The following is a 135,046-nucleotide window of genomic DNA, read 5'->3' on the forward strand; positions in this document are numbered from 1 at the left end:
AAAATGAGGGTTTTTTCAGAGCAAATGCTCTGAAAAATATCCCTCGTTTTATAATCCGTTTAGTGTCTGACTCACAGCAGCATCTCCTACTTACAGTTCCTCCCTGCAGTCACTGCCGATTGGCCCGCCCACTTCCTTTTTCCAGTCCCTCCCTGCAGTCACTGCCGATTGGCTGCAAGGAGGGACAGTGAGAAGGGGGCGGGGTCAATTGGCAGTGACTGGAGGGGCAGGGAGAAAGAAAGGGGTGGGGCCATAGTGGCCCCGCCCATTTCCTATACCGTCGACATGGCTCAAGAACTCACTGGTGAGTATAAAATTTATATTTGGGTTGCTGAGAGTTAGGGGCAGTTATAGTTAATGGTGTGTTTAGGGTTAATTTAGGGGCAGTTATAGTTAATGGTGTGTTTAGGGTTAATTTAGGGGCAGTTATAGTTAATGGTGTGTTTAGGGTTAATTTAGGGGCAGTTATAGTTAGTGGGGTGTTTAGGGTTAATTTAGGGGCAGTTATAGTTAGTGGGGTGTTTAGGGTTCATTTAGGGGCAGTTATAGTTAGTGGGGTGTTTAGGGTTAATTTAGGGGCAGTTATAGTTAGTGAGGGGGGTTAGGGTTAATTTAGGGGCAGTTATAGTTAGTGAGGGGGGTTAGGGTCAATTTAGGGGCAGTTATAGTTAGTGGGGTGTTTAGGGTTAATTTAGGGGCAGTTATAGTTAGTGGGGTGTTTAGGGTTAATTTAGGGGCAGTTATAGTTAGTGAGGGGGGTTAAGGTTAATTTAGGGGCAGTTATAGTTAGTGCGGTGTTTAGGGTTAATTGTGGTTGATGGGGTGTTTAGGGTTAATTTAGGAGCAGTTGTGGTTGATGGGGTATTTAAAGGTTAATTTAAGGGCTGTTATAGTTATTGGGATGTTTAGGGTTAATTTAGGGGCAGTTCTGGTTGATGGGGTGTTTAGGGTTAATTTAGGCAGAGTTGTTATTAAATAAAGTTAACTTAAGGTGCAGTTAGAGCTAAAGGGGGGAAAACTGAGGGGAATCTAAATCCTGGGGGCAGTGAAGATTAACCCAGTGCTTATTTATAAAAGTATTGTCTGTGAACCAGTCTGCAAACCTATGAGCGCACTATGGCATAGGGGGGTATACGGCATACCTTGGGAGGACGGAGTGACATATCAGGGGGTATAAGGCATATAGGCTATACAAGGCATATGTGGGGAGGGCAGTGTGGCATGTCTGGGAGGGCAGTGTGGCAAGCCTGGGCTCAAATGTGCATAACTGGGGGGGGGGGGCAGGTTGGGAAATAAAAACAAGAAATGCATTGTTATCAATTTTTTTATTCTGCTGTTTGTATCTTACATCCTACGTTACATTATTAAATTATTTTAAATAAATGAAAATTTGAATTTTTTTTATCCAATTAATCGATTAATCAAAAAAATAATCAGCCAACTAATTGATTATGAAAATAACCGTTAGTTGCAGCCCTAGTCTCTAACAAGCCACAGTTAATATTAACGGGATAGTCAAATATACTTCCGCACTATACAAAAGGACCCTTATGTTATAGAAGGGAAGTAAGTTTTACAGCTGGAAACACAAACAGGCCATCCAACCATGCCTAATACTATTGCACAGTTCTCACAAGATATATAGTAAGGGGCTTGCATTTCTCCAAGTGACTTGCTTTCTGTAGGTGGCCAGTTCGTGCGCCGCAGCAGCACAGAAGTGGTATATTTGGTAGAATATAAGTATACCAACAGTGGGTTTGTGTCTCAACCATCAATAAGGTTGAAGGGTTTCTGAAGAAAACAAAAAAAAATTGTATTTTGCTAAACTGTTTTTTTCCCCTTAACTGGGTTGCTCTGTATAAAGGAAGTGGTTAAACTCAGAGCTTGCTCATAGTAAGGGGCTTGCATTGTTTAAGTGGCCAGTTTGTGCACCGCAGCAGTTACAGCAGCACAAGAGGTATAAGAGAACACAAGGTAAGCCCACCTCTGAGTCTGCCTCCCCAACTTGCTCACTTAAATGGGCAAATTTGTTGGGATGGAGAAACTCTGGACTTCACTGGCTTCCCTCTTCCCTCCCACACTGCAACTACGTCTTACTGTCACCCAGCTATGTGCCTGACTCCCTTCTGACTAACCTCCTCCCTCATTGCTAGGGGCCCCATCTAAACTCTGCTCAGGAAGAGACTCCTCTCAAGCTGACTTTTCTAAAATGAGAATATGTGTAGAGGAGTCACTATCAGACTGGGGCAATTTAAATGGAGTTCAGGAGAAATTGGATTATTTAAGTTATATTAGGCTGCGCAGTAAGAGCAAAAAATTAAAGAAACTGCTGTGGTACTCTGCAGAAGTGGCCAAAATCATAAAAGAAAAGAAGTTAGCCTTTAGTAGATTAGAAGACGTCAGCGGGGCCGCCCACCGACATCAGTGTGCAGTCCTGGCCACTTCCCGCAAGGGAAGGCTCCGGGTAGCCAGAGCCAGAAGTTCCATACCATCACTTCCAGGACTCCTTGTTCTTCTTAACGCTGATGTTTTTAAGTTCTTAATGACTTTGGCTGTATGTTTGGGGTTGTTGTTATGCTGTTGAGTAAATTTGGGGCAAATCAGATCACTCCCTGATGGTATTACATGCTGAATAAATATATGCAGCCTAAACTTGCAAGGAACCTCCACCACGGTTCAATGTTGCCTGCAAATATTAATTCTTGTACCGCTGTCCAGCCCTTTAGCGAACTGTTTTTTGTCAATAGTTACATTTATTGGCCTTGTTTCCACGGCAGATGTATGGCTTTTTGGCTACAAGTCTCATGCGAAGACAACTTCCGATCAGACTTCTATGGACAGTAGGTGTACCAGGGTCCCACAGCTTTCTGCCAATGCTAAGCTGATGGCACTGTTGGACATCTTCCTATTGTGATTGATAGTAAGCATGATGTGTCTTTCATGTTCTGCACTAAGTTTTCTTGGCCGACCACTACATCTACGGTCCTCAACATTGCCAGTTTCTTTATGCTTCTTCAAAAGAGCTTACGCATAACCCTGTCTGCCCTGAGATTTCTGCCTGTGAGAGACATTGCTGATGCAAGACACTACTGTGTCTTGTTGCTGTGCTAAGTCTTGGCATGTAGGACTTTTGACATCAAATTATCTTCAGAAACCTCACCTGGTTAGTTAATATTAAACTATATATCACAGTTTTATTATTTAATGGTGATAGTATAATTTGGTTCTAATATTAAAATCCATAAAAGATCGATTTATACTTGAAATACACTTTGCTTATATATTACAGAAGTATTTGGGAGGCCATTTCAAGGGAAAGAAGTCTCACAATAGGGGAAATTTCTCCTAACAGCTCATCAGCTTGGTTTAACAGGTACAAGATTGCAAAGGCAAGTGCTTCTGATTGTGTGTGCACCCAGTCAACAAGGAGCTGCTGTGCTTCTGACACATGGTTCGAGTTGATACTGTGTGAGTGTGTGTGAGCAAGCGTGTGAAACGAGAGAGGTGGGCGGTGCAGTGTATCCCAGCCTTCTCACAATGTTAGAGGCAAATGAGTACAGCATCTGGAACAGAAGCAAGGAACATTTTTAGAGAGAGGTAAGAACCTTATACTACAGGCAATAGAAGCTGAGCAGCCTCCCCATGTAGCAGCCATATGTTGTAAAGAGGCTCAATCAAAGAATATAAGCTGAATCTAGAATGATACAAGGAATGCTTAATAACTTTCCATACATATCTGGAGCCCCTTGTGCTTTACATCGATGTCGGGGGCATGGGTTGCACAGCACCCAGGCAGCAGGGAGTGGAGGAGAAAAAGGGGCATCAAGCGGTTGCTTATGAAAAAGCGCATGGAGCCCCTGGGAGTGTGAGGCCTCTGTCTCGGTCGCAGCCCCAGTATTTGATGCTAAACATCCGAATATGACGTCATATCCCAGCGCTCAGCAGTGAAGCCTCGCGCAACACGGAGGAGCAGCAAGACAGAGGCCTTGCGCTCCCACTATAGGACTTCAGCAAGGTAAGTGAATAAGAAAGGGGGGTAGTGAGAGGTATCTATTGTGATCATATTCTTAATTGTGCATCTGATGGGCCAACCTTTTATAGTTTGTTCTGCATTCATTGTTTAGCTGGTACTTTTATATACCAAATAAAATGCTCTGAAAAATACCCCTCGTCTTATAATCAGGGTAGTCTTATAATCAGACCTCAACTAGGTCTGACTATGAGACTAAGATCCAGATCCCCCGCAGCGATGCAGGGGACCTGGATCCTCCTGTCTGTGCGATGAAGGATGTTGGACGCAGACAACCCCCGCCGCTAAACGCACCTCCTCCCGGCTGCAGCGGAAGTTGTCTACGCGAATCGCGTAGAGCTCTACACGCTGCCCAGACTACGCACCGGGGACTCAGAAGCTCTGGTAAGTTTGGAGGAGGGAGGGGGAGTGTTAAATGGGGGCATAAGGCATTTCTGGAGGCAGAGTGCTCTGTGAAATGCCTTTTAACCCCCTTAATGCCGCTCTGCCTCCAGAAATGCCTTTTAACCCTCTATGCGCCACTCTGCCTCCTGAAATGCCTTATACCTTCCTATATGCCCCTCTGCCCCGTAATATGCCTTTTAACCCCCTAAATGCCATAGATAAGGCAATTCTGGAGGCAGAGTGGCACATAGGGTAGAGCCCTGCTGCTTACTTGTGGGAGGGTCTATTGTACTGCACAGAGGAAGCGGACTTCAGCCCCCTGCTGAAGTCTGTGAGCGGCATCAAGAGGTGTAGTGCAGGTAAGGGGGTAGGGGAAGGGTGTTTGAATGAGTATGCGTGATTGAGGGAATGAATCTGTGAATGAATGTGTGTGTGTGATAGCATGGATGTGTAAGTGCTGGAACCTAGGCATGATGGGACTGTGATTGCTGTTAGCAATCACACTCCTATCATGCCAAGTCAGCCAGTACATGCTGAAACCTGGCTAGCTGCCCCCCTTGTGTATTGATGCTGCCAGCAGTATGGGGTCTGCACTTACAGCCACCATGTACCAGCATGTACTGGCTAACTTGGGATGATAGGAGTGTGATTGCTAACGGCTAACAGCAATCTCCTGGGTTCCAGCATTTACTGGTTGCCAGGGTATAAAAAGAGTGTGTTTGCTGTTAGCAATCACACTCCCATCATGCTAGTCATATTGTTGATTCCCCCCCCCCCAATTGTGGTGTTAACGCACTAAAATTGGACAAAAAATACAATAACTATTCATTTATATATGATTGTTGACAGCAATCACACTCCTATCATGCCCAGCCAACCAGTACATGCTGGAATCTGGGTATGCCTGAGATTGCTGTTAACAATCATAATATATAATTTTTTTGTACAATTTTGGTGTGTAACTTACTTTTATTAAAAGTGTGGGATTTTTTTAATTATTTTTAAAGGTGAGGGGGGGGTCATTTTCGGTTTCGGCTAAGTGAACCCTGAATTTTCGGTTTTGGTCCAGAATTTTCATTTTAGTGCATCCCTGATATAAATAGAACTATTTCATTTTTACTTATCCAGAATCCTGAATTTGTAGTCACAAAACTTTTTAGGCCCAGAAATCAGTGAGAGGAAAAGTAAAGGTTTTGTGTCATTTACTTTATTTTAATCTGTATATCTTATTAAAGGCCATATTTTCTCACAGTGAAAAATGAGTGCGGCCCTCGCACGTATATAATTCTGATGAAGTGGCCCACTGCAAAAAAAAAAAAACTTGGACACCCCTGACATAGGGGGTCAAAAGGCATATCATGGGGCACAGTGGCATTTAGAGGGTTAAAAGGCATATCATGGTGCACAGTGGCATATAGGGGGTATAAGGCATTTCTGGGGCAGAGTGGCAAGCCAGGGGGCAGATGTGCATAACTGGGGGGACAGGTTGAAAAAAAAAAAGAAATAAAAAAAAATATATATTTTTCTCAATCATAACTTTTATTAAAAAAAAAAAATGTTCACATAGTTTACATGAATTAACATTTACTGGTAAAACTTTTTTTCTTATGGGGTCGTCTTATATTCAGGCTTTTTCTTTTTTTCATAAATTAATATTCAGATTTTGGGGGGTCGTCTTATAATTGAGCAAATACGTTATTTTAAATTGGCCCCTCATAATGTATAATTATTGCACACATGTTTTATCTACAACTACTTGGTGTAAAAACTAAAAATTCATTTGTCAATGGCCCATTACATAAAATTAAAAAGTGATGAAAATATACTGTTGTGATATTGGGAGTTATACTGTACTACCTTCAGTGTCTGGCTCAGTATATAGAGATGGGAGATATGCCATACAACTGTCTGCATCTTTCTTGCTATAATAAGAGAGAGACCATATAATGATAGGAGTTATGCTGTATCACACTTGGTGTCAAAACCTGAATAAATCCCTGGATTTGGGCATATTTGTTTTACTTTTATGTTTTTAACTCTCTACAGTTCTAATATCATGATTTTTTTGTCACTTATCTACTTTGCACAAGAAAGGCTCTGTAAAGATGTAGTGGGAGGGCACAATATTCTGTTCTTGCCTTGGGGGCAACGCTACGGCTTTTCCCCTCTTATTCAAGAGCTCCAGATGTCGCTGACACATTTAGTGTAATGCTGTTTGGGGGGAAAGACGAAACTGACAAACTGTTTCTGGCACTGTGGGAAGTGAGTGACATGTTACATGGTGAAGTCAGGGGAACCAAAGCGGTGTAGCGGTTGCCATAGAATATGGGTGTAGTTAGAGGGGTTATGTTTAAGGGGAGGAGATAGCAATACTGCGACACCCACCTGGGGGGCCAAAAATTATTTTGCACTCAGGCGTCAGTGACCCTAGGCTCTGCCCTGGAATGAGACAGTTATAAAGCAGGAGATAGGCAGGGAATAATCATGAAACCTTTACTAACAACCTCAATGCTTTATGAACAGGAAACAAGTGCAGACTCTGCAACTGGGGAAAGGAGATCTACCACCTGCCTTCAAGTCCTTACCCCTGCCTCCCAGCAAGCTACCTTCTACCTTCAGGATTCAAAAAAAGGAACCTATCCTCTCTGTAGGTGGAAGAGAGATCAAGTGATAGACAAGATTACAAGTGCTTGGTTTGGGTCCCCAATAAGGAGCAACATTTTAGGGCACAGACGGCATCTGAAGTACCCTGTCTGACATGCGTGACCAAATTGCTCTACTGGCCTTTGTCACTGTGTTGGCTGTTTTGGAACAAGGTAAGTGTTAGCAAACGCTTAACCTTATGCCGCTAACAGAATAACCTCTTATTTGTGAGTAGCTGCTAGACAGGAAGCCAATGGGTTAAATGCTAGCTTCTATGTAAGCTAAAATAACAGCGTTTGTTAGATTATGGCGCAAGGTTAGCTCTGCGGAGCAGTAGTGCCCATTGTGTCTACAGTTGACAAGATAGTCAGGAACAGTTTAAGCTCGGCATATATTTAAGCTTGAGCTCTTCGGCCCTATAGGTTTTGGGCCGAGTAAAGGCTATTTTGTTTAGAGAGGAGCAGTGCAAAGTGAAGCTGAGCCAACTAAAGTGCACCGTTTATTTACTTGCCTGTGTTTGGTAACCCTACTTAGTTTCTATGCCAAATAAATTGCTTGTCACGTCCCCTGCGCTGGCTGGCTAATCCGTACTTGGCTCTAGCCATCTTAGGTACTTCAATGCATATGATAGCCGAGAGGTCCCGGTACTTGTGTATTATCCAGGCGCCCCCTAGTGTATTATCCGGGATGCCACCAATTTATTTTTTTTATAACATTTTATTTTCACTAAACTTAATTAACATTACAAGCAGGTAATTCTTTATACACTTTCTTAACACATATAACATTTAATGTAATCACACAATGCATCAAAGAGATTTTCCCCACAAATTCAGCAAACTAAATTTGGATGAATCATCGAAGTTCCACAATGTTTCTTATTACGCCATTTAACTGAACCATCTAATCTCTCAAATGTTTGTGCATGAGTACCTGTTTTTGGATCAACAAAATTATATTTGGGATTTACTGTCAAATGTTGAAAAACTTCAGAATATATTGTATTTGAATATATTATTGCTCCTTCTTTAGCACATTCTTTTATGAGATGTAATAATGTAATCGCAGAACTCCTATCAGGAATTTGAACAAGAAAACCCCTGTCTGTGTCCAACATATACTCTGTCACACACATTTAAACACAATTACACAAATTTACACATGTTAACACACACACACACACTCTCACACCACTTATGCAAACACACACACACAGTCCATCTCACACCGCTTACACATCCATGCTCACACATAAACACATACATATCCATATCCATGCTCAAATAAAACATGTATAGACATCCATGCTGACACACTTATACTCACATACATGCAAACATATATACCCCTTCCTGGGGAAGTGATATAATAAACAGGAAAAATGATTCTATTCTATAGGTGAATTGATTTAATCCTTACAGGGGATTTCATATCTCACATCTGTGAGTTGTTCCATTATTCATTAGTACATAAATTAACCTGTACTTATGATTTAACATTTTTGATGATGTTATATATGTATTTTTTTCTTACAAGCAGTGTAGATGTGTAATTCCTTATTGGTCAGTTTTAAAAGTCGCTCGTCCATCCTCAACACAGCGCTATTTAGGAAGAATAGGTCAGGTGCATGATGGAAAATATGTAACAAGAGAATTAGACTTGTATTATTAAAATATCTTGAGTTGCTAAATCGAAACATATATTAGTAGATCTTGATTTTTTTTATATGACTGACAGGAGGATCAAGATGAAGCGGGGCCCTGAGGCACACATATGTTATAGCAACGTATGAGGCACAGCCACATGTAGTTTATTGTATAATTAAATAATGTATTGAGGAATATTATAAATCTATAGCCATGTTTACATATGCTGCTTGTTTCTGGCCCAGTCCTCCTACCACCACATTTATAATGCATGAAACCTCTCCTTCAGAGAAGGAAGAACTCCATATAACCTGTACTGCAAAGCTCCTAGGTATGTCTGGATGTGTATACACACTACCGTCCAAGTGTTGTCCCTATGTTAATAAGGATGTTTCTTTTACACCCACCTCTAATAAGCATACCTTTAACATTAGGCAGTTTATTAATTTCACCACACGTAATGTTTATTTAATCTTGTGTAAAAATGTGGTATGTACTACACGAAGACATAAGGACAGGATTAGGGAACATATTTTAAGTGTTGAGTCATTTGTTTCTTGTCATTTGTGTTGATGTTTTTACCCTTCTTAACCAACGAGGGGTATACTGGATTTTCATTCTGGCCACTAGAAAGCCTATGGGGTTAAATTCTTGGGATGACGTGTCCTGTTTCTTTGATAAAGATTTATTCTCATCTGTGATTTAGCTCTTTATTTGCGTATATTATATATTTTTATTTGTGATTTATTTCTTTATTTGGGTATATCATGTTTTTTAATTGTTTCATATTGTTGGGTGATTCATTTATTTTTGCTATTATCGGGTGTTTATTTTCATTAAGTGTTTGATTAACATGGCTATATTAGGGTTGCTTTTGATAAAGCACGTGAGGTCCGAAACGCGTCAAGCAGTCTTTTTCTGCGGATGCTATGATATTCATTGTATATTTTTTGTTCCTTTTCTTGCATAATTTTGGACACGCTATTTTTTTTATACATATGGGATCAAGCATCCAAATAAAAGACATTTTTTTATACTTCTATTTTCATGGATTAACGAATACAACGTGCTATTGGAACACAGGAGTGATGGTTGCTGACAAAGGGCTTCTGTACACCTATGAAGATATTCCACTAATAATCAGCCATTTCCAGCTACAATAGGCATTTACAACATTAACAACGTCTACACTGTATTTTTTGGTTCATTTCATTGTATTCTATTGGACGAAAATAGCTTTTTCTTTCAAAAACAAGGAAATGTCTAAGTGACCCCCAAACTTTTGAATGGTAGTCTATATAGGTATCTTGATCTGAAGGGTAACTTGCTGTCCACCCATTTCAAATAAAAAAGCCAGAAATGTATTTATAGAACAACAGGAGTTCTGAAAACTATTATCTTGGGCCAACTATAGGTAACTCCTTTGGCAGTCAACTGTAGATGTATCATTTTTTTTCACCCTCTAGTGACGCCAATAACGCAAAAAAAATATGAACTGTGTGTCACGGTCAGGACTACTTGCCAAGCTGTGACGGTGTGGAGGGCGTGGGCATGAAGGGGTTAATAGCACCAGGCCTCTGGATTTACTAACTTGACCCCTTAACAAGGCATCAGTTAACCCAAATTAACCCCCAAATCCTGCCTGTATCCCCCCAGGTAGTCTGCCACCACTCACGATTTTGATACCGGATTCGTGAGAAATCCGAATTAGAACCTTTATCTCTATATATATATCAACCCACCCCGGGCAAACAACATATATATATATATATATCCTGTAGAACTCAATAACAATACGGTAACGTGTTATCCTCTCTTAGGGTTTGTGGATATCGATACTAGAGACCAAAGACAGACTTGGATTATGAATATTTTAATAACAAAAAGACAAAGATTACACAGTGCCAGAATTACAAAAAACAAGACATACAAAATAAAAGTAAAACAGCAAACAGTTCTTAAAAACAAAGGGACTTAAACACAGGACCCTCACTCACGAGTTTCTCCAATAAGTAGGCCTGTGGGAACTCCAGATGGTTTCTTACGATGTTGTTCTGATCAGAGTATATCATGGAGTTCTGCTTTTTGGTCGCTGCATTGTCCCTAAATCAGACTTTTGCAAGCAAACGCCCCTCTGACCACATGACTGATTATATGACACCATCCCCAAGAATCGGGTCCCATCTTTGATGTGCCAATAAGTTATGGTGGGGTAAAGGTGATGGAAACCCCCCCCACTTAAGATAGGAATGGAATTCCTATAACTAAGGATCCTTATCTGTTAGGCCATGAATCACCACAGGGGTCCTTTGGGAAGATGACACCTCTAGCCAGAACAGATACAGAGGGCATGCACAAAGAAACACATTAAATCAACCTCAGATTAACTCATTGAATGCTTAAACAAAGAAACTAACCACATCTGCTGGGTTACCCTTCCATGCATCCACTACATTATATGAGTTAATCATGACACTGTGTATGTGTCTTCCAGTGCATTTCCTCTTGGACTGGTGGGTGGACGTTTGTCTTTTCCCGCTCAAACATTGCTTTCCTTCTCCGCAGCATATTTTTCCATGCAGGTCATCTGGGCACGCCGAAAGTACAACGTTTCTCCTCCGAGCACGTCAGGTCATCCGAACTTTGAAAGGACCTTCAGAGCACAGTAAGTGGCTAGCTCTCATACACCAAGACTGGAGAAAAGTATGGAATTGGGATATAGACACCAATGCCTTCCACAAGTTTCTCACAGACACCAGCATCTGGATTCAAACACTTTATTCCTGAACAAAAGTGACATTTTAGAACTTATGGTTTCCTGGCTCCAAGAGTTCTCGTAGCCCCTTGATATACCATTAAGAATTGGGAATTAGTGTATATTAATGGAATATTATGCTTTACAAAATGTTCTGTAATGATAAATTTGTTCTTTGGAGTTATCATTACATCCAAGTTTACTGTACCCTTTTCCGTTTTCCACCAGACTGAACTGCGCAGAATATTTTCCTATTTTTCTCTCTATTCTTTGGATTGCTGGATATTTTTTCCATGAAGGTAAGAAAACCCCAAACAGCTTGTACACAGAACTGGTCGACACCAACACAATGAACCTGTGACCTACACTCACAAGGGATGACCTAAGTAGTCTTTAATAATAATTGAATAATCAGATTTGATCACCACACTCCTGAATAAGAAAAATCAGTTGCACTACCAAGGTAACCTTATAAAACACTGTAAACATTAAAAATACACCCAGAAGAAGAGACAGACTTATACAGCTACATAATTCTGAAAAACTCTCAGGAGTGCAAGTGCTGTCATCTAGTAGAGGCAACCTACTAGGGAAGACCACCTATTAGATGGAAGGATTTGTGGCAGCGAGGTATTGTGCTTTATGTATGGAACGGTCTCTCTCTCTCTCTCTCTCTCTCTCTATATATATATCTCTATATATATCTATATATATATAGATATATATAGAGATATATGTATAGATATATGTATAGATATATATATGTATATATATATATATATATATATATATAGCACAGGAGTTCCTTGTTTTGCCGCTGAGACTTTATTACGCTCTTTTTCTTCCTTATTGGTGAATGTGCGATGCGCAAGTGAATAATAACATAAATAATGCATTTTTAATATCATTGTGTATATGGTAGACTTCATACATTACTTTTTATATTCTCTTTTTTAAGGGACAGCTGCAGCTTGTGGTCTCTCTTACCTCTATGCACGTTACAAGTACTTTCATGGATACACAGCATCTGCAGTGGGAAGGTAAGATATTAGAACAAGGGAAGAAAACATTTCTCATACATATGGTTTTGCATTCGTGATGTGGAGCGAATGCATTTAAAACTTTATTTCCCACTTGAGTAGAAGTGGCTAAAAGTAGTGGGAATGCTAATGTTTTTCTCAAAAATAAAAACTCTTTTTTATAAAAAACCCATTAACGGTCTTTAACTTGGGACAAAATAGGCTCTTCAACGATCGATATACATTATATATACAGTAATTATATATATATATATATATATATGTAGTGTACTCTGGAACTTTGGGGCGACTTTTTGTGATAATACAGTGCTCATTACAAGATTAACATTTACACTGTATTTCTGATCCATTTGATGTTATTTTAACAGATGAAATGTGCTTTTCTTTTAAAAACAAGGAAGTGACCCCAAACGTATATAAATATAATACAATTTACATTAGAATAGCTCATTAACCACCCAGAGGGACACTGCCTACTTACAATCTGAGGAATAGATTTTATTAGCATTGCCATAAAGAGTCAGCTAATTGTGGTGTTTGAGCAGGGAAAGTCACACAAAATATTATAAGGAATTATGACTGAACAAATATGGCAAAAAAAAGCTCTGGTGTGTAGGGGCATCAAATACTGTAGGGGTATCAAATACTGTAGGGGTTAAAACTGTAGGAAATAAGGGGGCTAGAAGACCTGATATAATGACGAGATATTTATGGGTGCTTGGAAATTGGAAATGAAAAGGATTGGAACTTAAAGGCGCTACGGTAAAAGGGAGGTTGGGGTGCGGGTTTGCCCCAGATTCCATTAACAAGAAAAAAAGCCTGTGAGACAAATTTAAAATAAATACAAGCAAAATGTAACTATTATCTGCCAAGCCCATGCCGTATTGCGGTCAGACTCCATAGCGATATTACGTTTATTGTACAGGCCAGCCATTGGCTAATGACGCATCTCCTCCTTGTCATCCACAGATTGAGGCCTATGTACGTCAGTGCGTCACTAATCTGGATTCTCATTGGGCTGTCGCTCGTTGGACTGGTGGAATATTTTATATCTGCTTATTTTGGTGTCCGTATTAAAGAATTCCTGGGCTGGAGACTTTTTTGAAAGCTTTAAATTTATTGGTATTTACCTTTGTGGTATAATTCATAGGAGATGTGGTTTCTATGCTCAATTTGACACTGTTCATAATAATCGTAAGTCACACAGAAAGAAATATCTTATTCCTCGACTGTAAAACACAGTGCTGTATACAGTAATGTAGGTTGGTATCGGCAAAATCTTGGTTTTATCTCGCTTTATTCCGTTAAACGTCTTATCTGCAGACTTGGCGGCTGCCATTGTTGTCACCCATAATATGTTGGGTGACCTTTCCTGCTCAAATACCACACTGAGCTGATACTTTATGGTAGTGCTAATGAAGTCTGTTCCTCAAGACTGGGCTAAAATAACAGCTAGAAAACCTACAAATAAATTATATAATCCTGCAGGAACAGGGCCCTTCATTCCTCTTGTATCTGTATGTCAATTGCTGTATTGTACTTCTTGTTATCTAACATTTTCTTCTGTGTCAGCGCTTTATAAATAAAGTATAATAATAATAATAATAACAGTAAGAAAATAAAGATGTTTTAATGAGTTGTCATAAGCCTAAGAAATGTATTCACTGTAGCTGGACGTCACAATGAATTTTATGGGCCATCCCTGCTGATTTAAGTCTGCATAGATTGCTTCCTCAATATAATGTCATGCTCTGGGGCAGGGCATTAACGGGTGGAAAATATCCCCATTAAGGTCAGGGAGATGGAGGCACTGCTGACCACATGTGGTTTTACTGAAGAAGGATTAATACAGAGCACAACGATTCTCATTCCCCACATTTTGTCTTCCTTTTTAGGGAAAAATAAATACAGGCTACAGTGTTGGATCCAGATAATTACAGTGCACATTTTTATTTTCTTCATATAGGTCTATTAGAGAAATCAATAAAAAATACAAATGACAAAACACATTATGATTTGTAACATAGCCCAGTGTATAACCGAAGTGGAAATGTATGGCATCAGCTTTCCTTAAATAGCAATCATCTCAATTTTTCCCCAACAACATTTTCTTTATCATTATGAATCAACATATACAGAAAATAGATTCAAAGCGTACAAACTGATTTTGTCATATCTGAAAGAGAGAAAAACTTTTTTATTATTTTAAGAAATGGGACAACCTGCGAGGCACTGGTTGTTGGTCAATGGCTACAACGCCCACAATTCTCTGCAAGCTATGACTGACAAGAGGATTATGGGAAATGTAGTAGATAAAGAGCTGGTGTGCTCCAACACATCTGTATACAGTGAAGGAACCTCCAGGTGAATGGGCTTTTTTTTTTTTTAACCCTATCCCTGCCAAAGAAGCCTGTTTTTGATTGCCTCTATAAAGATTTTTACCTTAGAGGTCTCTACACAGACTGACAACGCCGTCTGTCCTTCCTTTAAAAGACAGATAGTTGGTGGGTGGTTTCCTCGTGCTCTTACAGGGCAGTAGTACATTGATTTATTTTGTAACCCCTGCAAGGTTAAAGAGGACTAGTGAAAGAAAAACAAATCCAGCCATTACACATAACATCTGCATTGCTATAGCATGTAAGAATCTTAAAAGTAGTACAGGAAAGTATCACTCGTAAAAGAAACATAAAAGGAAAGTTACTTTGCTCACATAAAAAAAGGCATTTAACTGCTTCAGTACTTAGCAGTACTGCAGAAGTTAAGGTGACAGAAAATCAGTGGTAATAGTGTCCTGCTGCCCCGGTCCTCTAGCGACTCATGAGAATAGTCCTGCCCTGTGTATCCAATGCAGAAAGCAACGCTTTGGCGTCCACTTTTATTGTGCTTTCCATGGCAATAAATGCCTCAGACTTTCATGTGGTGGGTTAAGGAGGGCCATGGCAGAGAAGGAGGAGAGGCCAATCAGGGCACCAAGAAATGTCACCCCATCTAAAACCGGTTGGAGGGTGGATGTCCCGTTGTAGGCCGAACCGCCTGCATCTGTAACAATGCATTTGGAGACCCCTGTGTGGTTGGAGCAGCTTCTTGTCCGTCCCCAGCTGCTTCACATGGGAATTGGCGCCAAGTGTCTCTGCTTCTGTCCCACCCCTGCTCTTGAAGGACTTTCCTGTCATAGCAGTGCTGGCAGGAGAGCCGTGTTACGGGGCAGCACGGGAAGTTGCAAAGTCCACTTTTCTGGCATTTTGTTGGTCCAAAAGAACTCAGTCTGCTTTTTTAATAAATATCTGTTTGGAGACAGAGATAATAAATTAAGTGGAAAGTGCTCGGGAAATCTGTCGGCCTTGCATGTTATACAGATACTTCAAACTTTAAAATGTGGTCTTACCACAGCAGCAACCGATGGAATGGTCCAATTAGCAGGACGAATCTATTGGTTGCTATGGTGATAAGACTACCTTTTAAACCTGGCACCAGAATCACCTTACATAACATCTGTGTTTTCCATTTTGTTTCATGCGATGCAAATCACTTGAGTAATAAAATGAAAAGGCATGTGAAATTCAAATCGAATATAACTCCAGGAGAACCACTTCGAACAGGAATACTTTCTGTATCCAAAAGAATATTAAACCAAAGTATGCTTTTAACTATTGTACATAATAATGTATCCTGTATAATCAACAAAAATATAAAATAATATAACAAACAGTCATATAAAGGGTTTTTTCAGTTCAACGAGCTCATTACTTTCCATTATGAAGGCCAATCCTAAGTAAAGGCTCCAGAGTAAAACATGGCATTGACTCTGCATAACACAGATTTGAGTGTTTCACACGAGCTTGTCTCAACCTTCAGTGAACAAACCCCACACAGTCATCTAGCAGTGATCAGAAACAACCACAAGTGCAAAATGTGGGCACAAATACATACAATGACGGCCAGCCTTTAACACACACCAACAGAGATGTTTAGATCCCTTTAGGCAGACGATGCTGGTAATCAATATCCAGGAAAGGACACTAAAGCTTTATACCAGCACAAAAATCTCTTATTAAGGTGAATACCCATTTTTTTTTTTTTAAATACGTTCCCCTCCAGAACAGAACTGATGCAGTTCTTTGTACATCTTGCAAAACTGTTCTACTGTAACCGTCCATACCTCACTCAAGATGACCCAAACGGGAGAATCTGTCTGGATAGACAGCCGCAGTGCCTCAAGTGGCCCAAACGAAGGATCTACTTCACCTTCTGCAATACCTTTAGTAAAGGATCCTGTGAAACAAATACAATGGCAAGAGTCAACCATCTCGACTAATAGAGTATATGAAATAAAGCATTCATTTCTGGATTCTTGAATTGTATAATGAACACTGCATACTGGATACTTTGGGCAGTGGGTGTTCAGGGAACACTGCTCATGGTGCCTACTAAAAATGTGTTGAAAAGAGAAAAATGTCTACTGCGGTATCGTACACCAAGTGTTTACAACAAGCTAAAACCGAACATAACTTATGACAGCCAAGTGCTATGGGAAGCAGGATGGAATTCCCTCACAATACACCTAAAACACATACTACCATTCAAAAGGTGGGGGTCACTTAGAAATATCCTTGGTTTTTCTTTTTTTGGGGGGGAGGGGCATAATCTTTGTCCAATAAAACAACATGATATGGATCAGAAATATGGCGTGAACGTTATTACTGTTGTAAACGGCCTTTATTGTGTTCGCTTATCCAGGTTTAAGTTTAAAAGGCTAATTTATCATTAAAAAACCCTTTTGCAATAATGTAAGTACAGCATGGAAAACAAAGACATTTCTGTGAGCCCTAACTGGCAGTGTAATATATACAAATTAGTGCATCTTATAGGAGCAACCCCTTTGCCAGTCCTGTGAAAAGCTGGTGAATCAAAATGTACAATATGGGATTAATCTTAGTAGTGCTGGTCATACTCCTTTAAGATTGCTAATTACTGCAGACACAGAAAACGTTGGTGATTAAATGCACGTTAATGTGTTTTAAAATATTTAATGGCGAAAACCAACCTTGAAATTTGATTAATGCTGATTCACATGCTATCCGGCTTTTTTTAAATTATTTATAATTATTGAAGTATGTTTTAATCTTAATTAATTAGCTTGAAAATTAAAACCAATGTGACATGTTTGAATCATCTCTTCTCCAGGGATTAGAAATCTTGTAACATCCATAGTCCTTTTCCGGGTAAGCATTTTAATGGGTAAAACATCCCACAAGCACTTTAAAGCTACCATTAGTGTAAAGCTGATAGATACACCAGTTTAGCATATAAGTCCCCTTTTCCACATTCAGATATGTTGTTCCCTTGTTCCCAAACATAGTAAAGTCTGTTTGACCAGCAACCAACAGCAACCATCAAGACCAAGTCAAAAATATCTCCAAGCATCTTGCTTTATGTTTAGCCATTAATAATCATTTAAATGGCACAAACAAAAAATTATGCAGCGAACTACAAAAGCAGACAAGGGGCGTTCATACATCTCCGTTTCTTACACTTTCTGTTAAAAAACAAACAAAAAACAAAACAAAAACAAAGCTCTTCAATGTTACCTATCTGAAGGTATCCGTCTGGCGTGCGGTGATATTTGGAAGGCTTTCCTCTCCCTTCTTGTAGAGCTTCTTTATCAGACTGCAGGCTCTGTATAGGGAACAATCATCAGATTTTGTATTATTCCTTTATTATTATTAGAACATAAACGTCTGATCCCAAAATAATCTCACATTTTTGAGGGTTATGCGAGTGAGCAATGAGTGAGCACCCAAATAGTCAATGAATCCAATGAATTTAAAACAAACCAGTAACATGTCAGGTATAAATAAGTCAACTTAGAAGCCTGAATCCTGCTGAGTGTTAAAGGGATCGTCAACCTCAATAACCCCTTAAGGACAATAGGGGTTATTACTCGTAGTATATTGCGGGACAATGGCTATTTTAACATTTTTCGGTGTTCCTGTTTAGCTGTGATTTTCTTCTTTCTCATTTCGTGCTCCCACACATATTATATATTGTTTTTTTCAGGACAAACAGGGCTTTCTTTAGATACCATTAATTTTATCATATCATCTAATTTACTATAAAAAAATGATAAAATATGGGGATTTTTTGTTAAAAAATTACCTTTTCTCACTTTTTAAACAAAAAACTTTTACTCATCTGCAAAAACGAATGAAAAAACCTGCTAAATAGATTCTACTATTTGTCCTGAGTTTAGAAATACCCAATGTTTTTATGTTTTTTTGCTTTTTTCTGCACGTTATGGGGCAATAAGTACAGGTAGCGTTTTGCTATTTCAAAACCTTTTTTTCCAAATCTGGTAATTCTTCCCCCCATGTGCCATTTCGGGTATCTTTGAAGCCGGCCAATGCAATTTACCCCATCAAGTCATATATTTTTAAAAACTAGACACCCCAAGGTATTTCACATGCTGGTAATTTAACCCTTTCCATGCACTAATTTTACCACCAGCCTTTGTGAAACTTTATGGTAGTAAATTTTTTTGTATTTTTTTCATACACGTTGTACTTCAGGTATAAATTTATCGCTCCTGGTATATGTCCCTGTCAAACAACACCCCAATATGTGTTCAGTAACATCTCCTGAGCGCAGTGATACCCCACATGCATGGGTTTGTTGGGTTATTTGGGAGGCAAAAGGCCGCCTTTGTGAGGTGTGTATTTTTTGGCCATTTAGACATCTGATCCTACTGCCCCCATGTCCCATATTTGGGACACCTTTGAACCCTGCCAATTCAATTTATCCCATCCACTCATGCATTTTTTAATACGAGACACCCTATGGGCATTTGTAATGCCAATATTTTAACTCTTTCCATGCTGGAATTTTTGTAAAGATAAAGAATTTTAGGACTTGCTTATTAATTTTTTTTTTTTGGTGACAGTGGGGATTTTTATATGTTACCATATTATTTTTTTAAACATTTTTTTAAATATTTTTTTTAATTTTTTTTTTTTTTTTTTTTTTTTTTTACTAATCACTCATTAGTGAGCTGGGCTCCATTGACCTTGCATGGTTGGATGCAGTACCTGCATTCAACCTGCAGGAGGAGCTCGAGAGTTCACAAGAGGGTCTGGATAGACCCTCTATGAACTCATATCTATTGTTGATGCCATCCTGTGAATGACGGCAACGTCATTTACAGGATGGCACTTGTGGTTGCTCTTCGGAGCAATCACAAGGTGATCGGGGTAGGGGGGTAGTGTTGCTGACATGCCTCGATATCGAGGCATGTCAGTAACACCATTTATGCTTAGGAAGCGATTCATTTTTCTTCCGGGGAGGGATGCCAAGGGCTGCCCTCCCCGGATCCACGGTCAGCCTCACTTGGGAGGCTTCCGTGGATGCTGCAAAGCCGCCGATCGCGGCGAAAACGCCGCGATCGCGGCGATGCAGCTATTTAACGGCAGCCCGTACATGTACGGGCATTGTCGTTAACCCGTTGCACGGCAACCCCGTACATGTACGTGGATTGTCGTTAAGGGGTTAAAAAAGTAAACGGACGGCATAGAAGGGAAACATAAGCTATGGTCTCAGAAGGACCACCAGTGTTCACATTTCCTTCATACAATCAGTTTCATGCTTTCTCCCTTCTTTGTTGCCTCTCCTTATTGTTAACATAGCCTTAAATCCGTCACTTTTTCCATAGCATGCATTTTACCAGTCAGTCCACTAAATAAACCAGTGTAATAGATTAAAATAAACCATACACATACATGTAGTGAATGCTTATAATCTTTATATAACATATACTTCCTTCCAGGATGTCTACATGTCTGTCCTGCCCCTGTTAAGCTGCTGATTGCTGTTAACTGGTTCAGGTGGCCTTTCTATGGGTAGAGCGAGGAGAAGGGAGAAGAGTCAAGGCAGAGGATTGATAATGCTGGCTCTGCCAAATTCTGCCTAAAGATCTGTAGAGCAAATACACTGTATTACGCTGTAGTATTATTATCCCCTTAGAGATCCAAGAGAGCCTAGATAGCGAAGCCAAAAAAGCCCTGGATGCAAAGTGATCACTCCAAAGAGCGATCACAAGCACCATGAGTGATATTGGCTTTGGCAAGATGGCCGCCCCCATTAAAAAATAAACAGTTCACAGGAGGCCCTCTAGAGACTCTGAACACTGAGCTCTAGCACTGTACCTTTCAAAAAAAATCCTATCCCGGAAAGAGTACTGGTATTTGAAATACCGATGGGTTGTCTAATTTTCAAAAATGTATGGTTTGATGGGGCAAATTGAATTGGCTGGTTCAAAGATGTTCGAAATATGACATGGACAAAGACTGACCAGATGTCAACATACATTTTTTTTTAAAATGCGCACCTTCCAAAGTTGGCCCTTGCCCTCCCAAACAACCCAGCGAAACTATGAGTGAGGGGTATCACTGTACTCAGGAGATGTTGCTGAACACAAACTGGGGTGTTTGTTCAGCAGTGACATATACAAGAAGCTGTAAATTCATACCTAAATTACATTGTTGGTGGAAAAAAACCCCACAAAAAATACTACCACAAACTTTGACAAAGGCTGTTGGTAGAATTAGTGCATGGAAAAAAAAATATCTTGTGCGGGTACACTTAATGAGAGAGAAGAAAACCACAGCTAAACACGAGCACCGCAAAAATGTTAAAACAGCTTGGTCCGTAATGGGTTAAAGCTTTTTATTCTGTGAAACCAAGTGGACGTGTTCTCAGTCAGGCCACTAGGGGGCAGCCGTGTCTTATCCTGTCGACGTACCAAACAAGGAAAGCAGTTTCAAGGTTGAGTGTGTAGCCCAATTTCGCCAGAATCGTAGCACACAAAAGCCAATTTATATGCGTATTACAGATAAGATGAGAATGCTTGAGAGCAAGATAAATATTTGTGCATTTTTATTACTATTCTTTGTATGTACGAGGCACAGCGAACTGAGCTGGTAAACTAAAATTACTGCTGTGTAATCCAGTAGGACAAGCGATTCATTCCTTTGCCTGTTAGAGATTTACAATCAAAATTACAGCAAAGCAAAATATGTTCTCAGAAGGAGGTGCCTGGCCATCTTCCTGAAAGTTATAGTGCTGCCTCTGTAAACCTGGTTCTCTCTCTGTTGGGCGTACAGCCTGGATTCCTAATATTAAACTGTATTTATTACATGTCTTGGTGAATCGTACACAATTTCAATCATCAAATAAAAATATAGGAAAAAGAACCGACTGGAAAAAGAAAAAAACATCACTCTTTACGTAACCAATGCCCTCAACCTCTGGAGCTTTTTTTCCATGCTGGAAACACGAATTTATTAGTAGCTAAGGTTTATCCTATTATTCATCAAGTACAGAAACCTATTGCCTTATATAACAGCCTCAGGGGATACACTAATACCTAAAAAAAAGGAAAAATGCAGTAATATCATTATCTTTCAGACTAACCAGACACACACCTTGAATGGACCATGTAATAGGAAGGATAACATTTTAGCAACTACCTCCGATATCAACCAAGAGGTGTCCTTAATAAGAATAATGTGGTTTAAACATGTGAAAGAAGTAAACCTAATGAAAAAATGTTAGAAAAATGCTTGCGTTATCGTAAATATTATTCCTGACAAAGACATAAGAAAGCAGGGAATGTCTAGTCTATGATATATGCACGAGTTCCCGCCAACACGTCTACTCTATGTTGTTCTATATATATATGTGCAAAGGGTCAAGTCTAGGCCATTCTTAATTATGCAGCTTAAAGAGGTGTAACCTGCTTGAAAAGTAACCAATCATAATGATGCATGCTATTAGAAGTAGATAAGATGCTATATAAACCATGTAATCTTAATATGTAATTAGACAACGCTTCGACTTTTGTGTGTTGTGTGCCTTGTCTCGATTATGCGCATGATCTAATTAAAGGAAACTCTTTCTGAGGAGAATTCGACCATTAATTCAACCAACAAAAAAAACAGAACAAGATGTTTTCTCCCTCATCGGAGAGCTTCTCCCATCACCGCCTCCGGACTCGGTGGAGGTGGCTCTCCTTGATATGTTTCCCAGATATCTCTGTTTCACATCGCACACTTTTGTCCCATGTATTGACTGCTGCAAAACTCTGCATAGCCAAACGTTGGAAGAATCGCGTATCTCCAACTATCCAAGAGGTCCTCTATTCGTTGACAGCTACCCGCATCATTAAGAAAATGCCCCACTCAGCTTCCAATACCTCACATATTTTCGCTAAGACATGGAGCCAGTGGGATGAGTTCTAGATCTTTGACACTTACACCATGGTGTACTAAAGCTCTCAGTACCTGCTGAATCCCCCCCATCGCCTTCTTTCCTCTCTCTTGTGCCTCCTCTTTTCCTTCTTTCTGACTTTTCTTTCTTCAATGCACTTTTGAGCAATCTTTCTTCTATTATATAAATAAGGGGTTTGACGGCCTATTCCCTGTAGTTACCCTTAGAGAATCTACCTTAACAAAATATAAGTGACAACGTGATTCATTAGAAACAAGATCCCAGCTTAATGACAATTACTAAAACATTTATTTCAGTGCATTGTACTAATGAACAATTTGGGATGCCCTTAAATTCCTTAAAATCAGCATGTTGAAAAACCTCAACTATATATGAGCGCAATAGGACCACACTTAGCCGGAACACACTTAGCAGAGTTTCCCACTCGGATTTCCTAGAACATGGCTCTCAGATATTAAATGGCGTGTGGGCCGGGAAGGCAGGTATTTTATTCTGCTTTATAGTGATGTATTTGTATTCAAGCCCCTTGAGCTTAAAGAGTCTGTGCTAAACTGCATATGGATTCCCAGTTCAATCTGGATGATGTACTCCTTTGGGAAAGGATTTCTTTAGCAGGTGCCTTCACCAAGCTCCTTTGCTGCAGATACCTAATCCATAATTTAATAAGAGACGCATGCTCGCTTTGTGAAATACACAGACCGAGCTCTAAATCCAACTAAAAATACCTACTGAATTGTTTCATTTCTAAATTCAATCTGTAGAACACTTACAGGGGAAGTTACAATTCCAGAAAGATTTCCGACGATATCGCTCAGCCCATTGTCAACTCTTACCTCTGTATCCTAAGGCCAATGTTCTAAACAGTCTTCCTAAAGTCATTAACTAATTACTTTGATTACAATGGCAGGCCCATTAAGTACATAAATGTAACACATGTTACTCAGCACATTGCTGTGCTGAAGACCTGAATCATATAATGAGTTTACCAGAGTGATTCCTCTTACCCTTTTACTAAAGCCACTTACTGCATGTGCTTATAATTTGTTGACGATCGTTACTGACCACCACACTGAAAGTTCACCTATACCAATCAACAGCAATCAGCAATAACTAAGTAGAGATGAATAATCCTGAAGAACCAACTCTCAGTTATTTCAGGATAACACCACAGCAGGTTGGTCTCACTTTGCCTCATCTATCATTGATCAGGGATAAAATAAAAGAATGTTCAAAGCCAAAGTGACTTCTTAACTTCATATTCATTGGTGAACAACGTTCAAGGGGAGCACAGCTCTTCAGGTCTCCACATTATACACTGCAACAAAGTCTCGATGAGATGTGCAGGAGTTTTACGAAGGATGATTTACTTTTACTGAAATTGGGCTATGGGGGATCTTTTAAATACTCTTCTATTCATCATAGTTCAGTTGAGTGTCAGCTGTGTCAGTCTTTCATGAACTAGCCTCATGTTAGGTAGAAGAAGCAGGCCGTGGGTTTATAAAAGCAGAGCTACAGAGCAGACATGCACTTAAAGAAATGTAGGTGTACTGGCAATGGGAACTAAAAATAACAGCACATGTGACTAAGAAAAACGATGTGCAGTTTCTGTAACAATTATCAAGACCACTCTTTGTCTTTTACATGTCTGAAAAGCATGAATAACTTATGCAGAACATTAAAAGGATGTCCTTCACAGTGCTGTATGCTAAATAAATGTTATGACACTTATTTTCTTTTCTTAATATAACCTTCCTCTTGCCGACCCAAGACTTACGTCGAAAGGCAGGATCTCTACCGTGGTGTTGTACAGCTTATCCTCGGGGTGCTCGATGTTACCGCTTCGGAAAAAGTACCTGCCGGAGGAGGAAGGAAGCGAGGATTAGACTAGATGGATCCTAAGCAGCGCGTCGATATTAAGATGAGGCGTGATTATTTCTCAAATTCTAATTAACTGAGATCCCAGGGAGAAGATGAAGCTGCAGCCCGAACAGACAGCGTCTACTTCACATCTGCTTCTAGCTCTTATTTTGACACCTTTTAAAATTACTTACAGCTGTGAAAATTGCTTGGTGCAATCGAGCATTGCTTAATTGCCTCGTGTTACAGAAGGACAAGCTTTACCTCCACTGACAATTTGAAAAGTTCATTAATAAAGACTTTTTTTCTTAATGCTTGTGTATAATGCTCCTATATCATTTTAAAGTTTAAGTTGCTTTCAAAGTTGTAATGCAATGGCTCGGGCCTCTACCCTAATTAAAGGGGTGTGGAGGGTTGTCCAAACCCAAAGAAGAGCACTGAGATCCTTAGTCCCACATACATAGATCTCTTGCTATGACTTCCTTTGAGCAGGTAGAGAGAGAGAGACTGAAATCAATGGGAGTGCACATGGAGGACATTGTTTGACCCTCTGGAATCCTTGTGTGGGCCGAGCTGGACCTCACTGGTGGAGAACATGGTGCACATGCTTAGTGGCAAACAAGAAATGTGTTTACCCAAACACATCCCCTGAATCCATCCACGCAAGAGGGAGAAAAGAACTTAACGAGGACACTCAGCTATTTGTATGCATTTAAGTCTATAAGCTGTAGTGTCCCTTAAAAGGTTAAATTTTTTTATATTTAGCAATAACACGACTGATTAATTTGTTTAAAACAATGTTAAAAGCCCAATATATCATTATTGCATTCATCATACACTCAAATATCTGCACACATACATGATATTAACTTGCTAGTCCTAGATTTGTGCCCAGACACCTGGTGCGATGTAAAGGCCTGGAAAAGTGTGAGTATATGCTTGGAACAGGTGTTGGACTACAACTGAAACAACATGTCCACTGAGCCATAGATTTGCCATTTCCCACTAGAGTAGCTCCACATACAGAAGTTTTATGCCCATTTATATATTTTTATATCCAATTATGGATATCTTATACATGTTCTTCTGTGAAAATACATATAAAATGCGAGAACAAACAGTAGTAGCAGCCTACTAAAAAATGTTACACTTAAAATAGCACATTTGCAAACAGACCTTTCTACCCTTAAAGGCTTAAAGAACCTGAAGCGAACAAAGTCCCCAGCGGTTGGTGTAAAGGCCCAGAAGAAGTCCTCTCGCAGATAAGCCTTCTCCAAGGTGAAGTGCTGGTAGGTTTTCAGGCTGGTACTGACCTCTGCAGCAGGGTTGACATGCTCTTTGCGCAGTGCTTGCTTCCCAAAATCTTTGTCCTGTTTATCATATGAAAGGAAATACATTTGTCCGGATGAGACGTGTTATGCCGTGACGTACTGAAGTGTTGATGTATGTTATAACATGGGCAGGAAACGGCATCCCAAGGGACATCAACTGGGCTGGGAATAATGCAAAGTTTCACACCGACAATGATAAAAGGCAACACTTCTCAAGATGGTAAATGCGGTAAAAACACAAATTATTAGAAGGTCACATAATGAGTCCACTGAACATAAAACTCTCACAGCAGCTTTGCATGGGAATCCTGGAATAAGACACACACATGGAATATCTACACTGGTCTCCTATCTGTATTGTTTAGTTGGGGGCAGACAGCATTCACTTATCTCACCTGAGGTCTGCTCATACCTTTTTTTTAATAGAAGTAACTAAATGAGGTTGCTTACTTTTAATTTCTGTATTTTTCCTGCCAAAGAGGAGTGGGTCCCCACATGCTGAAAGAGTGACGGTTTGAAGCGGATCCTCAGATTAGCTTTTTGACGATCGCAGTGTTTCTAAAAAGCAAAAATAACACAGCAAATGTTTTACCATATGTGTATTGGCTAGCAAATGTTCACTGTTGCTTAACAGTCATATACTTCATTTAAAGGTATATTCAACCGTTATTATTTCAAGCTCCAGACGGCAGCAGCTTCACCGGCTTTCATGCCATGTGGCAACCGCCTTTATACAGAATTCTTATATTCCTATTCGATGGCTTTGGAACACACACACACACACACATATATATATATATATATATATATATATATATACACACACAAAAAAGTTGCATTTAAAATGAAACCAGCTCATGTATATTCTGGCATATGCAGTACCAGTTACCATGTTCTGGAATTATTTTTGTAATAAGGCACTTGTGAATCATTCTCCACATCCTGTGCGTTTGCCTCATCTCTGCTCATATGAAATTTATTAAGCACTTCAAGAAACTGTGAAGTTATGCACAGCTACACCGGGGTGTAGATGTTAGGATTTCGCTCTAGGAAAAAATCTATCCATTACAGACCAATTATTTAATGATTAGAAATTGGCATGCTGCACCAAAGCCCAAATCACTAAACTGGCAGTAAATGTTCTTTTCATGGTGGATTATGGCCCATTTAGTATTTATTCTGGAAGGATTATACTTACTATGACACAGAATGGAGCTTGTTTTGTTACTTTTTCAGACTTTTGCTAGAGGGGTGTATTATGCCAAATGCTCTTGCCAGTAGACATTGGGATGTGAGATGCCATCTAGAGAAAGGAATGTTCTCTAGAGGCCAGTAAGAATGTGACCGCAAAAAAACCCTAAAAACTAGAATAATCAACTGGAAAGAGAAATGCTATAATATATTTCATTGTTCAATTGGTATATTGTTCCCTTTTAATGTTATTCTGAATTTTGTTCTCTTCGTCATAGCATTATAGTATCTAATGGTGCTTCATAATTAAAATGTATACAGGTGTAAATGATATAATAAAATAGAACTTGTAATTCAGAAATCTAAACATAACTTAATGAAACGAAACAATAATGAATAAACCACCCCCTAATATGTATAAAATAAATAGACACTGACATAACAAATGTGCTAAATGCACAGTGTATAATCAGGGCTACATTGCCATAAGACACTTAAAGGGTTAAAAAGCAAATACTAAAAAGCACACTATGAATCCCCATAACCAACCCATAGAAGAAATATATGTAACATATATATGTAACAAAACCAAGTATCAATATGAATAAGTAAATAAATAGATAAATGACCGGTAATGCAGAAGTAAAGTATCTAGTACCGGACATCAGACCGCACATCAGCGTCGGGCTGCGAGAGGATTTATCAAACTGTCTTGCCAAGGGCACTGCCGTAAAATCAATTCTCAATTAGAAGAAACCGACGGGTCAGGTAGGCAAGAGGGGAGAAAGCCATGTTACGGTTTCATTCCATTCATTTTTTTTTAGCTTTATGAATTAAAAGTTATATTTTATTATATCTGGCTTTTGCTCTTTGAACCCTTTATTTCCTCTTTAGTTTTGGTATCTTGTTGAACGGGATATCCCCGTACTCATTATTCTGTTTATCATCCAGCCCCTCTTTCTATTTTTTGTATTAAAACATATACATAATCCAAGATATATTGTCCACCTCACAAAACTTGGCAGACTACAAAAAATACTACAAGAATCATATTTTCAGCTGATTTTGGTACTGTTTAGTTTTCTGCGGGCATCTGGCACAAGGCGGTAGTGTTCGAACATGTGTACACCATTACACACATCTCATTTGAATCCACCTTTCACAATCACTGCTTGCGAACAGGATGACCATACTGGTTATTCTTTGCAGGACACTCATTATTGTTCACGTGGAGGTAATGCACTGTGCCCTGCATGGGGCAAGGGGCATGAATATCTAAGTAACGTATTACATTCTTTGAGTTTCTGCATCCCACATACTGCACGGGGCAGCAATTTTCCTGTATTGGTCAGCAACAAGTGAAAATGGTGTAAAACATGGCTGAATTGTCTTTTTGCTTGCCCCAACCAGAGTTTTGGGGCTCTCTGTAGACTTGATAGCACCATGGGCACAGGCACCTGCAGTATTTCATATCCAAGTCTAATCCTTCTTACCTAGCACCTAAGGAAGGCATATTGGGTACCAAATCTACCTTAATTAGTCAACGTGCCACATTCTATTGCTGAATTGAGGTGAGTTGCAGCATGCTTCGCCTTAGTGTTTTACTGCATGAAGGAAGCGACTGCAGAGCTGTAAATAACATGCAATTCTCATGGATGGAGTCTGCCGGGTCCCTCTGCTACAGTCTCTCTGTACCTGCTTTGGGTAAATACTCTTAGTCCAATCCTAAAATCACAATTAATGATCTAATTTCTAAACAACACAATTACAATAATTAAACAAAAAACCTATAGGGTTAGATAGCTGCATTTAGCTATTAAAAATGATAGGGAAGCCAACAAAAAAATACCTCAATCTCCACTGATCAATATGCTACCAAGGAGCCATTCACATCACCATAACAGAGATAGCTGTGATTAATAGGAGTTATAGTCACTCACCGGAAGAGCAGCTCTGGGAATTTACAAGTAAGCTAATAATAAAAGTCACATAAAAGTCTGTTTATCATGAACTGAAATTAATGCAATATTCCATAATGAGCTCCAGCACATAATCTTTCATGCAGTGTTAATTATCTGAAAACGCACGTGATAGAATTCTCGTTATCAGCGCGCAAGTTGCAAATTTAACCAGGGAGGTGTGAATAGGGATTTAACCCCGTGGCCGCCAATAACATGGGGCTACATGCTACCAACAAGTAAAGGCGAAACACAGTAACACACACAACCAGATGATACCTCAAGCAAGAGCGATGCTGCATGTATGCCTAGGGCTGGGCAAACAGTGAAGACTCACGCCTAGCTGCTCATTCAATGTAAATGACATGCTGGACCCAGCTTAATGTGTAAAGGTAACAACACGTCATCACATCCACTTCACTATGATTGGGGATGGAAAAATTAAAGAACACTGGTAGTGGGTGGTAAAAAAACCCCCCAAAAGTTATGGAAGTGAGTAAAATTATTTTTGAAATAAAAGTTTTTACAGATGTTACTCTAGCCCTTGGAAGAGACCAAAACCTCTCTGGCTCGGCTTATAAATCTGTTATGCGGCAGCACATGCAGACAATAGTTAAACGGCACCGTAAACAAAGACCACTGTTTTTAATCAATACCATAGGGATCCTTCCTTTAAGGCAAATTGCCCTTTGCTTTGGGTCTCGCAATACCTCCCAATATACCAATCGTGAGACCTGTCTCTGGTCCAATCAGCATGGCCTGTGATCTTGCATGATGTGGGCCTTTTGACCACTGGAAAGCCTGTGGCTATTAATAGCAGCTCAATGTTTAAGTAAAGCTCAGTATAGAAACATCCCCATGTATGCCTTAATTGGATAAAAACGTACTGTAATCGATTTAGGAGATTTTCGCACAGCTGCCTGCTTAAATACCTTGAGTGCTGATCATCTAAGATACAGGTTGGCCACCAGCATATCCCATATTTGTTTTAAGGTTTAAAACAACAGACTTTCGTTTTATGCTCTATATAAGGAAACTAGATTACATGTGCTATTTTTTGCAGTATTATATTAGCTGTTTAGAATCATGGAACACAGTGCAGTATTTGACTTTTGCAAAACTGCTTTTCTATTTAACCAGTGAATTTGTTCAGCTGGACTAAGAGACAACAAATGCTGGAATTAGGGATCAGGGCAGATCATGAATGGGGACCACCATCTTGTGGAAACGTCAAACCCAACTCTCTCTCTCTCCCATGCTACCCTGTGACTAATTTGGCCCTTAATCTGATTTTCCAGGGCTTTTTTTTTTTTTTATAGAAGACTAAAATTAGGCCTGGGGACCATTATTAATTTTTGGGGCCTAAAGGGTTAAGTCTTGTGCTTACACATTATCTACCCTGAGACTCTGGAAGCAAGAGTTTAAATTAGTGGCTTTACGGTAAACTCTCCGGGGAAGGAGATGGAGCGTGAGATTCACAAAAGCAATGAACGACGTGACCCACCCTGACCCCCAAGCTGCACCAGAGATGCCGAAGGAAAGTAATATGGAAAGGAAGATTTTCATCACAAATCCTCTTCTGCAGAACCTTGTGGGTTATTGACTGTAAACTGCATTCACATAAAACCACCAGGAATTATTACTGAGCAGTAAAACACGATTTTACAGCACGTTTAAGTACATTCCATGAGCTGAGGCTGAAAAAGTTGAAGTGATAGGGAAAAACACATCCATGGTACCCAGTAGCATCACAGGAGACTGGGAAGAATATGTTCCTCGCTGGGAAGTTCTCATGAATATAAAAGGTACACAAGACAAGATCGATCTAAGAGGAATCACAGAAAGGCTGCTTATAGTAACTCCTGAAAAATAGATTTATCATCACATCACCGGCTTACTTGGGCAGAAATTGCACATTGATCTTAATCCATAAAATAACTATGTATGTAAGGACTGCTTTCATAAGTGTGCAGAAATGTCTAGCCATTGAGATCCACAAATACATATTGGTATTTGAGTGGATCACTTTTAGAAGATGCAGGATGGTCATCTTTGGCACCGAGAAGCGAAAGATCACATATATTTATGTCTTTAGCAGTTGACCACTAGGCTAAAGGATGCCAATTCTGGCCAATAATTAACTACTAATTATTCTAGCACTGTGACATGCAGTGGTGGTACCATAGATCATGACTATATAATAATGTATATTCTAACGTCACTTAATAGTGGTTGAAAACACTTACGCATTTCAGCAAGCGTCTCTGTCGATGCTAAAACAAAGGAAATTCAGCTGCTGTGGATAAGAATGATGTCAGAGCAGCCCTGCAGTAACTGCCATCAGCAGCAAGGATATTACATGTACTAAATTATAGGTACATCACCATCATCATTACATTATTATTTTATTACAGTCTAGCTCTGACAAGGCTGCTATTATTTAATAAGGCAATTATACAAAGCTCCCTAAAAGCGTATTCTAAATTAATCTAGAATTATAATTCTACTTGCGCTGATCCTGTTACCAGCGGAGCTGATGCTATGCTAATTTTAGAAGGTTGAAACAAGCATCAGAAAAGAGAGAGAACAAACACAGACATTCCCTCTTCTATAATACCAGTCTATGTTTCCGATAACCTTCCTGTGCTTAAGATAACTGTTTAAGAAACACTAATTTGAGAAATACAATAAAACCTAAGGTTCCAATAAACTGAGAAATATAATGATTAACACCTCTTCATGACATAGCCCCCAACACTGGGGGCTAAAGAGGGCCACATTGGTTTTAAGAGGAATTAACTGTAGAAACACTTATGTAACTCAAACCGCACATTTCCTTGATGAAGTAGGTCATCATCGCTGTGTATGACCAAGACTCACTCGGCTACACTTTTGCTCTTTTACATTCTATGTAAATGCGTACACTTGGCTGTATATAGTTAAACTAATTACAAACTTTTGACAAGGTGGTTATGTTTTGCACCTCTAATTTTTAATCACCTTAAACATACCTTAAAAAAGTATAAATATCCCACATACTGCAGGGCAGCATTTTATCTGGGTTGATCAGCAATATGTAAAAATTAAGTGTGTCCTAGAAAACATGGCCACCCTAAAGTATACCCTCTTTGAATTATATACTATTGTTTCCTGATATGTAAAACCAATCATCTGTTCCTTAGCAGGTCTAAAAATGAGGTAAATATAACCTCAGATGAACGACAACACATGACATATTACACTAGGTCATGATTTAATCAACAAAAATAAAGCCAAAATAGAGAAGCCATGTGTGAAAAACAAAGGAATTAAGATGATAAGTAGCAGACAGGTGCTGCTAAGCAAATACCCTCGATTAATTGATCATCAGCAAGTGTGACCACCTCTAGAAAAGCTGACTTTTTAGAAGTCTGCTGGTGTGTGTTAACACAATGCCAAGGGGAAAGTACATCAGCAATGATCTTAGAGAAGCAAATCTTCCCAGGAAGAGACATCTTAGCAAATTCACCCTAAGGTGCAATGCTCTGCTGCATCTGAACAAACCACAAGACTTCTGGAACAATGTCCTTTGGACAGAAGAGACCAAAGTGGAGATGCCTGGACTTAATGCACAGCGCCACAATTGTCGAAAACCAAACACAGAATATCAACTGTCAAGCACAGTGGTGGTGTGGAGGGTGGATGATTCGGTCTTGTTATGTAGCAGGTGATTGGGATTATGTCCAGATATGTTAAACCATAAAATTCAAAGAGGGTGTACTATTTTACATGACTGTAGATACTTTCCATGAGCAGGGAATCTCTATCCTCCACCACAATTTTTTGGGTTCCAACGCCAGTGAAGGACCGAATAGTACAAACCACGTAGATACTATTAACATGCTTCTGTAAGAGCATTTGGTATAGCGAACATGACCCCAGAATAGCTTTAAATTAACCAGGCATAAAATGGTCTATGTGATGCATTAACACATCTAAAAGTCACTTGTAATGTTAATGCCAGCAGCGTATAAGACTTTATCACTGTAACATTTCCAGTAACCTGCTTTGGCACAGATAGCACCTATTTAATTAATCAATCTATTTTTCTTTGTTGAATTAGATGAGATCTTTGAGAGTCCTAAATTCAATTGTATACCGAACAACTTTCCCAGAAACATATAAAAATGGTTGCTTTTAACTGATAAGTAAGTTCATCTACCGTTTGAAGACAAGAAGAAGGTTAGAAAAATCAGCTTCTAGTGAAACATCTTGGGATTCATGGGGGGGGATATACCTCCATGATATTGGATGCACAGGTTGATTTATGCTTCACATGCTTTTGTAAGACTGAATGGTAATCTCAACTAAACAAATAATGTATATTTTGAACAAAATATGGACAGGTGACTGCCTCTTCCTGACTGGCAGCATTCAGAGATAAGAGGTATTGTAAGCTTGTGAGCAGGGCTCTCTCCAACAAATGTATCAGTTTGTCTTAGTCTGTCAATTATCGTCTTGTCATACCCCTTGAATTTATGTATTGTGTTAAGCGCTGCGTAAACTGTTGGCGCTATATAAATAAAAGATGATAATAATAATAATATGATTTTAGCCAATTTCATTTAGTGTCACCAGGGTCTTAGGATACCCCGACCATTCCATGTATCTAAATTGAGACACCTGTGTTGGGGTGGGCGGCCACAGACGTGGAAGCTTGTGTGGCCAATGTACAGGAGGGGCACGGTCAGGGCAGGACCACCTGGTCACCATTACCAAAGAGCTAACTCTTGCAGCTCTCCGCTTCAGAGCTTTGGGAGGTGGCCGTGATGGAGCTGCAATGGAAGTCTGTATTGCACGGAATTTATTGCTTCTTAAGCCAGTTAGGGGTGATCAGACGCTCTCCCCAACTAGCCCTGGAGCCTAAGTGCCCACTAGTGGGACAGTGGGGCAGTTACACTGAACATCGTGATGGAGCTTCAAAATTGGGCTTGTCCTGAGAAAAGAAAATTGAAGGTATGCTTTAGGTATATTGTTTGTTATATTGTTTGGACTGTTTGTTAATTGTGTGCTGAACAGTACTGGATACTGAGCACAGAGTATACTGTCTGCTTTACCACTAGGCTGAACCTATCTCCTTTGACTGAACATGATGAACACTGTTGAATCTTCACATCAAGTAGCTCATGTATAGCTAGTGTGGTGTAGAGTGTCCAAAGTGCTTGTACTGTAATGACCTTTATGAAAGTAGGTCTAAAAGGCTGTGGTATATTCTTTAAATTATGGCATTTTTTCCTCATATTTGATTGAAAAGGTAGGCACGTCAGAAAACCAAACCAATTAAAGGAGGATTCTTAAACATGAGGTTTCTCTCAAATCTTTATTAATTTCTGAGTGGCTATCCTTCTAAAAGTATAATGTAACAAAAGGCAGCAAATGGAAAGAATAGCCAGGGCAGGGCTCGACAAGCCTCAGGTTTTTGGAGGACAAGGGGTGAAAAAAAAAAAAAACTGGCCATGACTGCCATCATAAATCCAGTACCCCGTGCTTCCCTGCAGGGGTGCAGTGAATCGGGTACTGCGAGGCGCCCAGCAGAGTCACATAATGCCTGCTTCAATGCACCCCGCAGGAAAGCACAGGGTGCCGGATTCATGACGGGAGCATGGTAGGTCTCTACGAGGTGAGAGGGGTAGGGAGGGGGTATAGTGTGAGTGAGTATACTGTAGCTTCAGAGTCAGTGTGTATATGTATAGTGTCATATTCAGTATGTCTACTGTATTGTAGTTCCAGATTCAGTGTGTTTGTGCGTCATAGTCTGTATTTTTATATGTGTATAGTGTTAGACAGTGCAAGTGTGAGTGTATGTTAGACGACTTTAACGTCATCTCTACTGACTTCTTTTGGAAAGGCACTGGCCCATTCAAAATAACAGTTGCCTGATCTGCAGGCTTACACCATAATACATTCAGCAAACCAACCGATTTGTTTTCTTCCCGTGAAGCATTATTGGTAGGTTTAGTTGGGACACGCACTATACTGTTTGCTGTGATTTGTGAGCTGACCACACGGTATAAACAATAGTAAGTTAATGCTTTTTTTTTTTTTTTTTTAATTTCCAATAATTTACCAAATATACCCAACGAGTTGCAAAATAAGAAAGGTGGTAGGGTCAAAATAATGGATAAACGTGCCGACATTCCCACTAAAGAAGAATGCATTTTAAAGGCTCTGTCACTACCTGAATATGGATTCTTTAAAATGAATAACTTGGGGGTGGGGAAGGGGCAAATACATATGCAGAAGCCCCATTGCATTTGTAAAAAGGAACACCACGGAGATGTAAACGGCCAGCACATTTATCAAACACAAAGTGCATTATGACGGCTAAAGTGTCCCTTAAGGTGCCTTCCTTTTTTCATGATTTCTCGTTTCCCACTAGAATCTGTATCGCTACAGACGGAGTGGAATGAAATCATTATTTTGTTTTTGATACATTTGTGGTAAATAAATCTGTCACTCTTTTCTCACAATAAATGATACTTTTCACGCAGAAGTATCTATAGCAAATTACAAAAATCTAGATGGACCAAGAAATGAAAACATCAAAATAAAAACGTACATCAAACATTATCTGTTTATGTGAATGGATAAGATGTGTTGGCACATTTAATCATAAGTTTAAAATGACTAATGCTTAAAGTGACAGATACTTCTGATAGATCGGTTTTATCACACAACAAAGGTTCTAAGAATGTTTCTTAGTCAGTTCGGTGTCTAATTATTAAATCAACGTGTGTATCCTCAGACTTCTCTTCTCCAGACTTATGATGAATATACCATATTGACACATTTACAGCTCCTAGCTGTTCATTTCCATATTTAAGGATGTTGTTGGCCAAATGCCACTTACCAAAGTCTCCATGATGGATTTGTTCCTTAAAGGTCACTTGGGATTCAGAATTATTCTAGTGAGCTCAGAAGAGTGCAATATATATATATATATATATAAATTGCAAATTACAAATTAGCCCAGAAACTGGAAGCTTGAAATTCCTCTTGGAGTGAAATCAATTTTATTACCCTATATTTTAAGTAACGTACAGTGATAAGTCTCTTGGTTTTAAGGCAGTGTGTGTATGTTCTCGCCATTAGTTAACTTGCGCTGGCAGGTGTGCACTCTTACTTTGTCGAGATTCCAAAAGGTCAGTATCACTTTACTGCTGCTATAATAATGATATTACTTACAGCGTCTTTCTCCGGGTTGCAGACTTTTACCCACAGGACATGATCCAGCAGCCAGTCGATGGGTTTGTCCTTGTAGAACATAAGGATGAACTCGACAATCAGACTGAGGTCCAGAGACTTGAAGAGCTTTCCTGGTAGCAAACAAAAAGCGCATTTTGTTTGAATGCTTCATAGATATAATTCAATAATACAACATCTCAAATATATCTGACAAAATTGATAGCACTTAAAAGTCAATGACAGCAATCAAGACTGAAGGACAAATGTAATGGGGTAACTAAGACTAAATAAGACCCCAAAATCTTGAAAAACACAATTTAAAAAACGCTATGAAGAGCTTTGAATAATAGTCAAGATTTTGAAATTAACTCTTGGAGCCCACAGCCAGCCAGTGAAAAGACTGAGGGAAGAAGTGTTAGTAAAGCGATGAAGGAGGATAAGTCTGGCAGCAGCATTCATGGTAGATTGTAGAGGGCGAGATAGGTATGAGGTAGACCAGCTGTGAGAGTTATAATAATTGAAGTGGGAGATTATAAGGGCATGGACAATGTGTCGCCTTGTGTTAGGAAGTGATGGATGCATGCAATTTGGTGAGAAAAATGTTCAACTCACCCACAAAATCAACCTTTAAAGAATAAATGCAGTTAGATTAAAAGCAAAACCGAGAGGTATGCAGAGATGGCCCCTGTGTCTTCAACCTGCTCTATGACCACCTTTAGATCCAGTCCTCAAGGGCTAAAACGCCAACAAGTTTTGCAGAATGACAGATACACAACACAACGATTGGTGTTTGGGGGGAAAGTGGTAGTGAATTCTATCAAAATACAAGAAAACCAATAATGCGTTGCTTCAGGATAAAGAGACGTTTGAGGACCATATTTGGGCCTGTACATCTGCAATTTGGTCCTCCAATTACAAGTGAAACTAATTTCCATAAGATTAGAAACGTCTAACAATGTCACAGAAGAGGCTCCTTCATTATGGTATGGATCAATGGAGCGTTAGCGTAACATCCGAGATAAAGGAAGATTATCTGCAAAGTTTACATGGGGATTCTACAGAAAGTCTTTAAATGAAAAGCACAATGTGATTAATGATGAAAAGGAGCAGGTCAGTTAAAAAGCCAGAACTTTGAAGTGAATTTTTCAATCGGCGGGAACATGAAATGACAAAATACCCACTCATTATCTCTGCAAAATAATTTTGTTAATGAGCACCATCGAACGGCAAATGCTTTATGCCTAAAATGTATTGTGTATGTGTTCACAAGAAAACAAGCCAGACGCACCAGAAATGGTTTTGCTCACACTTGATCACTGTTAACTGTATGTTTTGGACTGAACACTCTCAGAAACAAAGAAAGAAAAAAGCCTGCAGGTCCAGAAGCATCCGAGAGATCTATACAACTACTCTGCGAACTCAGAGCTGGGACATATTAACCATATCCAAGACTACCCGGGGGAACAGATCACAGGCACTTCATCTCCCTCTAGGCCTCACTACTGTGCTAAAGAACAAGACAGGACATCTGCTAAAGCAATACTCTTATCATCCTCTTATCTCAAAGCCCCTGTGGCTACAGTATCAATTAAATATACCGCAAGCGGTTACTTGGCCACCTGTCTCGGCCTTCTGGCTGGCAGTATGTCTAATTCAACCACTGGCATTTTAGAAAGCAGAGGAATGTGATGTGTGGCTTTAGACTAAGCATTCGAGTAGAAGCTGTGATATTGGATACTGAAGAGCTCAGCTTTATCCAACGTAGTCTGAACAGAAGAACATTTTTCTATTTTAATAAATGACTTTATGCTGTAAAGATGAAGATTCCCCTCTAAATGTGATGGTCAAAGGAAGAAGTTGTCATAAGCGATCACTGGTTGCAATAAGGCGTATCTCATACCCAGCAAAGGTAGCCTATTTGTTTTGGGAAGTTAGACAATATAGATTTCATATGGTATCTGTCATAACTAGTATGAAAGCAGCCCTAGAAAATATGGTGCTTACTAGCAACAAAAAATGATTTACGGTTTTACGGTACACAGAGGAAATGCATGATATTTATCATCAATGACATAAGAAAGATATCTCCACTCGGCAGTCAAATAATGTCTTTGCTTCGTATATTTTTACGTTACTGGCTCCCATACATAGTAAGCAGTATTTTATGTAATATAGCGATTGAAGCCATGACGGCTTCTTCCTGTTTCAATGACTTGGTGGGTTAAATTACTGTTTGGGAAATTCAAGAGCTGCACAGATTTCTTTTCTGTGTATAAGCATGTTCTGAGCGCTGGCATTCACAGCTTCACTACGTGATTTCTTTTTACAAAACCACCCAACACATGAGACAGTAAAGCTTGGGTAAGACCAATGGAGATTAAATGAATCCATAAATCCATCAGGGCTTAGATGGCCCGTGACGGTGTTGTCGGAAGGAACATCGTAAATCAGAGATGTGCTAGTTATCGATGAGATTTTTTTTTAGCAACGTCAGTTATATGGCTAATGACGCTAATAATATGAATCCAAAAGATATTCCATCCATGCTCTGGTTCTAGGTTGGGGATAGGTGACTGGGTGTTGGTTGAGGCTCTCTCTATACATCACAGAGCCCCACAGTAGTAAACGTCACAATAATATGTAGTATGAGTATCACAGAGCCACACAAAACTCACAATAATGTGCTGTGTGTGTATCACAAAGACCCCAGTAGTTAAATTCACAATAATATGTAGTATGAGTGTATCACAGAACCCCATAAAACTGAATAATTTGCATATTACAGAGCTGCATAGCAATAAAACGCTCAGTAATGGGCTGAAGTCAGGCAGACTGGAGTACACTTGGGGTACACTGAGGTTGAGTGGGCTGTAAACCTAACCAATCACCCTGTTTTTATACAGAGGGCTGTAGACTGCAGATTGGGGTATAGCCTGTGCTTCTGATGTTAGCGCTCTTCTCTTCTTCCCTCTCTGATTCTTACGCATGACCTCACGTGAGGTGAATGCGCAAAGTGGAGGGGGGATAACATCAGAGTTTTTTCACAGAGGATATTCAAGTTGTCTGTAGCACAAACTGCAAGAACCCCTGCTCACTTTCTCCCTGCACTCCAAATTCATGGATGCTGTTGATATCAACAATGGAAATGATAGGAGGGTTGAGAACCTTTCCCTGATCTTTGGGTCGGCATTGGTTGGGTTCTCCAATCCAAAACACAGTCCCCTGATGATCATGCAGGCAAAGGCGATGGAGCTGCTGCCCTCCTTGCTCTGTAGTTACTGGATCCGCACTCTCTTAAACTAACAGATGGAGGTAAGGGCAGATCCTGGGGCATGGGACACTCGCACACACACATCCCGAAAGACACATCCAGACACTAACACACACATCCAGACACACATGCACCCAGACACTTAGCGCTAACACACACATTAAACAAAACTAGATACTTATAACAATAACACACATGCGCGCACACACACCCAAAGACCCATGTTCACACACTAACATACGCAGACACACACACAGGCTTACATACCCAGACCAACACGCTTGAAGATTGTCAACCACCGTGTATTACAATAAATTATATTCCTTCTCCCCGTCTCACGGGAAGTGTCTTTAAAGAAAAACAATTGAAAATTTAATGACCAAGTATAATTTATAAGTTTTTTGGTCATTTAATCACGGGAAAAGAATTACATAAATGTTACCTTGTTTTGAATTCTGCACAAAAATAAGCATTTACCTGTTAGTCTATCCAGTAAAACCGCTGATACATTCATGCCTCTATTTCTACAAAGAAAAACTAGTCAATATGGAGATGCTTGTTCTGCGTCTTAGAATATTATTATACACAAAGTTGTCCTTCTTAGCAGTTTTACTGAACATTATGCAAAACTGCAGTGCATGAATGATTTAACGAAAAATGTATATAAATTCTCAGTAAATGCCTCCAAGGTTTTATTTGCAAATTTTTTTGTAAAAAAAAAAAAAAGTAGTACACAGGTTGATTGTGTGCCAGATTTGCTATTTTATTAATATTGATATTACCGTATATGCATTTTATAGCTGACAGACAAGGAGCTATAAGACGCTCAGCCAGAAGCTTGGGTGTCAGCAAGCAAAAGGTTAACTAATGTTTCCATCTGAAAGACGTGCAGCGCGCTGAGAATTCAGCATGTGAATGCTTTTATGTGTGCTCACGTACACCGACTCATTAGCGGGAAACATGTTTTGGAAAGGCCACAGAACCCACAATAGCCAAATTAGTGTCACTCATGAGAGGTAACAAGATACATTTATGCCAGTGTGGTTTAGATAAACCTCAAAAGCTGATGCTACAACAATTTAAGCCCCATTTTTTTTTCTTCAAATCATCTCATTCTAAAGCATTTGGATGTTGGCTGCCATAGCAACAGAGGTAGCAAGACTTGACGCCTATTATAAAATGAGGAATGAACCAGCAGCAGGGGTTGGGGAGCTTTGCTTAGTATATTGTAAGAAGAAAAAAACATAGTATATATATCCAGTTGTATGGTTTATTTTTAGGATCCAGTTTTCAGATAGATTTTATTTTACCAGCAATAAATATACACAGGTATTTGTGAATAGCATTCATGCGGGGCCTTGCAGTGGATACAAGAAGCGGTTTCCTAGAAATAAAATTTCTTTCAGACTACACAACATTCCACTAATGATTCATTTTGGAATTCATATCCCTATACACGAAAGGAAAACAAGAAAAAAAGAACCTTATTCATCATTTAAAGGGACAGTCTACTTCTAAAGGAATTACAGATGCACCAAACTCTCCCTCTGATATTCAAGTAGCACTTAGGTATGAAATGCTGCTCTGATACTTACTGCCCGTCAAACACAGGATGAGTGAAGGGACCTCATCAGCCATGTAGGCCCGGCTATGTTCTTTTTACAATGCTTAGTGTATTGCACATGGTTGCATGAGTACTGGCCTCTTATTAAAAGGTACCCTACTCACACCTTCACAGAATGAAGACTGGTAATCTACAAACAGATGGCATCTAACTCTTTATGCAATACAGAGGTAAAGGGGTCAATGTGTCTAACTCCCCGATGAATAAAACTTAACTTTTAATTTGACACTTAAAAAAATGGGCACCAGAAAAAAAGGAATGTAAATTCTGTATGACACCAGCCATGGTAGGAGAGGTAAGATACAAGCTCTCAGATATAAAACTTGGTGGAGAAGGTGAAACTCACTGGATCCCCCATGCACTCAATCCTTCCTCCACCTGTCTTAAAATAGATAGCAGTCATTCAAAATTATTCCAATGTCTGCAACAAAATAGTCTAGTAGTAGTATCGCTATCTAAAATTCAATTGAGGCATCTAACCCCTAAACACAGTATTAAGCCTCTTAAACAATTAAACAACCCGATGCATGTTTCACCGGCTTCATGCCGGCTTGGTGTACAATTAAAAGTAAAGTTTTATTCATCAGCAGCGTTCTCCTTTGATTGATCAGAGCAATTTAAAGGGTTTTTCGTTACAAAACAGAAGTCTCCGTGCAATGTGAAAGATATGGTTGCCCAATGACTCACCAGCCAACAGGCCAGCTTTCCACGGGGGGGGAACTAGAGCGCCATCACCTATAAGTGGTCAGTCTCCTGGCTCCACCAGGCCAACCACATATCTCATACCAGGTTGGCACTGTTAAATATCCTAATGTGTTGCACTAACATAACTGAACAGCCATAAGGAATGCTTTGTTAATAATCATTTAACACACAGTTTAGGTTGTATCCAATAAAATAAGTATATTTTGTATGGCTATAATATGCAATACAAAATGACATGAAACTGGGGGGGGGGGGACTGTGAAGAAAAGATTATCATGTGAAAAATATTAAATGAGTGGCTGATATTTGCATACAAAGAGACCAAAGGATGAAATGTTTACGTAATAAAAATCCGTAGGGTTACAGTAAAAACCAATTTAGAACAACTTCTTAAACGACTCATTTTATTTTATTTGCCTGCAATGTTTTCTGAAATAGTGTATAATTAGTTGAATATTTTAAGCAATGATTATAAATCTCTCTATATTTGTTCTTTAGTGCTCATTTTCTAGGGATAATTGGAAACGAGTAATTTCCTCCGTCTGTGGTATTTCATCCCACTTGCACTTCTTGACAGAATAATTTACTCTACAGTGAAAAAAATCAGGGGCGAAAAACAGCAGAATAGGAAAAATGGACATGTATGCTAGAGCAATGTATTTATGCACTGTGACATATTGTAAGTATTGTAAATGTCAGACATGTCCCAAGGGCCCAAGCTGCAGGGAGCCCATTCTAGCATTTTACCCGTCCACCCAGATAGTCACAAAATAAGAAAAACTGGTAATTTATATAACAGAAATAAAGCCAAAATGGAGAAGCCATGTGTGAAAAACTAAGTAGACCTTATGATTCAATAGAATATCAATTACTAATTATATCAATGACTTGCTGTACGACTCTCACATCTTCGTGGAGGAATTTTGGTTCACTCTTATTTACAGCTTTGCTTTAGTTCATTGAGGTTTGCAGGGCATTTGTTTATGAACAGCTCTCTTAAGCTGCATTTCAATTGGGTTGAGGTCTGGACTTTGACTGGGCTATTGCAACACCTTGATTCTTTTCTTTTTCAGCCATTTTGTTGTAGATTTGCCGGTGTTCTTGGGATCATTGTCCTGTTGGTATGAGGAGTTTGTGCTGATGTTTGATTTTCCCCAAATGTAGTGCTGTGCATTATGGCTAAACATCTGCATTTTGGTCTTGTCTGTCATTGTTCCAGAAGCCTTGTGGTGTGTTCAGGTGTAACTTTGCAAACCTAATCCATGCCTGGAAACCCTTCCAAACAAACCATACTTTTTCTAATTGTACTGTCATGAACATTAACATTTAACAATCTAACTGAGGCCTGTAGAGTCTGATGTAACTAATATGCAATTTCTCTGAGCATTGCATGATCTGACCTTGAGGTGAATTTGCTTGGACATCCACCCCTGGGAATATTTTTCCACTTTCGAATAATCTTTCTCACTGTAGAATGATGGACTTTAAATTGTTTGGAAATTGCTTTATAACCAGACTGATTGGCAGCAACAATTGCTTCTCTAAGATTATTGCCGATTTCTTTCTTCCTCGGCAATGTGTTAACACACACCCGAAGGCCACCAGACAAGCAAACTGCTAAAACTTTGGCTTAATTATTCAATGGCATTTGATTAACAATTGGTAACACACAACGTCGTGAAGAACTGAAATCCTGCAGCGCCCACAGGGTCTCCTGCTCAAAAAGGCCTGTCTGAAGTTTGCCAATGAACATCTGAATGATTCAGAGGAGAACTGGATGAAAGTGTTGTGGTCAGATGAGACCAAAATTGAGCTATTTGGCATCAACTCCACTCGCCTTGTTTGAAGGAGGAGGAATGCTGCCTATGACCCCAAGAACACCATCCCCACCATCAAACATGGAGGTTGAAACATTATGCTTTGGGGTGTTTTTCTGGACAACTCCACAGCATCAAAGGGATGATGGATGGGGCCATGTACCGTCAGATCTTGGGTGAGAACCTCCTTCCCTCAGCCAGGGCATTGAAAATGGTCCGGGGATGGATATTCCAGCATGACAATGACCCAAAACACACGGCCAAGGCAACAAAGGAGTGGCTCAAGAAGAAGCACATTAAGGTCCTGGAGTGGCCTAGCCAGCTTCCAGACCTTAATCCCATAGAAAGAAAGTCTGTGGAGGGAGCTGAAGATTCAAGTTGCCAAACGTCAGCCTCAAAACCTTTATGACTTGAAGAGGATCTGCAAAGAGGAGTGGGACAAAATCCCCCCTGAGATGTGTGCAAACCTGGTGGCCAACTACAAGAAACATCTGACCTCTGTGATTGCCAACAAGGGTTTTGCCACCAAGAACTAAGTCATGTTGTGCAAAGGGGTCAAATACAAAATACGTACAAAATCAGCAGGGGGATCAAATATTTTTTTCCTTCACTGTATGTAAAACCACAGAATTCAAAGATGGTGTACTTTCTTTTTCACACAACTGCATTGCTTGGAAGAGAGGAACAAGAGAGGGGATTCAACCACGTTCAGGAGGGAGGTATATTTTAATGTAGTAGTAATATTAAGACAAGAACTCATCGTCTTAAACTAGAAGCTCAGATGTAATGTAATAAAGTTTTAGCTCACGGAGAAGTGGAACAGCATGTGTTAAAGGCTATTCTGAATATAAACCCAAGGACCAGGTAAGGATTTTACACCAGAAACATGAGCATGACTAGAAGGGGTGAATTATTTTTATTCTTGTTATATGTTTCTTTATTCATAAGTGTAATGTATTCAGATATATCTACTGTAGACGTAGCCCAAATTAATTTTACAGCAGGTTAAGAAAGTCAGACAAGATGGGTTGAAATTGCCAACAAATTAGATGATCGAATACCTCATTTGTGCTAGGATTTCAGAAGCCCGGCCCATTATGGAAAGCTTTCCAAAGAACACATCAGAGCTGTAACGTGGAAGATCGGTTGCATAACAAAGGAAGCCTTTGAATTTACACTTATATATTTTATCATGGTGTAACCTTATCCACGGCTCCATTCATTATGCAGTGTGCATGTGCCGGATCAAGTCCCTCGACTTGTTAAATGCAGGAGGAGCCTTCAAGGCTTCCATTCCCAGTTATATGCAGCTTTGTAGCGTAATGTGATTGAGATGCTCTTCTCTAGGGCTGATTGTGCTCCACAATAGAAGGTGCTACCGCAATATTTCTACTTTAGGCAAGCACGAGGAAAATACAGAGAAAATCAAAGCAATTTGCATTTTCATGAAGCAATATGTTTGTAAAACTACATTTCCTGTTAAGATCAGCCAGGAACATTACTATTGTATACAATGTCACAAAACATTAGGAAAACCCTGCAGTTTAAGATTTTAAATCACATTAATAGCTTAATGTGTGCTATGGAATTGGCTGGTACTATATACTATATGTAATGTAGTTTAAAAAAAGGAAACAACCGATTTTTTTTTTAAACTCATTTTTAACTCAGGGCATACTCCAACCATGATATGAACCCCATGACCCCAACCCCTGCTCCCTGGCTTGCTAAAGTGTACGAAATAATGCATCTTGTACTTTACAGCTTACAGCTAGAGTAACTTCAAGTCTCAATAAGGCTTCATGACCCTTAAGACTCTAGTTTTATTACTATACCTTATTTAATAAAGCGGCGACAGATTCCGCAGCGCTGTACAAAGATGAAAATCTTACAGACAACGACAAGTACAATACAGCAATTGACATACAGATACAAGAGGAATGGCGGGCCCTGTTCCCGCAGGAACTTACAATCTAGGTGGATAAGGGGTGAGAAAGAGGTGGTGAGGACTGCGTGGTAGTGAATGATGTTAATGTAGAGCGGGATAAGGGTTGTAAGTGAGTGAGAGGGAAGTGTTGATGTTTATGTCAGTGGTAGGCTTCCCTGAAGAGAAAAGTTTTTAGGGAGCGTTTGAAGGACGGTAGAGTTGGTGAGAGTGGGACAGCACGGGGAAGAGAGTTCCAGAGGGTTGGTGCTGCGCGAGAGAAGTCCTGTAGGCGGGCGTGGGAGGAGGTGATGAGTAAAGATGCAAGGAGCAGGTCATTGTTGGATCTTAGAGGGTAGCTGGAGTATATTTGCTGATGAGGGAGGATAGGTAGAGGGGAGCGGTGTTAGTGAGAGCTCTGTAGGATAGAGTTAGTATTTAGAATTTAATTCTGCTATGGATGGGGAGCCAGTGGAGGGACTCGCAGAGAGGTGCGGCAGATGCAGAGCGTCAGGTGAGAATGATTAGTCTGGCAGATGCATTGAGGACAGACTGGAGGGGGGATAGTCGGGAGAGAGGGAGGCCGGTAAGTTGGTTGTTGCAGTAGTCTAGACGGGAGATTACGAGGGAGTGGATTAGTTGTTTTGCGGTACTCAAGGTGGTGGCTCCACTTTAAGTCCATTTTTATTATTTTTTTTTTTTTTTTATATACTGAGCCCGATTAATTTAATTATTACTTTATTTGCGGATCCTGTTTACTTTTAAGTTAAATATTATTGAGGCCATAATTAAAAAGGGAATTTTTCAGGAAAAGTTTAAAAAGAGAATAAGTCACAATGAAAACCATAAGATTGCCCCTGGTTTGGGCTTGAATATGTCCTTACTGGTATTAAAATGGAAACACATACACGTGATACTCTGTACAAATGGTTTGAGAGATCCCCGCCTTTACAGTGTAGACAGAATTACAAACCAAGTCATATCATCACGCAAACTGGCACATGTATAACATTGAAAATGTCGCCACTTTAGAATGTATTCAAATGTAAATGAGATTCTACAGAATTTTGATGACATATTCTTTTTTTAAACAGCACTGGCGTGATTCACTTACAATGAAATGTAAACACATTCCGGTTTAACAAACACTCCAATTGCCGGGGAAAAAAGCAAAATGCAACTGAAGCAAGTTTTTTTCTTAGAAAATGAGCATGTTAATCCAATGATTACATAATTTACAGACGGGGGAAAAAAACACCCAGCGGTTAATATATATTTTGCAAAGTTAACTGTAGCCTTTGTGACTTTGATTCAATCTGTACATATTATCTGCGATATTTCGTTTTAAATGTCATCTCATCGAAGCCAAGATCAGTGGCTGGATGTCGCAGAGCCAGTATTATCTAATAAATCATCTGTCCTGAAGTTCCCAACCTTCTCCACCTCACCCATTTCTTACATGGGCTACTGAACCGAAATAAGCAACTTAACAATCAGGGAGAAATAATCGAAAGGAATAATCATGCAGACCCTGAGCAGGAAATAAATATCAGTAATAATAATGATTTGGCTTTCTAATATTATTTTATATTTTTATATGTAAATAGCTTTGCATATTTAGTATATGTAACTGAAAAATGATTCACATCAATTATGGGAAAATGGACAGAAGATAATTTTTAAGTTCAGAATTACCTAAGCAAATAAAAGTGGTCATGTTACATTGACCTTGATGATATGTACAGAGGTCTCACACTAGTGAATATTGTTCCTGGGCTTGATTTCTGGACTAAGAATGGCCCCTTTCTAAGAGTCTGTATATAATGTACTTGTTCTTGCTAATAAATGACTCCTTAGTTATGTAAATGGTGTAACTAACAATTGTTTTCTTAGAATCAATGGATTAGCAAGGATCCAGTTTAGGGATAGACCAGGAGCTCTTGGACTCTTCAGCAAAACATTGTCCTGGAGGTTCTGGAATCAGAACTGCACACCGGGCATTAGGTACGGCATTTGTGTTTGGCACTGCCTATCCCTCACCCAGGTGGTGCCCACTACTATCCCCTTTCCCCGAAACTGTGAGTTAGCTGCAACCCGCCATGACTGGTCACGCTTTCCCAGCTCAGTGCTGTCCTGCCTCCTCCCAGGGTAAAGGAGACATCTGGAGGATCACCGCTGGAAAACTACCAGGTGTATAAATATGGCCAATCGTATGACTGATTATGTTATTATAATGGCTAATGCTAAGGACGTCTTATTGATTTGTAAGTATAACCAAATGCTAAAATCTACTGTGGAGATATAATATGTTCTATAGAGAAGAGAAAACAAACATCGGCAACATTCCACGTCACAATTCAGAGTCTTTCAAAACTTACCGATAAAGCCGAGCTGGGAAAATTCCAGAATCATCCACTCCTCAGAGGGCTGCTGGAGGGCAAAGTTCTTCATGGTGCTGAGATAGTTAGGTTTGGCGACAATATCGTCTTCCAGCTGCAAGAGACAATTCAAAGGAAAAACAGCCACGATCAGTAAGAATGACCCAGGCCTGGTACACAGCCCACTCACCGCACAGCTGTGGAAACAAATCTTTCATAAAAGCACATTACCTCCCAGGCCAGGGCAAAAACAGCTGCCGACATAACTATTAGGAGGGGTGGGAAATACTAAGCATGTACGCAAAGTATCTGTATCTGAAAAGCATAGGGCTTAGTAGATATACTATAGTGAATAAAGTTTTCTATGCAGGTTGGGTAACTATACTCAACCCTACGGAATTGACAAGGGGCCATAAATGCAACAGACAACGTAGCTCTCTCCATTGGGAATCGCACACTACCATGCACCACTTACCTTCAGTCTTCACAAGGGTGAACATGCAAGCTTCCCCATCACAACCTGCGTCACTCCAAACCACATCCATGCATCACCCCAGCTCTACATGTGAAATGAATTTTTACCGGAGGTACACTTACCTGAACATAGTATGTGCCCTTAGACTGCGCGTACATCATTAAGAAGCAATAATCTAGATTCTGTTTTGTCCTCCATCTGCAAAACAAATAGCCAGTTAGATTAATTTCCGGTGGAAATTTGGGTAAGGTGGAGCGTTAATTACTTTGGTGGTTATTGTTATGCAGCTGAATATTAGAGCTCCGGCACTTCGTTTGAGTGGCTTTTTATATTTAAATTTCACCCGCACCATTTTCATTTTTTTGGAAGCCTACATGCAAGCAGAAGATTCTCTCTGGACCAGCAGTAAGTGCTACTGAGCTACACAGAACTAAATGGTAATCATGGGGTTATGTCCTCCCTCTCCTTCTTATGGGTCTTAGATATGCCAACTGGCTGCCCCAGAAATCACTATGCCAATATTTGCAATGATTATACATGCTTTTACACATTTGCTGCTCAACCCATTTGGTCAATCTGCTTTCTAAGATTGCAATTAGACAGCCTTTATGTTCCAAAAAGGATGAAGGTTATTTCAGTCCCAAAGTTGTCAGCAGTTATCTAACCGTCCAGTTCTACAACTACTAAGGAGCATTTCCCTACCTTCCAAAGTAGAGCTCATATTAAGTTACAATATACAAGAAACAGTTCAGAAATTAGGACTGGGAAATCTACCAACTGTAAATAGATGGAGAAAGTCTGGATGTGTTCTTTTTTGACAGCCTAATAATGTCTATAGAACCCTCCAGCAGAGCCAGGTCAAGGTTGGAAGAGACTAGGCTGCATGCCATGCCTAGACCCCAACCCACTCACTTGGAAGAGGTCTCCTGTGTGCAGTGATGGTCAGTAATCTGGCATCAAGCACAATGAGAATGTAAGGGAGGAATGATAGAAACCTATACCAGGAATGGAATGGTCCTTAGTAAGAAACTCTAGATAGAGCGTTTTACATGGGACATTTTTCTCTTTAGAATGAGTCTTCATGTGTTAATTTTACATTGTGGTAACCAAGAACTTCCTAGAATTTGTGCTTTGGCCAAGGGCTTTCAAAATCGCAAGACCTTGTAATATTTATTCTATTTTAGAACAAAATGTAGATTAAACAATGTAACTATATGATAATGATTGCAGAGACCTAAAAAGCAAAGACGTAGCAAACAGAACAACAAACAAACCTCGCCCTCGGTCACATTTCAAACCGGTAAAGTCCAGGAAAAAGTTGGTTGATAAAAACAGTCACGTTTTCCAAATAAATTCTGCATATCTGAGATGCTGAGTAGCCTAACAGTTCTTCGTAAACTGCACTGCCCTTCACTACCTACTGAAACCTCCTCCCCAAATCCTTTAGATTTTCACTTAATAGGCTTAAACATGAACTCCTTAGCATAGGCTGCTACAAAGTGAGCCCTTACAGGTTGGCTTTTGCTATATAAAGCTCTAAAGCATAAGTGGGCACAACAAACACAGATCATTTTGGGGGTTTCTTGCCGTACTACAACATATATCAATTGCAAACGTACTGCTTTATGGGTAATGTTCAGGTCCACAATAACATGCCCCATACATAAAATGTTCCTGTGACTTTAGTCCTATAATAACTGTTTGTATCATACACTAGTGTTTATTTTTTATTTTTTTAGAAAAAAAAACTAATTAAATGAGACCAGGAGCAGGTCTGAATTTGGCCACCATACAGGAGCTCAGTGTTGTCACACAACTTTACATGACCCTATAGTAGTAGTAGTAGTAGTAGTAGTAGTAGTAGTATGTGTGTGTGTGTGTTTGAGGTTGAGGTGTTGCCCCAAAGAAGCGCCAACATTTCCCCGAATGTAGCTGATTTGGCCAACAATCTGTTTAAAATAGTATTAATTGTCTTTACTCTGCTGTTTCTGTTGGAAGGCTGAGAAACAGAAAAACATTCCAACAACGCTTATAACAAAGGAATCAGGATGGTGCAAGTTGTTGTGCTTCAGAAGTATGTTATAAACAAGAAGAAATGAGAAACAAAACACCTTCGACTATACCTGAAACTAACCGAAACACTGCTAGCAAAAAGACACACAACATTTATCTCAAATAAAAAAAAAAGGAAAACAAAGCTGTGTTTGTGTGGGCTCCTCTATTATCTTTTTGTAACCGTAGTCACTTGTAGTGTGCTGAGGGTGGAAAATTCCTCAATGAAGCGGTTAACATTGAAACTGGGAAAAACAAGGAATCCAATTGTAGTCAATTTAAGTGGGTCTTGCTTTAAACAACGTACGTTCTGGATAATAACTGCCAAGCTAACTCAAGAATCAGCAAATTCTTCAGTATGCAAAATGGTAGAAGACACACATATACTATATATATATATATATATATATATATATATATATATATATATATATATATATATATACACACACACACACACATACATATATTACATACATACATTTAAAAAAATAATAATAAAAAAAATTACCTGACACGCTCTCTAGGATCACCAAAAGATTCCCTAAGTCGTGAAAAATCAGGATAAAAATTGGGTGATGGAGAGATAACTTCCAGAAGGCCAGACTGTATTTCAACCGGGAACCTAGATAAATTAAAACAAATATACTTAATAATAAAAAAAAAATTAAATACAAGATCCGTTTGTTTTAATTATTGTTATGTGGTTTTCCCTGTTGTATCACCAGTGTATCACATGCCCTTTTTGCCTGACCAGGTCCTGGCCATAATCCTCTGGAACTGTTTCTCGGCTAGGACCCAAGCAATTGCCCGCTGACTTTTAAGGTTATGCCATTTGGGATGAAGAATGCCCCGGCGACCTTTCAGCGGATGACAGATCGGCTCCTCGACGGCCTGCAGGATTATGCTTGTGCATTCCGATCTATAGCAACACCTGGGATGAACACCTCACTTGGGGGTTGTGTTCGACCGCATCAGGACTGCGGGTCTAACCCTGAAGCCCGACAAGTGCACGATAGGGGTTTCTGAGGTCCCACCCCCAAAACGAAGACACAGGTCTTAGCCTTTCTGGGTATGGCCGGTTACTACCGGCGGTTCGTCCCCGACTACAGCTCCATCGCCGGACCCCTGACTGACCACAACCCACTAATCTGGTTTAAAGAAGTCTCCGGGGACAATGGACGCCTATTACGGTGGACTCTAGCCCTGCAACCCTACAATTTCAGTGTTTTTTTTTTTTTTTAAGTTTCATTTTAAATACGAACACCACATAATCCAAATAAACCACAAACAATGCTAATGTATCAATAACAAAGTGATTTGAGTTAAATCCGTGGATTTGCTAGTATTACATAAGGTAACTCACTAAATCAGATGTATAATCACTCCTACACAAAACATACCAGGCATAAATAGTACATTTTGTGCGTTTCTTCGCTACACCTTTTTATTGTGTATGTATAAATAGGTCTGGCAAATCCGATGCCCTACTGCTGTTCAGGTTGGCTGAACATTAGACAATTATTTTACCTCACATTTACCACACGTTTCTTAAAATAGAGTTTGCAAGTAAAGACGTCTGAAGCACATTGTGTGCAAATGAGAAAGCCGCATAAGAACACAACAAGCATAAACATTACTGCATGAGAGTCACTAGACACAATAGTGCAGCGTGTTCTATTGTTCCCAACAGCTTACGGTTTCCAGAAAACCACCTAGAAGAGTTAATGGAATATGTTGTGTAAGTACGGACTCTCCAGCTGTAAGGAAGCATACGGTACACATGACGTTGGGTGTACCATCAGTCCAACGTGAGAACGATCTTCTCTAGCTGTTCTTGAGAAAACAATTAAGCAAACCTTACTTGCATACAAAGTTAGGCATGTACAATAATTCTATTAAGATATACCCTCCTTTACTTAACCCCAATGATCACTTCCGCCTTTTCTGGCTCTGCACTAAAAATCAGTAGGCAATGGAAGACAATAAAAAGAGGGTTCTCTTAAAGTATATAATTATGCAAACATTACATATAATAAGGTTTGCTTCATTGTTTGAGGAAACAAAAAACTTAACTGGCACTTTCAGGAACTGGCAAGCTCGCCTATCTGAATAATGTATTTCCAAATAATGCTCAACTATCCGATCCAGGCTATCCCTGAAATAAGTAAATCCCACATTATTCTTCATTCACCGCAGAGGTTTCCTAAACATAGTATGAAATACATACATATATATTATATGCATGTATACATATAGACATGACAATACTTTTTCAACCCTCGAGGTGATTGTGAAATAAAAAGGTTTAGTGGGATCAGCGGGCTATACCTAAGAGGCAGACATTAAGTACACGTTGACTGATGGCCTGTCCATCAAGAGAAGCAACGCAGCCGGCATAAAACACATTTTGAAGTTATCTCGTGGTAATGTCGGCAGCCCCCCGCTACACAATGAGCCCATTAGAAGCAGCCCGTTATCCTCTGATAGCCGTCCATTATTCTGCGTGTTGGCAGGAACTGCCCGTCGCATCAGAAGATGCATTTGCTACTCTTTGAGTGGGGCCCCGGGCCGAAGGACGATTCCTTTTGTGCTTACGCTTCAGTCTCAAGAGGTTTTTCTGAGCCTTTTCATCCTACAGTGAATAGCTGTATCTAGATGGAGAGTCCTAATCTCACATACTACACAGATTGACGGATCATTTGAAATGCTGTCTGCATGGTCCCCAGGCAAACACAGTGTTAACCATCACTATGAAAGCCATGCTTACCCCTGTGGCAATCACAAAAGGTTAATAATAACCTGAACAGCACAAAACTAAAGCAATTGGGGGATAACTCTAATTTTGGAGTTATTAACAGACATCCCATTGGTTTCTATGAAATGTTTATGCCGTTTGTTCCAGGTGTAGCACTTTTCATGAGAGCTGCTCCGACTCTGCATGGATAAGAATGGCACCTTTCTTTTGATGAGGGAAAGATGGAAATTATGACCCATGTCCATACAAGCTTTTATAAATAGTATAAATACAGAAGTAAAGCTAAGTGGCACGCGCTCACATCAGTAGCATGTACAATTCTCCGATGCCTGCAAACGGAAAGGGAGACGTCGGTGCATCCATGCCCCCCCCCATTCAGGGCAGTTTTAAGGATGTATCGATTGTGTCACAAATCAACTAAGAAGAAAACCAACAAACAAAAAAGCAAAAACATTTATTCAAGTAAAAAAGTTTTTTTTTTTTTTTTTTTTTAACTAACAAAATGTTTTTTTTTAATGTACCCATATTTTTTGCCAATATCAGTGGAGACGCATTAAAAACTTGAAAAGGACAAATATTGAAATAAAATTAAAGTTTTTTGAGCGTTGTTTCCAATCCTGGCCTAGCTACCGCTTTTCCGTTGTATTGTGATTTTATAGGTTTCTACAGCCTGGGAAATATAAATGGATTTGGTTACATCCAAAGAAAACAGACTTACGTGGTTTTGATGTTTTCTGCCACCGACGTTGCATACTGAGCATCGGTCTGCAAGGAAAAAAAAAACTGTTAAAAAGAGAGAATGATAGGAAAAATAACCCGATGCTTTTTAATATAACATTATGTAAATAATACATTCCTAATGCTTTATCTGAAACCTCCATAATAATTTAATTTTATTTAATGTTTCACAAGAGTAATCACCTACCCATGCTACTCTCCAAGCTTGACCTTGCACACTATAGCAATTATGCGACACACAGCATGTAGCATAATCACATTATATATATATATATATATATATATATATATATATAAATATATATATATATATATATATAAATATAATCATAAATGGCATCTAACATCCCATACGTCAGTGGAAGATAGTACTGCCCATTACTAGGTAGCCTGCTGACCTCGGAACTACATCATCAACTAAAAAAACAGTGACTTGCTCTTTAAACAGAAATATTTTTTCCCCAACTACAACTAAAAAAGATAAAAAGAAAAAAAAATATATTTTCATGTCGTAGAAATGCACTTGAGTCCGTGCAAAATGAACTCCAATGTGCATTAAAAGTATACATGCATAATTACCATCATTTTCCTTTATTAGTAACATTTATATTCCAGCAACATTCTCTGTATTTTTGTTTAAATTCAAACTCTTGATATATCGCGGCTTTAGATTTTGAGCGATGTTGCGGCTTTAGATTTTGAGCGATGTTGCGTATCACTCATGTCCGCTGCTGCAAGCGACAGCCACAAATAGTGTTACAAGAGCAAAAAAGCTCCGGAATTATGTTTGACACATATTGCTGAAGACAGGAGGAATGTTTAAAAGCAAAGTCCCCGGAGTTAGATGACAATTTAAGGCAATACTGACGGGGATGCCCAAAATACTTCAGTTCTGTGATATGTTTGCACAGCTATATTTACCGAGGAAAAACGGCAACCATTAATCCTTGGCCGATAAATTCTCAGAGAGGTTTAAAGACCGGACTCTTGGCAGCGTCTAATTCATGTTTGACGCTGGTTTTCTTTGTTTAGAGGCCAAGGAGAGGTGGGAGGTGGGAAAAACGCTTCTCCCGGGTTAAATAACCCTTAGCTCGGGGACACACATCAGACTTTCACACCGTTCTGTATTTCGCGATGTTAAAGCAAGACTGGCTTACCTGCGGTCAAACATGTCTCCAAACATCTAAAATAGCCAAAGAGGGACACACTTGTTCCATGCATGACCCGCGGCAGAGCTCCACCAGTGAGACTTGGTACTCTGGGAACGGTACTGTTCTTCCTAAATACGGACACTTGGGACGTATGGTTATATCAGGCACCACAAATCAAACTAAGTGATTCGTGGCACGTATCCGGTAGAATGGGTTTGCCCAAAAGGAAGTCAATGGATCTAGAGTACCCTATCTATTACTTTTTCCAGGTTCCCAGTCTGGAACTTTATATACCATACTTGTTCTGCATACATACATACATACATACATAAATACATACATGACCCGTGACATAAATATGATGGCCAGTAACGGCCTAACACATGCTCCATGTTTGACCTTTAAAATAAATGCAGTCTGGCAGCCTTGAATTATAACTGCACTCTTGTCTAGATTTAACACTTTCTGAGATGAAGTTATCTTAATCATTTTAGTTCTAGGAGGGGTGAACTCGAAGCATTAAATGGTTAAATGAAATCTACAGCCCAAATACCGACGTCAACTAAAAAGATTATGTAGCAGTGACAAACACCGAGACACGTTGACATTGTGTGCCTCCAACACCCAGCGAGGAGCTAGATTTAAGTTCTTGCTCTCCTCTTCCTGCTGTGTTCTTCGGTTGAGCTCTGCCCTGAAAGTTTCCACCGCGAGAAAATCTCTTCCCCGGTTTGGTGGAAAGTACAATGTAACATTTTAAATGCATCAACCATACACAGTAGTGTTAGAAAAGGGTATTTTAAAACTTAAATTGCAAGGTTATATTCTCACAAGACAATAGCTAAAGTTTAAAGAGCGCTGTTATTTGAGCAGAGTTTATAGTAATAATACAGAAAACACATGAAATGTAACTACTACCCTATATATATATATATATATATATATATATATATATATATATATATATATACACACACCGTATATATATATATATATATATATATATATATATATATATATATATATATATATATATATATGACAAATTAAACATATTTTTCTTTTAATGGTGGATGAGCTCCTACTATTGTGTTGTTCTCCACGTCAAGCTAGAAAAACTCACAAAAAATTGGATCTCAATTGATGCAATTATATGACTTTTCCAAGGAATCGATTCTATCTATTTTTAGGTACATAAAAACATTTTTTTTTTTGTTTGGCAGATTCGCAGTAATACAACCATGATACCTGGGATTTGATATGATTGCATGCTTTAAGAGAATAGCAGGGGAAATCCAAATAAAAATGCTCTTTAAGTTCCATATAAAACTCAAATCTTTTAAGGGGCGCAGGTCACCGGCCACAGGGGTTCGCAAATCATGACACTTAGATACAGCCTTTACACCTGTGCTCATCCCAGTTGGAGCAAAATGGGTTAAATTACACTAAATACACGAATCCACATGTCAGAGAAGAATTGCCCTAATTTTCGATATATCAGATATCAGTTTCTATTAGAATGACATCACAGGAAAACCGTTCTATCGGCACAGATGGACGCACCATATTTAAATTAAAAGCTCGTTAAAACAGGTCACTTGAGGCCACCGCCATTTAAAATAAATATTTGCACTGGGTGATGAACAGCAAACAAAGGCAGCGGTCCTGAACTTCGACCGGTCTGGGTGGGCTCCAATTATCTGTTCTGCCGCCAAAGCAAGTTTTGCAATGGAGCGACTGCAGCGTTAATGCAAACGCTACCTGCCAATGCCTGGCCAGACTAAACGGGAGATATGTCGGACTCCACCTCGGCGTCTCGTAACAGGAGAGCGGTAGATTAATTCTCAGGAGCGCTCTCAATTTCTCGGGAACTAGGCTAGCTCATCATTATCTGCCCTAGATTGCTATTGGTTTTCTCCTTCTCCAGCCAAGGACAGAGGAAAAAAAATCAGGACAAAGCTACTAAGAATACATAATGATTGAAAGTATAAAGTCTTTAACCTCTGTTAGGCTTGCGATTAATAGTTTTAGCTTGGACGTAGTCCTGTAAAGGCACGAGAAATGCAAGGTGTCACATTCGACAAATTCCCAAGCCAGAAGGAACTCATCAGCTGTAGACGACTACAGCTCTCTGCGGACAAAATGTATTAAATAAATGACAATACTGATCTCATAACGCTAGAGATCGCTTATTAGTTGACTGTTAATTGCCAGATTTTTATTCTACAATTCCCAACCGTGAGACCATAAAATTCGGAGATTAGATTTAATCAAAGGCCCTAAATTTCAACATTCTGCAAAATTCATAGTTAAAACCTACTTTGAACAATGCATTACAAGGGGCCAGCTCGGCCCATCAACAAGATCACTGCTAAGGCTTGCCAACCATAATGCAATCTGTGAATGAAACTGCAGCTCTCCTGTGAACTCCCTCTTTAGTGAATACAATGGTGATGTTGAGCAGCCCCCATAAATGTGAGTTATTATTTTTTTTGTCTAGAAAAAACTGTTTTTGAATTTTCCCTTCCCTTTCCTGAGCTGCTGGATCCGTTGATCATGACTCTCTCCTTCTTTTCTATCTCTTTTTACTTAATAGCAATGGCTTGGGATGGCGTTCTGCATTGGTAGACTGTCTAGTTCCCGAATCTGCATTGTACAGGAACAGTCTCATCCGAGCTCAAACTACAACTAAATCTAAATACCATCGCTAGTGTTACTTTGTTTTATGGTTTTCTTTTTAAGCTACTCATATTTTTTCCTGCTATCTCTTATTCCTGCTTTTTTACCCAAACAACAAAATCAAACCCATGGACACCTACGCATCAGCTGGACTATAAAATAACAAAAGAGGACCTTGTCAGCAGAAGACAGAGACAAATAAACCTTTATACACGTAAGAGAGATAGCAGGAAGAAAGCGACGTGTTGCATAACCAGCTCTCATGTTACCGTAATTCCAGTGTCAGGCCTTTTTGTGCCCGTGGCCCTCAAAAATAAACAAGCACACAAAAGGTTAGAGCTTATCAGTATTTGCCAGAACAAAGCTTGGCTGCCTCAACTCAAACAGATATCTTGGCACCTAGCAACTATAATCTGTAGTCAGGTTGAGTGATGAGTCAATGTCCGCTGTAAAGCTGTGATACCAAACGAAGGATGGAGAATAAATTAAGCATTATGGATTAGGTTAGCAAAACACCGCGGTACCTCAGCTATTAGCACTACGATCACGCAGTCATCCTTCTCCTGCTGATTGAGCTCGGAAATCAGCGAGCTTAGGGTGTCCGTCAAATAGGAGTGAACTTCCCGCTTCACGCTGGGGATCCCCATCACTATAGACACTGAGGGTCAAGCAAGGCAAAATATTAAATTACAGAGTACACATCTTGCACTAAATCAAGTTTTAAAACCCTAAAAAAAAATAACAGCTGCCTCCAACCATATCCTATTTTTAAGCTCTCTAATGTCAGGCCTGTTACTGTATTAAACGTCTATGTTGCTAGCGGCATTGATTAGTTCATATATATTAGTCATATATATAATGCTAAGCTTCACCTATGTTTCAAACAGAACCGATGAAAATGCTTACCTCCAGTCCGACCCTGGCCCACGTGCACAGCCGGCTGCAGGCTATTCTCCTTGGCCAGCAGGTGTGGCAAGTGATGGAAGATAGTAGGCAAATGCAACACATTCTTATTTGTGATATTCCACAGCTTTAGCTTTGTTTCATCTTGAACAAGAAGTTTGAGATGAGAAAAAAAAACATGAGTTAGACATAGCTGACGATCAGTGGGTAGCAGTTGGACTTGCTGTGATGTAATACGTAGGGGAGGAATGACGGAACTCTGTTTCTAGGCAACTCTAGTATTTCAGATAAACTTTTAAAAATAATTGTGTAAGTGACAGGGAACATTAAGGAGAGAAATATTGACAGACAGGTTTCTTTAACTTCTCTCTACACGACACAGCAGTTATCTGGGGATATATTTAGAGGCCCACTAGGTGGAAAATCATCTTTAATTAAAGATAAATCACGTAATACAGCACTGTAAAAGAATGCATGCCGTTCTTTGTCACCATATGATTCCATGGAAGGATTTTGCTGATTGGACCTTTCCTTAGGTGAGCAGAATACACTTAACATTTTGCACCAAATTTCCTTTTCATACATACAGTCCGGTAAAAAAAGAAAGAACACCCTCTTTGAATTCTATTGTTTTACATATTAGGACATAATCATATGTAACTTCAGATGAACAACAACAAATGACATATCACACCGTGTCATGATTATTTCAACAAAAATGAAGCCAAAATGGAGAAGCCATGTGTGAAAGTATGCCCTTACCGCTTCCATATGACTTAAGATGCTAAGTAGCAGACAGATGCTGTTAATCAAATGAACACTACACATGTTACAAAGACAATAAACATCCCTTATTTCTCATTTCTCTGAATAACTGCTCTTTGTGAGGAACACTCACTTTTTTTATATGCCTTTTAACACATTTCTATGCCACTTTACTGCTCTTTTAACAGCGCTGACAGAATTAGAATTACTATTTCATATAACACGGAAGACAGAATTAGTGCACTGAATAACGAGGGCACCTTGAGATGCCTCGGTCTTCCATTTCATGTGCGTTATTTTAACGTTTTGATCATTAAAATCAAATCATTATTTTTTTGCCTAGATTAGGACTGTCCAACGTTGGTAACGTGATAGGCGGCATACATCAGGAAAAAACACTAAAAGGAAGAGCGTGAAATTTTAAATAAAGGGACAGCACTTACCCGACACAGAATTGGCAGCTATTCTACCAAGTCTTATTTCTTGCAGCTGATTGGCTGTTTAAGCTGTCAATCAGTGGCAGGAAAGTACTTCCAATGAAATCAATGGGAAGACTTTACATATGCGTGCATATGGCAGAGCTAACGCTGGATCTGACTGGTGGAGGGGGAGTGCAGGGGAGATGTGTTTGGACGAAAACACCTCCTGCAGGGCATTTAACTAGGGGTGAGCCAAGGGGCACATATATTTGGGGGGATTCTGCACAGTACCCCCATACATTTGCAAAATGGACCACATAAAAATGCAAAGGGGTCATGCAGCCACTATATATATTAAAGTGCATACGATGGCTTGAGTGTCCTTTAAAGTGTTGCAAAAGCATTTATCCTTCTGGTTCCTGTAACCAGCCTTGGCGTTTCAGAGATTACTTTTTAGTTCCTAGAATCCCTTACCAGACAGGCTGCTCCACGTTCGGTTGATATCTCGTAAGGCTTGTTTTTCGGATATGGCCCTTTTTATTTCATCCAATACAAGGTTCAGTTCTTTGGAGCGTTTCAGGTTCTCCTGCTCTGCCGCATGCAGCCGATCCTTGAGGCCCAGGAACTCCCGCTGGTACACATCCACCACATCCCCTGTAGACAGAAGATAGAAACCTTATGAGATGAGCTGCTAATTAAAATGAAAGCAATAAAGGACCAATCTTTCTGATCTTCGGTGAATCCGAGAAACCCGACTCAACAATGGTGCAATATTCACTAAGCTTTGAGCTGTAGAAAGATGATGACATGTTTCATGTTACAGATTTAATGATACGCCATCAAGGATCCACAGAGTTTGTCCTTTTAGAAGAACTGCATCGTTAGAACAGAAAAGATGTATTTTGATCAATGCATTTCAAAAGAATGGGTAAGCCCATAATGCGTAGTTAATGTGATGAAGGTTTTATCCCACCACAAACGTCTGCTTACCAAATAAACCCCGTAGTCTTTTTTAAGCACCATTCTCGCACGTAAACACAAGACCTGGCGTATTCCAGCCACAGTTCACGTGGGTCCGTTACCTATAACTTCCGGGTAATGTGATCTGCTTCAAGTAGGAAATTAAATTCCATTTTTTTGTACCACGTGGAAGCACTGGTAGAAAGAGAATCTTTCGTGAGGCTGGGGACACTAGAAATCTCTGCTTTCCTAAAAACCCTGTTTTATGTTTATCAAGCAAATAACAATAATAAAAAATAAGACTACTAAAAGCTAATTTGTGATTTGTAGAATAGGGCACAAGACCATGCCTGGGAACTTTCTTAATGAGCCGACCCTGAGACTTTTAAGAAAAAATATTAACCCTTTAATGGCCCATCATGCACATTCTATGTAGTGACTCATTAAATGTGTTAACCAAGTGGCTCTACTCTCTAGGGGAAATGGGTGGGGAGTGGGGCATGTCACCCCCACTCCCGCAACCCGGAGAAGCAGCACTTCTCCCATAGTCTATGGGCAAAACCCGGAGAGTTCCTGGGTATGTTCATGTCACATGCAGCTTAATCACATACGTACAGTGGCTGTAAATGGCATTCTTTGTCCCATTTGGAGGCCATGTATTGCTAAAAAGGCCACAAAACACGGCCTTGCTTTGGCAATTTGCAGCTTCACGTCGGGTGTCTGGCATCAGTAGAGAATAGCACCGCTCCATCTGGTCACCCCTCTGGCTGAAAGAGGCAACCATGTTAAACGTTGGGCACATTTCCCAACCAATCCCACATGGCTGCTACTGGCTACACGACTATGCTACCAGTGAAAAACTAATGGAAGATCCATTAAACACCAGCCCTCGTTTCCGGGACCCCATTAAATGTGTCCCCTTGTGTTCTCGAGTCAAATCGTGTGGTAGAAACAAAAGTGAGGAGGCTGGGTGAAGAAGAAGAAGAAAAAAATCTTAAAACACAAACAGGTCTCCGCTGGGATCTTTATCTAGGGCAGGTAGATTGACATTCTACATTATAAAACAGAACAAAGAGAAAGTAAATAAATCACTTGAGTTTCGACCAGCAGCCCCCACACGCCGGCTCTGCATCCATTACATTGATTATTTCATCTCCGCCTAACAATTGCTTGAATGCAGAAGACAATGTGGATTGGATTCCCTAGAGATGAATTCAGCATTACACACGTTCACAAATCCGTTATGAGGAAATATGTACTATGCTAGAATACTCCCATAATTCTTTGGGCATGTTTTTGGAGACAAAACAGATTTTAAAACCAAATCACATTTTATGACATTTTATAGGGCAGAATAACCCGAGATTGTACATATATATAAACCGGAAACCCACTTTATGTATAAATCTCAGGAACAGCCATTTTAACTTTCTCCACTTTTTATAAGTTATTGTCCGTCTTCGGCGGGAACTGCTTTGTTCAGGGAACATAACACCAGGATAGGACGTTACACAGTTCTGCCGCCTTTTGTCACAGAACCCAAGATCTGTGAGGGTCGCAGTTACTCTTTAAAACATACCCTACCACTAGAAAGTGTGACATATCTATATATATATATATATATATAACAATTTCTTTTACTAAAAAAATCAAGTATTTTTAATATTTTTTTAACCCCTTAATGACAAAGATTTTTTTTATTTAATTTAAATAATCTGTGTTAGTTGCCTGTTAAACAGAACAAAAATGATACAGACTGAAGGTGACCAAAAATACAGAATTCAAACTTTGCAAAATTAAAAATTAGCTTTAGGAGACAGCTATGCCCAGGCTTTTAAACATGTAGTGAAGACCAACTGAAGATGAGGAGTACTTTAATTTTCTCTTTCACGGCACATCGAGCACGGCTTGGAGAGAAATGTCATTGCCTACCTAATCCTGCGGTACACCTGGCTTCTGAAGCATAAACGTCACACTTTTCATTAGGCTCAAAAGGAGATGCTCGTGTGGCTGCTGTAGCAAAAACTAAAAATAATGAAATACTTCTGGTTTTAATGACTTCCTCCACAGCCACCCGCAGTGGGCTTTTCACCGAGCTCTTAGAAGTAACACCAGTTAGTGTTCCCAACAGGTTTATTAAGGCGTCTCGTGCAGGGAGATGCAAGGGCAGGGCGACTCCGAGGTTGTTAAGAGCTCAAAATGTCCTTAGGTTTAGTAAGAGAACTTTCCTAACAAATGATAAGATCCATTGAGAATGCTATGCTAGGAAGATGAGATTTTAGGAGCAGACAAGAGAAAAGGTAAATGAGAGGTTTTACTTTTTAACAAGTAATTATGTAACTCTACTAAAAGAAGTCGTTTTACTATAGAGGAGTCACCATAGTCTCTGAAAGTGTCAAGAAGAAGAAGAAAAAGTAGTCTGAAGGGAAGTAAACAGTAATGGGCGAGGAGCTGCCCCTGAAGAATACCGTAAGTAGTGGTCTTGTTAAAAGGACTTCAACTCCCTTAATACCAGGTATTGTTTGAATGGGGAGATCTTGGACGGCAACGGTTAAAAGCGATTAGTTGTATGATTTCAATTTGTAAATTAAGTTCCAGCTGGAACGGCTTGAGAAGTGACAGCATGGCTTCAAGTGCAAGTGTTTACTTAGAAGATCCCTGGAAGAAAACCAACTCTGAATGTAAGAGATAAAACACTTTTGTCTTATGCAAGAACTAAAAATCTACTTCAAAATTGTAACTAGTCTATCTTAAGGGACTACTGAGGTTTTAAGATATTACACGACCCTCCTTCTTACTCACGGCATCGTAGCGTCCTTTGACGTTTCTCCTCTGTGGCCAGTACCGCAATATCTATATTAGTTTTTATAATACCAAAAGCCTTCACTCGTATCTTCCATTAACACATACATTCCTATGTATGTGTGATTGTTACCCGCTATTTGGGCGCTCCTCACCTGTTGTAGTCAAATTGTTAGGTTATATACTAGTTGTTATGTGGAATATGATGTCGCTATATAAAACAATAAATAATATTTCTAGCAGCTCGAAAAGATGATCCCTCTCCCTTTAGCTATAGTGCAAGGGTTAATGGAAAACCAGTGTAACCTTTGTAAGATTAGAACGCTCTTTCTTTGTCACTAAGACTATTTGCTATGAGGAGGGTAGAAAATAAGATTTTGATCAAAATGTAAAAGGGGGGGGAATACCCTTCATGTCAAATCAGTTGAGATAAACATTGCTTAATTCTTCCACAGAACTAGTAGTGTACACAGAGCAAAAGGCCAACAAAATCAGGCAGGAATGTCTAGATCGAGTCAGATTATGTTAAAGCGCAACTTCATGTAATTTAAGATCTATTGCAAGTGCCCTATTTCGAACTGACAGGGTCTTCTTCAGTACCGTCAGTCACATCAAAGGCCTTCCTTTGACATCCTGGAATACCTCCAGCTAGAGGCAAAAGATTAAAAAGGGTCCTTGTTTCATGTTCTGTTCTTTTCGAGATGGCAATATACCGGATGAACGCTATAAAGAAGCGAAATGAATCATTACCAAGAACTTTAAATGTAAATCCAATTAAAAAGAGGATTATTTAATAATAAAAATGATAAAATAGACACAGTTGGTGGCACTGGGGACAGAAGGGGACAACTGTCCTTTGGTTGCTGTAACTTAGATACTTTGGGCCCTACTGATGGTTTTCTGCTTTTATTTTTAGTGGTTTTCGTCAAGTTTTGCAAAACCCACTATTTAGCATGGACCGTACCATGGCTGGTTTTTCTGTGTTCTGTCCGCTCCGGAGCTGGAGCTAATTGGAAGCGAGTGTATTGGGTTGAGGGAGATGAGATAGATACAGGACATCTCTTGTATGGCATATCTGCAAAATCCCCTACACATTCGCAAAAGGGACAACACCAAAAGTGATCACACAGCTACCAGATGCATGAAAGTGCCTATGATGGCTGGAGTGTGCTTTAATGGAGGAGGCAAACACCAGACCCTAGAAACATAAGTGACCATGATTCCCTTTTAAGAATTTTGTAATATAAGGACCTTTAATTTTACTGAGAGGATGGCAGATAAGCTGAACAGCCTCTCAAGCAAATGTGGTAGAAGTTAATACAGTAATGGGAATCAATAACGCATGGAATATGCATACGGCTATCCCGAACCTACGATTAGGACAATAACTGATTAGGGTCTGAGTCTTTACATCAGGAAAAAATGGGCAGACAAGATAAGTGAATGGCTCTCATATTATACATTTATAAGAAAACTAACTAGACTCATTTAATTCCTTCACTTTAAATCCACAGTTCTGCTCCTGCCACGTGACGTGAAGCCGATAAACAGACACTAAATAATTAAATCCCACATGAAATGACTTGTCAATTCAAGATCTTTTTTTTTTTGTTCTGAGCAGTCAAAACTTCCGGCGGTCTAAATACCAAGATGCTCGGTAACATTCTGAATGGAGCAGCCCTCCTCCCTTCCAGACTGCTTTATTCTCTTCCAGTCATCTTTTGTCACTTTGTTATGCGCTAATTTACTTTCATTATTGAAATGTAGATCATGGCATTTCTCTCCGGGAGAAAAACAAAAAAATGAACACGAAAAGACGGGATCGAGTGTCCCTAAACAGCACCGCCGTAATAGACGAGGATGTACCCTGTGCTATGCAACGCATTTCCAATTACCTCTGCTGGAAGGCTGTTACGGGGTGATACACCGGCACCACCAAACGCGGGGGGGCGGTAAATGATGAATCAGTCAGGAGCACCGGGGTCAAAGGCCATTAATTAAGTCGGTCCTACTTTTATTTACTCGTTAGTGGTCTATAAACAGAAAAGAAGCTTTGAGGATTCACTAAAGCAGGACTTGGCAGCAGAGTTGTGGTTTCAACACCATAAATTCACTACGCAACATAAAGGGCCATCATTGGCTGAGCCGGCCCTGAATAATTCATAGTTCAAATCAATGAGGTCAATTTCAAACAATCTTACTGTATGCTTTATCCAGAGCCCACCAAGCTATTTTACTACACAGTCAATTAAGTCAATGAGATTGCACCGTTCCAGCATACTCTCCATGCAAGTCCCTGTTTAGTGAATAAACACCTTTTGGGGATTATTCATTAACAGGGTGTGTGGGCAAGGTCTGTCTCACCTCATTGACTATGCATCACGACTGACCACCTCACACCTTTCGTGCAGAAAAAGGTCCCCAGGGTTGACACGAAGCATAATAGCTGTAAATTTCAACGTATAGAAAATATCCCCCGCTATACTTTTGCTAAGACATCTATGCAGCGCGTATCCAATAGTCACAGATAACTCAAGAAATAGATATATTGATCGCCCCCCCAGGGCTGGGTGCACTTTTATTTCTCGTGTGTCGCCCTCGCCTCGGAACAGCAGGTTTTAATACACAGTCAGTAGCGCTGACGGTCGGGCCAAAGTACATTTAAATATTACATCTAGCGATCACTGCGTTAAGGCACAGCTTACCATGCAGAAATAAAGGACGGCCGCTAAACATTTATTTTAATCAATTAAGCAAACTTTACTTACAGGAAAAACATGGCCCCCAAGAAATTCTAGTGGAGCAGACACAACTAAGGCTTTCTACCTTAAATACAATTATAGTATATCGTTCTTTTTGAGTTTTGGGTCTGTATAAACAAATAATTCTAGCATTCTTCTGTTCCACGAGGGCTACTTCTAGAAATTCCTTGAATGTCTATGCGCACCGAGCGTCTGGGTAATCTAAGGGACAGCGCTTAGAATATCCATTACCGATTCATGTTGTTGGAGGGGATTTTTGTCTTTGCAGAATCAGTGAGGATACACGGGGGTTCCGGGACATTGTAAGCATGCTTAGATCATATTTCAGCCTAAACTACCAGTTTAGTTCCTATACAACATCTACACGTATAGGGGGTCTCTGGATGAGTGCACCACCCATGGAGAGAAAACCAGCAGCTTCAGGGGTTAAAGCATACAAAATGAAAAGTCTTGTGAAAAATCTATGGCATTATCGCCAGCTGAACTCATGGAGCAATTCCACCCCATTCCTCTGGGTGTTGTTGATGACGCCATATTTCAAACATCGCACTTGCTTTCAAACTCTGCTCTACAAGCGTGTCCTTCAACGTACCGCATGTTATATTGAAAGCATTAACTTCACTGGAACATTAGCTTATACAAACATTGGTTTTTTAGGTGCTGGGTAAAAGGCTATATATATTCAGTTGCCGGGGATATGCACTCCTAGGAACTCTCCAGGTTTGGCCCTGGGGCTCCAGCAATCATAGCTGGTTAACGGGTCCCTGGGGCAGCATTTAATCTGTGGGTGGGGGAAAAGGATCCTTTTGCTTCACTCGCTCACTCACTCCTGCCCAATTTAGCATTTTGGTCCATGGGGTAGCATATTAAGGAGATAGCACACTCTATTCACCAATAATACATATTTTTGTGAGTAATAAAAAAAAAATCCATTACCTACCTAAAGGAGAAGCTGAAGCTCTGCCCTGCTCAATACCCCCCTCCCCCCGCAATTAGAGCTGTATCTGGGCTGGGCGCTGTCCTAGGCCTGACATCACATCTCAGTGACTAAGAATAAGGTAACCATGTATGTTGTGCCGGTATAGTGCTCCATGGCGTGTATGGGCTGGTTACAAAGGATCTCCGCACCCAGTTATGTGGCAGAGCGGCTGCCGCCCCTGGAATTGCTGCCCCAGGGGAGAATGTACCACTGCCAGCGACGACTAGCGAGGAGTCATATGTGTCAGGAGATGCCTTCAGCCAAACACATCTCCCGCATGTACAATAGCTGTGGGTGGGAAACTGGCAAAGGCACATAAGGAGGTCCTGAAGAATCACCCCGGGCGTTTGCAAGTGGAACACCACCCAAAGAGATCACACAGCTATCACCGGCATTAACGTTTATATAATGGATGGAGTGTCCATTTAAAGTCAGCCTATCGTACGAATGTTTGTTTAACAAAGTACTAAAAAAATAAAAAAGCTTGTTCTTGACATAGAATTTAAAAGCACTGCGCATGCAGCGTTTCTGGGCAACCAGACATGACCGCTCCAGCAGACACTTGATGTGATTACAGATGCACAATTGCCCTTCAATGCAGCTGAAGGCGTACCCCGCAGTTTGCGTACAATACAAGCGATTTAAAGTGACAGTCGCCTACATAGCAGTTACGTTGGCACATGCATACAAAATGATCTATATATCGTGTCAGGAGAATGGGACGCAAATGTGTAAATCAGGGTTTCTCTTTTATTTGGACTACCTGGCGTTAGCAATATTATCACTACAATGAAGAACAATTCATTTGCTCATAGCGTGACGTGGCGATGTCATATAATGTGACAGAGCCCACAAATGATCCCATTTTCTTACTCTTGATTTATGCATTTGCTTGGGATTCTCCTAGCGGACTGCAGAGATTGCATACTCTGCTTCTCACGCTGTGAACTCTCCTTGGCTGACAGAGTAGCTTAATTATTTTCCTAGCCATGTAGCTGGATGTAATGTTCAGTAACATTAATTCTCACTTCCCAGTCGGTATGTAAGTTGTGACATTGTGGCTTCCTAATGGTTTGGAGCTTGCCATACAGACAGCGTGAGAGATTAATATTGCCGCAAGTGCCTGCCAGATGTTAAAAAGAAAGCTGCTTATAGCAAGATCCATACAAGTCTTCCAATCGGGATCTCAGGAACACCCTATGGAAACACTATACAGGGAACTGCGGTCACTTGCTGTATAATACGGGAGCTGGTAAGTTTCTGCACCCGCCACAGATTTACATATGAAACGCCAAACTCTTCTGTAATTATCTTTGATGAAGACAGGCCAAGCTGCATAGCAAGCCCCAGCTGTCATTATTCCATACCTGCCAAGTGTCCCTGACCCAAAGCCTCCTGAACCTCTTTTCTGGAATGCGTGCCGTGTATACCATCGTTCACCAGTCAGGGTGAATAGAAGAAGTAGATAATATGTTTAATAATGTATTTTGCTTAAATGCCTTAATGTCTAGTGTTCTTAAAAGAAAATTGCCATTATTAGGTCACAAATTCACTAAAGCTCTAAAACAAAAGTGCTTCTCTTTGTCTACCGGGATTTCAAATGTTGTAAAGCATGTCATCTATGGCTAATCTTCACAAAGCACCCAGTATAATAAATAAGGTTACACTTTTAATAAAACCTTTAAATTGAATCAACGTATAATTGTGTGTACAGATTCAAATAAGGTGGGTTTCTGATACATATATACTGCTTGTGAGTATACCTCTGCAACGTCTTTATTGGGGAGTATTAAGGGTTAACGGCTACACGCTAATGATATTCTGCCTGTTTGGCCACTGCTCACAGCTGACGTGCCCTACAACGATGTGAAATTATTTAGGGCACGAGAAATATTTACAAAGGGTAGAATTCATACTTTCCCATCAGATGTCTTTTGGTGCTTTTTTTTCCTTTTCTTCGAATGATATAATAATGAAACACTTTCAAGGTCTGAAACTGGCCGCTCTACACTCGTTATTACATTCCGCACATGCGATGATAATGACCGCACTCCACGTCTCAGTCCGTCGCTTGCATCGGTGGAATGTTTGTTCGACTGCTGGCACTAAAAGGGCAGCCACAGTTTGGATATCTATCCGCGGCCAGATTCATTTGGGAAGTAAAGCCATCTTTTCATATTAAAGTGCGCGATAAGTAATGAAACCGGCTTGTAACGCTGATTTGCCAAAGCCATCTCATTACAGTCAATGAAAATGACACTCTGGTGTCCCAGGAAGCCCCCTGAACAACAAATGCATTTAAAGAGTTAATTTCATCTACAAACAACTAATATTTATCTTAGACAAGGTCCTAGGTTTCTTATATCGCGCTACTCTCGGCTTCCGGTGTTTTGGGCAGACTGACGGCTTGCATTCATCACACGCCGGCTCTGCCGATTCCTCCCCTCATTTCTTTTAAAGATTTTAATATTGATGCTTCCTTTAAGTAGCCCACTGGGGCACGGGGGCTAAATTTCATATTAAAACACTACACTATGGCAGTCTTGTGCTGTGCTTCCGTGTTTTAGTTTAGAGTAACACGGTTCCAGGATTTGGGGGATATTCCTTACACGAGCTGCAAACTTTATGGACCTTTTTTGCCTTCTGGATTATTATTTGTTCAAATCTATACATCGATTGTAACTTTTTATTGCATGGTGTTGATATCCTCGTTATTGAGGAATATATCTGTTTAATAGAGACTAGGTTTTGTTTATGTTCCTTTTCATTATTTGATACATACAGTACTGTGGAAAACTCTTAGGTGTGAAAAACCGCTATGAAGTAAGTTATTTAACAAAAGAAAGAAAGTAAACAAAATAAAGATCTAAATCAAATGAATGTGTGTGTGTGACCACCCTTTGCTTTCAAAACAGCATCAATTCTTCTAGGTACACTTGCACACGGTTTTTTTTAATGAACAAGTAGGTTTTTTACGAACATCTTGGAGAACTATCCATAGTTCTTCTGTGGATTTGGCCAACCATGGTCCTCAACATCTGGAAGCCCCTTTCTGCCCTGAAATGTCTGCCTGGGAGAGACCTTGCTGATGCAGTATAGCTACCCTGTGTCTTGTTGCTGTTCTCAGTCTTGCCATAGCGTAACGCTTCACATTAAATTACCTTCAGCAACCTGACCTTGTTAGTTTGGATGTTTTTCACAGAGTATTATTCCTCCTACGTGGCTGTTTTTTCTTCTCAGTTACTGATTGTATTTCACCCTATATATTGAATTAACGATCATCAGCATCTGTATGGTAAAAAAAACATTATTGTACACCTTGCTATATGCCTACAGAATTGCTGACTGTCAGTGCACCTAGACAAATTGATGCTGTGTTGAAGGCAAAGGCAATAATGATTTGATTTAGATGTTTCTTCTGTTCACCCAGGTGCATTTTGTTAAGTGATACAAATAAAGTATTAATATGTCTATTTTTGAAAAGCATTCTTACATTACAGAATTTCTTTACACCTGCCTAAACATTTGCATATTACTATATATATATATAGTATATCTCCTGTTGACTCCCTCACAAATGCTCACGAGATCTAAAAATGCTACTCACCTGCAATGTCTCACTTTAGTGAATAAACCCCTTAATTAACACCATAATTTTCTTCTTTTAACCTCTTTTAAAACGTATCTGATATAGTAGCACTCAGCCTTGCTTTCATGTGAAAGGCAGTGACGTAACCTGGCATATACATTGCTGGTTAGATTCATATTGGGGTCAGTTTTATATGGACTCCGGCACATTTCACTGGTTAATGGAGTTCTTCTATGTCATTTAACTCCCCCCATATGGTATTCTGTCTCATTTAACTCCCCCCATAGGCGAGTATACTCCAAGCAGGGAGCATTCTACAGTATGCCATATCACTTCCATTCTAGCCAATGGGAGCCGAGTTCCTTTTGAAATCAATGAAAGCAGCAGCAGCCAATAACATGAATGTTGTTATCTAAATGTGATTGGCTGCGGCTTCGGTGACTTTATTGTGAGTGCAACTGATTTTAGTAGAGGCAACCATGTGAGGAATTAAATAAGATTAAAAAGTCTAATTCACTAACTCCAATAATAAACTAATTTTGGGGACCACTGTAGGTGGTGATGAATTGTGCCGTGCAAAGATTTTTCTCATCAGTGACGTGATTAGTGTGCTGAAAGTATCACACTGGGAATTTTCTACTGAAGCGGCTGAACATGAAACAGTTAATTGCTTCTTTTGAGTAAGGAAATGAGCAGCTGAAATGTTTGCTGACTTTGAGGTTGCGGTGTATTTTTCAATGGACCATGCAACCTAAAAGTCGAGTAGCAGATGGCCCGGCCCTTTCCTTCCTTTCATTCTTGGATGCTGATAAATTGCTTTAGAAACTGCAAAGACATCACTCCTCCCAACTTCCCTACGAGGACGTCAGAATCTGGGGTATGCAAATTAAATAAAGCCTAAGTGGCTTGGTATATAAAAACACACAAACATATATACACACACACACATATATATATATATATATATATATATATATATATAAATACATACACATATATAAATACATACACACACACACACATATATATATATATATATTATATATATACACACTCACACAGAAAAAAGAAAAACCATATATATATTATTATAGCTAAATACAACATAAGGAACATCATACGCAGTATTGTTAAATGTTCAAATTCTTCCCAGAATTACTTAATTGTCATGTGACAGGCAGGAGTTAATATGTTGTAATATAAAGGTACGTTAGAAGTTTGTGCTGTTTTTATGCGATTAAACCTTTACAAACACATTTGCACGACATTTCAGAAAAACAATATTATATCTCTAAAGCAACATTGGCTTGTAAATGAGCCCGTGCAGTGAGGCTTGAAGAAGGATATACTGCATAGTCGTGTGCTTTGATGTCACATTTAATTCAACCAGCGTTCATACCCTTTCTAAATAATACCATGTTATTAAAAACCCAAGAGAAATGGAACCACGCTATATAGACAAAATTATTGGGACACCTGACCGTTAAACCAACAGGAACCTTTAGGACATCAGGTTCTAAATCGATATGTAGGTGTTCCCCCTTTGCAGCTATAACAGCTTCCACTCCTGTGGGAAGGGTTTCCACGCGATTTTGGATGTTTCTGTGGAAATGTTTGCGCATTCATCCACTAGAGCATTTGTGAGGTCAGGCACGGATGTTGGACGAGAGAAGGCCGGGCTCGCAATCTCCGTTCCACTTCCAAAGGTGTTTGATGGGGTTGAGGTCAGGGCTCTGTGGAAGTCAGTCAAGTTCTTTCACACCAAACTCATCCAAACCGTTTCTTTATAGACCTTGTTTTGTGAATTGGGGCTCAGTCATGCTGGAAGAGAAAGGGGCCTTCTCCAAACTGTCCCAACAAACTTGGAAGCATAACATTGCCCATACCTTTATTCCTCCTCCACCAGGCAGGTAACGTTCTCCTGGCATCTGCCAAACCCAGACTCACCCATCAGACTCCCAAATAATGAAGTGTTATTTATCACTCCACAGAACAGGTTTCCACGGGTCCAGAGTCGGCATGCTTTGCACCACTCGATCCGACGCTTGGCATTTTACTTGGTGATGCGAGGCTTGCATGCAGCTGCCAAGCCATGGAAACTTATTCCATGAAGCTCCCGCTGCACAGATTTTGTGCCGATATTAATGCCAGTGGAAGTTTTGGAACTCTTCACATATCAGCAGAGCGTTGGTGACTTTAATGCACCACGCGCCTCGGCACTCGGTGACTGCGCTGTGCGGCTTTGCATGGTCTTCTGCTTCGTGGCTGAGGTGCTGCTGTTCCTAAATGCTTCCACTTTCCAATAATACCGCTTACAGGTGGCCATGGGATATCTAGCAGGGATGAAATTTCACAAACTGACTTGTTGCATCCTATACTAGTACTACGCCAGAATTCAATGAGCCATTTTTATTTTGATTTTATACACCTGTGTCGATGGGTCTGATTGAAATACCGGAATGCAATAATTAAGAGGTGTGTCCCAATACTTTTGTCTATATAGTGTATATTTTGCTTGCAGCATGTAGAACATACCCAGGAGTGGAATATATTACTGGGCCTCTTCATTTTAAGGTACAATAAACGGGACAACAATATAACAACATGAGGCTTGTGGAGCAACAAATACTTGGCCTTAGATCTCCTTAGGGTGGTACAACGTTAAAAACGCTATCCCACCCACTCTATTTAACTTCTTGCACACATTCTTAAACACTGTTTTAAGTGATTAAAGCGTCTGGAGAAAAGATAAATTGACAGATCTGCTAAGAGATCTGCAAAATGTCCCTAACATACTAGAAAGAGCATTCAATGGCTTGTTTAATGGTCACATCTTTAAGGCTGAATACTGCAGGTGGTGGCACATCCCAACCAACAATCGAATGTTCGTTTCAATAAAAGCAATAGTTTATGTTAGAAGTAGTATTAAACAGCTTCCGATTCCAGAAAATGATGATGGCAAACTGAACTAGGCTGAAATCATAAATCAGGGATTTTACTGTACAGTATCAGGGACCAACAAGCATGCTACCATTTATCATATAGTGCCTCCTATAATAAGAATAGGCGGGTGGGATCTCAGGAACCATGGCCCCCAAAGAACATTCTGCGTGTACCTATTCCCTGGCTCTTAGGTAAAGAGTAAGAAGACCACAGGTCAGCTAGTCTACAGCCAAACCAAAACATGAATGCTTATTAAATTACTTAGTAAGAAATTGAATTTGGATTTTTTTAATTTTTTTTCACAAGAAAAAATGTCATTCGATCCCCTGGAAATCTCATAGGAGTGATCGTTAAGGCTGGTTAGAGGTGAGTGCCGCGCATTAAAGCAGTCCTTGGCAGAAGATATGTTTGGCCAACTCCTGCAAAGGACGGTAAGCTGGGGGATGGGGGAGACATGCTCAGTTTTGGCCAGCTAATAACTGGCAGGAAAGCATTCTTACTGCCAAGCCAAGAGTTTCTCCGTCCCAAAAAAGACAGAATATAGAGGACAGGATGACAAGTGGAATAAAAAGGACATGAGATAGAGACACAGAATTTTACTACAGATAAGAGCCATTTGGCCCATCTAATCTGCTTTCCTGCTGTAAAAACCTCAATCTTTATTCACTCCTTGGTCTCATCTCAGATATGGTTAGCTTTATGCCTATTCCAAGCACGTTTACATATGATCACTGAACTTCCACCACGTCTCCTGGAAGGATGTTCTACCAGGCTCTCAGTGACGTTACAGGCCCTTATATTACATTTTACAACTAAGCCTCTGGTCCTCTAGATATAGACGATGACTGCTGGTCCCCACATTTAAAATATTTATATTTTAAAAACTAACAGGGAGACTCCTATACGATTTTACAAGATAAGATGTGCTCTCCTTCAAGCAATGCTAAATAAGGATTTCTAGTTAATATTTACCAAAAATAATATAAATCTCACCCAATGAGCAGAACATAACGCACCTAATAATATCAACCACCAATTACAGCCCAAATAGCGGAAATGATAATCCCGTGCAATAACTGGTATCCGGTTCTAGCAAAGGGGATTTACTTTGCATTTATCGTCAAACAGAGTTTTTTAAGGAGATGCACGCTGGGCGTCAATATTGAAGATGTTTCTAGTGGTTCATTTCCCTAAATTACCAAAGGCCTTTTCTCGTATGCCTCCTCTTGAGATGACAGCTCAGGGCTGGATTCATAGCGACAGCGAGCACAGTAAGCGCTCCGGCAATCCGCAGAGCAAACACGCCAGACCCGGGGAAAGTTTATTAAAACGCAGCATGCCTGGTAAATGATTAGCCAGAGCTCCAAGGGCGACCACAGAGTCATTACAGGGGTTTATTTTTCTCTGGGCTTACAATGTTGTTGAAGGGAAATGAGAACAAATTCACCTACAGGAATTCATAAGCTTGACCTAGAAACTACGGTAACGGATAGCAAGCTGTCCAAAACCCTCAATTTATGAAAGCAACATATAGTGAAAAGCAATGAATGTTTTTTAAAGCCACTACTGTGTTTCTTATTAATACAAATCTATAACCAGGCTTTTAAAATTAGGCACTAATCACTATATATCACACAACAGCAAATTCCAAGTGAGCAGATAAGCATAACATTAGCAAATCTACCTTTCTTCAATGCTCAAATCAAATAACAGTTCCTCATTCAATAACCCAATTTTCTTTCAGATTTGGAAAGCAACCAAAAATTAGGGTATTTAAAGCCTTTTGTTACAGCTTTAAAGTTGATGTAACAATTATTAAAACTGTATAAAAACATATAGTAGTAATGCTCCCAGCCTGGTCGCAGAGTTTAATGGATTCCATCTGGCTGTTTCTCGGGATCTCTTAGTTCCAGTGAAGGGTGATGTTAATGCTAACGTATACAGATACATTTTAGACAATTGTATGCTTCCAACTTTGCGGCACTAGTTTAGGGACGCCTTTTCCTTTTTTAGAATGACTGTACATAAAACAAGGCCCACAAAGTGATGGTTGGATGAGTTTGGTGTAGAGGAACCCGACCTTAACCCCATTTAACACCATTGGCACAAATTAGACCGTTAACTGCGAGCCAGGATGTCTCGTTCAACATCAGTGCCTGACAAATGCTATTTTGGCTGAATGGACAGAAATTCCCTAAGACACACTCCAAAATCTTGTGGAAAGTCTTCACAGACAGGTAGAGGCTGTTATAGCCACTTGGGACGGGCCAACTCATATTAATGCTCATCAGTAGCGTACCTAGCGGGGGGCGGTCCGCACCGGGTGCCGCTCATCAGGGGGTGCCAACTTGCCGGCACCCGGCACCCCTCCAGAGACGGACAGTAATGTCCGCCGCTGGAGGAAAATGCTCGCAAGGGAGCGGTATCGGAGGTCTTTAACAGACCTCCGGCTCCCTTGAGTGATTTTAAGCCGGTTCCCTTGAACCGGCTTAAAATCACTCAAGGGAGCCGGAGGTCTGTTAAAGACCTCCGATACCGCTCCTTCGCGATCCGCGCGGCAACTGCTGCTGAAGCAACACTGAAGCCGCGCCCACCGCCGTCCGTGCCCTCTGAACCGGAAGAAGACAGAAGAAGAGGAGCGAAGAGGAAGAAAAGGAGCTGACTGCTGCAAGAAGAAAAGAGGAAAGGTAGGAAATCATTCAGTGAGAGTGGATTGGTATGTGTGGAATCTGTGGATTGGTATGTGTGGAATCTGTGGATTGGTATGTGTGGAATCTGTGGATTGGTATGTGTGGATTGGTAAATGTGGATTGGTATGTGTGGAATCTGTGGACTGGTATGTGTGGAATCTGTGGATTGGTATGTGTGGAACCTGTGGATTGGTATGTGTGGATTGGTAAATGTGGATTGGTATGTGTGGAATCTGTGGACTGGTATGTGTGGATTGGTATGTGTGGAATCTGTGGATTGGTATGTGTGGATTGGTAAGTGTGGATTGGTATGTGTGGAATCTGTGGATTGGTATGTGTGGATTGGTAAGTGTGAATTGGTATGTGTGGAATCTGTGGATTGGTATGTGTGGAATCTGTGGATTGGTATGCGTGGATTGGTATGTGTGGAATCTGTGGATTGGTATGTGTGGAATCTGTGGATTGAAATGTGTGGAATCTGTGGATTGGTATGTGTGGATTGGTAAATGTTGATTGGTATGTGTGGAATCTGTGGACTGGTATGTGTGGAATCTGTGGACTGGTATGTGTGGATTGGTAAATGTGGATTGGTATGTGTGGAATCTGTGGATTGGTAAGTGTGGATTGGTAAGTGTGTGAGAGTGATGGGTCTTATGCTGTACCATTTCCAATGTCTTTTTCATTATATAATTATGCTCTAAAGTACATCATAACTCCCATCACTCTATACTGTTCCATACAGTGGCAGAGCTGGGAGACAGGGGCCTTGCACCCCCACCGCAGGACTCCTGAAAGGTAAGTGAACTTCAAAGGGGGGAGAGGGTAGATAGTTAGGAGGGGGTAGATAGGGAGAAGGGAGTGAGACGGGGGGATAGGGGATAGATAGGGAGAAGGGAGTGAGAAGGGGTAGATAGGGATAAAGGAGGGTAGCAAGAATATTGAAATAAAGAGTCAGAATGAGAGAGCGAAAATGAATGGATTAATGTGTGGATGAATTGTGTGAATGAGTGAGAGAATTAATGAATTTGTGAGAATGCAACAATGAATATGTGTAAATAATTTGTGTGAATGAAAGTGAATTAGTGAGTGACTGTAAAAGTGTTTGTGTTAATCATAGGTGTATAGTTGATTTGTCAAAAAGGCAAAGATGGTATAAGCAGGGTGTTTATGGGACAAAAATGGCACAGGCAGGGTGTTTATGGGACAAAGATGGCACAGGTAGCGTGTTTATGGGACAAAGATGGCGTACACTCGGCTGTTTGGGAACAATGCTGACTCATGCTGGGCTGTTTGGGGGCAAAGATGGCACGTCCTATGTGTGTGTAATTTGGGTGCTGGTCAGGTTCTATGTGGGCAATGTGGACGCTGTTTTTTTTGGAGGGTTATTAAAGAAAGCTCTATTATATGTTCAGTAAATGTTATTTAAACATGTTTATTTTACTTATAAGTTATTAATTTATTTTTTCAGATTTTACAAATTGGTTACAAATTGGTGCAATAAATATTCTTGCCAACATAATTTTGTAGATGTCTTTACATTTGGGGGGGGTGCCACTTACAGGATCCGCCCCGGGTGCCAAATACTCTAGGTACGCCCCTGATGCGCATGCTTTTGGATACTCAACAAGCTCATAGAGGTGTGACAGTCAGGTGTCAACAATAGTGTACGGTATAGTACAGTGTATGTCTTTGTTTTACCCAAATATATATATACACACACACATTCATATACACAACATATGGATCAGTAGCACTTTAAGCCTGTCCTGGGGTGGTACTCACTGGACAGCATGACCTAGGACAAGGCCCACTGAACCTTATACTGTGACAGATGCCTTCAAAACCCCGGAGCAAAACAGAGCTACTTTCCGAAGAGGACAACAATCACACCACATCTGCAGCTGCAGACCTGCTGTATGGATGAGGTCTGGATAATACCATTCACTGGTTCAGAAATAACTTCTCTCTGTAATCTTTGGAGGGGCAGAGACAAATGCAGCTCTGATTACTGCTTAACTCTTTCACTCACAAGTCCCAATGCAGTGGGACATAAATGCAGCGTTTCGGTATTGAATAGTAGCCTATATGGGGCTTTTATGGTTCCTGCATCGGACATCAACGGTCTCATGAAACACCAGAAACAGGGTGACCTGGTACCTTTTATTTTAGAAAATTAGCCCTTATCCTATAAAAGAGCTGGTTGGACGTGTGTCCCCGACGGACTTAGATTGTGGCCACCATAATGCAGAGAACCAAAACTTTGTTTTCAGAAATAACTGAGCTACCATGTAAAGAAGGATCCTAGAGCACAGGGTATATTTTAAAAGGGAGAAGAGTGAAGCTGTAAGAACATTTCTGTCTCTAGAAAGACCCAAAGAGGGGCATTCCGAAACCAAGAGATGCCTACAGATGTAGAATTGTGTGATCGCCCTATGCTTACGAAATGCCAGTCTGGCAGGGAAGCAACGCCAAGGAAATGAATGAAAGCACTTTTCATGAATGCACACAGGGGGTCTGAACAGACCTCTGTCCGCATCGTTTGCTGAGCCGGAGCTGACTGAAGGCGAGCATTTCACCTGTATGGAGATGTGTTCAGGCAAACATTTCTCCTGGACAGTAAATAGTTGGGGATGGGGAATTGGGGCAAGTGCATATAGAGGGATTCTGCAGAAATCCCCATGCATGTGCAAGAGGGAACGCTACAAAAATGTAAAGAGACCACGTGACTGTCATATATACTGAGTGCATCTGATGGCTGGAGTGTCCCTTTAAAACTGTGAGATGACAGTCAAGAAATTATACCGACTTGCTTGTCGATTATACAAAACCAACACTTTATGTAAGAGAAACTTGCCAGGGTTGCCACTTCATAATTCTAATTGAAGCTGATGATTTCACCTACAAGCCCACGTGTTAGGCAATAAACCCCAGACACATACCGTGCAAACACACAGGTCGACACAGAGACACAAACAGCGCAAAGCAGCTGCATATACTGCATTATGACAAATACAGTATACTAAAAAACTATAATGTATAACTCATATTTTTGGAGAGTGTTGCTTTTATTAACTAAACTGAATTCGATTGTAAGCTTTCAAAACTATGTATAATACGCCTGAAGGAGAGGCCCTAGTAGTCTCAAAAGCTTTCAATCCGATGCACTTCTGTTAGCTAATAAAAGTAGCATTAAATTTGCTCATTTTCTTTCAGCAGCTAACAGGGTAGAATTTTATACTTCTATAAACATGTCATTTTTGGTGGAATTTTCCTCTAACTGTGGCTTTCCAGTGCAAAAAAATATAAACTGGTGCCGTGTTTTTATTATCTTATTGATCTACATCAGTAGATCAGGAGCCCGGTCATAACATCATAAACTTACAAAGGGAAGAACATTACATTTTGTGGATGATTTTCAGGCATCTTAAAGTATTGGCGAAGTTAAAATATTTCTTATTGCATTTCTGGCGCACTCACTCTTGTGGACAAAAAGGTCCTCGGACCACAGGTGGGGGGCATCTGCGATATCCTGCTACTACTTTCCTCTATCGTCGGTAGAGGACATGGATATGCCTCCTAGTTTCACTTTGCCAATCACATACCCCATACACGGATGGCAATAATAAGAGCTATACAGCTCAATTCCAGTAGGTGACGGGTCACTGATCTCCAATAACCTTCAACCAGACCAGAAATGCCTCACTAGTAATATATCCTTAAGGGCAAGGGTACATATAAAACACAGTGAAACCCATTTCTTGCACGACCGCAAATCCCTAATGGGATAACACGCACCGACCCCGTCCACTACATGGGAAACATTTTAATTACCAAATCTTTTCCCAGCTTTCATTACTTTTGCCAGACATCTGTTTGTTTATGGGTCAAATAAAGCAATGAAGCATTTATCCTTTGTTCCAATCCATAACTTCGCAATGGTAATATCTCCTTCCATCGTGCCATTCTTCTTTAATAACAAAAGGAAGGAGTAAGCATAGCAGCGATAGCGCCAGTCTGTATTTAGCATGATCGTAGCTGTTGGTGAGGAGTTGTCATAATTCTAGTGACAAGTGGTCCTTTCCATCTTCTGCGCCAGCGGAAGCCCAACTGCATCAAGAAGATGAGACTTCCTTATACTAAGTGGACGCCTTTTCCCCTCGTTTTTCTGCTTCGTGATCAGTGATCGCAGATATTCCTTCCATAGCTAACCCGCTACTATGGGAAACAATTCATTTTTCTATCAGTGGGACATACAAGAGAATGAAAAGGAACATCTCGTAACACTGAAAATATGGCGATTGCAGCAAATTATGGTTGTTTGGTGGAACATATGCTTACACTGTTGTTACTGGCCCCGCTTAAATGCCAGATGACGAGATCGGCACATTAGGGGAAACAAAGAACAGATAAAGGCAGTATTCTTTACAGCTACAGATGCACAACATCGGGAAATATCTTTATTGCGCTCTGTAGGGTTGGGACACTCAGATCAGTTTCTTAATTTTATTCAGATTTTTGTGTCATACCACTGCATTCAAAGGTTTTAAATATAATATTATTTGCCTTGTGTCGCAAAAAAAGATAGAAAAGCGGCCTTATTGTCATGGCAACAAATGGAAAGTCCTTACAAATTGAAGAATTCCATTCAGAGCTTGTATCTGAATCTCTCTTTATACATCCCCCAGAGACTCCTACCTTATCTCATATTATCAGTCATGTGTAATGAGTATAGTTGGCTCTAAAACAAGCACAGGTGGATATTTCTCCCAGTAACTTTATCACTTATTGATCCACCAGCACTCGCTGCGAGATACGCTCCAGGGCAGATATCGAGAAGGTATGTCTCAGAGAGAATTCATCTAAGCGCGTGGAAAAATAAAAAGGCAGAGCTCTACTTTGGTAAGCAGATAAGATTTTTGGAATGGCATCCAAGGATACCTCTTCTTGTGAAACCTAGTTGGTCTTGGTTAACTTTGGTAACAGAAGATAATGCAACTGCTTGGTCAAGGCGCCTTCAAAGTTAAGTCCAGCTGCCTAAACGTCTTTAGTGAATAAATCCCAAAGTCTTCGGAAACGTTTACGCTGTTTTTAGTAATTCGTCAAAGGATTTCCCGTGTAGCCATGTACATGTGTGTATATTCACCGCCAGCGGCCTCCAGCACTGGCTCAAGTGATATTTCCAAAGGGTCGAAAGAAACCCTAGCATTTAGCGCTCCCATTGATCTGGTGGGAGTTAGTCAGGAGCGGAGGGGGCTTTACACTGCAGCGTTTTCACAAAATAAAGTCCTTCCAGATAAAAAAAATATGCATTTTATAGTTCTTACTAAGCCTCAATGTTGTTGAGGCTGTTTTGAGGTAGCAGAGGTGAGTTAATCGCTAAACAGGTAATTAATCCTATGGGATCAGCCAGGAATTCTTTGAGCCAACAAGAACACGAATGCAACAAACACTGCCCTGGATCCTTGAAAGAAAAAACGAATGGAAAAAATATATATTTTTAGCGCTTTTAGCACCATGAAACAATTAAAGGGCTACCACATGCATTAATTGTGGTCAACGAACTTTAACTACCTCCGATGTATTTATAAATCCAGCCCCTACTTATGTTGATTTCTTTAGGGCCTTTACTGTGCGTTACTATAAATATAGGATCAATTTTCTAGTTCCCACGTGTCTAAACTTTCACCACGTCCCCGAAGATTAAGTTTTAGAAAGCCAAATATTACCGCGCATGCACCTTCTCTGCACGGTGATGGATTGCAGCATAAAAGGGGTCTTGCTAACGTTTTAATTAGCTCTGCTGGGAGATCGGAACGGCTCACAGCTGATATTTTATACAGCTGCAACTTTTTCATAAAACAGAAAATTACCTTCCGTGCGCTTCGTCTTCGTAAAGAAAGTGCGTGGCATTTCCAATTTAGCTGTGCCAATTATGTCCCTGATACCAAATATTTTGCGTAATTTACATCAATTACGCAAACGAGGGCTTAACGATTTTCAGAACAGGGAGATGCGTTGGCGCCTGCAGTTTATGAGCTGCCATATGTTCTGACTGTTAAATAATCTGACATAAAAGGGCTTCCTTAATCTCGAAGAAAGAAGTCTTGCTGTAGCCAATAATGAAGAAATTACGAGGCTCGTTAACATTCAAGTGTCTGGCAACTTTTAGAATAGAGTGGTCATCCGCAAGTGTGTAGATGACAAAGTCCGCTGCTGTTAAGCATGACACTTCTTACATATAGATAGGTTTTTTTCAGGCTACCGGTTTATTATTAAAATAAACCACAGGTAAGCTTGCTGCACGTTTGAAAATGAGCAAATTAGATTTCATGATTGCAGCCAAGGAGGCGATTAAGAAAGTAATTACAGGTAACGCACAGATCATATGGGTCTGAGAAACCTGTACAGAGAACATCCACACAGCAAACGAATACGTAATTAACAAAGCCCAGAGGAATACAGAATGTGTACGTTAAACAAACTACATTATTGGACTGCTCCACCATTTTGACAGGTTGTGGGCTTAATAGGACAAATGATAATACTTTCCACCAGTTTAAGGTACCCCACTGTCATTAGAAAAAATGTAAAATTAAGAAAGGAAACTATCATCCAATTGTTATGGGGGGGAATGTAGAAATCTATAGCAGTATGACCAAATCCCTTAAAAAATGTAAATGTATGATTGATATTCTTGTGCTGGAGCTTAAAAAAACTAAACAAACAAATTAAAGACTAGGTGCTTGCCTGAATAGTTGTGCTTTCAGGGTTTTACAGACATCAGTTTAGACCAAATCCTTCTAGTCTATCTTTCCACTTACCAACTAATAAGTCACCAGTGATGTAAATGCGTAGCCAAGTCTGAGATGCCTCAATGTACGTCAACCATCAGTATATACGGTCAACACATTTCCATATTCATTCCGAGGTAGAACTCTTGTGGTCACTGGAGGATGGCAGCCCTCAAAAAAAAAAAAAGTACTACCACATAGATAGTACTATAGGGCCAGAAATGCATTTGGAGAATATTTTTTGAATCTGAATGGTCTACTGTTGTTACTTTCATGCAAATTCCAGGCATCTGGGTGCCATTTTGACTACGAATTGCCCACCGAGTCTAAGGTTTTACCTATTGAGGACAGGAAACGGCTGTATGCAGTGACTTGCAAAAGTATTCACCCCCCTTGCTGTTTTGTTGCATTACAATCTGGAATTAAAATGGATTTTTATTTGGATTTCACGTAATGGACATCCACAAAATAGTCCAAATTGGCTAAGTGAAATGAAGAAAATTGTAGAATTGTTTAAAAAATTCGACAAACAAAAAAAACCCATAAAAGTGGTGTGAGCATATGTATTCACCACCTTTACTATGAAGCCCCTATATAGGATCTGGTGTAACCAATAGCCTTCAGAAGTCGCACAATTAGTTAAATAAAGTCCACCTGTGTGCAAAGCAATCTAAGTGTCACATGATCTGTAACATGATCTCAGTATATACACACACCTGTAAAAGGCCTGGAAAGGCCCTAGAGTCTGCGATACCACCCAGCAAGGGGCACCACGAAGACCAAGGACCTCTCCAAACAGGCCAGGGACAAAGTTGTGGAAAAGTAGAGTACAGAGTTGAGTTATAAAAATATCTGAAATAGCTCACAGAGCACCATTAAATCCATTGTTAAGAAATGGGAAGAATACGGCACCACAACAAACCTGCCAAGAAAGGGCTGCCCACCAAAACTCACGGCAGGGAGGGCATTCATCAGAGACACAGCAAAGAAACCAAAGATAACTCTGAAGGAGCTGCAAAGCACCACAGTATCTGTCCATAGGACCACTTTAAGTACACTCCAGAGAGCTGGTTTTATGGAAGTATGGCCAGAAAAAAAGCCATTGCTTAAAGAAAGAAAAAAATAATCAAACACGTTTGCAGTTCGCCAGAGACTCCGCAGACATATAGAAGGTACTCTGTCAGATGAGACTGAAATTGAGCTTTTTGGCCATCAAGGAATACTCTGTGTTTTCTGCAAACTCCTCTCATCACCCCTGAGAACACCATCCTTGTGCCGTGGGGATGTTTTGCAGTTTTGCCTTGATGAACGGGCAAAAATCCCAGTGACTAGATTAGCCAAGCTTATAGAGACGTACCCCAGGAGACTTGTAATTGCTGCAAAAGGTGTCTCTACAAAGTATTGCCTTTGAGGAGCACATAGTTTTGCACACTCAAGGTTTCTGGTTTTTGTCTTCTTGTTTGTTTCACAATAAAAAAATATTTTGCATCCTCAAAGCGGTAGGCATGTTGCGTTAATAAAATGATACAAACCCCCAACAAATCAATTTTAATTCCAGATTGTAAAGCAACAAAACTGGAAACATGACAAGAGGGGTGAATACTTTGGCAAGATACTGTGCATAGCAGATTCATATAACCAGAAGGTGGGCGCACAAGGAGGTCATCTGACCCAAAAGTAGTAGTTTGGCAGTTCCTGGCTCCCGCGTTTTGAGGCCGGTTCCTGCACTGCATTGCAGTGATTATCTTGGCCCAGTTTGCTAATCAATAAGACTGGATGAAGAGAGGCGGGAAAAAAAGAAACGGTTCCATGCTTCATCTCACATTCAATAAACTAGCCCAGGGTGAGATTTTGTGATAAGCAGAAAGTGAAAAAGCATGACACATGAGAGACTTCAAAATGAATATAAAAGAATATCAGTATTGTTCCCATGAGTTCAGGCAGTTTGGAAAACAAACGTGAACCATCACAGAAAAAAATGACATTTTCTTGTTTTCTCGGCCTTGTCCTCATTTGCCTACATCCTCAAACTTTGCGTGAGCTATACATAGCTTTCCTGCGGATTGACAGCTGCATCAAAAGGGGGGGTAGGAAGAAGTTTTACCCATGGAACAAAAGGAAGCATTTAACATGACATCCAGAACACAACTTCAGAATATCCAGCGTACGTCAAAAGAGAATGACTCGGGTTAATGCAGATTTATCGCTTCTAGATCGACAACTGGAAAAGAAATGCAGAAAAAGCAGGGCAGCTCGCATAGTTTAAAATGATGTAGAAGCGGAACACAAGAAATGAATCATTAACTAAAACCGGATACATTATAGGCTTAAAAGTAACTGGTTTTAAGCGGTTTCAGTAGAAATACTCCTGGTTTGGGACCAAGGTTCTACCGGCTGCTAACAGGTTAATATTGCAAAAAGACAGTCTTTATGAAGATGGGTACTCGGTTTATAATTGCTGAAAGTTCCCCTCTGCGTAAACAATCTGCTCCAGAATAGACGGCCAGGAGAGGGATTAGAAGAGGACTCCTATGGAGAACAACCGCCTCAATAACATCCAAGTAAAGGGATACAAGGCACTGACATTTCTTACATTCACATTACATTCACTGGTGTCCATTCCCCACAAGGACAACGTCCCTGTGCTTATAAAATATTATTCACTTCGAACAAATGGTAAAAAAAAAAAAAAAAAAAAAAAAAAAAAAAGTTTAAGGTAATCATCTTGGAAAAAGAATCTTCGCACACTGCTTACCTGAGCAGGAAGCATACTCAAGTACATATCCTGTATTCTGCAGAGGCAGCCAGGGGATGAGGAAAATTAGACAGAATGTCAGCGTATTTGCCCCTGAACATCCTAATACACTGTATGCTGCCAAGGACAGCGCCCTCATCTCCCCCTGTGGCAGTATGTCTTACCATGCGGTACTGTAATTGTAGACTGTGTATATTGTCAATGTTATTGTTCAGTCTCCTCTATTGCAATAATAAAATCTGGCATTCTATGCATAAAATGCAATGTTACTCCAATAACTAAAGAACACATTCACCGATATGCATGAAGTAAAAGGAGTCAATGTAAATATGCAATATCCGTTTTAGAATTCATTAGTTACGACTATTTCTAGTAGAAGGTAAAGCGAGTCTAGTTACAGCCGCGGCACAGATCGGGTCCTGAAGAGACAAAGCTATATGATTCCAGATTCTGTTTCTCAATCGTTGGGATTGTTTTGCTGGATTTTCACTATAATAGGTCCGTAGAGAATGATGATGTTATTTCTGCTCCCTCCCAAGCAACTGAGAAGAAACAGCCTTGTGTTTCGATAAAACGAGGTGCACTCCAAATCTTCAGAGAACGTGTTAAGAAAAACCGTCACACAGAGAAACATCAAAGCTTCAACTGATACTTTCTAGAACTGTATCTATCATAAAAATAGTTCGGCTTTTGTGCCTCTTTGATGTGACTTTGGATAATCAAGCCGGAAACTGGCTCAGTAAGCGAACAGAAGAATAACAAATATTTTTTTTATATTTTTGCTTAAATTCGCTGACTAAAATGCCATTTTGCAATTTTGAGTTTCACTTAAAACCCCGCGTGCATTTAATCGTATTTTTTTATTTACGGCGTTCACAAAATCCATGAAACCTACATTAAGCATTTAAAGTGAATTAATTTATTCTGGAAAAGGAAAGAACATTTTTTTTTTAGTTTAACAGATATGAAAACATGCTTCTAGTAGGATAGATAAAAAAAAGTAGGAATGGAATGGTGAAAGAAGAAAAAAGAGAAGGGTTCCCCTACTTTTTGCACCGTATGTACGTCATGGATGATATATTTCATTTCTGTGACACTATTACAATAGGTGAGCGTGTAAATGAGCAATAACACAAAAAACATGAAAATATAAACATTACAATAAACACATGTATTGGTACAGAAGGAGAACAGGACACTGCTCCGCACGTCTACAATCTATTGGGCATACGATCAATAAGATATGGTACTTCTCCCAAATCTCTCATTCCATGTACTAGTACATGAACTTTAGTGAAACTTTAGTGAAAATCAGGTAACCAGGTGCTTTACAAGATCTATTAACATTTACAACCTGCAGCAACGCCTTGTTATTTTTTTCACGGTAATTTCTCCAGTTCAATGGCAACTCAATGTTTAAACAGCTGATCTGTTTATTCAACGTAATAGCCCTGCTTCAAATTGAGATTTCTTACGTTTTTCAGTGCCCCTGGCGATGATATACACTTCCATGGATCCCCTCCCCCTCATATTTCCATATTTTTATTCCATTGAATTTTCATTACGGAAGTTAAATTAACAAAAATAATAATGCATAACTAGTACGTTATATTATAATCTGTCCTCAAAAGCTTAATTACTTTCACAATCTAGCACCCACAAAATAAAAAAAAAGTACATTTAAAAAAATGCTATAAATAACAATATTAATACATAATAATTTGATATTTTCATTTGCTTTCGGGAATTTTACGACAAATTATCAAGCTGTGTTAAACTCCCGCGAAGTAAAAAATAAAATAATCCACAGCGTACCATGTAAAAGAGGACGAATATTAGAGTGAGTATTATTTTTTTTTGAAAACATGGTAATAACCTGGGAGTCAGTTGACAGCTTTAATTACAATTTTCTCTTGCTCCTACCAGAGCACTCTGTTTGTTTCATCAGGGCTTGATGGCTCTCCCTCCGGTATGAAACAAGAGTGAAATTAAGACTCCATTTAGTTTTCTAAATTTGTTCAGTGCCAGAAAGCCTTTAATTACCAACAGACAAAGCTGTACGGCACCAATGTATTGCAAGAGAACATTATTTGTGAAGAACAGTACTATATACTTACAATAATTAAAATATTATTATTATTAATATTTTTGCATCCGTAAATGCTACAGAGAAAGCTCATGAGGCTGTACAGAACATATAATTAATTCTTTAATCTGAGGGAAAGGTTAAAAAACACTATCCTCAAGAATACTGGCATTCAAATCACTGTTAAGAAATTGGCCGTAATGAATAATATGCTGGATCACTTTTTGTTTATATTCGGTTAGCAAACTTTCCAGCTATTTCAGTAACAAAGCGATTAGTATATATATATATATATATATATATATATATATATATATAAAAAACTACGGATCTGCGTCTTTGAAACACCCTTGGGGTTCCCATATGACCCCGGGGTCTCTTGTACTCTGGACCCCTGATACGCATTTAACGTGCCTGCCTTATACCAGAAGATAAAATAACTGATGTAACAACAAACACTCTGTTTGTTTAAAAGTCCTTTTTTTTCAAAAATTTTTATTTTTTATTATTTTTATTATTATTGTTTTATTTTTTTTTGTTTACACACACCAGGAGATAAAATGCCCTAACAAATAATATCTCCTTCATAAAATGTCACAATCGGCACAGAAAGAGTTGCCGACACGTAGGCTATATGAGATGGCTGGTGCGCTGCCTTTACAAAGGAACGGTTATTTTAGAAGTCCCCAAATGAGACATCTCAGAGAGATTCACAAAGAAGCATTCCAGAGATCTCGGTACCTTCCAAACACCATCTTTAAAAACCTGTACATCTGCCAAAGTCCCTTCAAGAAGGTAAGTGGCTAATAATTAAAGAAAGGTCATTTGATCCATACTTGAGTGGAAGTGTACAAGGCAGTAGAAACGACTGCAATCAGACTAGTAAAACATGGGGACATGTGCTAAAATAATGCAACAGAGAAATACCTTCAACATATCGCAGTTATACGAATAAATTATAACAAAAATATAATGACATTAAATCGTGGGCTAATAATGTATGCGCAAATAGTTGTAGTAAACGACTAGAAACCATAGGTTACACGTGCCCCTTTTGTTCCCTAAATCTTGCTGTTGTCCAATGTTCTTGTGGATGAACATATACATAAATCTGATTTCCCGACTAATAAACAAGGGGTCGGATCAACACATAATGATCGCGTCCCCTGGGCCGAGGAGACTCTACAAAGAAGCAGATCAGAGAGAAAAGAGGTCAACTTAAGGTTCAACTCTCAAAACTCCTTGCATCACAACGAAATGATTATCTCCGAGGAGACTCCTCCACGGGTATAGATAAAAGGGTTAGCAACAGATGCTGAACAGTTAGAAGTTAATCAGATTTTTTTGTTGAGAAAAAAAAGAACAATGTAAAGTTGATTAAAAAAAAATTAGCACCGTGAATACACACTGAAGGTTAGCTCGAATATAAAGTAAATAGTTTGCTCTTAATTGTTACCAAGGAAATAGCTCAATCTTCTTCAAATTCACAAGAGACATGGATAAAAAATAAAATAAAAAAATACAGCAATGAAAAAAAAAGACGAATAAGTTGTACAGTGATTCGGGGATATGAATCAGATGAAAATAAGGGTTATTTATATGTTGATGAGCATTCCCTACGAAGCGAGAGCTTCTGATTTGCTCCATTATCTGACAAGTCCGGGTCCCTGCAACTACATGACCGAAATAAAGAAACAAAATAGATGTGAAACGGTCTGCTGTATTTGCCGGTAATAATGTTCAACCAGCATAAAATTATTATTTCTTTTTTGTCTTGGTTTTATCTTCTTGTTCTTTTAATTTGCGCTGGGCCTGGGAAAATGAAGAGTAGTCACATCTTCCTTTTCTGCCGTTAACAGCCTCCATTAAAACGCTAGACTTCTCAGGAGAGGCATGCATCTTAATTAGGCTACCGTTCCCCTTCCCTGACGCCGGCATTTTAAAAGTGGCCGTGTCGTGCTCAACAAGTAGCCGCTGTGCTGGGATGCAACTGACCGTGCATGTAGCTTACAACGTGCTACTACCTGAAAAGTCCTGATAATGTGGTTAAGTATGGAAGTAGCGTGTTCAACTGCAATACAATGGATCGCTGGGCTTTTATTTCAGTCAACCCACAATCTTGAAATGAGGCACTGCCTCACATTCAAGGGCAAAATAAGGTCCATTACTTGCAAGCTCAGGGCCACAACTGAGAACGTCCCAGGACAGGCTACCTGGAGCTCTTCTTCTTCTGGAGAGTGGCTTAGTGAGGGGTGGGACTAGCCAGCTATGTGGGTGGGGCTATCTGCACACCTGGGTGTGGCTAGCCCCAGACAGACCTCAATGGGAGGGAAAATAGCCTGGGTGTGGGCGTGGCTAAATGCTGCTCCCCATGCCCAGAGACACGGCACGTCACCCAGAAAGCTCCCAGCTGTGCTTATAGGATTGTGAGCCATGAATGACTGTGAAGATTCAGGCATATCTACACGTCCATAAGAGAGCCAAATGTCTAGTTCTCATCATCACTACCCAACAGAAAACAAAAATTGTATATTATATATATATATATATATATATATATATATATATATATATATATATGCCCTATTAAAAGGACACATTGGTGATATTTTATTTTCTATTTATGAATGAAGCACACACTGCTTGCTCCAGCAATGTCGCCTTTAAATACTTCCCCAACCACTTGATAAGCAGCACTGATGGATCTGCTACACTGAGATCAAATCCAGCTGTGTCCCATCCATGCGCAACCCATCCCGATGAAAAGGCTGGCATGACACGATGGAAATAAGCAGGACCAAGCAGTTTTACATGTGCATAGAAACGCTTGCCAGTTTACAGGCAGCGTGTATGTGCAAAAATCCTAATAGACTGTAAACTCACGCAAGCATGGCCATCATCTCATCCTGCTGTATCAGCATTTCTATTGTTTACATTAGTGTTAATTGTGAATTACCCCCCTAGTCCCATAAAAAAATGTCACTACCAGACGGGCCAAATAGTTCTTATCTGCTGTCAAATTCTAAGTTTCTATGAATCTTCAACTTACTACTGCAGAAGTTGAAATTTCAATAAAATTATACATATTAAAAAAAAATTGATGAGGAAAAAAAAAAAGAAAAAGAATGTTCTACTTGACCATTCTTCTAAACATTAAATGGAACGCACTGATGATTTTAAGCTTTGTGCAATACTGAAACGTTTTGGAAATTGTGGCAATTTATTTCCCTCTGCGTTCACAGCTCATCAACCTGACTGAATATATATATATAAAAAATAATTTATGTTATTATGGCCAAAATATCAGAAATCCAGGGAGAATTTTCGCTTTTTTGTTAGATTTCATTTTTAAAAAAATGACCCGAGGTGAGTCACTTTAATAGTTGCATTTACTTGGCTAGTGCCAACTTGTTTCTACTACATCAAAGCTGAATAAATGCCAATCCCTACATGTATTGCAGCACACATATGTGCTGCGCATAAATCAGATTAACAAATACATACATCAAAGGGGCTAGTATAACGGTAAAATTGTTTCTACTCAAGGAGTAAATTGTCTGTACTCAGCAACTCTTCAGAACTCTAGATTGTCAAGAAACGGGAGAGAAATCTATCACTCGCCATGCGGATCCTCCCCACGTGCTGTGTGTTTAGTCCTCACGCCGACTGAAATCACAAGAACATGTCACAGTAAACTCACAGTTGATGAGTTGCTGCAAGTTGAGCAACTCGTGGAAATGAGGTGAGACACTTTAACGAGACTGATCTAAGATAGCGAAATGTCCTGGAGAGTTTACCACAGAAGAAGAGCAGAGTCTCGAGCCTTTTGTGAGCTAGATTACACATCCTAATCTAGCTCCTGCGTGAAACACAGCTCTGGGTACCAGTAATACAAATGTATTCCCCATCAAAGCCGGCTTATACCTCTGAAGGGTTCCCGTTTGTGGGCATCCAAATCCCCCTTTCTTGCCCTGATGTCCCTTTTGATAATTATGGTATCAGAAGATATACTGAATTGGTGGCAGCGATGGGATTTCAGAAAACCCAGCAACTCTAAAACAGGCATTGGAAGGTTTTAAACTGTGATTATGTTAATAGTGTCGATCCACATCCAATTAAAGCTGTTCGTCCTATCAGGCAACAGGACAGGGTACACGAAACTTATAAACTGAATATACCAGAAGCGCAGCACAAAATCATGCTACTAGTTGTAAGGTTGTTTGCAGTATGGTTGCCACCAAGACAGTATTTTTACCAGCAGACTGCTTATAAATAAAAAACCACGGGGCAAAGTTAAAAATACAAAAGTGATTTAAAGTAAAGTATTTGAGTAAAGTTGACAACTTGTAAGTTGGAAGACTGCTTCAGAACCACAGGGTTAGGTCATGACCCGCACATCAGTACTGTCTCCTGACCAACGATGCTTCATATATATTACATCAGCATTTCAGTCTTGAGACTCCCTGGTTACAAGTTTCAGGCAAACGCTTTTGTATATTCAGGTTATCCTAATGAATAAGTAATCACTGTTTGTGTCATTGGATCTGGAAGTGGGGCAAAAACATAAGGAGTTGGCTTCACATTCCGACCAGAGCAAAAACATTACGACGTCACTGAATTATGTTAGTGGAAACAATCACATTTTTGGTTTTGAGTCACACACATTTAAATTTAGAGTGATGTCCTTAATTAACTGGTTACTTTTATCTTACTGAAGGTTTTACTAGTCTAGTATCCACGTAAGGGATACTTTTTTGGTATTTAATTAATAGAGCCAATTCAAATACTGTCGTAGTCTAATATTATATAACTATAACATAATGATTATCAAATTTTGTCACATACATACATGCATACATACATACATGCACCCGTCAGCCATAACATTATGGCCAGCGACAGGTGTCCCCAATTTTCCTTCACAATAAATGTATAAGATATTAAAATTAAACAACATGAATGATATTGTGTAAGAATTTCTTTATAAATGTTCTTCTCACAAACGAGTAGCTCCTTATTCTTCCTAGTTAATATCAGATCGGAATTTTCTTCAACATCCTTCTTTTGTAAAAAAGGCTGCACATGAAACGCATGAAACGCAATCTAACATCTAATTCATGAGCGCTTCACTTTCCTGTATTATTCACAAAATTTACAAAATACAGAAAATAACTAGTAATTAAGGTTATTTTGTGGTCATATACATTTGTTTGAAAAGTGGGTTCCCTAAAACTCACTTTCCAATGATTGATTTCTAGAGCCCCAATTCGTATTTTGTGCATACTTTGATTGAGATGAAGTAGAAACTGTAGATTTCTTCAGACGTGGGACTGTGTAGGAAGAAGACACAGAGGAGCGGTAAAACATAGTATAGGATCTATACCGCGTGACTTAATAAACGTAACTAGATCCCACTGAGCTGATTATTGCATTAAGGAATATCAAGTATTCAATATAACACGTCTGAGAATATTGCAGGTCATTTTTCTTAGGAAATCTTATATTTGGACTATGATCCGCAGTGGGTCTCTACAAGTAATTGGCATTTTGGAGTAAGGGAATAAATAACACATTTTCTGCGCGCGACAAATGACGTGGTACAACCGCAATCTCCCAAGAGCAGTCCATCATCTATTTCTCAAGGGACGCCGTTACTTACTTTAGAAAGGACTCAGAAAGCCATTCAGTAACCTGCGTTGTTTGTGTGCATGAATTAACACCTGGCACGATCTTTAACTTTAAGGATGGAAAATCTATTTCTGCAAGAATATATCCGGCCTTTGCTGAGCTATTTTAGCACATGAACAGCCGATCAAAAATTAACAAACACCTGCATAAAAAAAGTACCCGGCTGGAATTAATGCTTTATTTCCTTCTCTGGCCATAATGAGACAAACAAAGAAAGTCTCTCGCAGCAGGAGAAACAAGAAACAAATGTAAATGAGATGAAGGAATTTCAAGGCAGATGTGAGGAGGCAGAACACGGATCTGAAAGGTGAAGCTTTGCGTGTACATTAGAGAAAGCCTTTATATCTCGTCGAAAGAAATCCTTGGAACCATTACCTTATTATTTTGTCCTCCATGCAAACTGTGTTCATGAGGCACAAGTAACCTACAGAGATCACGCAGCTGAGATAATTATCTGGATCCCTCTTTATCCCATTATAGGGTTTCATCCGTGTCCTGGCATTCAATAAGCGGATTGCCTCTCCGGCATTATTCGCTTTCTGTTGTTTCAATCGCTACTGGAATTATCTCTGTACTGTAGAATGAGGTGGGGCATCAGCGGAGGAGATTACATGGATTTCTGCTCAGGCTACAATGTCCTCTTTCTTGTGTGCATGATGTATGGTGAGAAAAAAAAGGTATGAATGTACAACTGCCTACCTATTAAACCAATAATTCAGTGGTTTATTTAAAAAGTCTATCAAGTTCAGCCTGTGGACAGGTCTGTTACAGACATGTGGATATAGACATGGGTGGGCAAGTGCTTTAGTCCAACAGCCAGGTGGGTTAATATTCCATTATGCAGCTGTGACCTAAAGGACTGATCACTTTCAGGCCGTCCACGGAGAATAGTCTTTTCTAAGCTGGAACAGAGCCAGCCCTAAGTGTACGAGAAGACTTTGTGTAAGTATAATACAACTGGAAAAAAAACATGAAAATTGGTCTATATTCTAGGCTAATATATATATTTTAGAAGAAGATATTCACACAGAACTGTAATGACACTTGAAAACGAAACATAGAAAGTAACGGCAGATAAGAACCATTCGGCCCATCTAGTCTGCCCAACCTCTGAATATATCTTTCTTAGTCCATGGCTTACCTTATACCAGTTGCCACAGCTCTGACCATTTAGTTTACCTAAATCATTTGCCATTTGGCTTCTTCCTCCAGGAACATCAACCCTGTCGCAAATTTTTGTGTCGTCAGCAAAAAGACATATCTTTCCATCAAGACCTTCTGCGATATCACTAATAAAAATATTAAAGAGAATGGGACCAAGTATAGATCCCTGAGGTATCCCACTGGTAACAAGACCTTGTTCTGAATATACGCCATTGACTACAACCCTCTGTTTTCTTTCACTCAGCCGCTGCCTGATCCATTCAACAACATTGGGATCTAAACCCAGAGATTGCAGTTTATTTATAAGTCTTCTACGTGGCACAGTGTCAAAGGCCTTACTTAAATCCACATACGCAATGTCTACTGCACCACCTTGATCAATTACTTTAGTAACCCAATCAAAAAAATCATTAAGATTCGTTTGGCAAGATCTTCCTGAGGAAAACCCATGTTGTTTTTGATCTTGAAACCCATGTGACTTCAGAAGTTCAACAATCCTGTTCCATTAATTTCATCACTACAGATGTAAGACTCACCGGCCTGTAGTTGCCGGACCCCTCCCTACCCTCCCTACTGCCTTTTTTGTGAATGGGCAAAACATTCGCTAATTTCCAATCCCCTGGGACGATTCCCGTTACTAATGATTCGTTAAATATATCAGTTAACGGTTTTGCTAGAACACCCCAAGCTCTTTTAATAACTTGGGGTGTATCCCATCAGGCCCCATCCACTTATTTGTCTTTACCTTACACAACTGAAGTAGAACCTCCGCCTCGATAAACTCGCATATTTCAAATGACTTTTTCCTAAATGAGGTCCTTTTCCTTCATTTTCATTTGTAAAAACCGAGGGGCAAATAGCGGTAACTACCCTATAGACCTACTTACCTCAAGTCAATGTAAAAAAATATGCCTATGCTTTTGATTAAAAGCTATCCAGCCATAATTGCCGAAGACCGTCTGTTCGGCGCGGTGCTCTCTGCCATCTGGATATATATTTTTTCGGTCGTAAATTTTATACTTTTATGCATTACACAGCTGACTAGCACTTAATTTCCCAGAGTTGGACTGTTGCCACTTTAGTACATTTTAAGTTGATTTATAACGATTTGTCTTACTTCTGCCAAATAATTGGTCAAACAAACTGCGTTAATCCTTAACATTTACTTTCGGACGGAAACACGCCAGCAGGAAAACCAATGAATTGTGTTTTATATGACTTAACCTATATCCAACGAGGCAAATCCAGAATAGAAAATAAATATTAAGACCTGAAACGTGTCCTTGACCTGCTGATCATGGATATGCCAAAAGAAAGCATTAACGATATTTATTTCTGCGGCGTCTAGTTGTAGCTGTATTTAAATTATGGATTCTGTATCGATCGACGCGTAAATCCGCCTTCTAAGCTGTGTGCCCGTAAAAGAGGTCTTTTAAGAATGTAGATCAAGGACCCGCAGACAGGGGCCATGAAACTAAACAAGGCAGCCGTCAACAACAAAAACAAATGTCTATCGTGTCACAGTTATTCTTCAATGCAAAAACAAATCATTTTACTAAAGTGATTAAGGCTATTCGTGGCATTTAATGCCTCCCAGTTTTATCTTGCAGAATGTCCGGAATATCATACAACTGGATTACTGCCGGCAAGATTCTGCTCTAAATAAGTATTCAGGACACCAGCAATTCAACATTTCTACATCATAAACTGCAACTAACCAGCTACGGGACGTTATCAGACTAAAGATTTAAAAAAGAGAGACACACTCGGTACTAAAGCTGCCATTATGAGTACTTGCTTTGGCAGAGTTATTACTAGTTCTTGCCTAACAAAATGATCATCATTGGTAACTGTAGTGACAACTACAAAAAAATATAGGACTAGTAACCTGATAACACGGATGGGAACATTCTGCAGGAGCTATGATTAGGGACACCCTATTCCCATTCCTTGACCTATTCTCATTCCTTGACCTATTCTCATTCCTTGACCTATTCCTATTCCCATACAAATAAGCTGTTTGGGACTAGCCCCACCCATATATGTGAATAGCAAAGTCACTCTACCCTTAAGAGGAACAGTTCCGGGTAGTTGGTGCCTGGAAGTTTCCAGGTATGTATAATACATGAATCATCTAGAAATAACAAAAGAAAACACAACAATCAATTCGCGTGATATTGGCAAGTTTTAAAATATTCTACAAATTCTGTGTTACAGAAGCAATGGCACAAACAAGTATCACAGGAGCCACTGTTCAAATCAGCTGAAAGGCATTTATTTGAAATGATCTAAGCTAGGTATTCTCCTCTTCTTCACATATGTACGCAAAACAAGGGGTTTAATAACTAAACAGCGTTTTGAAGCATTTTGTCTCGCTGAGGGGAGCTCTCCTGCAAGAACATTGTTGGCCCTGCATGCTAAAAATTAAGATTTTAAAAAAAAGCTTTATACAGTGTATTAGTAAACGGTTCAACTCACAGTTTAGTGAATTGATCCCTAAGCGACACATATCGCACCCGTCCTTACATCGACAAGGTCAGCTCCTAGCCATTTAGCCGCATTTGAGCTTAATGATGTTGCGTTCTGCTGGAAGAGAATTCTGATGACAAAAACCACACATATTCACCTCTGTGAATTTATTTCCATAATGTCTGAAGTAGTAACGGAGCAGGAGGAGGGATTTCAAGCATTAAATGCTTCTTTCACCTTGAGAACGGGAACAGAGAAAAACAAAACAGATCTCTTCTTTCTTTTTTTCCTTTTAGTTTTTGTTAGTCGGACTCGTTTTTGAATTATGAAAACCCTTATCTAGTACTGCAGCCTTAAAAATGAAAGATGCATATTAAGTTGGGAAGAGGCGCCTTTGTGACAGATTAAGCATCTCGTTCTAATGTGGTGCTGAAATCCTGGAAATGTCATATCTCCACCAGGTATTTATTACCCCTATAAATCTAATATGTGGAAAATTCACCGCACCGGCAGAGTTGCGATAAAAGATCTTGTCATAATAATCCTGCCTTTTAAATCCTCCACGTTTTCCTTATCTCCAAAAGCAAGACGTTACGGCACAGTAAAGATGTAATAGAGCATTTCTCCAAAGCCTATTACTCTTTTGTGGGTCTAATTTACTCCCACGTCCTCTTCCCTCTAACGGGAGCGACTCCATCGGAACAAAAAAAAAGGACAAAAGGGTAAATAACCAAATCTTTTTGCTGGGATCAGCAAGCGGAGCTCCCCAAATAACAGCCACAGATACACAGCAGGGCCGAGGGCTCCGTGTAGCCGTTGGGCATTATTATTGATGCGCATTAAACGTAACCATTATATACAGGCGTGATTGTGTTATTTTACAAGAGCATGATTGTGATAGACTTACTGTACAGATTTGGGACAGACAAAACACTTAGGGGGGGTGCTAGATCTCTATAGTAACGCCAGATACACGTTCAAAAGTTTGGGGTCACTTAGCTGTTTTTGTGGAAACCAATGAAATGAAGCTGCGTGACATAATTATATATATATATATAAAAAAAAAAGGTTTTCCAGCGATCAATTAGCCTTTTAAACTTTATGTTGGATTAGCGAACACAACATGCCATTGGAACACGGGAGTGATGAGAGGGTGATGAAAGGGCCTCTATACATCTATGAAGATACATCCATTTCACGTTACTTTAAATGTGCTTTTCTTTCAAAAAGAAAAAAAAAAAAAAGGAAGTTTCTAAGCGACTCTTAACTTTTTAACGGTTATGCGTATATATATTACGCGTATACTAAAGAGCCTCCTAAACATGTCGTGCAGAACGCTCATTATTCGCACATAATTACTCTCGGGTAGGGACGGCACACGCTGGGAATCGCGCTCCCGCTTCTACGAGCGTCTGGCTGCTCTCTCTTAATGCGAAGCGACACCGTCCCCGCAGATAGGGAATGCACACCAGAGAAAGACGCCCAATGGACGGAAGCCCAGGCGAGAAGTCAAGAAGTCAAGGAATCAAACACTCCGATGAGAAACCGTGCATCGCCAACTCAGTCATGGCAAAGCTAACACAAACCCAGCAGACAGTTGCACGCTAATGGGGCATGCAAGACAGAAAATGAGACGGAGAAGTGCTGACGTTGGAATCGAATGAAAATAATGGCTGGGCAGTCAAAAAACCCTGCTTTTAATAAGTATTAGAAACAAATACTATTAAAGCCAATAAGCAAGAGGGAAGTGACCTTATCGAAGTCAAAGCGCATGTACTCGGTCTCATTCAAGACCCCTAAACTCTCACCGAAGCCGGCGCTGCAGCTTGCCCACAGTAAGCATAGCGTGCATGCAATTTAGCAGGCAGGAGATGCGTTCAGCCAAACACAGCTTAGGAGCCGGGACCAGGAAAGCAGCTCCTGCATATGAGAGGATTCGTTACAATCCCTCCGTGTATTTGCAAGTAGGGCCGACCTATAAATTTAAAGGGACAACTTAGCCATCATATGTGTTAAAGTACATACTATGGCTGAAGTTTCCTTTAAATATAACATGTCCGTGGTGACAACCCTGCACCCTCAAATGCGTGGATTTGGTAATGATGGCAGCTTTAGTAGCCTCCTGATTTGAGCTAGATTGCAAGCTTTCAAGCCTACTGAGGTTTCTTCTTCTTTTGGTCCTGCTTTACAGGTCATCATTTTTTTTCATGAAAATATATGAGCAGTGTCTGTGCTATATTAGTATTCCTCTATTATTAATGTTCCAATATGGTGGGTCCTAGCCGAGAAGCCCTGAATTAAAGAAAAAAGTCTGAGTCCTAGCTATCTAGCGCAGGAATGGGTTCTTTGTCCACCGGCTGCCAAGTGGTGGAAATTCAGCTCCATCAAACGCCCAGTCATACATTTTTGATGATCTTTTATCTATGCAACAAGATGGGGTTAATATTAAGCTATGAGAGCAGAGGAGGAAAAGTGACAGAAAACCTAAGAATGGCAATTCTGTCAGCCAAACATCCTTCAGTATAACAGATAGTTAAACATTTACCCCATGAAGGTAAAAACCGGCAGAAGCCTCTGACAGGATCTTCATTATGTAAACAATATGGTGCCCTGGATTTATCTCCTTCTTCTCCACCAAATGTACAAAGGCTGTCTGATCAATAATCAGTAACTTACCTGGGAACTTCAGAGGGCTGGCTATTCTGAGGGAATGGGGATAGTCACACATGAGGGTGGTCTAGTGGCTCACAAGATAAGCCATGGGAGTTAAGGGGCTAGCTCCAAGTGCCATGAAATGGTTTGAGAGGGACAAGAGAATTGAGCAGGGAGTGTCAAGCCACCTTACAGGTTTCATAAAATATACCTTTTGATAACGTAACCAAGAATATAGAATTCCATTCACTGCACACCATTCTACAGCTAGAGATATTTGTAGGGTGCAGACAACTCTTGCAATACATACACGGCCTTGTCAATGACACCGAAGAGCCTGGGGTTTTCCAGCTTCTTCATGTCTAAATGTTTATAGGACAGTGGGTGAGTGTTACAGCGTGAATCATGGAGGAAATCACAAAAAAATGTAATGTATAAACCTTTAAGCTCATCCCCAAGCCAAAGGAATACATTGCTAAGCAGCCCAGCAGGTTAATAATCAAGATACATATAGGCGTCTATAGGAGTCTTTACTCTACGGCAACATGTCAAATTAAACAAACATTTGGCGTTTTATACCCTCTGAAGAAGAGATCCCTGAGGTCCGGGAAGCTTATGTGACAACTCTTTCTACATTGATCCAATAAAGAGTGTTAACATCAACTAAAAAGACAGCTAAAACAGCTAAACAAAAGTTCAAATGTTACAGCCGATACGCCAAATTCATTGGAACTCTTGCGTTAACGTCCAAGATGTAAATACGTTGCAGAACAATGCGGATTTGGCAGAGAGGGCTGCGCTCGGAGCATTACCGCATCTTGGACGTGTTACGATTCACTGTGATTAGGAACAGTCTTGGTCAGATAAGGACATCCAGGGGCCCCACCGGCACGGTCACATCTGGACTTACAACAGATGTTTGTGTTACATTACACACTGCGTTTCCATGTCATAAAGATGAAAAACAAGCTCTTGTGGCTATATACAGCTGTCAATGCATTACATATAGAGTATCTTTCCAACTTTAGACGTTGTTCATATGTTCTCGGACGCAACTTCTGGGTTCTGGATTGTTGGCTTTTGTTTTTGTTTTTTTACATGGAATTTGCCACACGCAGACATTTTGGGGTAAATAATCCCTGTTTTGCAGTTCTTATAGGAGGAAATAAATAACGATGATATCAGGATCATAAGATGATGCACATCATCATCCTACAAAACAAAATTTCTTAAAGGTCGTGAGAAAATATTACCATACAGAAGTATGATCGCATACAGAAGATCTTCCAACGCGAAATATATACAACTTTCTGGTCCCAAAACAACAACGTGGTTCTCTAATCACTTGAAGGGTTTCTGTCCATCTTTAACTTGCAGAGCCTGTCCCTTTGTGATAAAACCAAGAGCATTCACAATCAAGGAACTGTGACATTTTCCATTTGTAATATTGTATCGTAGACAACAGTAGCAGGAGTATCTAATTCTAATGTATCCACATTGCATTTAGCGCGTCTTTAAGTTACATCTAAATTAGGTCCGACACAACCCGAAGCTCAGCCAATCGTTACAAACATAAAGAACCATCTGAAAATTTGCCCCAAAGCTTGACCGACACCTGACAACCAGTTCAAGATATAATCACGATGAACAGATTGAATAGTCTGATCCCATGATAGATAAAAAATAAAATCTCATTGTGACCCATTTATTTATTTGAACAATTTACATGTTGGCTGCTTTCCCCAGAACACCAGCTGTAAGCATTATAATATTGTACAGCGTGCCCGGCGCTGGACGCTCCATAATCAGTTTTCTGATGATTTTTTTTTATTATTATTTGTGAAAAAGCAGCAGTGGTGGCTACTATGGTACGAGTTGCACGGAGTATGACAAATTCAAATAAATAAAGGCAGACAAGACACATACATAATAAGACGTAATATACAGATTATACAAAAAAAAACACACACACATATATATATACAATTATTGTCAGTCATTCTATAAGAGATGGTCCTCCTAACCATATCTTACAGCTGTATCTCCGAGCCGGACCAAATAACAACCTCATACAATATGGATCCAACGGCTCTAAGGACAGGTACTTCTGATCATTCGCTCTAAACATTGTGTAGAGCAAAGCAATAAACCATTTTTGTGCCATTGTGCTACTGGTGCAACACGTCAGCAAGTAAGGTGAGACCCCACGTACAGTGCTGTATATAACTTTGGGGCTCCCCTAGGCCTGACACAGGTCAGTGTCCACACGTCCTTCACCTCTGTGGTCGGGATCTCCAGTACAAGCGAAGGACTTGCGCGTTTCTTCCAAACGGCTTAAGCTGCCCCAGCGATGTTTGTACTCTTTTTGTAGGGTGTGCTTTCCACGTTCTAAATACGCACAAAAGAAGCATGATTATTAATGCGTGGGTTATTATTAATGTATGAGGGGATACAGGCATATGGTGGATTAGTCAGCCAGTTTATAATGAAGCTGGACTTAGAGGCAACTCATCTGTAACAATTGACAAATTGCAGAGGGCACGGACTGGCGTCCCAGCTTCAAAAGAGAAATCCATGTTGGGAAACCTTATGGCACCACATGCCTATACAATCAAATTAACCCCTCTCGTGCTGAACCGGGTCTCTACCGGTAGCACAAATCGGTGTGAAACGCGTCTTTAAGAAACGGAGCGCTGTATCTTAAAGCGCTTTAATGAAGTCAGTAGAGCCTCCATGGCATAAATAAGCCAGTCTCCATTGTCACCAAACCGAGCCGCAGCAGGACATCAGGGGGCTGCCACGTAGTGCCCCGTGAGCATATATGCAACGCACAAAGAAAACAGAAAGCTACATTTTGCTAGCACAAACATCTTCTCTACAGCAGACGTGCCATCTGTTCTACTCCTCAGCTAAGCTCCATCCGTTTCTAAGTGTAATATATGGGGTGAGGAAATCAAAATATTTGTCAAATAGATTTGAGACAAAAATCCACAACACACATTTTCTACGTCCCCCTCTCTACTTTATACTAGAAATGAAAAGTAGGATGTAAGCTTCTGACCTTGACCACTCCATATTATATTCCAATCCACACTTTAAATATACTCTACACCTCATATATAACAGTTTAGTGTCCCTGACAGCGCCACTAAAGAAGAGTGCATATTAAAGAGTCCTGACGGGCAGTCAATCGCTGGCAGGAAAGCGCTCCTATTGAAACTGATGGGAGCGCTTTCCACGCATGGGGGTCTCAATAAACCCCTGCGCCAGGCGTTTGCTGAGCCAGTTCTGGAGCTGACTGGCGGTAAACATGGAGTTGTGTTTAGCTGAACGTTTCTCCTGCATGGAAAATAGCTGGGGGTAGGAAGATGCGTTAAGGTCTATGTGAAGACTGGAGCGCCCCTTCAATATAATTCTTGGCGTAACATGCTGTTTTTCTTTTTAAAACTGTCTCTAAAAAAAAATCCTTCTTAAAAACGTAAGCATAGTTTCTAATGCAATTCAGTTATCTGATAAAAAAAGGCATAATCCTAAATTTGCGTATTTACGAATACTATAATCCAATACAAGCATCAATAAAACCCACATAATGATCCTTTTACTTACTTTATGTGCCCCAGCACCACACAACAATGCTTTTCAATTGCAGGAAAATACGAAAGCATATTTTGAAAGCCAAAAGGAAAAGGTTATTGCAAGGTCACAAAAGATATGAGGTTAAATAAGAAAACAATCTTCCAAACAAGATTCTGAAACGCGTACATAGAGGTTATCTTTAAAGAAAGACAAAAACAGGAAAACACACAAAACTGGAAAGCTAACTTTACAGTTCCCTTTTAAAAAGGAAAAAACGAAGCTAATCACATTAGCTGTATTTACACGAGTTTAGCTGAAGATTCTATAGGCCTATTATTCAATTAGAGAACGCTCTGCTTTCCCTATCCCATTGTACATTCTTTTTATCCCTTTTTCTGACGGCCTTTTATTCATAAATCCAAGATGTGTTTTAAGAAGCCTTTTCATTCTCAATAGACTCCATTCATACATCAATTGGTGGCAATTAGATCATAATATCCGCGATACAAGAGCAGAGCTGCTGTCTCTGACTTTTAAGACTGGAAAAGTGCAAACAAAGGACACCAAGCTCACTGCTTGCAATCACCGCTTAAAAAGTAATCCCGCGTATCTTGCTTGTACATGGAAATACAACATGGAACGCGAGAGATTCCAGAAGACGTTGCTCCTGAACCTTTACTGGTGGCCCCACTGTATATTTATCCCAAAATATATATCCATCACTTGCATCTAAACAGGCCAAGCTAAATGTTAAACCCCATGTTTGCACCCATCCATGACTAAATAAACCCCGGGAACCAGGTGCTATGGCTCTAAAAACTCATTTGTTCCATCTCATATTGATCAAAACAGATAGATCCCTTGTCGCCTTGTAGAAAAGTCAGGTTGACTTATCCTGCAGTACATATGTTTGCTATCTGTAGTTTTGGACATCCCAATCTCAAGTGAGCCATGGATATTGCCAATGCAGAAGGGGCCTTGAATCTATTATGTTATACAAAGACATGGAGCCCTCAAGCAACCGCGATAACAGAAAGCCCATGGGCATCTAGACGTGCAGCCAAGGCAGCTAATGCGTTCTCCTAAAGAGACAGCGGACGCCCCAGGAGCTCCCTGCTCAGCTGGTATCTCAGCAATTCTGGCTTTGGGTTTAGATTGTCTACCTTCTGCCAGAACGTAAATGGTAATCAGCGTCACATTCACAAATGATATTTTGATCACGGATCCGTTTAAAAGGAGATATGAAAGTGCTGGCACTGGTTGCCCCTACCACCCTTTAAAGCCAGTGAATACGAGGAAATAAAACAGAGGCAATGTTAAATAAATTAAACTGGAAAGCAGATTCTGGTCATCAATACATCACACGTATCTTTATCTCTACATCGCTGCTTTCCCTGCATTCCCAGGCTTACCATAACATAATAGGTTAACAAAGTTTGTAAAATGTTTCACATTTGTTTTTAAATACATGCATAAATTACTATATCATTTTTGAGGACTAAAAATCTATTTCAAATGTAATTTTAATTTGACAAAAAAGGGAACACTCATTATATCTTATATTACAAGAGAAAGTGATCCGTCGAAACCTTCTAGAACAGTGATGGCGAACCTATGACACGCGTGTCAGTGCTGACACGCGTAGCCATTTGGGGTGACACGCGCAGGATTTCCTGCGATTCATCCTCGGCTCCTGCACGGCCGCCGAGGATGAAAGAATCTGCGCTGGAGGACCCGTTCCTCCAGCGCAGATTCTTTCATCCTCGGCGGCCGTGCAGGAGCCGAGGATGAATCGCAGGAAATCCTGCGCGTGTCACCCCCCCAAAAAAGGGGGGGGGCGGTTACGTGCAGTAGCGTACCCAGCGGGGGGCGGTGCGGTGGAGGAGCAGGCTCGCAAGGGAGCGGTATCGGAGGTCTTTCACAGACCACCGGCTCCCTTGAGTGATTTTAAGCCGGTTCAAGGATCTCCCTTGAACCCGGCTTAAAATCACTCAAGGGAGCCGGAGGTCTGTTAAAGACCTCCGATACCGCTCCCTTGCGATCCGCGCGGCAACAGCTGTTGTGCGCCGGGGTTTGTTGGCAGATCCCGGCGCACAACACTGAAGCCGCGCCCACCGCTGTCCGTGCCCTCTGAACCCCGTGCCCTCGGAAGAAGAACTGAAGAAGAAGAGGAGCGAAGAGCAGGAAAAGGAGCTCTAAGGAGAAAAGAGGAAAGGTAGGAAAGCATACAGTGAGAGTGGATTGGTGTATGTGTGTGGATTGGTGTATGTGTGTGGATTGGTATGTGTGTGTGGATTGGTGTATGTGTGTGGATTGGTGTATGTGTGTGGATTGGTGTGTGTGTGGATTGGTGTATGTGTCTGGATTGGTGTATGTGTGTGGATTGGTGTATGTGTGTGGATTGGTGTATGTGTGTGGATTGGTATGTGTGTGTGGATTGGTATGTGTGTGTGGATTGGTATGTGTGTGTGGATTGGTATGTGTGTGTGGATTGGTGTATGTGTGTGGATTGGTGTATGTGTGTGGATTGGTATATGTGTGTGGATTGGTATATGTGTGTGGATTGGTATGTGTGTGTGGATTGGTATGTGTGTGTGGATTGGTATGTGTGTGTGGATTGGTGTATGTGTGTGGATTGGTGTATGTGTGTGGATTGGTGTATGTGTGTGGATTGGTGTATGTGTGTGGATTGGTGTATGTGTGTGGATTGGTATGTGTGTGGATTGGTGTATGTGTGTGGATTGGTGTGTGTGTGTGGATTGGTGTGTGTGTGTGGATGTGTGTGGATGTGTATGTGTGTGGATTGGTGTATGTGTGTGGATTGGTATGTGTGTGGATTGGTGTATGTGTGGATTGGTATGTGTGTGGATTGGTGTATGTGTGGATTGGTATGTGTGTGGATTGGTAAGTGTGTGAGAGTGATGGGTGTTATGCTGTACCATTTCCAATGTATTTTTCATTATGCTCTAAAGTACATCATAACTCCCATCACTTTATACTGTTCCATACAGTGGCAGAGCTGGGAGACAGAGGCCTTGCACCCCCACCGCGGGACTCCTGAAAGGTAAGTAGTTACTAAGCAGGTATGTTAAATAATTTGTTTTTGGTTTATTAAAAACAATTATATATTGCAATTATAGATTTTTGTAGTTTAAACTATAAATTGCGCAAAATTATGTTTTTTTGTCGAAGTGACACACCACGCGAGTTATGCTCGATATTTTGCCGATTTTTGACACACCACGCCAAAAAGGTTGCCCATCACTGTTCTAGAATAAAAGAATGCAGCAAAAAGAAATGGGGTGTGTTAATGGGTGATTAAAATCATAGACTGGGAATAGAATAATACTTTATACATAATAGTAGACAGTGTATTCATGCTCCCTGTCCGTAGCACCAAGAAATCCTCATTGAGACCAATAAATACAGCTGTGTCGACTTTTATTAAAGAAAAATATCCTGAAGCCTTTCCAATGCAAAAGCAAAGTACGGTCCTAGGAGGAATTCCAGGGAGGACGTCGTCTCAAACGAGATCAATATTAGGGACAAAGTGAGCGGAGAACTTGTTTGGTGAAATTGCATTAACATTCATACAGTTATATTGTTTGCTACAAAAGGAGGATGCTGCTTCCCAAACACCTGCTTCCGATCCCATCCAACCATTTAAAAGGTGCTGGAGCGGAGTTTACGCATCGCGCGTGCGGCAGCAAGGAGCCAAGTGGTTCCGCGTATTTTTGACCTGCAATAAAAACCTCGCGTTGCCGCAGCAGAAGGGGCCTCGCGGCTATTACTCTTTGGATATTTCACAAGGGAAAAAAGTGTTGAAATCTCAAAACAAACAAGTTTTACTGAGCCAGCACAGCACCGACACAGCAAAAATGAGTCCTTGCACAAAGCGCACAACAAACAATGCTTAGAAGTGGTGGACAAAATCATCCCATTTACAAGGGGACGGCCCTGTATGAGATGAAGCCATTACTAGATCCAGCACTGGAAACCATTTATCGGTTTACTGTCAGCACACATAGGAAGTTGGAACACGCTTGCTGGACTTTGACAAGTTTCGGTTGCCAGCTGATGGAGGCACAAGCTGAGCCAGGGGCACGCTAGACATCAGCTTGGTTTTTAGTGGGCATTCCAACTTTACCATCAGCCTTTGCCAAAGTTCGTGGTAGTAACTTTTTGTGTTTTTTCCACACACAAATTTTACTTCTGGTATTAGTTTGCAGCTATTTGGGACATCTTTGAACCCGGCCAATTTAATTTACTCTATCAAAATCATATATTTTTTTTTAAACTAGACACCCCATGGGTCTATGGGCAAGGATTATTGTCAAGATATAGCACTAATTCTAGGACTTGCTCATAAAAATAAACTTGTTGCCGCATTTTAACTATTAGTTTTCTTTTTGTTTATTTTACTATTGTGATTAGTAAGCTGGGCTCCAATGACTTGTACGATTGAATAAAGTACCTGTATTCAACCTGAAGCAGGAGCTCAGAGTTCTCAGGAGGGTATGGTGAGACCCTCTTGAGAACTTGTTTATTTTTTAATGGGCGCCATCTTGTGAGAGGCAAACTCTCTCACTATGGCGCTTCTGCCCGCTCTCCAGGGCGGTCACTGTCCATCTTAGGGTGGGTTTTCTGTGTCGCTGAATGCCTCGTTATCAAACCATTCCACTGACACCGTTAAGCCTTGTTGATTCCTCCTAAACGACTCTTAAACAGACCTCTGGTTCTTCAGATTTCTTGTTGCTAAATGCCTTGAAACCAATTTCACTACATATATTTTTTTTATTTTATTATTTAAATAAAGGGCCAACCTCAGTGAACATCTGCAAAAAGGGCTCAGCTGACCCCATAACAAATTTGTGAGATAACTCAAGAGTAGGGCTGCAACAACTAATCGATAAAATCGATAATAATCGATAATGAAATTCGTTGGCAACGAATTTCATTATCGATTAGTTGAATCGATTATTATCGATTATAAAATGAGGGTTTTTTCAGAGCAAACGCTCTGAAAAATCCCCCTCATTATATAATCCGTTTAGTCTGACTCACCGTCTCACAGCAGCAGCTCCTACTTACTCCCCCTCCCTGTAATCACCGTGACAACTGGCCCCGCCCCTTCCTTCTCCAGGCCAGAACCACATGGCTGTGACACTCATCTAACTGTAAGTATATGTATGTATATGTATGTATATATATATATATATATATATATAAATAATGTGTATATGTATGTGTGTGTGTATATATATATATATATATATATGTATGTGTGTATATATATATATATGTATGTGTATATATGTATGTTATATATATATATTTGGGGTACTGAAAGTTAGGGGAGGTGGGGGTTAATTTAGGGGCAGTTATGGTTAGTGGGGTGTTTAGGGTTAATTTAGGGGCAGTTATGGTTAATTGGGTGTTTAGGGTTAATTTTGGGGCAGTTATGTTAATAGGGTGTTTAGGGTTAATTTAGGAGCAGCTATGGTTAATGGGGTGTTTGGGGTTAATTTGAGGCAGTTGTGGTTAATGGTGTGTTTAGGGTTAATTTAGGGGATGCTGTGGTTGATGGGGTCTTTAGGGTTAATTTAGGAGATGCTGTGGTTAAGGGGGTGTTAAGGGTTAATTTAGGGGCAGTTATGGTTAATGGGGAGTTTAGGGTTAATTTAGGGGAATCTAAATCCTGGGGGCAGTGAAGTGACATATCTGGGGGTATAAGGCATATACAGTATATAAGGCATATGTGGGGAGGGCAGTGTGGCATGTCTGGGGAGGACGGAGTGGTGTATCAGGGTGTATAAGGCATATCTGGGGGTAGAGTGGCATATCTGGGGGTAGAGAAGTGGCATGTCTGGGAGGCAGGGTGGCATGTCTGGGGAGGATGGAGTGGGGTATCAGGGGATATAAGGCGTATCAGGCACAGTGGCAGATGTGGGAGGCAGCGTGGAGTGGGAGGCAGCGTGGAGTGGCAGATGTGGGAGGCAGCGTGGCATATGTGGGAGGCATTGTGGAGTGGCAGATGTGGGAGGCAGCATGGCGTGGCATATGTGGGGAGGGCAGGGTGGCATGTCTGGGGAGGATGGAGTGGTGTTTCAGGGGGTATAAGGCGTATCAGGCACAGTGGCATGTGGGGGGTAGAGTGGAGTGGCAGATGTGGGAGGTGGCGTGGCAGATGTGGGAGGCAGCGTGGAGTGGCATATGTGGTAGGCAGCGTGGCATATGTGGGGGGGCAGCATGGCATGTCTGGGAGGCAGCGTAGCAAGCCTGGGCTCAAATGTGCATATATTGGGGGGCTGGTTGGGAAATAAAGACAAGAAATGTATTATCAAAGTTTTTTTATTCTGCTGTTTGTATTTAAGATCATTTGTTTAGTAAATTATTTTAAATAAATGAAAAATTTACATTCATTTTTTTTATCCGATTAATCGATTAATCGAAAAAATAATCGGCCAACTAATCGATTATTAAAATAATCGTTAGTTGCAGCCCTACTCAAGAGATCTCCTTAAAATGTATTAGAGAACCCTGCTTGGGCTTTCTTGTGGGGTAACCTCCCTCCATCATTTATAATATAAAGTCAGTGAGTTGAAACGCTCAGCTTGCAGTTTAGTGAATAAAATACATAAAAGCAGTGGAATGTTGCTATGAATATAGCTGTAGTTGCCGGCAGTTGTGTCCCCCGTCCCCCAGAAGTCCTTTCATCACCTTCTGAACAGCACTACTGTTCCTTGGCATAGATGTAGTCTAATCATTATTTCCACAGTTAACAACGCTAAGTTAATCAACATTTCAGCCATATGACCATACAGCAACCGGCACATAATGCTTCTTGACATAATTATGGGGGGGGTACATTAATTTTAAGGTGTGGGTGGTAGTTAATTTCTTCTTCCTCATAATTACATAATGCGTCATCTAGTTTAGGTATTATCAATATGATACACACACTGGAAATATGCATGCCTTCAGGCAAGAGAGAAAACTTTCACAAGACAGCTCAGAAGACATACCGAGGAGCAGAGAAGAATAAAGTAGCAATTTCAAACCTATGGCATGCATTACAAAACGGGCACACCAAGGCCCCTGGTTGGGGCACGTGACCAGGTTGCCAACTTACCAATTAATTTTGGAAAAATTTACCAGTCAATGTGAGTGTGTGTTTGCATGCCAATGTATGCGAGTGCTTGCTTGCATGCCAACGTGAGTGCTTGCATGTATGCGTTGTCAGAACAACACTGTACCACACCAGGGCTGGGTACCAACATAGCTCACGGTAGACAATTTAATGATGTTCTATGGACCTTCACAAACCTTGTCACGAACACTGTTGGCCTCATACGGACACTTTGTCTGATCCTGTCAGGAAGCGATGGCAATTATAAATTAATAAAATATTAGTAAATTCTATTCAGTTATTTACAGCACCTCTCTCCTTCATGGTTTTATATAATAGTGTTTACTGCAAAGAAATTAGGGAGACAATCGGTATAAACATGATGACGTGTGGGAGCCAACAGCAATGATCAAACGTCCTTGAGACTAAAAGAGAGAGAAATATTTTTCTACTGTGAAAAGCTAAACAATTAGCATTGCGAGCTGGTGAATACCAAGTTTTAAAGGGCAATTGTTGCGGTCGCATTTTTCAGAATAAGTAAATTAATTTACTGAAAAAACCAACAGCTTGTGCTTTTTGCCTGTCAATCAGTGTAATTAATCTAAAAATTACTCTTCTAGATTGTAAGCACATTCAGTGGGTTTTCTCTACCTTCTATTTCCTTAATTCCTAACTGGTATGCGATTCATCTCCTGTTTACTGTACAGCGCTATGAAATATGATGGTGTTTCAAAGTTCACCCCAAGCACCGACATCTACTTTAAACCTACCTATATAAGCCGTGTTCTGAGAACAGACATGTTGCTTCCATACATAAATCTGCTAAATTTATTATGGCCTGTCTGTAACATATCAGTTAGGTGGTGGTAACCTTTTTCATCGGCATTGTCCAGTGAGAAATCAAAAGTGTTACGGTGTAGTTCTTGTCAATGCACGTGTTTCCATGACGTAAAGGACAAACATCAAACTAACACAGAATTAAGGCACCAATGCACTTCACTTAATATACAGAAAGGGAAGCACTGGGTTGCTATAAGATGCTCTAAAGGGTTAAAGGAAATGCATATGTGTAGAGGTCTTCTTTAGATAAATATTTTGACATCTGTGATTAAACATTTTTCACCCAAGAACGCTTGGTTAACCTGCAAGCTCGACCTGAATCAAGAAAGGAAAAAGATCCATTCTATTGTCTTTAAGGTTGCCTGCGGGACAAGCCTTTCATCCGCCATGCCTTCACTAGCTTGGTTAGTTTACCAAAAACGGCATTTCAAACTGCTTTTATGCAGACGATACGTACAGAACCCTCTGCACGAGGCTCCGTGTCAGGGTATAGACCATTTAAGATGATTTAAAACGGGAGCGAGAGGACAGTGTTAAGTATTTCTAAAGCCAACGAATGCGATCGGAATTTAGTTTACTTTTATGCTGTACTCGCCTCACATTAGTTTACTCCAGTGTCGCACCACTATCATGAGAAATCGATATGGATTCCGGCCAGCAGAACGTGGCAATGTAACACCGCTCTATTTTTACTGGGGGTGGGGTGGGGGAAAGGCTCACAAATTTTTATTCAGTAATTCAAATGGACGAGTCGCAAAAAGGCTGGGAATTCAACAACCCTACGTTTCAGCATTATTACCAGTGGTTATTATATTTATCAAGTAAAAAAACAAAGCTAAATACAGAGAAGCAACACTGTTTTCAGAGCAAAGATTTAGAGAGAGAGAGAAAAAAAAATATTCCTCTGCTTAATGTGGAACAAGGACGTTGGGAGACGTATTAGCTGATTGTATAAAGTGGATGAGATGCCTGGAACATTATACTCTCTTGAACTGCTTTACAGGTTTTTTTATATTATTTTCTATATGATAACTCCAGGTCCGCCATGAGAAATCTTGAGGCCTAGTACAAAACCCTGCCTGTCTCACCCTAATACCCAGGAGGGCGCCATCTAGGCCCCAAGGGCCCAGATACGGGTAGCAGGCTCCAGGGGACAATGACAGATAAGGGAGGCCAGCCCCCTACTCAACTAGACCCCAGGGGTACTGGTTGTAACTTGCCAAAGGTGGCTCTGGACTACTCTGTTGGAGTATGAAACGCAGATAAACCCGCAGACCGTAAGCATCGATTCCACCGTTCACAGAGTTTTCAAAATGATTTGTACTCACAAAGCATTCAGTCCCGAGAACATCGTGTGTCGGACAAAGTGACACAATAATGAATGGCATGTGAGTGGATTTGCGAAAAGCTACCATGGACTTTAATTCCATGTAGGGGGAAAAAAAATCCATTAAATAATCCCAGATAAAAATAGTGCTTATGTTTGGTTACTAAATAAAGAAACATTTAACTAGAAGTAAGCAAAAGAAGTTTAGAAGAGCAGTGGGGACAACATATCAACTAGGATAGCTTTAATGGCTACGTTAATGCCATTAGATTATAAAATATCAAGGCTACTTAAATCTTTTCTTCCACCATGTGAGATGAACACGGTACAGGAAGATGGTCCGTGCGACGCGATCCCAACAACTTCATCATCTACTCCACTATTCTGTTCAAGATCCTGCAATGGAATAACCAGAGTGCCGTGCCGTACATTTTTCAAGCATCAGAGAAGCAAAGAGCTAGACAAGCATTCAGAAATGCCGCTTGCTTGCTTTCATGCATTTCCTGGCCCATGGCAGACGTTAAAATTTCCACCAGCAAAATGAATCCAGCAAGGTCTCATCTTATCGGGACAGTCTAGTCCCCCAAATTATGTAACACATATTGAAGCGTGTTGCACATGGACTTTTAATTGGGCTGCATGTAAATAAACACATGTATGCTCCCCATGGCTGCCTCTGCTGAATGCAAGAAGCCCTCCAGCGGCTCCCTATTTCACCAACAATTACATTTGTAAATAGTTGGGGCTATAAAAAGATATAACAACAAATATTATTTGTGTGGGTGCATGAGTGGGTATTCTGTGCTGGTAGCGCATGCTGGTGCATGCTTCCAACGCATTCTTACCCTGCCAGCATGCTTTCATGCATTTCCTGGCCCATGGCAGGCGTAAAACTTTCCACCAGCTAAATGAATCCAGCAAGGTCTCATCTTATCGGGACAGTCTAGTCCCCCAAATAATGTAACACATATTAAAGCGTGTTGCACATGGACTTTTAATTGGGCTGCATGTAAATAAACACAGGTATGCTCCCCATGGCTGCCTCTGCTGAATGCAAGAAGCCCTCCAGCGGCTCCCTATTTCACCAACAATTACATTTGTAAATAGTTGGGGCTATAAAAAGATATAACAATAACAAATATTATTATTATCATTAACTGCACACAAATCAATAGCAGTAGTTGCAGCCAGTCCCGGAGTGTAATAAGGCAACCACTGCTCTCAGCAGTTTTGGGGCAAACGGATAAGTAAGGAGCGATCCGCAAGAACATCCATTGGTGTCCACGGTGATTGCCCCACAATAGCGGCTCATTATAAACATGATGTACGATTTCTCTTGGAAGCAGTATTTTTCCATCGCACTCAGGCACTGTGTTATGACCAGAATATTCTGGTGGATTTTCATAACACAGACTTTTAAACACAAGTAGTCTTTAAAAGAAAAACAGTTGTCGAGTCGTTAGTTAACGCCACTTACACACATCGGGAGTTATTCCACAGCATTTAAAAATAAATAAGACAATAAAAATGAATGTGACTTTAAATCAGTGATCCATTGTGTGCGCTACAAAAGAGCTTCATTAACATAACAAAAAGTACACAATCCACGCTGCCATATTGCTGTTTTAAGCTGTGGGAGTAAAGGAAACGTAGCATCTGTGAGGCTCTCGAACTCCTCAAAAGATGTAAACCTTAAAATCTAGCAGGATGATGTTTTGACATATAATTTATAAAATATTTACTGAGATCCATATGCTTCAGAAGCGTAATAAAATATCACCATCGAGTTCCCCAGGAGCTTTATTTTTCCTCACTAACTCTCCCTATTTTCCCCCTTTTCCTCACTAACCTCTGCACCATTCCCAGCTCAGATGAAGACGCAGCGAGTGTGTATGCCTCGGCCAGCTTTCCAGGCGGCATCCAGTACGAGCATGATAAGGGTTTTATTATGAAAGATGGCCTCGTCTAGATTTCTATTCTTTTGCTGCTGAAAATATTTTTTTCTTCTGTTAATATTAAATGAGTGCTGAAATGTGTCATGCGCAAAACAAGTACCTGGCGGCAAACACCTTGCTATTGAACAGCGCCGCGGAATAGGATGGCACTACATACATCAATAAATAATAATAGGTTTTATTACTTCTCCTCCCGTTGGGTCCCAGTACTGATTGGAAAGGCACTGTCTGTCTTGAATTCTATATTAAATATTTGTTTTCCTATCAAGACTGGATTTTTGTCCTCAAGCCTTCTATTTAAGTGCGTATTACTGCCAAGGCAATTTTGGCAAATGTCTTGGAGCTCCTTAAAAAGTAAATCCCAGCGGTTAATTCTTAAAGGTCAAACATAAACAATCTTTAGGTGAATTTCTCCCGGATACAGAGTGTGTTTAAGATTATGTGAAACAATTGTCTAGTCTCACGGGTGAACAGCAGTAGCCCACCATTAAGCCATCTGGGACTGAACTTCCACAGGCACAATCTATTACCTGGCCATCTGCCGCATTACGCCACTGCCCACCCTCCCAAAATACAATACCATTACGGCATCGAGATTTGGGAGGTAGAATTATTCATGTAAGGGTGGTGGTATTTGACGGTTATGTAGAATATACTATATTTGGGGTGTTTGATTTAGTAGTACTTATACTCCAGGTTGTTTTTTGTGTATATATGTACTAGAGATGAGTATCTTGCGTTACCGACGGCATCCTGAATAGGGAACGCGCCGTAGGATTCACTAAATGCCAGGTTATTCTCTGCTTAAATTAAACGACTTGTTCCTGCAATATCCAATTGGAAGGATGCAAAGCAAAAGATGGCGTGATACATGGCAATTTGGTTAAGTGTGAAGTTTTAGTTGCGATCCGTCACGCCTCGGTGCAAGTACTGTCTGAGATGCCGACAGATTATTAATATCACCGACGGTGGATTAGGGAGGACAGAAAAGGTCTAAACATTATCTCAGCACTTGTGTTTTAAAAGGCTTTGAGTGATACATTATTGCTGCTTCTCTAATACTTATTTTCTCCCTTACTTTTCATTTATCATCCCAGCCTCGTGTTTCTCCACTGAAGCCACCAGCAGTAAATCTAGAGAAATATCGATGGAAAAACACTTTTTGTTCCCTTACAGAGCCACCTCAGTGAAAACGTCAGCTTGGAAAACACTGTATATTCAGTATTACCACTCGAGTCCCGTTAGGTGGGGAAATGTAAACACTGGGGTTATTGTGTGTGATCACATGGGGTAGGGAGAAATTCTTTAAATCGTAATGGAATATTTAAATCGGCACTTCACATTCTTTTGCATTCTCCTAAATTATACCTTTGCGATTATATAATGTAAGTTTTAACTTACCTAGGTGGTAGATAAAGGGAAGAGCCGCCCCGGAAACGAGGTAGAGACTAATACAGGAGCTTATTAAAACATGCATGGGATAGGCGTCCAGCTATCCTTAATCAAAGACAAGAGTGAGGACAGATTAAGTGAGTCTTATCTGACGTCAAATTCTGTTTCTACAGATCATTCTCCTTATAGTAAATACAGAATTCGATATCCCGAGAAGATAGAAGCGTTCTACAAAAACGAATTCGCTTGTCAATTGTTTCATGCCGCGTTTTCCCCTCAAAGACAAGCATCCTTGTGAGAAACCTAAAGTTATAGTTACAAACAGTAAACTAGAAAACAAAACAAAAAAAAAATCACACTGGATTTCAAGCAGGACCATGCATGAATTCTTTATTTTAGACAGTGCGAAGGGACAGAGAAATTCAGATACAGAAAGAGGGCAAGACATTAAATTCAGCATTAAAGTATTAATGATATAGAATAAAAGAAGTCAAACTTAGTATAAGAGTTGTGGTTAAGTCTGGGCCGTGTCATGGGGCAAGAAAGACCGCTCCCTGAGGTGGTGCATGGTGAGGAGGACAATGCCCCTGCACTTCCATACGTGGATGTGACATCAGGATGACCTCACCCCCCCCCCCGGCACCGAGGACCCTGGTTATGGCACTCCTAACAAATACAACCTGTGGCATTATCATAATCTATTCTGATGCTTTTTATTGTGGTGTTGAAATATATTATACCCTCCTACACAGGACTGTGGGACAATACAGCACTCGTGGTCAGATGCTATGTGTTTTGGGATTCGCCCAGTAATGAAGAAAATTAATGAAATCAACAACCCAGCCGCTCACCAACTGTGCAGTTATGGAGCGGCTCCAAATTAGGTGCATTTGGATGTTACACAACCCACAGTACACAGAACCACCGTTATTACAATACATCCCAATCACCGGACGCAACCGTCAAACAATAGAATACCGAAGGCAGTGTTAGCATTTGCTGTGTTTAAATAATAAACATACAAACCCAAATTGGACAATTCTGCTGGAAATTTGTATCTCGTAATTATGTATACATAAAACAGGACTGACACATTTTCTTAAATAAATAATAACCCCTACAATGCTATCATCTGCATAAATAACAGAGACGTGAAGCCAGATTCTCCAGGCCTGCTGGCGAGATACAGGCTGGATGATGACCCCTCATTAGTCCACGTTTCCAACATCAGATTCGGATCATTTCAGCAGTAGCCTCATCTACAGTAAAGCATTCAAAGCCAGACCAGGGTGCGACACATGGCCATACAATTAGGCACATGCGCTAAGAAGGGGTTAAAAAGAGAAACTTAAAATGTGATCAATGCCGATACGTACAAATTAGCACCGAAATTATAAACAAAAACTTGGGAACGCACAGCAGATAATTTTAGCACATTTCCAGGCTATAACAATTTAAAAAGCTTTCTGAGAAGGTGCTCCGGAAGGTCTGTGTTCCAGGAGATGATAAGCTCTGGCACATATGATAAGAACAAGCACACGTCAACACATGTGAAATATATCACCTACAAAGGCTGCAGCCTCGCTCACACGCTCAATGCCCCGGCCATTTCTGTAACAAAAGTTATGGTGGGTAAAGGTGATGGCCGGCCATTTCCACACATTTTCAAAACTTCATTCGATAAATGTTATTTATTACTAGAGTTTGTGGGGGAATATCCAGCTTCTCAATAATTCCTCCTTTGGAATTATATTGGGCTTGCCAAGGACATAAATCATAAACATCTTACAGCGACAAATAACAGAACGTAAGGGATAATGTGTCACAGTATAATGAGGCACTTAGCACCAACATCTCATATTTACAAAGTAAAAAAGAATAATCTGAACAAAAAGTACAGCAAATCAACAAAGGTGAGTTAAGGAAACAAGGCGTTAGACTATAAACTAATATACCGTTATATATATATATATATATATATATTGTATAGACGTATAGACAATACAGTCAGATGGCAATGACAAACCCATTTAATTAGGTGTAGAAAGGACAATGGAGTAAATGTGGGATCACACAGAGGAATTGCGCATGTTGTAGCATCATCATCATCATTATTATTATTATTATTACAAAGCATACAAAGAGTTGGATAGGCAATGGTGTGTGTATGGAAACAAGAGACAATGCAGATCATAGACCACCAGTAACCATAGCAACCCCCACAATACATATAACGAGCATGAATCGGGTTATAACAGGCCAATATAGTGTTACTGTCAACCTCAAGAAAGAAACCACACTACTTCTCACAAGGACCCAACAAGAATGCCCCCCACTGCCCCACACATATAAGAGAGTACTGAAGCTACAACTCGTGGATGCTCTGTCCCAGAGGTGATGGGATAGAACCCATGTGCGAACCCTGACACCAGAACTACACAGATTACGGATGAGCAGTTGTAGCCCTAAAAATCTTGTTGGATTACAACAAACATCACTCTCAGCCAGCTGACGTGGGGCGATGAGAGCAGTGATAATTACTAAGGCGTGTTGGGCTTGGGTATGCCTGGTGCTCTCTTCGTTGGCTTTTTCTAAGAGCTGTGCCGCTGCCAGGTGACAGATATCCAAACCCAAGTGGTGGTGGAAGCTGACTGAGGGTGATGTGGGCTGTATTCCAAAGCAGATGATAGCTTGAAGTTATTGATTCTGATCTAGAACGTGCTAAGAGATGAATACTATGACAGCCCCAAAGTAAAGGTGCCCACCGCACACCCATGGTGACAGCCGTCACAGTACAGACAACAAAGCAGCTGGGGACTGGCGGACAAGCGATGGATAGTGACCTTGGAGTGGGATCCCCGGCAGCCATCATCTGCTTTGGATTCAATGTGTCAGGGTCATATGGAGAGGTGTGGGGCGCTTTCATTCCCCCTCTCCTGTATTCATGCAGGGTGTGGGGTGCATTAAAGATGGCTGAATCCCCTCACCTTTCTGCCCGCTGAAAGCCGTGTACCAGGACAGGGATAGGAAGATGCAGAAGCAGAAAGCGAGCAGAGTCAGGAAAGTGCCATTGCGGAGCCTCATCTCCACCTCCTGGGGCTCCTCAGCCTCGGCGGGGGCGGCTGCATGTCCGGGACAGGGGGTAGGAAGGTAGAGGAGGGGGGGGGTTGAAGGTTTCCGGGTTTAATTCCTCCTGTATCCGCTGCTTCTGTGGTAACGACGGCTGCCGGTAAATTGAGATACAAACACACACAGCGAACTACACACGGCCTCGGGACCTTCGGAAAGCGCACAGAGGCGCGCACCCGAGAGACTGGGGCTCGTGCCCGCGGACTTCCGGGTCATGCGCCCATCGGGAAGAGAATAAGGTGGGCGCGCGAGTGCGCGTGGACCACTCTGATAGCGGTTTTGGAGAGCGCGCTCACACCTCCAGTGACGTCACGCGAAGCCAGTGACAGGAGCACAACAGCTTGAAAAGACACACACTGGGCTAAAGCAGCCCTACATTCACACATAGCAGTCAGACGACGCCGAATACACACTAGAACCTCAGACAGTCACACAACGCTAAATATACACATGGCTAGTATCTTAGGCATTCACACAACGCCAAATACACACATGGCAAGTATCTTAGGCATTCACACAGCGCCAAATACACCCTTGGCTATTACCTCAGGCAGTCACACATGATGCCGAATACACACATGGCTATTACCTAAGGCAGTCACAACGCCAAATGCACACATGGGTTTTACCTAAGGCAGTCACACATAATGCTAAATACACACATGGCTAGTACCTCAGTCACAAATGATACCGAATACACACATGGCTAGTACCTCAGTCACACATGATACCGAATACACACATAGCTAGTACCTCAGACAGTCACACATGATACCGAATACACACGTGGCTAGTACCTCAGACAGTCACACATGATACCGAATACACACATGGCTAGTACCTCAGACAGTCACACTTGATACCGAATACACACATGGCTAGTACCTTAGACAGTCACTCTTTTGGGCCAACGCCCCTCTTTCCTCCTGTGATGTCCCTCTTTGTTACCATCTTAAATTGTTGGTGAGTATGAATGTGTCCGGGTATCCCTGAGCCCTACAAGTTACAATAATGTGTATAGAAACAACATAAAATGTGTTTATAAATTAAATTGTGTAAATAAAATACAGTATTCTTCTAAATGCTTTCTCGGTAACATACATGTGATTTAGAGGTCACATAGTTCACAAAAAAGTAACCCCACCCCCTAAAACAAAGCTGTCCCTCTTTGGCCATTTGGTAAAGGTAAGAGGTGTGTAACACACAGGCCCTGGATTGGCCAACTGGCACACCAGGAGAGTGCTGACATCACAACATACCCACCTCCATCACTTGACAATCTGGCCCCTGCTATCACTAATATACACACACACTCTAACTCTAAAAAAACACGCCTACACACTCACACTAACCATTGTTACTAAATCACACCCTTGCCTAACTCAGAGTCTTGTTTTTCTAGTGTGACCACCACAATATTACCACAGGGTCATGCAGCACGATGTCCCCTCAGCTGTGAGTGGTCCTGTCCAAGTCGGACTGGCCCTTTTTTAAAATTAATTTTGGATCGGCCTGCCTCGCCAACGGTGGCACATTGTTACCCACACTGCTAAATAGAGCTGTGGCAACAATTTTTGTAAAAAAATACATTTCTTAAACCAGGCACCACATTATGCACACTCTTCAATTCATATTTGGCTGGTGCGGAAAGCCCAAGCGCCCCAAGCGATGACCTAATAGTCTTTAATGAAATTGTATTTAGCATGGCTTAGAACATACACCTTGACAGGCATTCTGTTTTATGGAAACGCCAGCTCTCTCCAGCCTCAGTCCTTCAAGTTTTCATTAATCAAGGCATTCAGTGACATGAGTGATAAAATTACTTTATTTCCACTGTGCAAGCAAAAGACCAAAGAAGATGAGCCAAGTATATTTAAAGAATCCTCTGTATTGCTTTGTTATATCATACACATGCCTTTGGATTTTCCCTTTTCACTCAACATTGATAGCCTTTTCCGTGTCTGTGCATGATGGGAGTAGAAATCCACAGTCCCCGTTCTGACAAGCAATGTATTTCAACAGCCCTTAATTAGGATGTCCCATTTGGTGAGCATTGCAAACCCGCATAAGTAAATGGAAAAAACATGGCTGAACATGGTGGGAGTTATAGTTTGTGTGGTGGACATTCCTCTCGTTCTTTAAAAATTAAGGACATAAATGAACCATTTGACTGGACGTTGTAGTTGGTGGAAAAAACTGAAATATGTCAAGATATGATACCTTTGAAACGCTTAATTATTTACATAGTTATTTCCGGCAGTAACATAATGATGACAGATTGAATTGGCTTTGAGAATTAAAACTCAAATGAGCGAAAATGTCAGGCGTTTTATGTTAAATATTAAATAGGACCCTTTGTCAGGCGGAAAGGTGCTATCATGATACAAATCCATGTACTTTAGAAAAACAACGAATATATTCTTACGCATCATAGTGATTATAGAGAAGCATGCGTCACACTTCTGGTATCGCTATGACATCAGTATCTCACCTACCATCTCTCACACGCATCCAGAACAGATGCTGCTCATCGCACCCACACGGCTCAAGTGCGTAGGCATCTACGTATATAGCAGGAGTTCCATTATTTTTAGTTACACGATATTGTAGGATTTTTTTTTCATTAACATTTGTTTGTAAATATAAAAATAGAAGTATGGTATCTAATAAGCCTCCCCAGTACTGTCACAATCATGTGAATGTGTATATATACATACATTATATATATAATTATATATTATATGTTCTATATAATATATTATATATTTTTTGCTACGCACAATGGCAATGCATACCATAGTGTTGTATTATAGACCAATAATAGGCTGGCCACCAGGCAAACTAGGAAAATGCCCTATGGACAGGTGCTTGATGGCACCTCCCATATACTGTTATCACCCCTATTGTGGCAAATCCTATCCTTTAGTCTGTGGCCACCACATTGCAAAAGCCTTTATCCATCTAGCGACCGCATGTAAGTCTGGTCCTGGACATGGCAGTCTGTTGACGTCATACTGTGGACAGATCCACATCCTTCAGTTTAATAGGAAAGGGACACTGCTGTTGGCATGTATCATAACATACCAAAGCTGTTCAGTGATTTTAAAAGTTTTTCAAAAGTTAGTGATCATGATCATATGGATGGACGATGCTTGTTTGTTAGTGATAATTTCTCAAAGCCTTATGGCGCCACCTAGCAGTGGAGGCGGAGGACTATTGTAGCTGGTTTTCCAGTTAGTAACGACAGGGAATGAATAATGTGATTTTTATTGTCTGTCCTTCCATTTTTTAAAATAACTGGTTTTTTTATACCTCATACACCAAATTCTTTCAAGTATGGCGCACTACACAATGAGACTCATATTCCATTTTGCAAGTGAGGCAATAATATTATAAAGAGTAATTCTAGCACACAAAAGTCTAATTATCATTTATTATGCTCATGTATTTTTAATGCCGTATCATAGTATATACGTGTAAATCTGTAATAAAAAAACTTAACACTACAATAGCAATTTATTAATTATTCATTGCATCTAGTTACATAATATCGACATGCAGTATATATTAGTAGCCCCACCGGACGAGTATTAGCAATGAGTCATTGATTAGTCTAGTGTTCCTGTAACCAGTTCTCAGTGAATGATGTAGAAATAGGAGTAGGATGAACTAACCAGGAGCCATTGTAATGACCATATTCAATCAAGGACAAGTATCTTTATCAATGGCTGTTTATAAGTATTTAGTCATTGAAACACATTTCATATCTATTTAAAGGCACACATGCATTAATGTATATGACAGTGGGAAGTCACCTATTTTTTTCCATCCAGATGTATTGAGGGATTCATCAGAATGCTGTTTGTAAAAAAATTCACACGTGCGGATACTCATTTTTCAGCCAGCTCCAGCAATGGCTCCCGCAAGATCTCTAGAGGGACTAACGGGTCCCCACTCTTACGCATAGCTCAAGATTGTAAGCTTGCGAGTAGGGCTCTCATCTTGTCATACCCCTTGAATATATGTATTGTATTAAGCGCTATATAAATAAAAGAATAATTAATAATAAATATGACTCTCTCATTGATTTCAATGTGAATGCTATCCTACCACTGATTGACTCTCATTCCGTCACACTATACGGCCACATATTGCTTAGCCGGCCACCACGCCAAAGTACCCCGAGTTTGGCGAGTCCTATCTAATTTCTCATGGCTATCTTGCTTACCAAGGAACTGAATCAGTGGATCTGCACTTCATTTAAACCCACTGAGACTCTATAGGTATAATTCAGTCTAACACATTTAAGGGGACCTATTTAGTATTGTTTTACATTAAATAGATTTATAGTGTCCTTCACGGAGTCCAGTAACTATGTCTGACATGAACCATATCCTTGTCTATCCCTGATTTATAGTGACTAATGACTAAGAACGGGTATCTCTGTGGCATCCTGGGTGCCTACCAAAATTGTGTCTGCCACCTGGCAATTATACGCTTATCAAAACAGATATCTGCCTGCTCTAATTAATTATGGGCAGGCAGGTACATTTTTGCTTTATGATACTTTATTCATAGACAATGCAAATGTTATTTTTTGTTGAACATAAAAACCTTATTACTGTCAAGTCAACCAAGTCTGACATAGGTTTCTTACGTAATTAATACTTCCAAACAAGGAATTTAAAAAAAATCATAACACTCAGTTCCAGATATAATAATTAAAAATTGTCCCCAACTAATATGCAGTGAGGGGCTAATATTTTGCTGTAGATGTTTTGATACCCTCCAACCAGCCATCACATGTCGCAGGACACACCTCCATTTAAAGGGGAAATTGGCAGGGTGTGGGGTGTGTCAGGACCCCACTCCTGCGACCCGGAGGATTCAAGTGTTGACCCGGAGAAATGACTCTTTCCCTTGAGTCTCTGGGCGAAACCCAGAGAGTTCCCAGGAATCATGATGGTGCTATATAAAACAATAAATAATAATAATTGGAATGTACTGGAAATACTTCCATCAATGCCTTTTGTATGGGGAAAATTAGTCTCACACGTTTTGTGGTTAGTCTTACAAACAAGTGGTGCCATACTAATTGCTTCTCTTGAAAATTTAATGAGGCTCAAATATGTGTTTGCTCATCATTGTGAGACAGATCTATTACATTACTTTACCTAATTTTAAGCATAATTGTATTCTTTACTTGGTGGTGAGGGTCTGAGGAGAGAATTTTCTCCCTCATGAAAATGCCTGTGATGTAACATAACTTCATGACGTCATGCTTCTTTCCATATTAAAATAAATAGTTTTTAGGCAGACAAAGGGTGGAATGTTAGACACATACACAGGTGGACTGAGACCATCCAGGGCACCGGGCAACAAAGAGTCATGGCCTCCATGGCGATTCCCTTCTCTTAGCTACGTCCTAACACGACTACAACTCTTACTAGTTAAGCCTCTCCCTTAGGGTTACACCCCCACATATCTAAATTTTCAGTATTTGTAGTAAAGAAAAAAAGATACTGTAACTCCTTGACTCCTGGCTTGTCATGAGGTTAAACGGGTTTAGAAAGCGATCAAAAATTGTGTCAACAACATTGGAAACTGCACCAAGGGCCCTGTCTGATCACTCCCCGGAGAGATACTTGCTTTAAAAGAGGTTAGGAGACGATCAACGATCACAAGCACCATATCGATAGATCTTGCCTTTCGCAAGATGGGGACGCCCATTAAAAAAAAAAGTTTTCCAAGAGGGTCTTCACAGACTCTCCTGAGAACTCTGCAGATAGAATGCAGGTACTGCATTCAACCATACAAGTCATTGAAGCCCATAAAAATATATTTTAAAAAATAGCTTCATGACGTCATGCTTCTTTCCATATTAAAATAAATAGTTTTTAGGCAGACAAAGATAGATAGATAGAATGCAGGTACTGCATTCAACCATACAAGTCATTGAAGCCCATAAAAATATATTTAAAAAAATAGCTTCATGACGTAATGCTTCTTTCCATATTAAAATAAATAGGGTCTTCACAGACTCTCCTGAGAACTCTGCAGATAGAATGCAGGTACTGCATTCAACCATACAAGTCATTGAAGCCCATAAAAATATATTTTAAAAAATAGTTAATAAAAATGTGGTAGCGTAAAAATAATCATCTGGTGATGTCACCATCAGGGGAACCATCCAGTTCCAACAAAATGTACAAAAAAGTCTGTATATACATATAAAAGTTTATTTTTTATGAGCAAATCCTCAAAATTAGTGTTATATCTCCATTGCATTGAAATAGTTAGAATACTGACATTTAAATCCTTGCATTGAAGTAGTTAAAGTACTGGCATTTGAAATACCCATGGGATGTCTAGTTTTCAAAAATGTATGGTTTGATGGGGTAAATCGAATTGGCTAAGTTCAAAGATTTCCCAAATATGACATGGACACAGACTGTCAAGATGTCAAAATTCCCCAATAAAATATACACCTCCTAAACGTGTCCTTTTAGAACCCAGACAACCCAACAACTCTATGCATGGGTGGTATCGCTGTACTACGGAGTTGTTGCTGAACACTTAGCTGTGGAATATAGCAGGGGCTGTAAATTCATACCGGAATTGAAATGTGTGGGAGAAAAAACACAAACAGCTACTACCGCAAATTTTGACAAAAAAATAGTGTATGGAAATGGTTAAAATACCAGCATTTGAAGTACACTGGGGTGTCTAGTTTAAAAAAATAAATGGTTTGAGGGGGGTAAACTGAATTGGCCAGACATTAACAGTGGTACAGCATAGCTCCTATCGTTATATAGATAATGATAATTTATAATCAGATAATTATAGTGGTACAGCATAACTCCTATCACTATATACTGAGCCAGGCACTCATTGTGGTACACCTTATCTCCCATCACTCTATACTAAGCCAGACATTGACAGTGGTACACCTAACTCACATCACTACTTACAATTATTACTATTATTATTATAATTATCTTTTATTTATTAAGCACCAACAAATTATGCAGCATTGTACAATTTAAACAGGGCGGATAACAAATATACATTACTACATACAGATACATCAGGCATTGAGAACCCTGCCCATCTAGCCTTACGGTACTTTTACACAAAGTTTCTGGCGGGAATAGTGGGCATTTGAGGGCCACGCTTGTGAGCTTACAATCTAAGGGAGTAGTATGGGTAATTAAAACAAAAGGAGGGTGAAAAGAGGGAGAAGTATCTTTTTGTATCGGTAATTAGGGCGGAGCAGTTTTACGATGCAGAAGAGGATGTATAAATAAAATGAACAGGGGGCGGACAGGTTAGTGCTTGGTTTCTGAAGGTGGCTAGCACAGCTTGGGAGGCAATAGAAAGGCTACAAGAAAGAGAGAGGTGACATAAGAGAGCTTTTGTTAAGTAGAGTTATAACTTGTAGGAGGCCAGAGAGGGACGGGATCAGAACAAAGGAGTTTATATTTAAAAAGAAATCCAACTGTCGCTGAATACCTCTTGAAACCTGCAGGGGCCTGGTTTCAAAAGGTGGCTAGCACATAGCTTGAGATGTAATAGAAATACTTTTGAATCTTGCAGGGCCACATCACTATAGATTGAGCTAAACATTGACGGTGGTACACGATAACCCCCATCATTTTATACTGAGCCAGGCACTGATTGTGGTACACTTTAACCGCCATCACTATATATATATATATATATATATATATATATATATATATATATATGGAGCCAGACCTTGGAGGTGGTATAGCATAACTCCTATCACTAAATACTGAGCCAAACTTGGGTGGTTGTACAGCATAACTCCCATGAGAGAATCCTGCATGTGTCCCATGTATTCCGGGGGGATACTTTTCGTTCACTCCCTGAGATGGTTCACTTGACCCCTATGCCCTTCAGAGCATGCTTCCTTTCTCATCAAATTAAACATTTTGTCACTTCATTGATTCCAAATACCAATTTGGGTAGGTCACTTACACCATTCGAAACTATATGTGTGGATACTGCTTAAGAGTCTCATCTCCTTTCAAGACTATGTAAAATAGTATTGGCCCAGTAAACCGTTGTTAAACCATACTTTCCATATCAACTTGGCTTAAAGGGGTTCATTTTACGTGTCATATGGAAGATTTGGTTATGGCCTCAAAAGGGTCTAGCATATTAAAAATGGGCTGAAATGGCTACCATAAAAGGCATTTCTTATTTCCACCTCTTCTCACATTGTTTTATGTGGGTTTGTGGGAGATCCTCCTGGGCTCTGAATTTAGGTATGAAGCATGTGCATACCCCTTTCATGAAGTTAGTTGCAATACATGGAGGGACCTCATGCCATTTTTATGTTATCTACATGCTGTAATTATGTACACATTGCTAATCTGGATACTTTTTGGCGGAGCACCATCCATCATTCTTTTTGTTTGGTTGTTCTGTATGATTATTCTCCATGCTTATATCATACTTTGTAACCATATGTACTGGTACTGAATTTGGTTATTGACCTACACTTAAGATAGCACACTATGTAATAGATTCGACCAATCTGTTGTATATCATACAAGACTGAAGTATATGTTTTATATTGATGCTGACCATATATTTTGTGCCTGATGTATACTGTTGTAACCTTACACTGACCATTGTACCACTACAATATGATCCAAATTAAATGCAAACTGTCTATGTCATTACTCTTTTCAATAAATGGAGAATTGATTCAGCATAACTGCCATCACTATATACTGAACCACACATTGATGGTGGTACACTATAACTCCCATCAATTTATACTGAGCAAGGCACAGATTATGGTACACTTTAACTCCCATTACTTTTTACTGAGCCTGACACTCATAGTTTCTCAACTATTACAATGTCTTCCTACTTTTCCCATGTCCCCATCTCCTTTCCTTTATCTGCTCTTTTTCTTTCTCCTCCTCCTCCTGCTCTCCTCCTCTTCTTGTTCCGCCTTCCCTTCGGTGGCCGTGGCTTTAGTGCTGAACGACGGGATATAACATCATATTTCAGCACTCAGCATCAGTAGCCAGCACGCATCGCAAGGTAGCAGGATACGGAGGTCTGTATGACTTACCGCTTCCTTGTGGCAGGCGGTTTTGTCCACTTAAGGAAGTGCGCCCACCTGGGGCGGACCACCCCCTAGGTACACCTGTGGTGCACAGCCCCCCGGACCCTTGAGGGCCCTCAGTCCTCGATGGGTAAGTGCATCCCTGCACATAAAGAAGTCTTCCACAAGCCTAGAAAAGTACTTTATGTCCAATCCACCTTTCTCTTGGGGGCAGAAAAACAGACGCCGTTAATCAGGAGCCTGATTGAAAAATGAGAAGGTGTAACGATTTTCTGGCACTGTCCTGCTGTCCTGGGTAGCTCCCACTTTTGCAGGTAGTGAGGCCGGTTGGTGAGATCCAATGATATTCCCTGATCACCCCAGGGAGGTGAAAAAGCACTGCAATAGCATAGACCTCTATTGCTGGTCCCATGACCATTTCCTAGGCTGGCCCTGCCCTGTCTCTTGCTACAGTATACCCCGTAATACAGGCCTGAAAGGCTGCAGGGTATGTTAAGCTATATTTTGTGCTAGCCAATTGGGAACATTATAGGAAATATTTCAATTTTTTATCCCCCTCGTTACTATACTGGCATAGAGAAAAAACTACGATTGCTGCTGAGTATGTGCTTCTATGTCATATCAGGATACCTTTAAAAGTACATTGTGTTGGTAAAAAAACACACAGTTTCTGCATCTCCTGTAACAGTACAGTAAGAAGCATTGTATACATTGTATATTTGTGTCGCATTCCTTTCTGTTGCTTTGCTGTAGTCACATGGAAATCATGATTTTAGATGGTTAACTTCAGCTCTGTTCTCTGTAATAATTTCTCTGTGTTCTGTTTGTATGCATTATGCATTGTTTGTTTATTTGGGAATTTGCTAGAGAATAATCACTGAATGTTGTTATTTGAAGCGCTCTCTTTGGTAGCATTTATTATAAAATTTTATTGCATGAAACGTAAACACTTTTTATTAAAATCCTGAATCCCGATTCAATCCAAAAAATGAAAGCACAATAAAAGGGGAGTCATGTCCGATCTGGTTTTATATATATATATAAAAGCTACCTACAGATCTCCCTCTTCCAGCTCACCCAATGAAATGTCAGTTCTGCTAAGGATTATTGGCTTTACATGCTAGACGGTAATATTTAGTCTAAATTATTCTTTAATTACTACTAGAAACTAAACAATGTATTTTAAAATAACTATGCAGGTCTAGACAAAAGGACGTTAAGTAACCGTGTTATAAAACGGGTCTGTATTTTATGAATCTTACCGTAATTATTGAATAACATTTACTGTATGATTATATATATATATATATATATATATATATATATATATATCAGGACTTTATAAACACAATAGGTCTTCCTTCTGCTGGACACTTCCCTGGTAACCTTTCTTCTCCGGTGACCCTTAGAGACCAAGGTGAAAGGACATTGCACTGGGGGAGGAAGTGGAAGTTGACCAATGGCCTTAACTGATTTGTCATGTGCTCTGCAGAGAAGAATCTCCATTTACCGTATTTGCTCGATTATAAGACGACCCTGATTATAAGACGACCCCCCAAAATCTGAATATTAACTTAGGAAAAAAAGAAAAAGCCTGAATATAAGACGACCCTAAAGGAAAAAAGTTTTACCAGTAAATGTTAATTCATGTAAACTATTTTTTTTAATAAAAGCTATGATTGAGAAAAATATATTTTTTTTGTTTTTATTTCTTGTATTTTCCAACCTGTCCCCCAGTTACGCACATCTGCCCCCAGGCTTGCCACACCAATATGGCACTGTGGCCCATGATATGCCTTTTAACCCTCTATATGCCACTGTGCCCCATGGTATGCCTTTTGACCCCCTATGTGCCACTCTGCCTCCAGAAATGCCTTATACCCCTATATCCCATTCTGGCATTTAGGGGGTTAAATGCATATTATGGGGCAGAGTGGCATATAGGGAGGTATAAGGCATTCCAGGAGGCAGAGTGGCATTAAGGGAGTTAAAAGGCATTATATAGAGCACACTGCCTCCAGAAATGCCTTATACCCCTATATGCCACTCTGGCATTTAGGGGGTTAAAAGGCATATTATGGGGCAGAGTGGCATATAGGGAGGTATAAGGCATTTCAGGAGGCAGAGTGCACTATTAAATGCCCCCTTAACGCCACTCTGCCTCCTGAAATGCCTTATACCTCCCTATATGCCACTCTGCCCCATAATATGCCTTTTAACCCCCTAAGTGCCAGAGTGGCATATAGGGGTGTAAGGCATTCCAGAAATGCCCTACCTACACACACACACACACACACACACACACACACACACACACACACACACACACACACACACACACACACACACACACACACACACACACACACACACACACACACTTACTTACTTACTTACCGGTGCTTCCAATTTCCTGCTGTATTGCCGGGGCAGCGGTTTGACGTCTCATTCCGCGGCAGCCGGAAGGAGGTGGAGTTGGCAGCGGGGGTTTGTATGCGTCCGTCGCAAATACCTTCCCCGGCTGTCAGAGATCAGGAACTCTTGAACTCTGATCTCTGACAGTCGGGGAAGGTATTTGCGACGGACGCATACAAACCCCCGCTGCCAACTTCACCTCCGGAAGCACCGGTAAGTGTGTGTGTGTGGGGGGGGTGCGACGACAGGAGGATCCAGGTCCCCTGCAGCGGTGCGGGGGATCTGGATCTTAGTCTCCTAATCAGACCTCTATTTGAGGTCTGATTAGAAGACGACCCCGATTATAAGACGAGGGGTATTTTTCAGAGCATTTGCTCTGAAAAAAACCTCGTCTTATAATCGAGCAAATACGGTATGTTTGAGACCATTTTAAGGTCTTGTATAGAGAGGCTGTGCCCATTGGATTTCTGCATCAGAACACCATTTCACTTCATTGGCTGCCTTCCTTTTTGCAAACCTTTCCCATGGTATACACATAATGTGGGCAATGAATATGTATATCTTACTTATTTAAATTTGTAAACACCATTTTATATGTTATTTTAGTATGCAGAACTGTGAAATGTAGGATTTGGGATAGTCACTTAATAGGATTGGGATTATAGCACCATCTTCTGTCTACTTTTGTTATTGCATTTATGTTGGAAAAATGAATGATTAAAAGGCACAAGTGTCAAGCAAGAGCAAAGGCCTTTTACATTATAGCATTTTCACAACATCCTTGCTCTAACTCCTTTAACTCTTTCTAATTCAAAGAAACCACTACTATATATTGTTTTAAGTTTAACATAGTGTATAGGGGTAGACAACAGGTACTTGTTAATGTGAAAGTAATACCCCTGTAATGATCATGATGCTTTGCTAGCCAATCAATGATTGTGAGGGTACTTTAGTTCCTCAAAAGTGTGTTTTTCTTACAAAACTGACAGTGCAGCTGAGCTGGTAGTCTAGGAGGCAATCTCAAAACATACCCAAACATGCATATTGAAAAACACTAGAATGAACACTTGACGCAACTTGAATGCTTTGTCATGTAACACAGGTGCAGCATAGTAGAACATCAGTTTTTCAATGTCCTGCATCCAGGGCTTTGTGAAAAAGTTTTTAGCAACTACTTGGCACCCCTCTTTCTCTTCCGTTCCCTGCTGCCACCGCCTAGGTGCGGCTGTAACTGGTGGGAGCGCAAGGCCTCTGTCTCACTTGTCTGTCACTGTGCTGGCGCTTGATGCTGAGCGCCGGAATGGACATCATATTCGAGTGCTTAACAGTGAAGCCGTGCGCACAGCGACAGAGCAGTGATACAGAGGCCTTCCTCTCCCACCACAAGGGGGTGTATGTGGATTGTGAGAAAGCAGAGAGGTAGAGGTAGTGAGAAAGGGTACAAATAAATACCAAGAAAAGGGAGAGATAGTAAGTAAATGGAGCGAAAAAGAGAAACATATAGGGGAGAGATATTGAAGAGGAGAAAGAAAGGAAGCCGAGAGAGAGAGAAGGAGGATAATAAGAAAAATGAGAGATGGGGAGAAGGAGGAGATTGATATGGGGCAAAGGGGAGAGAAAAACAGGAAGGTGGGAGATAAGGAAAAAAGGGTGAGGTAAAGAGAGAGGAGGGGAAATTAAGAGAAAGGGGAGAGTTAGGGAGAAAACGGAGAAATAAAGAGAATCAAGAGCGATAACTAGAAAGGAGAGAGATTAATAGAATGTGTTAGAGAGATGAAGAGAAAAGGGACAGATGAAATAAAGAGAGATGGTATAATGAGAAAGAGTAGATATACTGAGATAAATTACGAGAAATAGAAGAAAGATGGGTTTGTGTTTTGAAAGTGTTTGTTAGGGCAAGAATGTCTAAGAGAAATCAAGTGTGTGGATGCAAGGGCAAGTGTGAGACAGGATGTGTATGTGGAAGAGAAAGTATGAGTGTGTGTGTATGGGCAGGCATTTGTAAGTGTAGTGTATTCTGACAGTCTATCCATTACTGTTACTGCTTTGGGCCTAAAGGGTATAGAATGAATAAAGGGTGCGGGTGAGCGTGACTAAAAGAATCCCTGACTTAAGAAGAGGTCACTGTGGGTGCAATCTGGGTGTTGGGCAAGTCCTGTGGATGCAGTCTGCATGCTGGGGTAAGTCCCATGTGTGTAATCTGGGTGCTGGGGCAAACAGAGCACACAAAAACAACATAAAAACATTGGGTATTTCTAAACTCAGGACAAATTGTACAATCTATTTAGCAGTTTTTTTCATTAGCTTTTGTAGACGAGTAAAAAAAAATCTAATAAAAGTGAGAAAAAGTGCTTCAATTTTTTATTTTTTTATATAGGAAATTAGATGATATGATCAAGAAAATCTGAAGAAAGCCCTCCCTGTCTTGAAAAAAAATATATAACTTGTGAACGTACGCTAAATGGGAGAGGAGAAAATTACAGCTAAACATGAGCACCACAAAAGTGTTAAAACAGCAATGGTCACGAAGGGTACAAAAATAAAAACCAGCCGGATCCTTAAGGGGTTAATAACACAGCAGCGCGGATTGACTGCAGGCTTGGAGCAGGTCAAAAGTCAATCTGGACCTAAATAATATGTCCGTAACAAAGTTACACACTCCATTGTTTTTAATACTGTTAAAGTTGGCATTAGTCCGAGTAGTCACTATGATCAGTCATCACCATAATAATAACAGATTCTCGAAGGCTGATGAAACTCGCAGAAACCAGTGAAAGGTCAGAATCCGATGGTATACTTGTGATGGTGACTCATAGTCAGCTGACTCAGTTTTCACCTAGTGAAGGAAATGAGATTTTGTCAGTCTCCAAGCTGTTATACAAACCACACACGTGCAATATTATGATGAAGTCATACACTTGAGGCCTAGAATGACACAGGTAACTTTAGAAGCCTACAGTGATATTGCACCTCTGGCAGATGACGAAGCAAAGCAATCAGTGAATCCGCAATTTACATTCAGATGTCTGATTAGCTATTAGAAGGGCGACCAGGCATCGATGGGTTTAATGAGCTCTGCATTCCAAGAATATTTTTATATGTGTCCATTATAGTCACCCCTAGATTAACCCCCATAATTAAAAGGTCCATGCCATCAAGAAAAAGATCGAGGACTAAGAGGAGACTATGTGAAAATTGCTAAATACTTGAACGGTTTATGTATAAAGTAACAGACAGGCTCTACGACCCCAGTTCTTAAGAATCCTTTGATTTTCATGTTCGGAGATATCCCCAAAATTGCAAACTTCTCTGCCCAAGGTACCACCTTGGCTATAGCCCCATTTATATCTATACAAAAGAAATATGTGCCAGATACCACAATAGATAAAGCTGTGTAGCTGGACAAAATAAACATGAGCTCAACATATGAGCGTTAAACCAAAAAATGTGAAAGAAATGCACCACCACATAGGGCATTAGGTTTTCACCGCCCAGTACTGGTATGTATTGGAGTCTTTTCCTTGCTTGATTATACCTATGAGACCTGGCTTCCAGACCTCATCCCCCATGGCACCATGATATAAGGGACCATCCAATATCAACACCCTCCAGGATCAGCAACATCAGCCAAAACAGCCCTGTCTTAGGTAGCACGCCATGAGGACCAATGAGGGGGGGCTGTGATAAATGAGGGAATCTGGCCACCATGCTAGCCGGGGGTCAATCAACAGGAATTTTTGTACCACCCTAATGGTGGCCCTGCTGGCAGTCAATAAACTAAATTAGCTGGTGGGGATTTTTATGGGACCCCTGACTATGGAAAACACCAATAATGTAATTTAAGAAGGTTGGTG

General features: G+C 40.2%; 2 protein-coding genes across 2 annotated transcripts; one reads left to right on the top strand and one right to left on the bottom strand.

Moving 5' to 3' along the window:
- The first annotated feature begins 7,172 nt into the window (after positions 1-7,172).
- Positions 7,173-14,114, top strand: LOC128491226 (leukotriene C4 synthase-like). Its single transcript, XM_053463500.1, has 5 exons — positions 7,173-7,230; positions 11,269-11,368; positions 11,687-11,757; positions 12,417-12,498; positions 13,468-14,114. Exons 1-5 carry the CDS (start codon positions 7,173-7,175, stop codon positions 13,601-13,603), a joined length of 447 nt encoding a protein of 148 aa, XP_053319475.1. The 3' UTR covers positions 13,604-14,114.
- A 309-nt stretch (positions 14,115-14,423) lies between these two features.
- MGAT4B (alpha-1,3-mannosyl-glycoprotein 4-beta-N-acetylglucosaminyltransferase B) lies at positions 14,424-119,861 on the bottom strand. The gene is made up of 15 exons (XM_053465545.1): positions 119,530-119,861; positions 60,468-60,647; positions 58,813-58,953; positions 58,431-58,564; positions 54,060-54,106; positions 51,095-51,208; positions 48,654-48,729; positions 48,057-48,171; positions 36,338-36,468; positions 26,415-26,522; positions 25,810-26,003; positions 24,551-24,629; positions 18,087-18,174; positions 16,658-16,770; positions 14,424-15,782 (listed from the first exon to the last, which is right to left on the bottom strand). The coding sequence occupies exons 1-15, from the start codon at positions 119,624-119,626 to the stop codon at positions 15,759-15,761; spliced, it is 1,641 nt and encodes a 546-aa protein (XP_053321520.1). The 5' UTR covers positions 119,627-119,861; the 3' UTR covers positions 14,424-15,758.
- Between the last annotated feature and the right edge of the window lie 15,185 nt (positions 119,862-135,046).

Source organism: Spea bombifrons, chromosome 4 (assembly GCF_027358695.1).
Source record: "Spea bombifrons isolate aSpeBom1 chromosome 4, aSpeBom1.2.pri, whole genome shotgun sequence".
NCBI lineage: Eukaryota > Metazoa > Chordata > Amphibia > Anura > Pelobatidae > Spea > Spea bombifrons.

Excerpts from the sequence above, each read along its gene's own strand:
- LOC128491226 (XM_053463500.1), top strand. The coding sequence starts at position 7,173 with ATGCGTGACCAAATTGCTCTACTGGCCTTTGTCACTGTGTTGGCTGTT. Across the intron at positions 11,758-12,416 it reads TGGATATTTTTTCCATGAAG|GGACAGCTGCAGCTTGTGGT; the intron begins GTAAGAAAACCC and ends CTCTTTTTTAAG. Across the intron at positions 12,499-13,467 it reads ACAGCATCTGCAGTGGGAAG|ATTGAGGCCTATGTACGTCA; the intron begins GTAAGATATTAG and ends TGTCATCCACAG.
- MGAT4B (XM_053465545.1), bottom strand. The coding sequence starts at position 119,626 with ATGAGGCTCCGCAATGGCACTTTCCTGACTCTGCTCGCTTTCTGCTTC. Across the intron at positions 26,523-36,337 it reads GCAACCCGGAGAAAGACGCT|AAACACTGCGATCGTCAAAA; the intron begins GTAAGTAATATC and ends TTTGCTTTTTAG. Across the intron at positions 26,004-26,414 it reads GAAAAATACAGAAATTAAAA|GACAAAGATTTTGGGAAGCA; the intron begins GTAAGCAACCTC and ends TATGATAAACAG.